Raw genomic sequence first — 141,950 nt, forward strand, 5'->3', positions numbered from 1 at the left:
ATGGTGTCTGATCTGAATGGGCTTCTGTCTCTGCTATTTTCTAGCTTCAGGCAAGTTCTTTCATGTCTGTGTACCTCTGTTCCTTTTTCTATAAGTTGGGGTTAGTAAAAATACTCCACAGGCTTTGGGTGTGGAATGAAAGAGGCGGTGTGTTGGTGAAGGTACTTTGTATGCTGTATGACATCACCTTTCCATAGTAAAGTCCACTGTCCCCAGCCACATGCATACATGTCATACATGACCAGGACTTGCCCAGGTGAAGCCCTGGGTCAGACATTACTCTAAGAATTTCAGGATTTCATGTGATCACACACACGATTTTAGGGCCACTGCCACCCATCTCCATGTTCTCTGTGTCAATAGTTTTCAAGCACTGTAATGAACACTGGAGACAATCAGATTACAAAGAAGAAAGGTTCATTTGGGTCCAGAGTTTCAGAGGTTCCAGTCCATGACTGGTTGGTTGTTTTGGGGCTACGGTGAGGCAGCTCATGACAGCAGGAGCATGAACTGGAGGGGCCTGCTCATCTCATGGGTGCCAGGAAATAAAGAGAGAGGGGATCAGGGTCCCAACACCCATTTAGGGGTTCACCTCTTGTGACTTAACTTCTTTCCACTGGGCTTCACTGCCTAAAGGTTTCGCCCTTCCCAATAAAGCCACAGGTTAACTGCAGAGACTTCAATACATGGGCTTTGGGGGACATTCAAGGTTCAAACAATCTCCATATCACATGTCCTAATGTACTGTGCAGATAAATGGGGTAGGGGCTTAGAATAGAAGACTTGGCTTCCTGTCCTAGATCCACCTTTACTGGCTGTGTAACTTCAAAAAAGTCACTCACACTGGCAAACTGAATGCAATGAGTCATCAAAAGATCATATATCTTTCCAGTGATGAAAAGATGATTCAAGCAATACAATCAATTAAGGTAATGCAGCACATAAACAGAAACAAGGACAATCACAGGCTCATTTCAGTAGAGGTAGAAAAAGTCTTTGACAAAAGTCCAGCATCGTTCTATGATAAAAACATTGAAGCAAATAGATACTGAAAGGCCTTATCTCAATCTGATAAAAGCCATTTATGACCAACCTACTGCCAACATTATATTAAATAGGAACAAACTTAAAGCTTTCCCTTCAAAGTTAGGAACAAGATAAGCATGCCCACCATTACTATTTCTGTTCAACATACCAATAACAGTACATGCGTTGCTTACCCCTTAGAATCAAATAAACCGAGTGCTGTGTGCACCTATAATACCAGATACTCGGAGGATCACAAGTTTTTGAGGCCAGTCGGGACAACTCTATGACACTTTGTCTCAAAATGAAATTTTAAAAAAGCATTAGGTATATAGCTTACTGTTCTTTGGGTTCAATCCCTGCCCCACCAAAGAAAGAATAAAATGAATATATAAAAGTACAATTCACATTCATTGCTTATCCTCAAAACAACCTATGATGTAGATTCAGTTATTATCCCTGACATCCAAGAAGATGACAAAAAACCAGAGACATTTAAACCCGAAAGTGGCATATAACTGCTGGTTAGGATCATTGTCACCGTTATTACACGTCAGTAAGACAAACACCCATGCAAGCAGATCCAAAGGTCATAAAGAGGTGCTGTATTTGCTTTATTTCCTGAAGGCTGACAGTCTGCTCTATTTTCAGCCTGAAGAATACACAAGAAACACGTGTGATCCCGAGGGTCTCATCATGGGCTCGATGGGGTGCCGTGGGGATGAGAAGCAGTGCGTCCTTCCCAGGAGCAAAGCGCTGGGAGAAAGGGTCCCTGAACACCTCTGCAGTCATCCAGGATCCTCAGAATCTTTTAGGCAGGAGCAGATCCAGCCGCTGTCGCTTCTCCAGCCCCGCCTCAGTGCCTTGACAGCTGTCTGAGCAGAGCCAGGTGGGAAACAGTGGCCTTCTGTGCCGAGTGGGAGCGTCTCTCCTGGGGCGATGCAGCCTCTGAGCAGCACAGGCCACAGATAAGAAGGGGCAGGAGAGGTGCTGATTAGGACTGTAGACCAGAAAAGCCAGATGTCTTGCTGCAAGTGGCTTCTGGGCATCAAAGTCTTCACCAATATCCCTTCTGCTCCAATAAATTACCCTAGAACTATGATTTTTAAAATTTACACAACATGGCCAAGAGCAAGCTTACCGATGTCCTTGTTAGACAATCTTAGTTTTGAAGTGCTTTATTGTCAATCATATATATAGAAAATTATGTTACGTAATATATAGTACAGATATATATGATAGACTTGTATATAAAACATATATACATATACATGCATGTTTGTGCACATAGTTTACCAAATATTTTACTACATCATTTTATTTTATCATATTTATTTATTTATTATAGTGCTAGAGATGAAACTTAGGGCATCATGCATGTAAGGCAGGAACTCTACCTCTGAGCTTTCCCTCACCTCTCATTTTAAGAGACACATTCCAGTAGGGATAAAGTACCATTGTCTGTGACTGCATCTTCTCCTACAACTAAGCATGATTGCCCAACGTGCTCTCTCTTCTTCCTCCCACCCATCACCTTGTTCTTTCTCTGAGCACATTATTTGAACACCTGGTGTGCTCAAGACCATATTATGCAGAGTGGAGTATTGAGTGGGTGCCCACGTTTGTAAGGCACTAGTTCTTTACCTCAGGGAATTTATAGTAAAAGAAGGCAACTACGCATTATACTACAAAGAGAGTGGTAAATGCCAGAAAGGGCTACAGATAAGAAACTAGAAGAGTCAAATGAAAAAATGAAAAAAAATGAGAGCTATTCAGTAGGCAGTGCTGATATTGAGCCTTGATGGCACAGGTTTGGACATGCAGGGATTCAAAATGAAGAACACTTTCTTTTTTATACTGGGAATCAAACTCAGGACCTTGCACTTGTGGGGCAGGTGCTGTGCCACTGAGCTATATCACTGGCCCAAGAAGAATATTTTAAACAGAGTGGAAAATACTAGCATAACAGTGTCACTGAATGTGCAAAGACGTAAGTAGTCCAATTTGCTTAGAACTATGATTCAGTAGGGAAATGGGGGACATACTGTTGGAAGAGAGCTAAAACACAGTGGCGGAGACAGGCAGAAGCAGCCATTGTCCTGGTGAGTCAGCCTTCCCCACCTGGCTCTCTCTAGGGGCCATTCTTCCATTTCTCATGGTAGACAGGATCCCCATTAGGATCTGAAGCCTGTAGATCCAGGGTCAGCAGCCCTGCCCATCAGCACTCCTGCCCTGGGGAAGCCACAACTTCCCTAGGCCTCAATTATTTTGTATCCTGGGCTCAGTGGTAGATCACTTGTCTAGCATGCATGAATGTGTACACAACATGAATGTTGGGGTTACTCTTATTTCTCCCTAGAGAGGAATGCTCCAAATCTAGGGTAGATCAGAATCACCCGGAAGCTTGAAAAGCATGCAGATTTGGGCTTCTGGTCATGAAAAACTAGCTAGACTCCAAAGCTTTGGACTAGTTAGAAAATTATTATATTCTAGTATACTCATATATTTAAAGACCAATGTTCAGATTAGTAGTGCAGACCTATGATTCCAGAAAAGGAGGAAACCCACCATGTGATTCTTCTAAGCACCTTGGCTTTCTGTCTGCAGAAGCCTTCAAAACTGCAGAGCAAGCTGGGCACCGTGGGAGACCCTGACAGTCTCTTTGAGTTGAGAACACAGGGGCAGGGTGGCGGAGGCTGAAGTGGCTGTCACTTGGTGGCAGAGTGCTAGAGAAGAGGGCGTTATGTGAAGACCAACTCCAGAAATCTCCAAAGACGCCCTCTTCACTGTGTCCCTGAACAGATGAGGGCAGAGTGGTCCCAGAGCAGTACTAACCACAGATTTCCCTACAGAAACTAAAGACAACTCTCAGAAAGTTCTAGATGGCCCACAGGGAGGTGACCACCTTTGTGAACTAAGTCAAAGGAAAGGAATAGAATTGGCATTCAACAAAGTCACGTTCAAACTGTCCAATGTAGAGTAAAATGTGACTAAACCTGTGAAGACACAAGGAGAAAAATGACGCCACAAGGTAGGTGAAAACAAAAGCACGGCAAGGAAAAAACCGAGAGAAAAAAAAAAAAACACAACTAAATGAGACTTGTAGGAGCCACCCGCTGGAAGCACAGAGGGAAAAGGAACACTGAAAACAATCAAGGCTCAGCGACATGTAGAATAACATCAATCAATCTAGAAAGTTTGTTTCATTAATTTTACTGATTTAAAAATTCTGCAATAGGGCTGGGAGTTTAGCTCAATGGCAAAATCCCTGGCCCAATCGCCTGCTTGGCAAGCACAGGGTCTTTAGTTCAATCGCTGGTACGGGAAAAAAAAAGATAAAACTTCTGCAATATTTATCTGCTGTTAATACTATTCAGTAAAAATTTCATTTCAGATATTGTATTTCTAAAGGCGAAATTCTCTTAGAAATAGTTCTTTTTGTATCATCCATTTCTCTCCTCGCTGTGTTCTTTAAACCCTTGAACCTAATTATAATAGCTGTTTTAAAAACTGGTCTGCTAGTTTCAACTTCTTGTCATTTCATATTCTGTACATATTATTTTTCTTATTACTTTGTAGCACAATAAAAATAGGAAAGGACAAAGACTTCTTGCCAGAAAATGCTAGTGAGATATTGAAACAATATTTATAGATGCTGGAAGAAAATAAAAGTCAATCTAAAATTAAATATCCAGAGAGAAGGGGACATCAAAATGAAGTGGAAATATTTGTTTTCAAACAGGGAAGCTGACAGAATTTGTCAGCAATAAACCTGGCCATAAGAAATGTTGAAGGAAGTTCTTCAGCTGGGAGGAAAAGGATACTACGTCGAATCTACAATCTGCAAGGAAATGAAAATGAGAGAAATGGGATATAATCGGAAACTATGAAAATTTGTTTTCACTTTCTAAATTTCTTAAAAGGTTTTTAGGATAAGAAAGATGACTGTATTCTGAGACTTCTGCACAACAGCAAATCTGTGACAATAGAAGAGGAAAGGGAAATAGACTGCTGTAGGGTTTATATCTTAAGTATTAGCATATTATCTGAAAATAGTTAAAAACTAAAAACAAATATTATAAAGCTGGGTTTAAAAATGGTAGAATGAAGGCTGGCAGCAGATATATCCTCTCCAGGACCTGCACTTGACACACCTGAAAACAACAACTTGGTGAAGAAAAAATGTAGCTCTTTGGGAATCAGGAGGGAAGGGACAGGAAAACGGCAAACCTCAGAGAAGCTGGAGAAACAGCACGAAGCAGAGTAAAGGGTGAAGCAGTCTGGAAAGCGAACCTCAGCTCCCCGTGGGGGGAAACTGTCCCCACTAATACAGGGTAAGCCCCGAGAGAGTCAGCAGCCAGGGGAGAAACGATGGACCACTATCCCAAGATAGGGCCATGATTATCATAAATTGCAAAAGCAGCATGGGCTTTTACTCTGGAGCGAGTTTTTCTACAAGGCAAGCTAGAGTTAAAGAAGAAAGTCAGTGCAGTGCACACCGTGTTTAAGTGCTGAATCGGGAGCCTTTTGTAAAAAGGTTAATTGTTTAAGACTGAAGTGTTTCCGGGTCACCCTACCACAGTGAGTGGGTGGGAGACTGCCACGAGAGTCCATCGAAGAGAGGGTGAATGTGAGACATAAACTCCCTGAGAAGTTTAGACTCAGACCAGGAGATACATGGGGGTCCTGGCCAACGTGGTGAGAAGGCAGCCGGCCCTGTTTGGCTTTCATCAAAAAGAACAGTTTGCGCTCTCACTGTTCGGTGGTTTGATCACTTTTTTCATGCCTCAATCTTGTACGTGAACAACTATTTCTAAGATAACATGCAGTATATTAACTAGTGTTAATTTTTTAAAAATTCTATATCATTTCTATCTTTTGTTATATTTGTTTTTAAAATTAAAAAAAGTGTTTACTCTTTTATCTCCCAGGAGGTTAAGTGTTTCTGTTTTAACATTTAGTCCTTTAATGCATTTTGATTTTATATTAGCACATAATGAGAGATATGGGTCTAGATTCAATCCCAGCATGTGTATAATCCAGTTCCTCTAGCACCATTTGGTAAAGAGACCATCTTTTCTCTTGCATTTATTTTTGGCCCTTTTGTCATAGATCAGATGGTCAAATGTGCCTGGATTGGTTCAGGATTCTCTGTTGTGTTCCACTGATCCACATGTCTGCTTTTGATGAACTTACAGAGATTAGTAGTATAATTATCTATCTTGTATATATACACACATACACACATATATATATGTATACCTACATACATATAATCTTTTCCCTTTTTCCTTTTCTCCTTTCCCCTATCCCATTTGTTCTTTCCTTTAGGGCACTTTTTTCCCTTTCATTTTCATAATTTCTATTGTATTTTTTTTGTCTTTTTGAGGCAGGGTCTTACTATGCAGCTCAGGCTGTAGCCCACTTGTGCTCACTTTGTAGCCCAGGCTTGTCTCTAACTTGCAATGATCCACCTGCCTCAGCCTCCCAAGTGCTGGGATTACAGGTGTGAGCCACCATGCCTGGTCTATTGCACATTTTGGATCTTATTACTCTTTCAGGTTTTTTTTTACACTAGGGAGACAATATGATATTAACACATGTGAGTTTGATTTATTTCACTTATGAGTATGGCCTCGAGTTGCATCTTTTTACCTATAAAAACCTGTTGTAGTCAGGGTTGCAGGGAGAACAATTGCATACAGGACACAGAATTTATAATATTTTTTATGATGCTCACCCAGAGTTAAATACAAGTGCAAGAAATCTGTCCACAACACCAAAGACCTAGAAAATCCGCTGAGGGCCTGGATCTGACAGCAATGTCCTGCATGAGTCCAGTTGAAGACCTAGAGCCCATGACAGTGTCTTCCATGCGTCCACCTGGAGACCTAGAGCCCACAACAATGACTCACGCAAGTCTGTTTTATGTATCTGTGCTAGGAAGGCCCAAAGGTCAACAGTGGAAGCCAGAAAGTCTATGCCAGCAGGGTGAAGGATCTGTGCCAGCAAGTTGAGGGTTCTCTAGTGGAGCCAAGAAGTGATGTTCAAAATAAGAACTAGGGCTTCCCCCAAAAGTACCACAGCCATTCTCAGTGACAATGATGTTCCAGACTCTTCCAACAATAACAGTTGAGTACATATCAGGAAGCCAGCATGACAGACTTCTCCTGGAGATTAAACAGCATACATTGTCCCCTCTGGAGCCAGGATGTGATGCTCAACTTAAGGACCACAGCTCCCCCAAAGTGAACCACAGCCACTCTCAGAGACAAGGTCCTGAGCTCCTGTGATGACAATGGCTGAGTTCATATCAGGGAAACTATCCATGACAAGCTCCTCCAGGAGAACCAACAGCTCCAAACAACAACACAAGAGAACCCACAATGCCACACTCTTCCTCTCCACGTCTCCTTTTACACTGCAACTTTCCTCAGGTGGGCCATCTACGCTCAGAGCCATGGTGATTTAATTCAGCTGGTATTAAGTTGATCACCAGTTTTTAATCCATAACAAAGCCTCAAGTCTGTCCTTTTTTATAGCTTAGTAATACTCCATTGTACAAAACTACCATATCATTTTTATCCATTCCATGATTGATGGGCATTTAGGTTGTTTCCAAGATTTAGCTATTATAAATTGTGCTACTATAAATATGTATTACTGTGCATGATGTCTTCATTTCATTGACTCCTGAATTTTTATTGACACCTATCAGTCATACACACACACACACACACACACATACACACATATCTATCTATCTATCTATCTATCTATTGCATTGTCTTGGAGCTGTTGAATTATTATTTCATGATCCTTTGTTATTTTTAAGAGTTCTTTCTTTTTATGATCGCTAGCTGTGATCCTGTCTTCAAGGTCTGACAGTGTATCTTCAGTTTCATTTAAGAGGTTTTGCCAGCTTTCAATGGAATTTTTGATTTCCTGGATAATACTTTGAATTTGTTTTATGCATTCTATTTCTTTCCTACATCATTCATTTGTTTCCATCATTTTTTCTTGCTCCTGTACTTTTTTTTTTTTTTTGTCTTTTTCCTTTTTATCGGTACCGGGGATCGAACTACGACTGCCTGCTTGCAAAGCAGGCGCTTATGCCGCTGAGCTAAACCCCCAGCCCCTCCTGTACTTTTTTAATCTATGTCTTCTCTAGCTATGCTCAGCAATTCTTCTATTAAGGTTGTCATTTCTTTCTTTACCTGAGAGATTATTTCTGATGTGATTTCCTCCACAGCCTCATGGGTTTTTTCTTGATTTCACTTGCCATCTTTTCAGAAATTTCAGGTGTGTGTTTTCTTGTACTTGGTCTGAATGGGCTGGGCGTTTGAAATTGCATTTTGTTCTTTTCATCTCTTGGGTTTAATATTTTGGTCTTTTCAATCCTGCTAGTCTTGACTGTCTGTCATGTTTGTCTTAGCATCCTACTGTGTGGCTGATTCTTGAAGACATAGGCATAGGCAAGGGCTTTTGAACAGAACTCAATTGCACAAGAAATAATTTCAAGAATCAAAACTGGGATTATGTCAAATTTCCTTTCCTGTACAGCAAAGGAAATAACCAACATAGTAAAAAGACAGCCTACGGAGTGGGAAAAATTTTTGCCAGCAAATCCTCAGATAGATGATGAATAGCTAGAATAACTTAAAAATGCAAAAAAATCCCTCAAAATAAGAGCCTCAATCAAAAATGGGCAACTGAGATGAATAGATAGTTCTCAGAAAAAGTACAAATAGTCAATAAATACATAAAAACTGTTCAACATATCTGGCTACTATAGAAACACAAGTTTAAATAACACTAAAATTCCAACTTATTCCAGAAAGAATGGCTATCATCAAGAAATAAAATTAACAAATGCTGACAAGGCTATTGGTGGGAACATAAACTAGTACAACAATTGTGAAAACCAATATTGAGATCCCTTATAGAAGTGAAAATTAGAAATTCTTTTTGACCCAGCCATTTCCCCCTCTAGCTATCCTCCCAGAAGAGTTAATGACATCATTACACAGTGATATATGCATGCTCAGGTTTATAACACAATTCATAATAGTTAAATAATGGAACAAGCTTATGTATCCATTAAAAAATAAAGAGAGCACATTATTTATACATAACGGAGTGCTGATATATTATAAAGATAAATTTGAGTCATTAGTAGGAAAATAGATGACCTTGATACCATAACTTTAAGTGAGATAAATCAGTCACACAAGCTTAAATATCGTGTGGTTTCTCTTATAGAAGAAACCCAAAGTATAAAGAAATTAAACAGATGGAAAACAGAGATAAATTTTTGCAAATGGAAAGGGGACCAAGAAATGGAGGGGAGAGAGAAGAGTGAGAGGGAGAGGGTGTGAAAAGAATTAACATGTACAATGTACCTGTGCCAGCTCCCCACGATGAGTGTAACCATTACGTACTGAAAACGTATTAATAAAAATAAAAAATTTGAAAATTAAAAAAATCACAAGCAACAGTAAATGAGAAAGAATGTCCATAAGTCAATAGTGGAAATGAAATGGTGAAAGAACTCAGGAAAAGAGGCTGAGGTATAGCTCAGAGCATTTGCTAGTATGTGAAAAGCCTTGGATTTGATCTCCAGGTCTGTAAACAAAAGAAGGGAGGGAAAGAGAGGAATAGAAAGCAAGAGAGAAAGAAAGAAAGAAAGAAAGAAAGAAAGAAAGAAAGAAAGAAAGAAAGAAAGAAAGAAAGAAAGGAGAGAGAGGGAAGAAAGAACAAAGGAGCAGAAAAGGAAGGAAGAAGTAGAAAAGAACAAAAGATAAATGAAATAAATAATCAAATAGCAGGAAGATAGATGTAAATCCAGTATTAATAATTAAATCAAGTGTATGAAGTGTGATAAAAAATATGGTTAAACTGGGTTTGGTGGCACACACCTGCAATCCCAGCACTCAGGAGGCAGATGCAGGAGAATCATCGTGAGTTCCAGGTCAGCCTGGGCTACATGGCAAGAAATCCTATCTCAACAACAGTAACAACTGCAACATGATTAATGTTTAAACTGCGCTATTTCTTCACAATACTCCTTGTTTCAAATACACTTGTCCCATGGTTCTTGAACTTTCTAAAGCATCCCAGGAGTTTCTTCTCAGCCATATCATCGTATCTGTTTCAATATCCTCAACTGATTCAAAATATTTACCTTTCATTTTGACTTCAGGGAAAAGCCAGGAATTGCACAGTGCTAAATCTGGTGAACGAGGTGGATGAGGACTTCCCGTGGTGCCTCTGCATTGCGTTAGATTCAGCAAAGCATTCGCTGTAGCGTTGGTCACACCTCACAAAGAAGGACTTCCAGCCATGCTTCAGAAGGGGCAAAAATGGTAGGATAAAGGTCTTCAAAGCAAGGGGAGCATTCTGAGAGCATGGCAATGTGTTTTTTAATATAATATATTTTCTTATCTAAACATTAACTGTACATATTTATTACTCCTTACAAATCACCTAAACAATTTGATTAAAACACAGATTGTCAGGTTGGATTAAGGAGATGCCAGATCCAACTAAATATTAGCTACAAGCAAAACATTTTAAATGTGAAGACACAGCTTAAAAGTAAAAGGGAAGGAAAAGGTGTGACATATTAGACTGGTTTTCTACGGTTGCCATAACAAATTATCATACAGTTGCATAGTGATTTATGCAATACAAATGTATTCTCTTACCGTTCTGAATCTTAGATACAGAACTCTCAGTAGACTAACATTCAGGCATCAGAAAGTCTACATGCTTTCCTGGAAAGTTTATGGGGAAATCAGTTTCTTTTCCTTTTCCACCTTCCAGAGATCATGCATATCCTTCAACATGTGACCCCTTCCTCCATCCTCACAGTAAGTACTTCTCACTTGTGCTCTTCAGTCCATTCTGTTGTTGTATCCTCCTGTGATCATAGTTAAAAGTGATTCTGTGGCTTTAAAGAAGCACGTGATTGGATTGGCTGCTCAGACAACCCAGCCTCAGGGCTTTGTTTAAGGGTATCTCCAAAGCCCCTTATGCCCTACCGGGTTCCTGGGGTTAGGATAGAACATTTAGCCATTATGTTACCTACTACACATGCAAGCATGAATGACAAGAAAACTAAAGTGACTGTCAGATAATAGTATATGAGGCATTCATCAAAATAGCTCATTCATTGGGCCATCTCAAAGCGCCAGTAATTTAAAAGATTAAAATCAATGGACTATGTTCTCTGTCCACAAAGGAATTAAATTGGAAATGAATAAGAGGAAGACTTGGAAGTAAACAGCACACTCCAAATAACAAAGGCAATTACAAGACATTTTACACCGACTGAAATTTTAAAGCAAATGTGTGGGCTGCAGCTAAAGCAGAAGCTGGTGAAACTTTACAGATTTAAGTACTTATATTAAAGAAGAAAGATTTAAAATCAGTATTCTAAGCTTCCACTATAAGAAGTTAGTGAGAAAGAAATACATGCAAACAAAAGAAGGAAGAAGACAGGCAACAATAAAGATAAGAATAGAAATCAACAAAACAGAAAGTAGATAACAGGAAAAAAAGCACTAATAGCGAAACTAATTCTTTGAAAATATCATAAAATGGATAAATCTGTACCCAAACTAATTTTTAAAACAAGGACATAAAAATTACCAACATCATGAAAGAAAAAGGAACATGATTTTCTCCTTACAGAGTAAAATTGCTCAGTTGAGGAGATATTTACTGTATATAACTTTCTGGTTTGTTTTGTATTTTGTTATATAACTGTAAATTTTGTTCTTATGCTTAAAGGTAAGAAATAGTTACAATAGTTTGACATTTTCTAGGCTGTGCTTGATACTTGTTAGTACTGATTGGACCTCTTTAGCCAAGGTGAAATAGTTGTTCTAATCAGTTGTTCTTTCTAATTTGCCAACAGCAAGATTTCCTGAGGGTCACAAACAATAATATAGCCCAGTGTCAAAGGACAAAAGCTAGGCAGCAAATTCTCATCCCTAATAAACTGAAGAGGTAGGATCTCATGACACACTGAAAAACAGAAAGGAGTGACGTGAAATAATTTCTCAAGTAATAAAGGACGTGGTTAGTGAATCTAGAGTAAATACAAATAAAAAAAGGTTAGGAAAATGATGACAATTATAAATGCCCAACATAGGAGAGAAATGGGCTCTAAAAAACAGATTCAAACAGAAATCTAGATTAAAAATTCTACTGAAATTATGTGCAGCAGAAGCCACCAATGTGAGGATGGGACCTCAGATACAGAACACAGGTTTGTGGTTAGCTCCCATAAAAACAAAGGTTTCTTAACAGTATCAAAGGATCACAATAAGCAAAGAAGAATAAGGCTGACTGGAATTAATGAAAAAATCAGGAGATACAGCAAAGGACATAAAAAATCTTTTCACAGAAGTAATGGCAAAAATCTTCCTAAGTGAGACAGCGTCTCCCAAGATCCTCGCCATGGTGGAACTTAGGGTACTGGGCAACAAAGGAACCTGCTGGCCTCCCTGGTAAGCAGCCACGGCTCAAGTGAGTGGTGGGTGACCCAGGGAGAGAACCAGCCAGCCAACATCTGCCGAGATCCATGCCATGTTGGAACTTAGGGTGCTGGGCAACAAAGGAACCCACTTGCCTCCCTGGTAGGCAGCTGTGAGCCTACTGGCGTGTGGGCTGAGAATCAAACATCCCATCCTCATCCCCCTCCCCCATCAGCAAATGGGAGCCAGAGGTCTGAGCATCTCTTGGGAGGACGACCCTATGCAATATAGCAAATAGGGGGGATTTCCTTCTACCATCTCTTTGAAGGAAAATATTGTTTTCACTGTTTTGCTTTCTCCTGATTAACTGTTTTTGATCTATTCAATATTCTGTTTTGATAGGTTCTATGATGTTCTGTATTTGGTTTGATCTTGCTATACCTGATAAAATGGACAACTATTGTGAAGATAACAAGATATACTATGGTACCTGTCACCTATTCAGGAAAGCCCATCAGAATCACAATAGACCTCTCAATATAAATCCCTTAGGTCACGGAGACCTTAGAGTAAAGTATTTCCTGCCCTAAAAGAAAACAACCTTCAACTCTGATGAATCCCACTTTCATAACTGTTGGAGAAATAAGATACTTTCATGATCATGAACACTTGAAGAAATTCACGACCACCAAACCTGCACTACAAAATGTTTTGCAGAATATTTTAGAAAGAGATAATGAAGATTACAATTCCATGAACCCAAATAGAAGGAATCCACCAAATAAGACAATCAATTAAACAGAGAGGAAAGAAAGGAACTAACAATAGGAAAACAATACGACAAGGATGCATCAATATATATCAGTTCTAACCATCAATGTAAATGGTCTTAATTCACCAATCAAAAGAAACAGATGGGCAGAATATATCAAGATACAAGATAAAACAATATTCTGCATGCAAGAAACATATTTAATTCAAAAAGAAATTCATACACTGAAAGTCAAAGAATAGAAAACAATTTGGCATGTGACAGAAGCCCAGATAAAAAGCAGGGATACCTATTCTATTTGCAGACAAAGTGGATTTCAAGCCAAGACTGATTAAGATAGACAAAGGTCACTATATTCTTGTAAAGGAAACAAACCAAGAAGAAGGAATAACAATCATAATAAAGATGTGTGCACCAACACACCCAACTACATTAAACAATATTAACAGACATGAAAAATCAAGTAAACACTGATACAGCAATAATAGAGGACGGAGGTATAGCTCAGTGGCACAAGTGCCTGCCTGGCAAGCACAAGTCCTGAGTTCAACTCAATAGCATTCCTGTACACAAATAATAGACTCACCAAGACAGACTTTAGGAAACCCACACCTTTTGGAATAGCATCAAAAGAAGGGAAATAGGAATCAACCTTAATAATTAAGTAAAGAACTTTGCTTGAAAACTACAATACTCTGAAAAAGAAGATTGAAGAGGATATATGAAAATGGAAAGGTATCACTTGTTCTTACACAGGAAGTGTCAATATAGTGAACATGGCTATACTTTCAAAATTGTTATATAGATTTAATGCATTTCCAATCAAAATACCAATAGCATATCTTACATAATTAGAAAAAATAACCCTAAAATTATTTGGAACCAGAAGTTACCTAGAATAGCAAACTCAATTCTGGGCAACAAAAGCAAGTCAAAGAGTATCACAATTCTTATCTTGAAATTATACTACAAAGCTACCATGACAAAAACAACATGATACTGGGGGAAAAAACACCAAAAACAAAGAGAAAGGCTGAGGATCGATTGAACAGGTTAGATTAGAAGATGCAGAAACAACTCCAGGCAGACTCAGCCACTTTGTCTTTGAGAATGGGGCCAACACCTTCACTGGAAGAAAGATACTCTCTCTAATACATGGTGCTAGGAAAAATTGCTTCCTACATACCAAAGATTAAAACTGGACCCATATATTTCAACATGCACTAAGCTAATATTGAAATGGATCAAAGATCTAAATATTAAAATAGGAACACTAAATGTACTGGAAGATAACACCAACAAATTGAACATATAACCCACAGAGTGGAAAAAATTTTGGCAGCTGTTCCTCAGACAAAAGACTAGTACTAGAATATACAAAGAACTCAAAAAATTAAACACCCCAAATTTAAAAACCAATCTAAAAATAGGCATCTGAATAGATGGTTCTCAGATGAAGTACAAATAGCAAATAAATATAATAATATAATATATAATATATAAAAATGTTCAGCATCACTGATCATTCAATAGATGCAAATTAAAATAACTATGATTCCATTTCAGAAAGAGTAGCTGGTATGAAGAAATCAACCAATAACAAATCCTGGCAAGTCTGTGAGGAAACAGAAATCCTTCTCCATTCTTGGTGGAAGTGTAGACTGGTGCAACCACTGTGGAAATTAATATGGAGATTTCTCAAAAAAGTAAAATATGAGGTTTCATTTGACCTAGCTATTCTCCTTGTTATCTTCCCAAAAGAATTAAAAGCATCACACTACAGTGATACTTGCGTACTCATGTATACAGCACCACAATCAGTAATAGATAATCTTGGAAACAGCCCAAATGCACAACGATGGGTAAATGATTACAGAAGATATGGTTTTTTATACAAGGGAGTGCTGTTCAGTCCTAAAGAAGGATAAACTTGAGATACGTCTAGGTAAATGGATGTACTCGGAGACCATACTCTTACGTGAGATAAATTGATTGCACTTCCTTAAACATCACTTTGTCTCTCTGGTGTTAGAAACTGAAAGTGGAAATGAGGACCAAAATCTAGAATAAATATTGTGAAATAGGAAGAAAATGTTCAAATGATAAAAGGAACAAGAAGGGAGGGGAGAGAGTTGACAAGAAGATAAAGAAAAGATGGAAGCAAAGCGTTAGTAAATAGAGAAGGGAAGAAGGATTGAGGGGAAGGGAGAGGACTGGGGAAAAAGAAGAATCAAGACATATTATGTACAGATACAAGTTCCCTATGATGAGTGTGATCATTATGTACATCTAAAGTGTACCAGTAAAGTTAATTTAAAAATAAATACCACATGGTATCCCTGAAAAAGAAAAAGGAAGGAAGGAAAGAAAGAAAGGAAAAAAGAAAGAGACAGAGAAAGAAAAAGGAACTTTATTTTATAGCATACAGATATTACTAGGCTAACACGCTAATATTACGACAATTTCGTACAAACAAATTTGACAACTCAGACAAAATGGACATATTTCTTGAAAGCCACTATACAAGTTTTGTTTTGTTTGTTGCATTGTGGATTGAAACCAGGAGCTTCATCCACAGTGAACTACATCCCAGTCCTTTGTTCTCTTTTAAGATGGTTCTCACTAAGTCACTAACCTGCCCAGGCTGGATTTTAATTTACTCTTCTCTGGCATCAGCTTCCCAAAATACTGAGATTCTAGGTATGCACCACTTTCTTATTGCTGTTTGAATAAACTACCATAAATATTGTGACTTAAATATGGTGAACTTATTATCTTGTAGCTCCAGAATACACAAGCTGAAAACTAATTTTATCTGGTAAAATTAAGGAATTGTCTGGATTGTGTTTCTCCTGGACGTTCCAGGGGAGAATCCATTTCCCTGCTTCTCCAGGGTAGCTACATGCGCTCTTTAGCTGCAGGCCCTGGATAGCATCACGTCTTCCCTTTCTCCTTCCCCTCCTCCTCATTCTTCTCTTCCTCTTCTTTTTCTTCTCTCTCTCTCTCTCTCTCTCTCTCTCTATTTCTTTTCTTTTCTTTTTTTTTTTTTTTTGTAGTGAGAATTTAATCCAGGGCCTTTGCAACAAGCTATATCCGTAGCCTTTTCCACCTTTTTATTTTGAGATAGAGTCTTACTAGATTCCTAAATTGCCGAGGTTGGGATCAAACATGCTATCCTACTGTGTCCATCTCTCAAAGCACTGGGATTACAGGTGTGCACCATCATGCTTGGCTGGATCTCTACCTCTGTCGTCACATCTCCTTTCTGAATCTGACTCCCCTATATCCCTCCTGTAAAGACTCGATTATATTGGGTTCACCCCAGGTAATAAGATAACCTTAACCATTTCAGGATCCTTAGCTTCCTCACATCTTTAAAGTTCCTTTGCCATGTAAAAGAATACACTTATAGATTTGGGGGACTAAGACATGAGCACCTCAGGGGGATCATTCTATCTATCAGACATGCAAATTACCAAAACAGACACATAAAAAAATACACCATCCAAATATGGTTAACTATCCAAGTAGGGTTATACCTCTCAAAGAACCTAAATTTGTGGTTAAAATTCTTCCCACTGAGAAACACTTTCAGGTTAGTCATTTTAGAATGATTTCAGTGGCATTTTATGTCAAACATCTAAGGAAAAAATGAAGCCCGACTCCGTGCCAAACACAAAAATTAACCGAACATGGATCACAGGCCTAAACATAAAGAAAAATCTATAAATTTACAAAGAAAACATAGGAGAACATGTTTGTGACTTTGAAGTGGTATTTGTTTATTTATTTATTTGCAGTACTGAGGCTTGCACCAAGGCCCTTGCATGTGCTAGGCATGCGCTCTACCTCAGCCACTTGGTGTGTTTTATTTTGGGACAGGCTCTCACTAAGTTGCCCAGGTTGGCCCCAGCTGCAACCCATCTGCCTCAGCTCCCCAACAACTGGAATTACAAATGTATGCCACCATTCCCTGCTGGTCAAGAGTTTTTGATAAGACACAAAAAACACATACCACAACAGAAAATTTGTAAATTTTTCATTATAATTAAATCATTTGCTCTTCACAGACAATACAAAGACAATACTGATAAAATGAAAAAGCAACCCACCGAGAGAAAATAGTTGCAATTGATAGATCTGACAAAAATTGCTTTCCAGAATACATAAAGAACTCTTAAAACCCAATAAAAGAACAAAAATTTCAAAAAAAACAGTAGGCAAAGAAGACATGAAAATGGCCAATTAGCACATGACCATCAGTCATCGGGAAAATAATACTAAAACCATATTGGGCTGGGCATGGTGATGCACACCTGTATTCCCAGCAGTCTAGGAGGCTGAGACAAGAGGATTGAAAGTTTGAGTCCAGCCCAGACAACCTACTGAGACTCCATCTCAAAATAAAAAAGGGTTGTATTTGTACCTGGGTGCAAAGCCCTGTTTAAATCCCCATATGAGGGGAAGAAACATACACTGTACTTACCTAATCAGCTTGATAAAATATAAAGGGGATGGCAATACCAAATATTAGTACGAATGAGAAACATCTTTTTGTTTCAGTGGAAATAAAAAATAATATAACTGCTGTGAAAAATAATTTGGTAAGTAAAATACATATTATCATACAATCTAGTAATTCCAATTCTAGATTTTTACTCTTGATAAAACATATGAAAACATGTATCCACACAAAGACTTTTTAGTCATCATAGCATTTATTCAAAATAACCAGAAAACAACCATAATGACCATTACCAGGTAACCAGAAAAAGAGATTGTGGTGTATCTATTGTGAATACTCTCAGAAATAAGAAGGAACAAACTAATGATACTTGTAACAGGATGGATAAGCCTCAAAAACATTATGCTGTGCAAAAAAACCTGTAAAAAGCATGAACTATATGATTTCCATTAATTTTAAATTCTGTAACAGGCAAAACTAACATCTACTGACAGGAAGCAGTTCGGTGGTTAGCTTGAGTTGTAGAAAGAGGAACTGACTGCGAAAGATCATGAACTTGCTTTTTGCAATGATGGCAGTTTTTATTATAGTGGTGATTACATGGATTTATTGGTCAAAGCTCATTGAACAGCATACTCAAAGTGAGTGCACATTGTGTGTATAAATCATAATTCAATAATTTAGATTGCTTCAAATAAAAGAAAAAAGTTAAAAACGAAAAAGCCTGGGCCCCATTTCTAGGGATGCCAGTATAGCAGGACTGATATGGGGCCCAGATTGTTGCATTTTTAATCAAGCCCATGGGTAATTATGCTCCAGGCTGTTCCATTTGTAGAAATAGTATTGGTCTAGGGGCTGGGGATTTAGCTCAGTGGCTTAAGCACCTGCCTGGCAAGCACGAGGTCATGAGTTTGATCCCTGGCACCACAAAAAAAAAAAAAAAAAAAAAAAAAAAGTATCGACAGGGAGCTCGAAGTGCAACTCATTGTGAAGGTCCTGGGTTCAGTCCCCAGTCCCCTAGGAATGGAGAAGAAAGGAGGGAGTAAAGGGGAAAAAAGGAAGGATAAAGGATATTGGTGTCTACAAGTCCAACGCTTGGACAACAAATCAGCTGTTGCCTCGCTATGGACAGGCTTCTTTAATTCATTCTTTATTAAGGAAACCTTGCTAGAAAATAAACAAGAGAAAACTAAAATAAAAATACATTATCAATGCAGAGAAATCTCTTTATTTGCAAAGGGCAAATTCTTTCCCACAAGGTCATTCAAGTCTGGCACCAAACAGGCTTGACTTTCCCTGGATCCAGCATCCACCAATCCGCTTACCCCGGAGAACAGCAAGGAGGCAGGGAGCCTGATGAACCTGCTCCTCAGACAATGGAATAGCATGTGTGAAGTGCATTCATAGTCTTGCCTTCTTCCTGTCCCACCTGTAGAAAAGAAAATTCCGTTCCCTGGCAAATTAGCTGCAGCCAATGGGCTCCATCTTGTTCCTTTAGTATTTTCCACACTGCTTGGCATATCTTTGCCATTTTCTGTTTGTTCTGCCTGTTAAAATTCTTCCCATCCTTCATGACTCAGCTTGAGTGAGATGCTCATCAGATGCCACAGTCAGGGGCAACTTCTCTCCCCTGCACTCCTATAGCAGATGGCTTAAAGAACTCAAAAAAGCTTGACTTACCTTTTTTTAAAACGCATATGCATGCCACACTTACATGGTGCTCCATTGTGAGCTACTTGATTATAGAAGGTATAACTTATGGTCTCAGCTAATCGTAGCCTGCAAGAATCCCAGTATATTACAGGGCATCTGGTGGATGTTTTACATACAATCATGGTAGAAAGGAATGAATGGTTTGGTCACTGCTGAATAACATCTCTGAGCTTTGTTTGTGCCTCACCTCCTTCCAAGAAAACCTTTCTCACAGTGTAAACTTTTTCCAAAAAGACTTCCCAGGTCCCCTGGTGGTGGTTTCTACAGCACTCTGGGGATAAATCTATCTTACCGCTTATGGTCTCCAGATGATAAGGTAATTATTTATTATCTGTTTCATTCACTTATTCAGAAGCAAGCCGAAGATTCCATCTTAGTCACTTTTATTTTACAATTTGCCTAGCCCAGGGTTTTGTAATAGCCTGTGCTTCCTAAATAGTTATCAAACAGAACAGTCTCTTCAGAATTCAGACCAGGCCAAAGCTGCCCTGAAATCTCATTCCCAAAAAAGTGCAGCACGAACAGTTTTTGCACCTTGCTCCCACATAGCTGGATGAAGCGGCAGGTTCAGACGTTTTCTAGGGGCCCTTAAATCCCAAAAGCCTGGGGATCCCCAGCAGAACAAACTGCTGAACACGAAAGAGGACAGGCAGAAAGTCTTCAACAGAGGCCGCCAGCTTCTGGAATGGTGGGACATAGTGTGTTCTTGATTTTCCAGCGTCCAGGCTTTTCTCTCCCTTGGCACGTTTCTCTCTCCCTCTGTCCACACTGCCCCTTTCGGGCTTCCTCGGTCTCCCGGTCTCGCCTTCTCCTCTTTCCTTGTCTGCTTCCCTCCTACCAGTGCCACCACACTTTCCCAGGACCGCTGCACATTTATCTCATCAGTCTCGGGAGCCTCTTCCCATATTTTGGCCCTCACCCTAGACCCCCATTCACATTTCCTCCCCTCCCCTCCCCTCCCCTCCCCTCTCCTCCCTCCTTCCCTCCTTCCTTCCCTCCCCTCCCCCTCCGCCCAGCGGGAGCCGAGCCTCCTCCCGAGGCCCAGAGGCGGGAGGTGGGTGGGCCCGGCGCCGCGGTCCCGCCCCTCGTGCGTGTGTGAAGGTCCGTGTGGCAGTGACGCGGCGTCGGCGGCGGGCAGGGGAGGGAGGCCGGGCCGCCGGAGAGGACCGCCACCGGCCGCCAGGGCTGCGGGGCTCCCGCCGGCCGCCGGGGCGCAGGCGGGGCGCAGCGGCGGCGGGCGGCATGGAGAGCCTGCTGGAGAACCCGGTGCGCGCCGTGCTCTACCTGAAGGAGCTCACGGCCATCGTGCAGAACCAGCAGAGCCTCATCCACACCCAGCGCCAGCGCATCGACGAGCTGGAGCGGCGGCTGGACGAGCTGAGCGCCGAGAACCGCAGCCTGTGGGAGCACCAGCAGCTGCTGCAAGCCCAGCCTCCGCCCGGGCTCGTGGCCCCGTCGCCGGCCCCGCAGCGGGCTCCCGCGTCCGCGTCTCCCGCCGCCCCCGCCGCCGGCGCCGCGATCGAGGCCCAGGAGCCGCTCCAGGACCACGGACAGCTCCCGCCCGCCGCCCCGCAGCCCGCGCCCGAGCAGCCGCCGCTTCAGCACCACGGACAGCTCTCCGCGCAGCCCCAATCCGGGCCCGGCGGCCGGGCTCACCCACCCCAGTCGCCCCACCAGCACCGGGTGACACTTGGGGCCGCGGCCGACAAGGAGAAGGAGCGTCCCCCGAGTTGTTGCGCTGCCGCCGGAGCCCTCCTTCAGCACAAATCCTCGGCTGCCCTGGGCAAGGGCGTCCTGAGCAGGAGACCCGAGTGAGTGGGGAAGAGGAGAGGAGGACCGTTGTGGTGGGAGGAGGAGATGCAAGTGGGTGTGAGGAGGGGAAATCGGGTGCGGGTAAGAGTCTGAGGACTAGGGTACTGTGAAGTGAAGGGGTGCAAAGATGCCTTGGGGTAGAAGTGTGTCAAGGAGATGTGGAGGAAAGGAGAGGATGCTATCGGTGTTCAAGAAGGTTTTGTGGATTGTTGGAGCAAAAGATCTTTCACCCAGATCATCTTTGGTGGCAAAGGAGAAAAATGGGTGTTAAGTAGCTGAGGGTAGTGGGAATTGGCAGTGTTTAGAGGGCACAAATTGAGAAGACGATATGAAGACTAAACGGAAGGAAAGAGGAACATGGAAAGATTTAAGTGAGGGAAATTTTGAGAGGGGAATTTAGGTAGTAAAATGGTCTAAATTGAGGAGATCTGAAAAAAAGATAGAGGACTGACCAAGAGACTTGTTACAAGCTTTAAAGGGCCTTGGTAGGAGGGTAGTTCCAAAGTGAGTAAGACTGGGACAGAAGGAGATTCAGGAGGCAGAGGATAAAGCAGAAAGACAGGAGTGATGTGAAAAGGAAAAGGAGCTGGAGACAGAGGGAGATAAAAGGTGGGAGAAAGCATTTCCAGAGGAACAAGCTGGCTCTTTAACTGGTGCAGTGGGAGTCAAAGCCAGAAGTGGCTCACGGAGGAAGACTACTCTGCTTTGGCCTGAGTGGGCACCTTTCTTCCGAATCCCTGCAGTGAGGGGTGCCAGGACACAACCCACCAAATCCACGGAGGACTCAGTCAGAGTGCAAGAACTCAGTCTGATTGTAGCTTTTCCTTCTGACTCACGGAGGCTGTCTGAGCAGGGACGTTGGCAATTGTGGAAAGGAAAAAATGACGAGGGAATAGCTGGTAAACAGTAGTTATTTGGAAGTAATGCCTCCTTAAATCTCTGTTATGGCTAATGACTGCCGGCCTTATTTCTCTTTGGCTATTTGGCAATAACTGAAATCTTGTATTGGGTCTCAGGAGAAATGCTGACTGCCTCCATCCAGCAATTCTCAGACCTCAAGTTTTTCCTCCACTCATGAGGCCCATGGACTAGGAATGTAGAGAGAATAACTGACAAGAGGCTGGGATTCTCAGTGCTGTGTGTTGGGAAGGCTGTGATCACGTCAGCTTTCCTTCTCTGATTAGACAGGTGATGGAAAAACTGCAGAAGAGGCCTGGAGAAATCAGCACTTGGCTAGCACCTGGCCCTGGCAGTGGCAATACTAAAGGAATGGATAAGTTGAAAGTGCTAAGAACCTCATCTTTATTCAATCTGAAATGTGCTTTATGTCTGGGAGACACACGTATTTTCTCCCTAGCATCACCCTGCTAAACCCTGCATTTCCTTCTGCTATATGTTGTGGAATTAGAAAAGGTGGGTCAGGGCATGTTAGGTCATAGAGTTTTTAACAGAACCATGGGGGCCATGGGGTGAAGATCTAGGATGATCTGGCTTGACAGGTCTAAAGCATTTGATTCAACCCCCAAGGAGACACAGTTTTATTCCTCAGCTCCCTCAGTGGCTCATTTGGCCTCTCAGCATCATGGCTTTCTTTCCTTATCTGGCATAGAGAGCAGAAAGTTGGGGTTTGCACAGTGCCCACAGATCAGCAAAAGGCAGCATTCTTCCAAATATTTATGGCCTTTTCCTCAAACAGGGTAAATGAACTATTCCATTCTATTTGCATTCTGGAGGCAGCCTTGTCTTCCTGCTAATTATTACGTCTGACCCTGTCATGACATTTGGTTGCTCCCATCTCCCTCACTATGTTCCCACTTTCCCTGCAGCTCTTCAAGGGTCTGTGTGGGCAAGGCATGAAGTTTCCCCAAAGAACCTTGAATAACTCTTCTTGATAAAAACTTTGCTATGGACCTCAAAGCGGGTGGAGGCTCCTTCTGGCCAGATGCTCCTGTTGGGAATTTAGAAACATAGGAAACACTTGGATTCTTATCCAGCTTCACGAGTCAATAGTGTGTGATCTCCTTATCTTTTCTTCTCCTCTGCTCTGCTTTTGTGTCCCAAGGGAGAACAAAAATAAGAAACAAACAGCATGGTGGAAGAGAGTGGGACTTGTTGAAAAACTTTCACCCACAAAGCTCTGCTATGCACTTGGAGGCTGATAACCCCAGTAGCTCCTTACATCCTCTAGAACCTTGAGCTTTTCCCTTTATTCCCCAAGGTTTGCTACTCAGAGACCTAGAGAGCAGGAACATACCTGCCCCACCATGTCCTTCTTCCCTTGAATGTGAAGTCTCCTGCATCCTGCCTGATTGACGGCCCCACTGTTTTGCCCAACTTCAGCCCACATTTCCCCCCGTAAAACCTCAAGGAGGAACCACCACTGCCGGCTACATGTTTGGTCCCACCCTACTGTCTACCCATGGCACCCATTCAGGATATCTGTCCTTCCGTGCATAACTCTCGACAGAGCACACAGGAAGAGATGGCCGTGGATAGGGTGAGGTGAGGAGAAGAGCAGAACTGGCAGCCCTCGCCCTGGATTCTCCAGGGAGCTCCCTGCTGAATCAGTTTTCCATGGAGCGTGCTGAAGCAGGAGGACAAGATAGCAGCAAAGCTTCCTATCATTTGACTGCCTCTCTCTTCTCATTCTGCTCTGGCCTCATTAACAGTGTGAATGTGCTCAGTGGGGTGACTGCAGGGTGGGAAAGCATTCCAAAGGCCAGACACTATATTAGACAGTTTTTGCCACACATTTCGGTCTCCTCTCCCCAATCCCCAAACTTCTTCTTGAGCAATTCCAGAAGAAGCAGGAGCCCTGGGGAACCTAGGATTATCAGGAAATAATCAGTTACCAGCTGATCTGCAATAATCTGCAGCCTGTTGTCCCTCCTCCAGGTGAGAGATACACAGAGGGGGTGGCCTTGGAAGTAGGCTAATCAAACAATGCAGAGGTGGGTGAGCACAGAGATATGTGGAATAAAAACCCTCAGGGGTTAAAATTCTTTCTCTGCATGCTTCCTGAATCTTGTTAGCTCTGGCTTATGCTGCTTAGTGAAAGTAGCAAACATAGTCCCTTCCTCTTTGTTTTTAAAATCAAGGCTCACAGCATTTATAGAATAGATTATTGTCACTTTTCTGGCTGGTGCCAAGCCTCCGTCTGACGTGGCAAAGGCCACTTTCACTTTTCTGGCTGGTGTCAAGCCTCCATCTGACTTGGCAAAGGCCACTTGCCATGGAAACCTACGAACTTGTTTAAAGCTACTGGCTCTAATATGACCCTGCTTCTCTAAGCACATCTGCCCACCTCCTCAGTCATTCATTTCAAGTCTGTGGATGCCAGGGTTTGGCCAGACTCTTAGGCAGATGACTGTGGGAAGGTCGGTGGGGTCTTTGCACTATACTTCAAATTTAGCTTTCACTCCAAGCCCCATGATTCGACATGGTTACAGAGACTTAGTGGTTCTCCCTTCTAGTCTTTCCTTCACAGCATTTTTCTCAATATTTTCCTCCTTTCCTTTCCCCTTTATCTCTGTCCTTCCCTCTCTTGAGTACTTCTTTTTCCCGTCTTTTCTTTCTGCTATCCTCCACTTCTATTTAAGCTATACCTTAGGTCATCTCTTTCCTTTTTGCCTTCACCTTATAAGCAAGAAAGAAATTATGAGTTTGGCTTTTTGGGGGGTGGGGGTGCTGGGAACTGAACTCAAGTCCTTGTGCACATTAGACAAGCTCTCTACCCCTAAGCTACACCTCCATCTCTGCATGAAATAAATCTTGAGTCACCTTCAGAGCTCCTTAGTCTCATTCTGAATGAAGGCTGGGTGGGAATAGCTAAAAAACCGTGGAATATGTCTTTTGGCCTGAGTTGTCTAAGATGCAGATTGGAGCAGGTATCTCTGCTGTTACTGAGTTAGGGTTGTCTGTTTGAAGGTGACAGTTCAGGAATGGCTCATGCTGAAAGCTAGTCAGTGAGTGTTAAATTCCATCCATCAGTCATCGAAATGTATCAAGTGCCCAGTTTCTTAAAAATCCTGTACTCTGTACTATGAAAAGCTAGGAAAAAAAGTCTTTGCTCAACACCTATGAGACACATTATCTAGAAACATCAAAACAGGTATAAGCATATTTTGGCTTCTCAGAGCTACCCAGAACAGTATGGGCTAAAATAGGTGAGCACACAAATCAGATTCAGAGGCAGAAAGAAGGCTTTCTTGGCTGAAGTCAAGGTTCATGTCAGGGAACAGCAAGAGCCGAGGATAGCTGGAAAGGAGGCAGTGCCCTAGATGTCTGTTTTGCATGTGTTTATCACCGTTCTTCCCAGCTGAACTTGTTAGTGAATAAGGGAGGCCTTGGCACATGGGGACCTTGTCAGTCTCATGCTTTGAAGGCCTGACTGCTGAGTCCGATGTTCCCCAAACTGCCTCTTACCCTTCTCCTATCCCAACCACAGAGAGGACTCCTAGCCAGTAAATTGGCAAATGAGCCTGATACGAAGGTTCATTAGCAGGAAGGAGAGTGAGTATCTTTCTGCTCATACCTGGAAGCTGATGCACAATGCATGTTTGTAAAGATTACCGTCTTATACATCTCCGAGCACCTAGACTGCTGCTCTTCCCTCCTTTTCATTCAAAAAGAACACAATTTTTCCAGAAGTCATTCCCCAGCCTCTGGGAAACCCTGTGCCTTGCTCCAGCCCACTTTCCTTCCATACTTTCCAGCCCTTCCTAGACCTGCAGAGCCAACTCCACAAGACCTCACAAAGCTGTCCTGGCACATTTTCCCCTTGGCACTGGACCAAGCAAGACGAGCAGTAGCTGGTCCTACTGATTCAGCAAAATATCTGTGCAGCCTGAGTTTCAAAGGTCAACTACAAAAAAAAGGCACCCTGGCTCAGGGAAGGGTGAAGAGGGTAGGGAAAGTGGGAAAAAAGAGGAGGGGCAATCTGGGATGAACATCTGAAAAGAGACTCAGTTCTTGAGTTTAAATTCCATGTAAAGATTTTGACTAATTACCCTTGTTGAGGAAGCTGATTATGTTTCCCCTTTGGGATCCAAATATATTTGGGTAGCTCTGGTCACAGAGCAGTGGCAGCTTAGTAAGGGGTTTCTTAGTGAGAGTCCCCAGGAACACTGGCACTGCACTTGGCATATTCCCAAGCATCCAGTCATCTGGCAAGGTTTTCACAGCTCAGGCCACTGCAGTGACTTCCTCCTCTGCTCTGGAAAAGCAGGTTCCCACATGAGCTGTGAAAGGTTTCTTGTTTCCATAGACTTAAGACACGGTTGTCCTCCCTTCAGGCAATGAGGGCATTAACCAAAGGAAGGGAACCAAGCGTTAAAGTGAGAGTGAAGTTTGATTTTCTAGCTGCAAGGAGCTTCAGGAAGCCACGGATTCACGGAATGTTCTGATCTAGGGTGTTGAGGATGGGAACGCTGGGTATGCAGGAATTCTGTGTCACCCTCTCCCAGTCGGAGGACCTTCCATTCATTATTTCCTTTCTTTCAGCCAATATTTTTTAAACACATGAAATGAAGAATTACAATACCTTAAAAATTCAAACCTTAGATAATATCACTTGTTTAGCACTGTTTCAAGCACAGAGTAAGTGCCCAAAACATTATAGTATCTTTGCATATAAAGGAATTGTGACACAGAAAATACAGGAGCTGCATCTGATGTCAGACAAGCGACAGCAGGAATCCTGGTTCAGATCTCTTTCTGTTCCACTGGGCCACCTTTCCACATGTGCCTTTCCTCATCTACTTCTCCATCTCTGGACAGTGGGCATCCGAGCTATTCCAGGTACATGAAGGTTGAGCTTACTCTGACAAAAAGCAAGTAAGCAGGACAAATCCACTCACTGCCTGCTAGTGGTCTATAACTTACAGTCAGAAAGCTATGAAACTGCTTCTCAAAGCCCAGCTGATATCACTTCTGTTGCATTTTAAGATTTTTGCACTTCTCTTGAGACCTTAAAAGGACCCGAGTTATCACCTAAGGCCCCTTGGTGATAAGGACCTCTGCCATTTCCTAAATTGGGACACTATAGTCTCTTCTAGGAAAAGGTATACTGACCTGCCAAAGACAAAATGGGCAGAAGAGAGAGGAGTTTGAACCTGAGAAGTACTCCCAACTTCCGAGGCAAAAAAGCTGACTCCATTTCTCTTCGTGGGGACGGAAAGTAGATCTGTTTTTTGTAGCACCCTGAGGGCAAAAGGCTGGAGGGTACAGCAGGAGGGACAGAGAAAAGAAGAGGCCTGATTTGCTGGGGGGTTTCCGAGTGCACAGAAGGGTAGGGGAGAGGAGACTGCTTTGATCCAGCCTAGAGAGCGAAAGAATTTTTTCTTAAAGACTTTTCTTGAAAGAGATATGTTCTAGGAAAAAGAAAACAAAAGAAAATGGGTTTCTAAAATTCTTTCCCTGGTGGTTGCACTGTGAGAGCACCATAAATAAAGATGGGGGTGTGTGTGTGCATGAGTGTGCGTGCGTGCACGTGTGTACATGCACACTGGGATGCTGACTTGGGTGGGGTGGGGGATGGGCTGTTTGCTGTTGCTTTTCTGCTTGAACAATGAATGTAGGAGGCTTATGTAACTGTGAGGCCGGCGGTGTGCTGAGTGGTGCCTCTCCTCCCCTCGCAGGCTGCTGTGAACAGGGCCTGCAGGCAACCTGCCCAAGGCTCTGGGGGACTCTTTAACCCACCTGACCCAAACTTCTCATTCGCCACCTGAGAAAACAAGGTCCAAGGGGGAAGCAACTAGTGCTTCCAGACTAGAGACTGGTAGGTTTAGAGCTTGGATTCTATTAACTCTTCATACCATGTTCCTGATGTTTCATGATGATGAAAACCCTATGACGTGCAAGGCAACGCCTACAGCTAGTTACTGAAGTTCGAGGACCCAGGGAGGTACCTCTGCCTTCCAGAATGTCTTCTCTGTAGAATCTGTACTTGATCAGTCTTTCACACTGAAGCATAAAAGAATTTATTTGAGCAGCTTCCCAGGGCAGGTGTGGTGCGTAGCCACACTGGCTGACTAAAGGCCAAGCCGGGAGGCTCAGTGGGAGCTGGAGGCTCAGAAGAGAGACTTCTGGGAGTCTAAATGCATCTTTTCCACTAAATTTGCGAAGAGTTGGAATGGCCTTGTTTGGCTTTGGTGAGAAAGGGAAGGGCACAGGGTACTCCACGTTGACTTGGAAAAGTTATTATTTAGACCATATAGGAGAAACACGTCCCCATTGAGCTTCGTCATGTGAGAAAGTCACCAGAAAAGAAGTGAAGGAGCATCTTGGTGTTTAGTGCTTGTAGAGGATCCTGAAATGTTCTGGCTGCCCCATGACTCAGTTGGGGCTTGCCATGGAGTGGTGAATGTAGGCAGGAAGGATCAGCAAGCATTAGAGGTTGGCGTCCTATGAGCATGAAGAGGATGGGAGAGGAGAGCAAAATCTAGCACCTCACTAGGTGGCTCATAAATCTTGATTAAGCAAACTCTTGGGCAGTGGGGCCCAGGCAGGCTCATGGATTGTTGAATGCAGGGAGGAGGGGTTGGAGGAAGAGCTGGGTAGAAGGAGAACTCCACAGGAGTGGGATTGCTTGGGCCCAAGTGTTGGGGCATACTTCCCTGCAGCTATGTGTGGGCGTAAAGAAGATTTGAAGGCTCAGGTCTCCAGGCCACTAAGGCACTGATGGGGAATGCGACTGTTCATTCCAGCTAATGCAACCCACCTCACTCCCATTCATGAGCGAGGAGAGTCCTCCTCTCTCTCTGCCCCCCATCTTCAACCAACCCCCCTGCCTAGGAGGTACATTAAGTATGGGAAAACCTTCCAGAGCCTTTCATCTCAGTCACATGCACATAACTTTACATGAGGCTGAATAAGCAATGGGCAATGAGTCCATAGGGGCGAAGAGAAAAGAGGCCTTTTTCCTGGTGGGACAGAGAAGGGCCATGGGGTGGCTCCATAACAGAGCACTTGCCTAGCATTCTCGAGGCCCTAGGCTGGATCCCCAGAATGAGGGAAGAAGACTGGGTTTTGAGCACATGATTAGGCCTGAGAGACACAGAAAGAGCCAACACCAACACCTGCTCCAGGCCTTAATCCCATTTTTTTTTAGTAAGCCGGATCTATTCTGTTCATGGAAATGTCAGGATCCTAATGGGAAGGTGGTGGGCGCCACTGCTGTGGGTGTGTCTATGAGGCTGAGTGTTGCTGGCCTAGCCTAGAGAGATAACAGCCACCCCACACCACAGCCCGCACAAGTCTCGGCACAGCTTAGCATGGCTTTCCTTACCTCTGCCAGCAACAGCGGGTGTGAGCTCCCTGGGCTCTGAACGACTTCTCCCTGTTCTGCCAAGAACACTTCATCTCCCTTGGCTCACCTGTTCCTCCTGGATCTCCCCTCTAGTCTCCAGTGCCTCCACTATAGCCCACTATGCCTGCAGCACGCAGGAGACCAGAGTAAGCCCCTGAACGAAGGCTGCTCAGACAGTGGACAGGTGCAGCAGCTGTACGGCTGTGTATCTGGAACTCTCTGTTGAGGTACAATCTTTGCAAGCTCAGGTACAGAGCAGCTTGATGCACAGCAATCAGGAAAGTGATTTCCCCGCAGCCTCCCTTGGCTAGCTGTGGCCAGGGCCCAGTGCCAATCGCCTCTCTCGGCTTCGGACATGCCAGGTCACCAGCCTTCTGACTGCCTCCAATCAGGATTGCCCTCCTTTCCCAGTCACAGAGGCAGGGGAATTCCACAATTTCTTCCTTGATGAATGATTCCAATCTACAACAATTTTCATTCAATATGTCAGTTTAACATAATGATTATTTTAAAACAACAGAAACAAAAACCCTGCAAGCAGTTGGGAATTTCTCGCTTGGGTCTAGCTTCAGTCTTCCCTGTACAGAGCCTGGTTTCACAAATATACTCTGGATGCTTCCAAAGGGGAGTTCACTGGACTGCTTTGATGCTCTTGGGCTCAACTCCGTCACAGCCTAGTAGGGAAAGCCAAGGGGGCTTCTGAGCAGGCAGAGGTACCGGGCTGGCAGCATGCTCTTTGCAAGCTGGGAGACTCAGATCCAGCAGCCAGTATTTCTGTGCTCTCCTCCCTCACAGAACTCCAAGTACAGCTTAGTCCAGATTCTCCCTCATTTCCTTTCCTTTATTTCCCCTGCTGCCCAGTAAGGACGATCATTTTTCTCCTTGCCCCTTCTACCCGCAGCTCACCAAGTCTGGGGAAGCAAAGCTCCCAGGGGTCGCTGTCGGAGGAAGGGTGCAGCTTACACGTGAAAATGGCTTCTCCACGCCACAGCCACCAAAAGGAAGCGGGGGTGGGGTGGCGGCTGGGGGAAGATTCTGAATTCATCCTGCCTTTCAGAAAAAAACAAAAGAAAAACGAAAAACAGTGGCAGACCCCTTGGGCCCTGGGGCGAGCTGCAGCGAATCTCTCTGAGGCTTCAAGGGCTAACTACCCCGGAAATTTCCACTGGGCCCGCTCAGGCCAAGACAGTGTAAAATCCGGGGCAGCGGGCTCCACGCGCTGCCCCCTCCTGGCCGCTGCGCCCCGGCCACCCCGCTGCTCCGCAGCCCGGGGAAGCCCTTCCTCCGCCGGCCGCGCTCCGGGCCTGGCGGCTGGGGAGGGCGCGGAGTCGCATCTCGGGGCGCGGGCGGGCTGGCGAGCCGCCGGCGGGCGGGCTGGGATCTCCCGGCCCACGCACCGCTCCCAGCCCCGCGCACCGCGGGGGCGGGCCCCCCGCGCGGGGAAACTGCGCGCCCACGCCGTGCTGAGTCACTCCCAGGAAACGCCAGCCCGCACCTGTGCGCTCCGGCTCTCGGAGGCCCGCAGCCCCCCACTCCGGCGCCCGGACCTGGCTCCCGAGGGCCCAGGCTCCCGCCCTCGCAGTACCCAGCTCAAGCGACTGGCCGGTACCCGCGGCTTGCTAACCGCCGCGGCCTGTCCCGACTCTGCCAGGCGCGCCCCCAGCCGCCCACCCACCGTGTCCAGGCGCGTCCTCCCCAGGCCGCCCCCCGCGCCACCCGGGTCCTCCCCCCCCCCCACCCCGGGCGTAGCCGGCTGCATACTGGGTCGCGCTCAGCAGTGGTTGCTCCAGCTCCCTGACCCTGGGAGACCCCCCTGCTGGCTGGACCCAGCGTCAGCTCATGCTCCTTGCCTTGCAAGGCTCTGGCCCAGGCTGGATGGAGTGGATCCTTGTGCATTCAGATTCCACCTGTCCTGGTCTTCTTAGATCCAAAAGAATCCTAGCCTCTTCTTGGCTTCCCCTTATTTATATTTGTATTTTGCGGAGTTACAGTCCTAGAATTTCAAGCGATCTTCTGGCTCAACCTACAATTGAGCATGGTACAGTATCTGTGAATGTGGCTCGGGTTTGACCCTTTCTTTTGTCATTTAACAGCTTGATCCTGAGCAGGGGCAGCCTTTAGTGTCTCATGTATAAACTGAGAGATGGTGCCAATCTCGTGGGATCGCTGTCACAGTTAGAGGGAATGCCAAATCAAGTCACGAGCATAATGAGTGCTGTTGTCTGAGGACCCTGCCAGTGGTAACAACTGGCCAGGAAGTGCTTTTGAAAGATAGGACTTCACCCTCTTTTGATTTGACAATGTCTCAAATATTTGAAGACAGCGGTCCTTCCCTCCTGTGCCTTTCTGCCCCCACTGCACACCACCCTGCCATCATTTCTCAAACTAAAACATCCAATTCTGGTGCTTCCTACTTCACGTGGATTAAGCATACAGCCCAGGAGGTGTAGCTGGGCCAACCCTGGCACAAGGAAGCCTTTCTGGTGGTTCTGGGCCCCGCCCAGGTGGTGGGGGAACCCGCTGGCATTCTCAGGTTCGGGATGGGGTCCTTCCAACCTGAGGGCAGCTGAAGCTCTGGGGCTCTCTCACCGGAAAGATTCTGGCTTCGGCCACTGCTACTTGTACCCTTGTGCCTATGGCTTTTGTTTTTCTACCAAAAATGCTTGGACTTTTCATATAATCTTCTTGTCTTGCAGTTTGTCAATCTGGTTATAGTCTTTTTATTTACTTTGTTCTTTTCAAATAGATAACACATTGATTTAGTAAAAGGTGCAAGCGTTTACAATGAAAAGTGTCTCTACCTCTGTTTTCTAACCACTTGTCCACTGCCTCCCCCAACGTTGGTTAGCAAGCTCTATGTATCTTCCCAGGATGTTTGATTTTTTTGCCCTAATAATGAATGGGAGTGATCTTCCCATATTCAGTCTGAAGAGAGTTGTCTTGTTCTTTTTAATAGCTACAAGGTATCCCATTGTGGCTGATTCTATATGACCTTCTTTCCTTCCTGCTGGGAATATGGGAATGCAAGCCCTAGGTAGTCTGTTTCTGCATCAATATTCGGGTTTTTCTGAAAAACTGATGTAGGAAATAGGCAAACTTTACTGAGGAGCTCCATTTGAAATAGCCTCTCCAGTAGTAGACATGCTTCAGACATTGACAGACCACAGAAGAAATAAGATTCAGCCCCAATGCCTCTAGCTCAGCTTGCTCTTCCATGTGCGCCCCTGTGTGTTCAAGCTTATGTGTGCACACAGTCCTGGGGGCAGAACCCAGTGTGCCTCACACAGGCTGACCAACCGCTTTATCACTGAACTAGGCCTCTAGCCCCACCTCCTGCCACCTTTTTATTATTTTTGAGGCAGAGTCTGGTTAAATTGACAAGGCTGGCTTCAAAATTGTAATTCTGCCTGTGATTACAGAGTAGCTTGGATTACAGACAAATCTGATTCACTTTTGTGCCCTGGGGCTCCCTTTGTTGGGAGCAGTTGTGGAGATTGAGGAAGCTGTCAGGTATTACAGAACAAGCTGAAGACAAGACAAAAGGCCCCTCTTTCAGGAAGTCCCCCTGAACTGATCCAAGGAATGAACTGGCAATTGTGCAGGATTGCTTCATTCTCTACATAAGTACATAGTTTCATGGCATCTGTATTCCTTTGTTCTCTTAATATTTATTATGTTTACTGTGGGCCAGATCCTTTTCCCTGCATTAGGGTATAGCAGTGAACAAAAAAATCCCCAATTTCCTCATGAAATTCTTTTTATTTTCCTTTCTTTTTTTCCTCCCTACCTGGGAATGGATCCCAGGGTTTTATACATACTAAAAAAATGTTCTATCACTGAGCTACACCCCAAACTCTCCAATATTTTTTGTTACGGGGGACTGGGGATTTAGCTCAGAGGCATAAGCACCTGCCTTGCAAGCAGGTGGTTGTGAGTTCAATCCTTGGTACCGATGAAAAATATATATATATTTTTTGTTGTGGGTACTGAGGTCTATTGTGAAGTGTTAGGCATTAACTTTAAGAAAAACTGGGCACCGCTGGTTAATCTTGAGCAGACAGTGCTTAAAAGGAACTTTGGACACTGAGTTGAGTTTGAGTTGAGAGCAGACGGACGAAGAAAGGAAGAGGGTAGTGGGGATAGAAGCTGGTGCAAAATCCAGGCAGACAGAAGTAGCTGGGATGAGACAGCACCGTCGTGGTGAAGTGGTGGTAAACTTTGGGAAGCTGTACTTCAAGAAGGATTAATGTGTAATGGAAAGATGGACTGGGGTAGAGTCCAGGGTGTGGGCCAAGATCATCAGAAGGATGAGATGGGGAATCTGGGTGGCTGAGATTTTGACAGTTAAGTTTGAGATGCCCAGTACTCATTGGAGTGGAGACACAGACAGGGCGTTTGGGATAACTGGAGATAGAAATTCAGATGGTTTTTAAGTCCTGAGATGTGACATCACCCAGGAGTGACAAGACAAAGGAGATCAGGCACAGAGGCTACTACCGAGAGGGTTAATGCCAGGAGGAGGGTAGGAGCAGCCACAAGGGGAGGAGAAAAGCTCTGAGAAGCCCCAGGTGTACTAGCAACCATGGCTTCCAGGAGGAGGGTTTGAGCCACAAGAATCAAACGCTGCTAACACGCTCCTTTGGATGAAAAAGCATTGCCCATTGGCTTCAGCAACATCCAGGTAATTGCTGACCTTGAAAAGCAGAGTCTGGGTGAAGCAATGTGAGTAGAAGCTTGATTAGTGTGGGTTTAAGACAAGGGGAAAGAAGGGGCGTAAGAGACAAACCAATGAAACGTAATGTGTGGACCTTGATTAGGTCCTGATTCAACTGAAGCAACTGGAAAGACAGTTTTAAGGCAATCAGGGAAGTTTGAACACAGCTGAGGCATTAGCTGAGATTAGAAAATTACTGTTAATTTAGGTAGGTGCAATAATGATACTGCTATTATGTTTCTTAAAGGTTCTTACCTGTTAGGGATACATTCTGGGTGAAATGAAATTTCTAGAGTTTGCATTAAAACACTCCAGCAAACTGTGCATAAAGAAGCAAAATTTGAGTCATTTGTAGGAAATAGTTAGATCTGAAGAATATAATATTAAGTATAATAAATCAGACACCATAGTTTTAATATCACTTGGTTACTCAAAATACAAATAACAAAAAGCAAAATAAAGGGGAGATGGTAGGAAACGGAGGCAGAGTCTGTGAGATAAAAAAAAGGGGTCAGCGGAAGGCGGGGATGGGGAGTAAAAATGATCAAGATGCAGTTTGCCAAGATAAATGTAATAATTATGTCTCACAGGCATGCACTAATGTTTAAAAAAATTTAAATATTCCAACAACAGCGTTGGTAGATTAGTAAAAGGTATGTTTGCGGTTTTTCTAATTTAAAAAAATGTAAAAGATAATGGAATTGAGAGTAACTGCAGAAAACGAGGGTAGAAAACTTATAAGTTTTATAATGAAAAGGGATAAAAAATGAAGCAACAGGTTAGGGAGGAAGGAGATTAAGACAGAGGATTATTCTTTAAAAGAGGAAAATTATAGCATGTTAGCTGACTCCACGTACCGACCATCCACCACAGAAAGGGTCATATCCTGAGCACTGCAGGGAAATGAACAATTCCTACAGGAAACTAATCATTTAATTACTTTAAACGTGTGGGAAATGTGCCCCATGAATTTACTGTAGACTACGCACTGTGTTGTGTTTGACAAATCTTCTTTCAATATGTCCTAGTAAAACTTTATGAGCTAAACTCCACCTTACATTCAAGGCCACATAAGACTATTCGTCCAGTTCAAACCTGGGCATTCAGTCCTCTTAGCAGAATACTCCCCGGTCTTCAGGCGCTGGTCTGAGGTCATCTGCATGTGAGTTTCCCCAGGGGTGTCTTTTGCAGCTGTACTGTCCCAGCCTGAATAGGTAGAGGGAAGGAGCGTAGCCAAGTGTGCTTTAAATGACACTCACAGGGGATTTTGATGCAGTTTCCTGCTTAAAAAACCATTAGAAAAGATCAGAACAAACACACTCATTTATCAACACATGTGCAAACACTTGTGCCAACACTCTCCGCAATTAGGCTAGTTGAGGCTGGGGAAAACTCAGATGTGATGTACTGCTTCACAAGAGAAAGGAAAGCAGAAAGAGGAAGCTGGGTGTTTTTGTTAGCGATGGAAAATTTTGTTTAGCTTCCTTAAGGGCAAAAGTTACACATGTACATTCATTTAGCAAGTATTTGTTGAGTGCCTCTTACATGCCAGCCTCTGCTGTAGGCACTGGAAATTCACTGTGAGCTGATCAGACAGAACTGCCTCCCTGGAGCTCACAGTCAGGAGGAAAAGATGAATACTAGGCAGTAAAACCGCACACATGTAATCTAAATTCATGAGAATTAGGAGAAAGGTAAGGACAGGACAGGGTTGTTTTGATAGACCTTTCCTCCCTCAGGAGGTATCATTTTAGCAGAGAGATTAAATAAAACAGTTAGGGAGGCTCAGCACCCACTGCCAGGCCCAGTTCCTGTGTGTGAAGTGGAACAAATGACCTTCTCTGAGGTAGCATAGCATTCCATGAAAAGGCCCTGGGGCTGGAAGAAAAGCAGTTAAAACAATACAAGAAGGAAAGGGTGGCCAGAGGGGAGCAAGAAAAAGATACCAAGAGATGGGAGAGGAAGCAGGGTTGGACAGGGCTGTCTGGAAGAGTTTGTGGATGGAGGATTCCAGAAAGTCAATGTCTGGAAACCTTGAGCAGGAGAACAATGCCCCCCACCATGGGAAACAGCTACGGAGTCCAAAGGGGCAGACACAGGAGAGTACATGCAGCTCACAGTTCTTCCATGCGTACTCATTCATTTACCTTTCTCATAACATCTACATACTTAATTTCTGCTATGTCCTAGGCATGTATGCACATTTATGATCTTAAGCATCCATACACACCTGCTAGGAAGGCATCATTACCCCTGCTTCACAGAAGTAGTCACTGAGTTCAGGTGACCAACCAGAGTCACAGAACTGAGCTGCTGTTTTCAAGAGTGACATCAAGTGGCACCCTGTTTTACCCTCACAAAACTATTTCTCCTAAAGGGCAGTCCCTTGCCAGGTGGGAAATGCTTCCCTCAGGCTAAGCCTAACCTGGGACACAAACCAATGTTCAGAGACAAAAAGGCTGGTGGCACCCTTCCCAACTGGGGTTGTTCTGTTGTTGCAATTCTGAACTTGGCCCTTGGCCACTCATCCCTATTACACCAGGCGAGACTGGGCTAGAGGCCTGCTGCAGTGTCCCACGTGTAGCCACAGGCTGGATGGTTTGCAGGTTGCAATAGGACATTGAATCCTTCCATGGCTCACAGGTCAGGAGGGCTCATAAGGGACAAACCATCCTTAGCCCCAGCTCCATGTACACACATCCACTTGCATGCATATGCAGTAGTGTATGTGAGAATAGGAATATGCATAGATATGTATCTAAATATGTAAGTGTGTATGCATGTGCATGTTCCTAAATCTGTGTACAGTGTTGTGTGTGCATAGATTCAGGAAACGATATAGAATGCAAGATTGAGAGTGTATTTAGGATCTGTGTATCCCTCTGTGAGAGCTCTGAACATGTAGATGAAATGAGGCAGATGTACAGGGAATGCGTGCATAGATATGTTGGGCACCATGGGCCATGTGTGTGTATGCTTATGTGTACATATCTTTGCATACCCATGCAGGTGTATATAAGTATGCTGAGTGTCAGAACTTAGCCGAGTCCCTAGAAGAAAACAGATACTTCTGTGGTGAGCAGAGTCGGGGCTGGGAGGTCTTGCATTCACAATCCAGAGCCATCTTCCTGCAGATTTTTGAGGTGGAAAGGTGTAGTGAGAGTGAGTACCAGAGGTAAAGGGATGTGGGGCTCAGATCTTAGCTGTGACTTCTCAGGAAGTCATCCAACCTCTCAGCCTTAGTTTCCCATTGCTTCAAGTGCCATTAATAGAATAATTGTTATTCTATTATTAATATTGTCTAGAATTAATACTGTCTCACATTACTAATTATTATAATATTATGGCTATATTATTATCCACAAGACTCTTCTTTGGGCATTCAAATTGCCTTGTAAGTCAGAAATTTGGCACAAACGCAGTCATGATAACTGGCAAGGACTCGCCTTCACTGTTCCTGAAAAAGCAGCGCATACCACGATGGACTGAGGGTGGTTTCACGGCCTGATGGAGGTGTGGTTCTCTGGCGCTGAGCAGTAGGACTTGGTGCAAAGTAACTTCTGGGGCTGGCCTGAACCTGAAAGCCTCGATCTGTCGTCTCAAGTCAGCCAGGTAATAGAGAAGTCTTTTGTGTAGGATGTTGGCAAGATGGAGCAGCAGAACGAGTCTGTGGTGATGCTGTGTGCCTGGCTTGGCACTGAGAATCCTCCTGGCCCCCTACAAAGTCTGATGGGGTTTCGACAACCAGGCTTTGAGTTGGGCAACTGACTGGCCCTGGACTTGCTGGGCAGTTGGAGAGAGGGCAGTCCAAAGCTAGAGGACAAAAGGAGACCTTCTTAGTAATGGGTCTGGACTGAGTTGGGAAGCCTGGGAGGAAGATCAGACTGGGGGCTCCCGGTACACTCGAGTTTCAGACTGGGTTTCCTGTTCTGAGCTTAGCTCTCCAGATTGCCAGGTTGAGGCTAAGGCTGTGTGACACCCAGCAAGTGTCTTGTTCTCGCTGAGAGTTCTCATCTACAAATGAAGATTACAGTGGGTGATGGGTGAAGATTACTTACATATTACCTTGAGCGTGTGATGGTCACAGTGAGCAGGACTGCACTTCTGAGACATGGCCTTGTGTATTTGTTTGGATTTATATGCACATTTCATGTACGTTGATGACTAAATCCCCATCTTTCTCCACACTCAACCAAGCCATAAAACAGTGTCTGCTAAATGTTATGTGCCAGGTGGGGTCCTACACTGGGCACAAACAGGAATCGGTCTCATGAGTGGCTCTAGAAAGTTCATTCTAATCTAGGGAGATAGGACATGCATGTCTCTATCAGTGACCCAGCATGGAATACTTGATATCCTTCCTGTTGGTGAGTCAGGGATGCCGCTAAAGAAGTTTAGAGGTGAGTGCTTCTAGCCCAGGCAGAACTGAAGGCCAGCAGTGCAGAGATGGACACAAAACAAACCAGGGAAGACTCTGCAGGAGACATGTCTGGCACTGGGCCCTGCAGGCGGGGCAGAGTCTGAGTATCTGGAGTTTGGAGGAGCCTGGAATATCTGGCTGAGGCTTTCATTACCCTTAGTGTAAAGCAGGGCTATGGATCCAGGCTCTGCCAACCCCACAGCATTGTGGTGAAACTTTGAAGTGCGTAGCCTCATGGATGGGGGACATAATTGAGTCTGGAGTCGGTAAGGGCTGATTGGGCCGGGGATGTGCTAAGCACATTAAATGCATCAGCTCACTCAGCCATCATGATCACCCTTTGCAGTAATGTTATTATCACATAATATCCTAGTAACAGGGCAGATAACTGAGATCCAGGCAGGTCAAACTTGAATTGCAAGTGACAAAGACAAATTCTGAATTCTAGACTGCCCAGGCTCTCAGGTAAGGCGTTTTCTTTCATACCTGCCGTGTGCTAGGTATTATGCTAGCATGACCTGGGTTATTCTGCTTGATATTCATGACAGCTTAATGAGGTCATTTCTTTGACAATCTCCTCTGGACAGTTGATGCTGAAGCTGGCAAAGATCAGATAATCTGCCTGTGGCTCTGTAGCCCTTAGAGTGGGCAGACAAGGCCTATTGAAGGTCTTCTCCAATCCTGTCCTCCTGGCTTTCCTGGAAACCGTGCTGCCTCCTATGGTTTGGAAAGAGGCTTCCATAAAATTTTTTCATCAGCCTATTCATGGTTCCATGTGCAACTTTTCTAGACCAAGACGCAAACAACCACAATATGCATGCCAGCTAACTATTCTCAAACTTGGTGTTATAAAAGGAACCTAAACTCAAAAGACAATTAAGTATCTGTTTGACTAAGAAATATGCAGTTTGGACAGGGCATTTTAGAGAGGCTTGACTAAGGCTGGCACACTCAGTTTTGGGATGGTCATCAAAGGGTTGGCAGGTTGACATTGATTGTTGGCTCCCTTCCACACAAGACTCTCCATGGGGCTGCTGGCTCTTCCTCCCACATAGTGGTTGGTTTCCTCTTATTTCCACCAGGCCAACCAGGGCAAGCCACTTCTTTACAAGTCAAGTAAGCAGACATTTCAACAAGCAAGTTTTGGCAGTGACTAGGTAGGAACGTTTAGTCACTTTGGAACAGAGAAGTCCCCTTAGATTTGGCAGACATGTGGCCACTGGGGCCTCTTTCCCCTGGAGAAAGTTCTGCTAGGCTCTGTGGAAAAATATATAGGACATTGGAAGAAGAGAGGATGGAATGGGCCAAGGAGGTGAAGACCTCTTCATCAAAATAAAAGGGAAGAGGGGCTGGGGATTTAGCTCAGCGGCATAAGCGCCTGCCTTGCAAGCAGGCAGTCGTGAGTTCAATCCCTGGTACCAATAAAAAAGAAAAAGAAAAAGACAAAAATAAATAAATAAATAAATAAAAAGGAAGGAGGCAAAGGTGGCCTGAAATCTTGAGACATATTGATAACAGCCCATGATTAACCTAAATTGTAACTCCTTTGCAAGTTTTAACTCATTTCGTCCTTAGATAGCCCTCAAAGAAGTTCTGTTATTGCTATGGTTTGGATGTTGTTTGTCTCTGTCAAAACTCACGTTGAAGCTTGGCTCCCGATATAACAGTACTAAAAACTAGTGGGACCTTTAAGGGGTGGAAACTGGTGGGAGGCAATAGAGACATGAAGGGATTAGTGCTCGTCTCAGAGGAATGGATTAGTTCCCAGCCGAGATTAGTTTCTGTGAGAGCAGTTTGGCTTAGTTTGGCCTTCCGAGCTCTGTTGTTCCCTCCCTCATCATGTGTGATCTTTCCAATACACTCCTGCCACGTGAGGTCACTCACCATGTTTGGATATAGCCAGGGATCCTAGCCACTGGAATCGGGATCCAAATAAACCTGTTTTCTTTCAGTACCATCCAGCATAAGGAATTTTGTTATCCTGACGCAAAATGTGTTAAGATGATTATTAACACTGTGTTATGATTGAGTCAAGGTTGGTACAGGGTCAGTAGAAAACATTACTCAAGGAGGCTTCCTATAGACAAGAAGAAAGAGGCCTAGGTCACTGCATAGCGGATGATAGATAGCTCCTCTCTTAATATGGGAGCACTGGATAAGGTAGGCTACATTTAGTAGTTACCAGTAGAGGCCTTTGGGTTAGAATGCTTTATCATACTTTTGTAGAAGGAGGTTTTTCAAAGTTATACCTAATGGGCATCCCAAACACATAAAACAGACCGAATCAGACCTTCATTACTTGACCAAACTCTACTTTCCTCTTGACCAAAATGTCATCCATAGAGAAATTGCTGGGGTTCTGGAGGTCTTTGGAACATACTAGAAAATGCAAACACTCCCTCCTCTTCTTCGTATGAACATCCTCCTTTTCTTTGGTGGTGGGGCAGGGCTAGAAGAACTGCCCAGCTGCCCAAAGGAGAGTGAGCAGAGTGTGGAAGCACAACAAGTGCTGGCCAGTGGGACCATCGTGTGGAGATAACAGCCTCTGGCATGCTGGGGTGGAACACTGAGCCTGGCTGGATGAAATCTGTCATGGAGGCCAGTAGGCCAATGTCGCTGTGCACCCCAGGCTGCTGGGACAGCTATAATCACTTGCCTTCTTGAGCTCTGTCTATCTTTCTGTGGAAGGCTGGGCAGTGTCACACAGCATAAGGAATCCAACCTGGAAGTGGGAAGGGGCCGGCAGGTGGCCCAGAGGAGATGGTCAAGAGGGTAACCCGGCAGGAGTGTGTTTGCAAAGTAAACTGTGCTAGTTGAGTTCCTCAGTGGCACTGACTAATAACATCAGTACTAGTCATTGTAAGATTTTACATCTGCACAGAGTTTATTATGCTTCTCCCCATGTGGTTTCACATTCACAGCCACTGAACCCCCAACAACTCAGAAGCTGAACAAGGCAAGGGTCAGAGCCTCAGTCTCCAGACCTGAGGTTCCCGAGGGTGAGCCGCAGAGTGGGACTGGCTCTTTACCTTCGGCTCAGAGCTGTCTCCATCAGGGCCTCTCAGTCCCCTGTTAGGCCCATGTCTCCCCCATTTAACCAGCCCCCAACCCCCACCCCGCTTTTCTCATTGCCCCCGTTTCCGGCCCCCTGCGTTCCTTTGGCTCAGTGATGAGCCATCTGCTCTCTGAAATGCAATCTAGCAGCGGAGAGAAGGAAAACACATTGTCATTTTCTGCAGCTTGGAAAAGGGTTAATGAGATGATCAGGCCCAATGGGTGGTAGGAAGTTAAAAATGATTCTAAAGCCTCTTAAAGTAATAGGAAGTGAGAAGGAAAAGAAAAAGATTTTGGTCTTATTCGTTTTAAAATAGGTAATGTTAAGATAAAATCGCATACAATAAATTCACCCATTTTAAGTGTCTAGTTTAATGAGCTCTGACAAATGTGCACAGTTGCATAACTTCTGTCTCAATCAAGATATGAAACATTTCCATTACCACAAGTGACTGCTGGTTCCCTTTTGCTTTTAATCCTTTCTCTCCCACCTTGCTGCGACTTACTGTGTCAGCATAGTTTTAGTTTTTTTCTAGAATATCATTTAAACAGAATCACACGGTGTGTGTAGACTTCTTCATCTAGATTCCTTCCTTTAGTATCATGCTTTTAAGGTTTATCCACTGGGGACATGGAAGCTAGTTCCTTTTTTATTGCTGAATAGAATACAGTTCATTGTATACTACAATTTGTTCATGTATGAACAGACAATCAACATTTCAATGGTGGAAGACTACTTTCTACTGTGATCATTGACTGTTGTAAATAGTCTTATATTATTACGTGTTTTTATGTATCTGGGGTAAATACCTAGGTACATAATTGCAGAGACATATGGTAAGAATGCGTTTAACTTTCTAAGAAACCACCAGACTTGCTTTCTAAAGTGTTACAGCAATGTTGCGTTCCAATCACAACTGTGTGAGTGTTCTAGGGGCTGTGAACCCATATCAGCACTTGGTACTGTCAGACTGAAACTTTAGTCATTCTGTTAGGTTGTGATTTTACTTCACTATGACTTTAATTTGTGTTTCCCTGATGATTAATGATGTTGAGTGTCATCTCATGTGCTCATTTTTTGTTACTAATTTTTCTTTGGTGAATGTCAGTTCAGTTTTTTTCATTGCTGAGGATTAAACTCAGGGCCTCGTGCATGCTACGTACGTGCTCTATACTGAGCTACACACTCGCCTCTCCCAGTGTTACACTTCCTTAATTAAGGCAGCCTAGTTCATGTCTTGAAGGCACATAATGTAAATCCTACAAGTTGTGTTGTTTTTCAAAGTGGTTTTGGCTATGTCACCTCCCACATCCCTCAAAATGGTAGCTGCTTCTGAGAAAATAAAGGTAGCTTTTCAGCCTATTCATCATGTTTAGATGGAGACTGCATCTTGGAGAAGTTGAGAAAATTAAGAGAAAGTGGGAAAAAAGAAACCGAGACTTTAGGCTTTACCAGAACTAGTAAGGGTGGTGGTAGTGGGGGTGGGATGAGGAGAGATGACTGGAAATGGCTTTATAATTTCTCCCTTTCTTTGGTTTTATGATTTCTTCCTTTCTCTAGAGCTCAGGACAGCTCCTTCTCAGAGATCCCCTGGGTCTTTCCTTCCAAAAGAGGGAGCCAGGAATTAAGTCCCCTGTCTTCATCTTGCAAAGAGGCGAGTGAACAGTCCTCCTTCAGAGCTGCCCCTGGAATTCTTGGCTTTTCCTCCTTTATTCTCCTGCTGGGAGTCCCCTTTCCTAACGGCTGCCCAATGCCCACCACAGTTCTGTACACATCATCAGTTTTTCTAAACCACTCAGCTATTTTAATGGCCATGCAGTAGAAATTAGAATTTCAAATTGAATATAGATGCATAGTCACCCTAAGTTTTGGGGCTGGTGCTGGTAAAAGACTTTATGAGCTCCTGACTGCACCGCCTGTCCCTTCTTCCAGCTGACTTTGGCTCCCTGGTTTCTCCTGGTCACGTTCTTTTCACTCACTAGTTCTTTAAGACATGGAGTCCTTTCCTGAGTCAGCCTCAGCCGCCTCTTCCTTTAGGTCTGCACTGATTCTCTGCAGGCCTATGCTCCCGTCTTGATTGGGTGATCCCTAAAAGCTCCTCTAGCCAGCTGTTCATCACTGGCCCAGGAACATAGTCTCTCACTCAGCTCCTCCGTCTCCCTGAGTTTTCCAAGCTCTTTCCCGCCAAGCCTCACAGCAAACTAGGGATGTGCAACCAGCGAAAACCCTCATTTTAGAGGCTGCTTCATACTTAAGTTTTTCCATATTTGTCCACAATCTGGCTGCCCGTAGATATCCATCAAGTTGGGAGACGCAGGATTGCTACAGCCATGGAGAACTAAATTCTGCCTCAAGTCATGGACCCTACAATTAAGAGTCCAAGTGAAAAGCTTTTGACCTGGACACCACTGACTTCCATCACTTGGAATTTCAAGAGCTGAAGCCTGAGAGTGACCATGGTCCTTTCTCTAGAGGAGACCATTCTGCTGCCAATCTCTGTCCCTTTCAGTTCCTGCATTCCTGGAGCCACAGCCCACATTCTACACTGAATGGCACCATGGAAATCATGTGACACAATGACTCTGAGAAGCCACTGCCAGGCTCCTGCTGTGGAGCGGACTGGAAGCTGCATGATTCCAAGGCCTGCCTTAACATTCCTGTGTACCCCTTAACAGTCCTGTGTTCCCCACCTCAAAGTGTGGCAGTTGAACTCTAGGGCCTCCAAGCACCATTCCCCCTTACCCAGTGGCCACAAGAGCAGTAAATCTTGGGTCTCTACTTAAGCACCCAGCATCTTAGGGACCTTCAGCCTGTGCTAGGCCTCCGTTTCCATCACAGTCAAAGGCGAATGCCCTGTGGGGAGGAATCAGGTACAGACACACGTGTGGGCAGCAGGTTCTGAGAATGGCTGGCTCTTGCTGTGTCCAGGGGACGTTTTCTGCCTCTGGGTGCTTGCGAAAGGCAGCACTGGTTGACTTTAAAAATACAGGAAGCATCACTGGTAGAAGACAGTATTCTTCTTTTCTTTCTATCATTTGAATTGATGAAAGGAAATAGCTGGGTCAGGAAAGTGAATGAATAAAGGTTCATTTGTCTGGCCTTTGCCTCTCTCATGCACCTTTACAGTCACTGTGGTGTCTGCTCCCCTTAAAAGCCCTGCGGGGTACAGATGTTGCCATTATCGTAGTCTGACTGAGGAGAAAACTGAAGCTTTGAAAGACCAGAGACTTGAATGAACACAGACAAGGGTTGTGATCCATTGGAGCTCCTGGCATCAATCCCCAAGTTTAGCTGGTGTAGGTGGCGGCTGAGACTGAGGAAGGCTTCCTCTTGTTCTGTGGATGGAGGTAGGCTGCCCTCAGAGCACTGACCTCACACACAGATGGGCCCATTCAGCATTCCAGAGACCCCGTCTCTGGCCTACTGTCCCTCCACATCTTCCTAGCCTCTGGAGTCCATGTGCTATGGTGTGGCTCCCGGGGGAGGATGGAGGAGAGGAAGGCAGAGAGAGGAAGGGCCATGTTGTACAGACAAGGGGTTCACAGAAGCTGGAGCACAGCACCAGGATAAGCTGCTGGCAGAGAGAGCAAATGAAGCCATGAGCCATCTGCCCACTTCCAGCATGACCCCTCTCCGGCTTCACACAGGGGCTTGGCAATGCACTGAGCCAAGCCTGGTGAGGAAGTGAAGCCCACTGGCTGGAAACCTCATGCAGAAGAGCCATGGGCATGATCCTTACAACCAACCTGCCTGAGATTCAGCTTTGCTATAGCATGGCTGTGTGACCTGGGCTGGCACTTACCTCCTCTGAGCCTTGGCTTCCTCACTGATACAAACAGGGGCTGATAGCACCTGCCAGAAGGAGTTGTCATGAGAAGCAAGGTAATTACATGAGTGCTGGAGTTTTTCATCAGTGGTTAGAGACTCACTATACCTTGGCTTTCTCACCTGCAAAGTGATGTTTCTGGGTGCTGAGGCTTTGAGAGAATTAATAAGTTACTCTGTGAAAAGTGGTCAGGACTGGACATGTCACATGGTAAACACTAGGAAGTACTAAGACACAGTCATTAGTATCTCCCGTCCCATTTTATCATCTATCTATCTATCTATCTATCTATCTATCTATCTATCTATCTATCTATTTATCTATCTATCTATCATGCCTATCTACCTACCTGTCTGTCTTGGTTACTTTTTACTCATCACTAAGACAAAATACCTGATGACCAAAGTGGGGAAAGGAAAGGTTTATTTCTTACAGATTTTGGAGGTTTCAGTCCATACTTAGTTGGCTCCAAGGCAAGGTGTTATGGCGGGGGCCACAGTCCATGGCGGCTACAAACAGCAAGGCAGAAACAGTAAGAGAGAGAGTGAGACACACCTTCTTCTTGCCATTCCATTACATCCTGGCTCCACCCCTAGGCCAGTATAGTACTCACACCCCCAATCCAACCGCTAGACAATGAACCAATCACAAATGCACAATGCAAACACCAACATAAACCATGACACTATCCATCTATCTTGTCTCTATCAACCGAAGCTCAGACCTTGTTTGTATGTCGCTGGTTTCCCACTATTGTCCTCTTTCCTGCCCCAGTCCCATCTGTTCAGGATATCATGTGATAGTCACTGTATTGCTTCAGTCTCCTCTGGTCCGTGAAAACCTCTGTCTCTTTGCAGTTTTCGTGACCTTAATAGTTTTTCGGAGTGACAGCCAGGTATTTTGCAGAGTGCTTTTGGAACCTGCATTGTCTGCTGGTTTTCTCACTATGAGGCCATTGTTATGCATTTTGGAGAAGAACACCCAGAGAGAGGGTAACTTTTTCATCATGGCTCCAGTTTTATTATTAATGGGAAGGAATTCTTTGGCTCCTTCTCTTTGAGATCTCCTTTGGGCAGAGGGAAGGGACACCCATGAAGTTGAAGATAATGTTCCGACAATGGATTTGGACCACGGCCTTGGACAGGGGGTCAGTCAGAGGCAGGTAGAGCAGTATCTGCAATTCAGCCTGGGCTGAACTGTAGGGAAAGGCGAGGAGGGCCACCTGGGAGTCCCCTGCTGAGATGGGGCTCTGGGAAGTGGGTACAGGAGGAGCTATAGGGGAAGACTTGGCAAATGAGCCTCCTCCTCAGCTAGACTTTGCAAAGGAGCTTACTTGCAGAAACCCCAACAAATACTGCACCCCGAGAGCACTGCCAGTCTTAGTTTGGGGTGCACAAGTTCAGGTACACTCAGGCTGTGCCATTCATTGCTTATTCTGATGCAACCAAACAGTGAGGACCCTGGCATTCCTTGGGGGCAGCACTCTAGGCCTGGGTGGCTTGAGAGGAAGCCTCTGAGAAAGGATCTCAAGGCCAGAACGGCATCCTCCAGGCACTGCTGTGCCAGCAAGTGATGGTATCTGGTGGTTGTACATCCTGAGCTGTCAACGCTGTGACTGCGGGACAAGCTCTGTGTCTTTGCTGTCCTCTTGGTAGCTTTTGTCAGGAACCCCAAACCTGCTCTGGCACAGGCACAGCTGGTGACTTGGAACTGGAGATGCAGATAACCATACCAAAGGCTCTATCTACACCCTGGCTCCCCCGTCCTCTCCCTCGAGCCATCCAGGTCCTGCCCTGTCTCTTCTTTTTCCTTCTCTTCAGACCAGAAAGCTCTGGATGCCTCCACAAGACCTTCTCGTTCCGGGAAGTTCTCCAAGGCTCTGATTTGCCCCAGGAACTCTGGAGCAATGGGAAGGGAGTGAGAAGGCTGGAAAACTGATCAGGGACTAACCAGGGGACAACTTTAAGCAGTGTGTTTCACTCTGGGCCTGTTTTTTCATTTGTAAAATAATGGATCATTGTTATTTCCGGAGTTTTACTTTCTGTAGTATTTATTTATTTATATTTTCTGCAGTGCCGGGAATAGAACACAGGCCTGGCACGTGCTGTACCCCTGAGCTGCATCCCTAGACCTTGCCTCTTTAAAATTTTATATTAGTTGTGTTAACTTTTAACTCATGTTCTATAGATTACATACAATTTATATTCAATAATCTACCCCTTAACAACAATTTGTCACAAAAATTGCTTATTAGCTGAACACAGTGGTACATACCTGTAATTCCAGCTATTCAGGAGGCTGAAGCGAACTGATCGCAGTTCATAGCCAACCTGGGAAACCCCGTGAGACGTTGTCTCAAAATAAAAGATTAAAAGGGCTGGATGCAGCTCATTGCAAGACCTCAATGAAAACCATTTTTTTCATGATAACATCCTGAAGCCACATCAGTATTTGTAATGATTTCTGACACTTTTGAGTCCTCTAGGTACATTCAGGTTTATTTACAATAAGAGGATATATGTACAATATATATCATTCAGGTTCTTGTCACTGTGACCAAAATATTTAACACACACAGTTTAAAGGAGGAAAGGCTTATTTTGCTCCCAGTGTCAGAGGTTTCATTCTATGGTTGGCTGGCTCCACAGTACAGGCATCATGGCAGAAGCACAGGGCAGAAGAAAGCTGCTGAAGTCATGGTTTCTACAAAGCAAGGGTCAGGGCAAGAGCCCAAGAGAAAAGGGCCGGAAATCAGACACCGTACTCAAGGTCGCCCCCCATGACTTGCTTCCTCCGCGTAGACGCCACCTCCTAGCCACCCATGCAACTTTGGATTCACCCACACATGAGATTACCCACCACTTCACAATCTAGTCATCTCTCTAAGAGTTTTAATCTAGTCAGTCTGGCCATCAAGATTAAAAGTGATATGATAAATAAGAAACATTTTCAGTTACCATTACATCAACCACTATTTTCCTTTCCCTACCTCCACTCTCTTTTGTTCCTATTCTCAACCAGCTAGGGTAGTCAGAGTTCAGACTTAGTTTGCACTCATGAAATACAGTGCATTCATATAGATACATGTATAAAATACGCATTTGGAGAGAGGTGTCACGTTTGTTTTACAAAACTAGGATGATGATATATATAGTTCTCTGCAAATTGCTTTTTTCATTTAGCCATATATTGTGGAAATCCATCCAGGCTAAGAGATGCAATGCTAACTGGTTCTTGTTGAAAGGTACATGATTCCAAGGTGTGGAGATCAAACATTTATTCAATCATTCTGTGGTAGATGGTGACCCAGATTGCTCTGGCTGTCCCCTTCCACCACTAAAACAACGCTGCCCTAAATAATTGAATAAATAATTTATGAACCAGTAAAATCCCAGAAATAGAACTTTTGGTTCAGGAATCATATTTCCTTTTTAATTCCCAAACAAAATGGTAAAAATTCACATCTATACAGGTAGTGCCTCGGAGTAATTCTCTCCCCAGAGCCTCACCAACACTTGTATTTAGCAGTCTTTTTAATGTTTGCCAGTCTGATGAGTGAATAATAGCATCTCAGTGCTACTTTAATTTGCATAAACTGGTAATGTGGGACACCTTTCTGCATGTTTATTAGCTCTTTGACTTTCCTTCTCTGTCAACAGCTATTCACAATCTGCTTATTTTTCTCCTGCGGGTTTGTCATTGTCTAAGCAGCATATTAGGGCTCAAAGTGGAAAAAAGTATTAACTAACCTGCCTTCCATCATATTTGGTGCAAATATAGTTTCCTAGTCTATCATTTTTTTAATATAGGGTCTTACTATGTAGTGTAGGCTGGCTTTGAACTCACAGTAATCCTCCTGCCTCCTGAGTACTGAGATTACAGGCATGCACTGTTTTTCAATACAAAATGTTTTCTATATAGATATAGATACATAGATACATATCCATATATAGATATAGATATAGATAAATGTATATATAAATATATAGATATATCTATATATATCAATGACTTTGCACTTTTCTGGTTATTTTTTTTTTAATCTTCCAAACTCAAAAGTTATATCCCTGTCTTCTTCTGAATTTTTTTCTCATTTAGACATATACTCTCTTGGCATCTATTTTTGTCAAATTAATGTAGGTGCCAATATTACTTACTACGAGGATAGCTAAACTCAGAATTTTCAGTCTATTAATCTCAGAATCTAGTAGCTCCCAAAATGGGCCAAGGAAGTAGCTAGCAAAATCAAGGCTGTGATACCTGGGAAGAGACTGTAGACTTCCAATTTCCCAACCATGAAGCTATTCTGGATATGTTATTTCACTAAATGGGCTTCTAGTAAAGTTTGGTTTGGACAAATTTAGAAGATTCCTTTCCTATAGTCTCTGGAGACTTCCCAGTTCTGAACTTCTCTGGCTCCATAAAGCCCAGGATGGGGACCCATTAGAAAGACAGAGCAGGTGATAGATCAGTACAGCTTCATCCAGTGATGGCTGCAGTATTCACCACCAGGTTGGCTCAGTATGGGTCTCAGAATTACGGCATTTAAGAGCGAGGAGCAACCTTGGAAATCTAGTCTAGTGCCTCTGGATCCTGGCTATCTGTGTTGGTTATTTTTCTCCTGTTGCTGAGATAAAATATCTGATACCCAAAATTAAGGAAGGAAAGGTTTATTTAGCTCGAAGCCTATGGAGGTGTCAGTTCATAATCAGCTGGCTCCAGGGAGTGGGGCATAGAAGAGGAGTATCAGTTTATGACAGCGGAAGACAGCAAAAGCAACACGAGCAAACAGGAAGGAACAAGAGAAAAGACCTTCTGTCCCTTATATTGTTTGCAGGTTACCTAACCTAGGGTGGATGTGGCACTCCTACCCATAATCCCAGCTCTAGACAATGAATCAATCACAAACTTTAGATTCAGCTGCCTTTAAAAGGCATTCCTCTCATGACTGCATGAAGCTTTGGGGGGACATCTGGACAGAAACCATACTGTTTCCTTTTAAATCACCTAGAAATTTATAAAAAGTCTTGGTACCCTGGATCCTACCAGATCATATGATTTAGAGTCCCTGGGGGTAGAACCCAGAGAGTGATATTTTTAAAAATCTAGTGATTCAAATATGCAGTCAGTGTCAATAATCACTTCTCTAGTTCAACTCTGTGACTTCAACAGTAAATAAATTGAGACTCAAAAAAATTGAACTATGTATCATAACACTGGCCAGCTGCAGGACTGGCTTCCTCTTTTATATCAAACCAAGCCTTCATCAAATACCATGCCTTGGAGTCTCGACTGGCAGGATGAAAGTCTCCATCTGAATGCTTTGTGTCTTTGCAATAAATTTGAAGATGTTTGGTGCATGCAGATCTTGCAGGACCTTAGCAGGGAACAGCATCATAAGGAGCTAAGAGAAGAGATAGAGCAGGACAGATGGTAAACCCTCCCTACAGCGATGGGGGTCTAGAAGCAGGGAGCCTGGGCTGGCCATGGAAGCTCCCTACAGGAGGTGGCATTTAAACTTGGCCTAAAGATGATTGGAAAAGACTCGTCCAATGTCGTGCACTTCACTGCAGCAGTATTGGTCACCCATGTCCACAGGGACTCAGGTGGCAGAGAACAGATAGCAGGGGTGAGAAAAAGTGTCTCAGCACAGGGTAGAGCTGCCCAGTCTGGTTCACCGCTTCTGACCTTCTCTGTTCTGCCTACAGGAATGAGACCGTGCTGCACCAGTTCTGCTGTCCAGCTGCTGACGCCGAGCAGAAGCCTGCCTGCTCTGACCTGGCTTCTCAGAGGTGGGACCCGGGGCCCTTCCTCCCCACTTTCTCCCACGACCTTCCCTCCTCTCCTAACACAACTCCTGGGGCTCCCCTGGAGTCCGGTGTGAGTTCGTTTGTTTTTCTCCTTCCCCTCATCTGCGGCCATACCACTGCACGTGCCCAACCTCATCATCCCCCTCCCTCCTTCCTCAGGGCCCAGATGACCCTTTCCTAACATTTAAGGTCATCGTGCCCTGTCACTCAAATCCCAAACCCATACTTCTTCCTTCTAAGGGACTGGTATAAAATATAATTTTGATAAACACCAAGGGACACGAATCTGATAACACGCATGTCACATGGCAGAGTGTTTGAGCTCAGTGGACACTCGATCTTCTGACCCTCCCCTTACAGCAAAGTTTTAGATTTTTCTTCCTAACTTTCTCCTTCTATGGAGAAGCCAGAGTGACTGGCTTAATTCTGAGGGTTTCCCAGCTCTGGCTGGCAGGGGTTGTTGACAGGCAGGGCTTGGTGTCCTTGTCCTTCCGGGTCATTCCTCCTCCCGTCTCTTTCCTTGCAGCCTCTTTCTTCCATGCCACAGCCTACTCTTGGTGCCCCCTCTGTGTCTTGCCCTGTGTGTCCCCACTTTTCCTCTTCCTCTTCCACGTGAAGTCCTTGTCCTGCCATTCTCATCTATTCTCTGTCGTTTGTTCTCTTTTTTCCTACATTTTTTGCCTCACATTTCTTTTTTCTTAACTTGTTCTTTCCCTCATTTGGATTCTGGCCGAAAATGGGCTCTCTCCTCAGCCCCTTGATGTGAGAAAGAATTGAGGCAATTTGTGTAACTCTGCAGCCTTAGATTTCCTCATCTGTAGAGCAGGGGTTGGTCTGTCTAGAAAGCAGCGGTTACTCGTAGTCACATGACCTTCGGCTGCTCCGTGAACTCGGACCAGGCAGGTCATCATCCTCATCTTATATGAGAGAAAGTCGCAGGTCCAGAAACTCAGGACCTGTCTGTGTCACACAGGAAATAGCAATGCCTACACTTAAAACTTGAGGCACAGCTCCCAGTGTGCCCTATTTTCATGTTTAAGATTTGGCTGTGCTATGATATTTTCCCCTTTAGTTCTTAGAAAATACCTAGACAGTTATCAGAGGTGGTGGTCATTAACTAGGGGCACAGAAACGCAGTCCTGGAGGGCATTGGTACTTGACTTCCCTTGAGGGGAAATCAGCAGAGGCCAGAGAAGGAGGCGGGGCTCTGAGGCAGAGACCATGGGGACACACCTTGGGGGTCCTGAAGTCCCTGGCCAAGGAGGGGTGGGACCTCCCTGTGGCTGGTCCGGTGCTGTGTTGATCCTTGGAGTGATCTTTGTGCCAAGTTGTGGGCCAGGCCCAGGGACCAGAGACAAGTAAGGCCCCTTTGCAGCCTTGGGAATCCCCTATCTAGGGTCACATTAAGTTACCCCCAGATTGAAAACGACTCACCTAGAAATTAGAAGAATGGAGGAAATGGAATAGTGAAATAGTACAAGAGGAAAAGGAAGAGTAGATCTCCTGGAAACATCAAAGGTGACAAGCGAGGAGGAGGCGGAAGGGCCCGGCTCCTTCCTGTGACACAGAGCCTGAGTCTCCTTCCTAAACATGGCCTTCCTTGACAGGAAAGAAGTTTGCCTCCCACCCTATCACTTCAGCTCACGTCAGTGAGCGTCTGATGTACGCTAACCAAGATGGCTGTGGTGATGTTGGGTAACTCACGCTCGGGAAGCCCCGGCCTGCCAGGGACAGGTGACAAGTGTCTTCCTTGGGTCTAACCTGCTCCTGCCTCTGTCTCCTTCCCGCCCCTCACGCTCCTCCACACATCAGCTCTCCTCCGTCTGCATGCAGCCCTGGTCCGGGTGGGAAGGGGTGGGAGGAGTCGCTGCACCCCTGCAGCATCTGAGAAGGTAAGTTATGAAGGGGCAAGGGAGGGCTGAGGGGAGAGGCCCTCATGGGGTCAAGGCTCCCAAGGACCAGCGGTGTTCCAAGGTGTGGGGTGGATGCCAAGAAATCCATTACCTTAGTTCCCTGACTGTCGGCCATCTGTCTAGATACCTTGCACTGAGGAGGGGGCGGGAGATTGGAGGGAGGAAGGTGGGAAGTGCGATCTATAATGTTCATGGAGGGGCTTGTAAACGCTGCCCGTTATGACCATCTGTGGGGCAGAGAAACTGGCCTCCAAGACGCCCAGAGCTTCAGCTGTAGCTTGTCTCTAGTTCCTGTTGTTCCAAGTCACCCTGTCTGTCCGTGTGGTTTGTAGTTTTCTAGAGCCTGCTTGTCTGTCTGTCTTTGTCTGATGTCTGTGTCCTGGCTTCTTTGGGAGGAGGTCTTTGCATAGCCCAGCAGGGCATGTGTCAATCGGTCTGTCTGTTCTGGGCCTCCCGGGGAACTCCATCCTAAATTCTCCCCCCAGACCCTCAATATCCCTGCTCCCAGTCTTTCCACGACCCCTTCCCACCCGACGTCCACCTCTAGAGAGGATGGCCATACTTCCCAGGGAGTCATCTGGGAGCAAGTCCTCAGGTCAAAGCCTAGGTTGGGGCCCCGGCACAGGAGAGTGGGCACAGAGCCCTCTGGGTCCCTCTGGCGCGGTGAGGCCAGCCCTACCCCTCCCTACTGGCCCACCTCTGGCTCAGTTATGGCCTCCTTTGAGGACTTTCAGGAATAAGTCAATCAGCCATCTCCATAGGCAACCCCAGTAGGGAACCCAAATTCAATCAGTCTGAACTCTGGGTCTTTGGTGTGTGGCTGCAGCCAGCCGTGGGAGTTCCCTGCCTGCCTCTGTACTGGCTGAGGCCAGGTTAGCATGAGTGAGCGTGCACTGTGTCTGCCCCGTCCTGGCCCCCCAGGCTGCCCGCCTGAGCAGGTGTTTCTTTCCTGAGTCTCTGAGGGCTGTGGCAGCAGCTTACCTACCTGATCAGCTGTTTTATCCCAGCCAACCCTCATCCAGAGGAAACTCAGCTGTCTCTCAGAGACCCTGGGGCCTGAAACACTGATCAGCTCCTAAAGAGACATAGATACCTCAGCCCTGGAGGTTAGGATGGCCTTGCTGGGGGCTGGGACCTTCCCCAGCCACCTGCAGAGGAACCTGCCAGTCAGCAGTGTGGCCAGAGTGTGAAGACCTGGGAGGTGGGGATCTGGAAGCTTCTGCTGTCTGTGGAGGTGGTGGCTCAGGGAGTCGCATACAATGGATCAGCTGTGAGTCGATGAAGGGCTAAGACTGGATGACCAGGCAGGATTATCCTGCCCCTGGATCCCCCCACAGACCTGGGCAATCACACCCATGCCTGCCAGGGTAACTGGCCCTCAGGTGGGGAGGTGAGGTCAGGATCTTTCTTCCTGGAAGCTGGAGATCTCATGTTGACCCTCCCTGCTGTTAGCTAATGGCAGGCTTTATTCTAGGGAGCTGAATAGGCTTATAATTACAGTCCTCCTTGGATCCCACTGGCGCCCTCGCTTTTAGGTTCTCAGTGACATTGGGAACAATGACCCTGGAGCTGGCCAGCTGCCTCCCAGGTGGAGCAGAATTGCAGAATGGCAGTGCATTTGTCTCTGTGGGTAGTAATGGGGCTGAGAGGAGGAGGAAGATTGGCTTCTACTAGAGTAATGGGAGGCAGTGGCAGGACATGGGCGGGGCAGGGGAGGGAGCAGCGCAGCTCCCAGTCTGGGGCCGCGCGGGAAGAGAGCACGGAATGCTGGGGCTGCTGTGAGCCCCAGCGGCCCAGAGCGACCCCCTTCCTTCTGATACTTGCTCTTCTTTCTCACTCACTCCACGCTTACTCCAGGACAGAAGAGAAATTGATAGGTACTGCACATGCCAGGGACGCTGCCACACAGGCTGTGAGAGAGAGGTGATGCCCATGTACAGATGAGGAATCTGGGATAGAGGGGCGCTGAGGACCCTGGCAAAGGAACCACTGCTGTCCCGATCTGGAGCTGGAATCAAGACTGGCTCCAAAACTTAACCCCTTCCCCCGGCGCTGCTGCTGGGAGGTTTTAATAAGGGTTTTTGCAGAAATTCTTCTAGCCATTTCATTTGATTTAAATAGCATCTGTTTCTTCTGATTGTGAGTTATGCGTGCTAGTTGTTGAAAATACGTAAACCACAGATATGAAGAGGAAAATAATGGAATCAAATCATATAGAATTAATTACTGTTCATATCTGAGTGTGCAAGCTTCCGGTGCTTTACTTTTCTGTGCATTGAGTTTTACATGTTCCCACCATAAAAATTTGTTGTAGCCTACATTTCCTACCTCATATGCTCTGTCAGTTTAGAGAGCCACAGCCCTGTCCCTCCTGGGCCCCACATTGCCCGGGCACACCCGGGCTTCTCATCTGCCCCCAGGAGAAAAGCGGGGTCTGCAGGGAGGCTGGGGCTTGGCTGGGACGAGTTTCCAAGAGCAGCAGTGAGGGAGAGCCCTGCATTTTTCTTCCTTAGTGTGGGCAGAACATCCATCTGCTGGCCAGGATGGACCTGGAGCTTGATCATCGGACCAGCCAGTGTGTACTGAGTGATTATGGGGCAATTAAATTCTCAATCGATACCGTTTAGCTCTCAGCAGCTGGGCTGCACTTTTCTGCAAGGGGTACCTGCTCCAGGAGTCGCTCTGCGCCTCAGCAGCAGGAAAACCTGCCCTGCTCCCTGACGGGGGAGAGCACCACGCTCCCGCCACCACCGCCTCCCTGGGGGTTTGTCCAGCACCCAACCTTTCCAGAGGCCATCTCACCTAACCACTGACCCCTGCAGCCTCCGCTTCCACCTACAGACGTCTCCATTCAGTTGTGCAGAGAACTCAGAGGTGGGGCCAGCCCTTGTTGGGAAGCCCAGGACATTTCCTACTTCTCTAGGGAAGACAGGCAGCAGCGCCCAGAGCCATCCACGAGGGATTAGGTAAATGTATCGGACCGGACAAGTTGAGGGGAGCAATGATCAAGAGTACTTTTAGGAGCAGGTAAAAAAGATTCTAGGCTTCATTAGTTAAAGAAAATAAACGTAAGTGAACAGAACAACAAAATGAAAGGTCCCACAAGGAATGTCTAGTGCTTTCTGCCCAACTGGCACTCGCTAAACCTATTTGTGTTTTATTTACTAAAAACTTCTTGTTTGGATCGGTTGTATATTCTTTTTTTTCATTCCTAGGAACAGTGTCCCCTCTTTGCAGCCCTACAGATTTTTCTAACCCCAGGATTTCCTGTGCTTTTGTCTTCTGTTCAGAAAGCCTGTTTATACATTCACTTATCCTTTAGGCAAAAACCTGATTAGGAAAATAATTTATAATTTCCATAAGTCTATCTATGACAAAATGCAAAATTATTTACATTTTAAATGTTTCATTGAATGAAGAAGAGGAAAAAAAGGAAAATATCTATAATGAGTGATTTAATCCACGCAGGCATTCTTAGAGAATTTATTACCTTTGAGAGCCTTGGAATGGCTTCAGAAAGAAGAGATCTAAGATTTCTTTTGTGACAATTATTTAAAAACAACAAGAAAGACAGTTGTCTGTGGCAAAACCTGGAGTATGTTGCTGTCTCCTGTGGAGAAAAGAGTGGACAGGAAGAAAAAAGTTCCGTTAACTTAGAAGCTGGATATGTAGGAGCCACGGCCAGGCAGGGAATGCCTTGTCCACCTTCCCCCACTGGGCAGTGCACCAGGAAGAAGGTACTTTCGTCACTGCACTTAGGGAAGGTACCACCCATCTCTAGCCCTTGGTTTCCTCAAAATGCCCTGAGAGGTGCACAGCCCCCCTGCCTTTGCCAGGGCTGGGCATGCCCTGCAGGGACCAGAGTGGGGCAGACAAAGGTGCAGGTTAATGGGGTTCTGCAGTGCAGGCAGAGGACAGCCTAGGGCACAGGGCGGGTGGTTTTTTTGTTCTGCCTACTGTTAAAACTCTGCTTGTATGGCACAAGGGAAATTTTACAAAGACACCTTTGACCTCCTTTGTCAAAGGGCACAGAGGCAGAAGCTAACAGAGGTTCTATCTGACTATGCCACCTTGATCACCTCCCCTCTAGATGCCACCACTCACACAGATTGGTGATGTCTTGATGTGTCCCCATGAACTTTGGAGGCTTGGAAAGTCAATTAGGTTACCCTGGGGAACTAACTTACCAAAAACATAAGAGACTGATGTATTTTATTAACCTAGATCTATAATTCATAATGAGAAATAATCCTAGCAAATGGAACATTCATGTTCACTGATCACTAAAAAAGTCTTCTTTTCTTGCAGAGGGCAAAAGAATAGCCTAGGTAGGTTTTGTGGATTTCCTTTTAGGCAGGAAAGGGACAGAAAGAGAGGAGAGGGTAGAGAAGAGGCTTGGAGTAGAAGATGAATTCAAGCAGACTTCAAGAAAGCACTGTAAGGTGGAGTAGGTGAGAGCACAGCCTCTCATGATTCAATTCCTGGTTAGAGTCCTGGCTGGGTCACTTAGGAACTCTGTCACCTCGGTTAAATTACTTAAGCTTTCTAATGCTCAGTTTATGAATCCATAAAGGAAAGATAACAATAGCACTTACCTCTTAGAGTCTTTAGGAGGATTAACACATTCACCATGGGGCTGTAGTTTGTGTGTCTTGCTGCTGGGCAGCTCTGATTTGAATGTGTTATGTGGTGGGATGGGACAAGCTGTCCAACGGGACAATTACACATGTTCCATCTATGGGGCAAGCCTGCCAGGATGTTTTAAATAAGGTGATGGTGAGAAAGGGGTCTGGCTTGTCACAAAGACTCAGTAAGTATTATCTGTCTTCCAGTTAGACTTTCTGGGGTTGGGGGTATAGCTGAGTGGTAGAGTCCTTGGATGGCATCTGCAAAGCTCTGAGGTCAACCCCATGCTGGGAAAATAGAAGTTAGCTTTTCAAGAGCAGAGAGGGAGAAATCAGAAATCAGATGAGATCCAGAGTCTACAAACTTGGAGGTGACTGGGTAACCCTCAGAAGCAGCATCTGTGGCCAGCCGCCTCATACACACCGCATTTCATTAGAGTCAGTGGGTCAACCGTTATGAAGATGGACCTGGTGGGAGCAGGAAAGGATGCACTGTCTCATGTGCTGTGCATGGTGACTGCGTCAGTCAGTTTTCTGTCCTATGACAAAATACCTGAGATGGTCGATTTAAAAGGAGGAAAGGTTTGTTTTGATTTGCTGTTTCAGAGATTTCAGTCTGCTGGCTTGGCTGCTTTGTTTCAGGGCATAAGATGAGGCAGGATGTGGTGAAGCAGAGCTGCTCACCTCATGGTGGCAGGGAAGCAAAGAGCAAGGAAGAGGCCAGGTCCTATGGTCCCTTTCCAGGGCACGCCCCAGTGACCAGTTTCCTCCCAGTAGGCCACCCCCTCCTGAAGGCCCCATCACCTCCTGATAGCACCACAGGCTGGTGACTAAGCCTGGCACACAGGGGCAATGGCAGGGCTGGGGAAGGGTATTTGAGATCCAAACCATGGCGTTGCACAGCTGTGCCCCTTGGAGAGAGGGCCAGGGCTCTCCCTCAGGATGGCAGGTGACATGTCTTTCAGAGGGATCTGCTCAGCCTTGACCCATGATGTGTGCAGTGTTGCCTGGAAAGAGCCCAATATTCAAAACAGGGAGATGCAGAATCGAGGGACTAATTCAGGGCAAGGATCAAAGAGGCTAAAGGCTCAGAAGAATGCCAATCAAGCTGGGCCAGTAGGCTCAGGGAGATTTTCTAGACATCAGGGCAGGAGAGAAAATGATTTAACCCAGCACCAGGCTGTCACTGGGAGGCTGGGAGATTAAGAACACAGGCATTTTATCAGGGAAATCATCTTGCCAGCTGACAGTTTGCCTGTCTGCTCACCTGAGAAGAGATGTTTTACTGGCAGGGAAAGGTTTACAGCCCCTCACTGCCCCTGGCTGCCCTCCCCCATGGCTGCTCCCCAAGCTTGGACCTCTGAGGCTTCTGCTCAAAGCCTGTGGTCTGCAGAAACAGTGGGCAGTGTTACATTGTCCCATGTGGTACAGCAGCCTCGCATTGTCCTTTCCTCCTCAACATGGTCAGTGATGACCCATGATACCCTCAAGGTATGTGACAAACATTGTGGCCAATCACATGCTGTCAGCTGAAAGACTGAAAGACAGCAAGACAGACTGAAAGCAGCCTAGCTCAGCGGCACAGCGTGAATCCCTGAGTTCGATTCCTGCTACCAAAACAAAACAACTGATAAAGACAGTTTTTCCTTCCGAAATTACCACCATCCTACAGGTTATACCCTTTTACAATAGTATCAGGAAAGCAAGTGGTGCTTTTGGTTTTTAAATTATTTGACAAACTAAAAGTTTGGGAACCCTAAAAAAGAAAAAGATAGTTGTTACCATGTAGAGCTGACTAAGCATTTTCACACTCATGTCGGGGGGACAGCGAGGTACACAGTTGTAGGCCACACAGCAGGCACATGGAGGAGCACCCCCACCCAGAAAGAGGGCCCCCGATGAGGAGCTGATTGACTTTGCTGCTCCAGCAGCACTCACACCGCCCCGGACCTGGTGGGTACCCCTCTCCCCTCGTCACCTGGCACCTCCATGGACCAGGCAGTCACTTGGCCACTCTGCAGAGGCTGGGCAGCCAGCCACCTAGGAGGCACTTCCTTGACCCTCCGGAGCCTGCAGGGCCCCATGTTCCTGAGTGTCACCCTCAAAGCCTGAAGTGCTCATGAGAGGCAGCCACCACTACTGATGTAAATGCAAAGACACTGGCTTGGAAGGAAAAGCTAGGGAATGAGCAGCACACAGTAGGCCTGGAGCCGCCTTAGGAGGGAGGTGGAACGGGGTGGGCAAGTCTTCCGATGTGATGTTTCTTGTATGGCTGCACAGAGATGTTTTAACTTTGCTTTTGTGGCCCTTGTGATGAAATTCGGGAGCACTGTACCACGGAGCTACATTGCCAACTCTGTATTACTATTTTTATTTTGAGAAGCGTCTCCCTCTGTTGCCCAGGCTGCCCCTCCTGCTTCCTGAAGAGCTGGGATTACAGGCATGCACAATTTTGCTGGGTTAATATCTTTCCTTACATTCCACATTAACATTGCATGTAAAAATTTCACTAAGTTGTAAATCTGTATTTTTTTTTTCTTTTTGGTACTGGGGATGGAACCCAGGACCTCAAACACTTTAGATAAGTGTGCTACCGTGGAGCTCCCCACCTTCATAAGGCGTCTTTAGGTTATGTGTTCGGGGAAGGTCCCAAGCCTCCTCCTAAGGCTGGGGGAGGTGACAATGGCAGGGTGGAGGTTGCCTTCTCCTGGGGCCAATAATGCAAGCAGGCCTGCCTGAAAGGCAAGAGGGTTCGAGGAGTGTCAGGTGCCCTGTAAGCTCTCAGGCCAGTGTTTCATGGAGACTGGGAAGGTATTTTTAGGGCTTGATTTTTCTACCAGATCCATGCCTATTTATGAGAACACAAAGTGCTCAGAAACATTAGGATTTTTGTGGCAATGAGAGGAAGATAGTGGGGCCCAGACTTATAACGTGAGGGAGGTGGGGTCCTGAGGGGTCTCCTGAGGATACCAGGCGCCAATTGTCATCCTGAGACAGGCAGAGCCGTGTGGCCAGAAGCCACGCTGTGGCCCACCTAGAGTTGACAGTCTGGGTGTTACAGGGCTGGCTGGGGAGGGAAGCAGCCATGAGCCCTTTGACAGGAAGCCCCCAGAGACAAACCGACCTGCCAGCACCTTTTGGAGCAGCTGTAAGACCAAAGCTTAGAGTCTCTAAGACACCAACACAGGGAGAAAATAATTTACGCCTCAGGGCCTGGGGAGCTGGCTGGGAGAAGCCTGCCACAGCCAGTGAGGTCAGGATGGTCTCTGGATGCTGGGGAGCCCAGAAAGACATATCCGTTTCCCCCAGGGCTTTCTATTCTGGGCCCTGACTTCCTGCCAGGACAATGGTAATCTGGGAGCCCTGGGCCCAAAGGAGGGCAGAGGTGGGTTACAGTGCAGGGGGTGTTTCTGTGGTGCTATTGGCTGCAAAGGGAGCAGTAGCAGCTGTGATCTGAGTGGCACAGTGAAGCCCTGTCAGGCAGCGGGAGGGGAGCTGCAGGAAGCCCAGCCTCGCCTTCCTGCCAGCCGGCCAAGCATCTTGTCCAAACCATCCACCATATGACCAGAAAGCAGCAACCTCGAAAGCGGAAGTGATGAGCCCAAAGTTAGGCAGAACTCAACTCGCAGAGGCGGGATTCTGTCCTAATCACTACCCACGGCTCTTTTCACCTGAAACAACCTGTTCTTTGAAATAGTACAGAATGAATTTTCTTGCTCTCCTTTCTTTCTTCAGCAACTTGTGCATGCTAGCAAGCGAGCCATATCCTCAGCCCTTTTTAAATTTTATTTGGAGACAGGGTCTCACTGAACTGTCCAGGCTGGACTCGAACGTGCAACTTTCCCATCTTAGCCTGAGTAACTAGGATTACATGTGTGTATTGCGGTGCCTGGTATGATTTTGCTTTTTGTCCTGTCACTAACTCTGGCATCTAATTCTGACATCTAATATCACCTCACTGACTCAGAGAAAGGAGAAAGTGAAGTGTTTTAGTAAAGGTTGAAAAATCTTAAGGGAATGTGAAGCATGTGGTTAGTATTTGTCTCGAAAATGCATCATTTCTTTGTCCAGAAAAACTTTGAGAAGGTAGATGGAGTCTGGGATAATCGAGGGCCATCGCCCCACTCTCCGCAGGGTCCTTCCACCTGATAACACCTTCAGCCCTCAAAGCCCCTTGCAAGATCTTCCGTACTTTCTGCACCAGTCATGGTGTGGGGAGCAGCCCACACCCTTGGCCTCCACAAGCCACCCCTGCCAGTAGCAGAGGCCGAGCCTCCCAATACCTCTTCATCCCCCTCTCCCAACTCTGTGCCAGTGGCTGCCACCAGAGCCAGCCACTGGGGGAAGAGCAGTGGGCTTAGACCCCAGCCTTCTTCTTCCCCAATCTCTCTTTGGGCTCTCATGAAGCTCTTCAGTGGCCCCTGTTCCCTCCAGCTCCTGGCACTGGGAAACACACAGCCTAACAGGGCCTGCTGGGAGCCAAGAGGAGGCACACTGCCCTGAGTCAGCTCCCTGATGAGGGCTAGATCAGCACAGATGCTGGTGGACACTGCTAGGTCCATGCCCTGTGGGCCACTCCTCTGCAGAAAGACTGACTATTCCTTCTCCACCATGGTCCTGGAAAAGGAGATATTTGCATGTTCATTTTACAGATGAGGAAACTGAGTGCATAAAAGTTGAGTATCTTACTCAAGATTACCAAACTAGTAAGCTACCAACTGGTGAGTTCACTTCACTCTAGCTCTCTTTCCTTTTGAATAAGGTTTCTAGCAGCTCTCAGGATAATGCTGACCTGTCTCTGAAAGGCTCAGTGGTGTTTAGTACAAACTTTGTTCTCTGTGTGGCCAAAGCAACCTATACTTGTGGCACAGTTCTCAGCAAATGCAAGGTCCTCTGTGATTACCGCTCCGTAACAGTGTTGGTAACCTAGGCTGGATGGTGTCTGTGCAGCCCCTGATGTAAAAGTTGTTAGAGTATTCTGTGCAATTCTCTGTTCTCTGCAATAGAGAAGCAAAAGGTACAAAATGAACAGGTTTATTGGGTTGAGGACGTGGAAAGGAGCACACAACCCATGGCGGCTGGGCTATCTCTTTTGGCCTGATACAGAGAAGCCAAGGGTTATATGATCGGAAGTGGTGCATGGGGCGGGCATTGATGACGTGAGAGGACCTGATTGGACTTCTCTGTGCGGCAAACGGGAAGGGGAGGTGCAATTAGGACTGAGGAAGAAGAAGCGGGAAGTGGTAGGCCTCCCGCCGTGGTAGACCACCGCCAGAACTGTATAGTAATTTATTTAGGGTAAGAACCTTTCTGAAGTAAAAATCTGGCTCGTGCACTTTGCTAAGAAGAGAGCCCAAAGCTTTCAGCAAATGTATCTGGAACCCAGATGAGTTCTATCTATCTGGGAGCAGGGACACCAGTGTGATCCCACCCATCCAGATAAAGGAAGGGAGGCTGGGTGTGGAGCTCAGTGTCATAGCGTTTGCTTAGATTTGCACAAGGGCCTGAGTTCCATCCTCCATACTGTATTAAAAAGGCCAGGAGAAGAGGGAAGAGCAGCGGAGAGGAAAGGAGAGGAGAAGGAGAGTGCTGTACATCTGCTAGAGATTTGGTTCTCCACAAAGCAGTCTCTGAGCTCAATGTGTCAGCTTTTTGCCAGGGATGCATTTGGGATCAATTCCCTCGGAAGAGATGGAGAGACACAGCATAAGGAAAGTCCAAGTGCAAAAACCCAAGGGCAGAGTTGGCTAGTGCACTGTGAGGTCTGGATGGAGAATACAAGACTCAAATGGCTGAGCCCTCATAGTCTTCCTCTGTCAGCCATTAGAGGCAGATGGGGCTGGGGAGGGCGTGACTTGGGCCGGAAAACTGTCTGTAGCAGAGACAGAGATCTCTGCTGGAGCTGATTGATCGCTGAAGAACAGTCTGGTCTCCCGGCATCCTTCCTTGGAGGACAGTCTGGGTGGTACTTAACTAAATCTGCCCTTGAGAAAGTAGTAGAGATTAACTCTTGATACCTATTATCTATTCATCTATCCATCCACCTACCCACCTATATATTCATCATCTTCCTATCCACTTCTCCACCCTTCCATCCAGTCAGCCACTCAGTCAGCAAGCCATTCATCCAGACAGCCATTTGTTCAACATTTGTCAAACATGTCATATAGATCAACCCACTGTGCTGGCACCTGTGATAAAAAGGTTTGCATGACACAGGTTGGGGGAGGACACATTCATTAGTGAGTAATTAAGAGTAGCAGGTGGTTATTACCAAAGAGAAGCAAGTGCCAAGAACCATTAGAGTACATAAGAGGGTGGGACTGGCTATTCCTGCAGCCAGCAAGTGTCTGTGTGTGTGTGTGTGTGTGTGTGTGTGTGTGTGTGTGTGTGTGTACTGAGGATTGAATCCAGGGCCTTCACACTGAGCTCCATCTTCAGCACTTTTTTTGAGACAGGATCTCACTAAGTCACTGAATTACTCAGATTGGATGCAAACTTGTGATCCTCCTGCCTCAGCCTCCCTGAGTGCTGGGATTACAAGCTTGCACCACTACACCTAGCAACAAGTGAGCCTTGAAAGAACTGAGCAGATAGAGAAAGGGGTAAGTGGAAGAGGGCATGGAAAGGGGGAGCATTTCAGATGGAAGACATCATGTGCTAGGTGTTGTGGTCTGAGAGAGGTTGGCAGTCTTGGGGACAGCGTGGACAGCGTGCATGCATTGCTCGGAGGAGACGAGGCTGGAAAGGGAAATGGAAAAAGATTCTTACATGGGGTCGTGAAGGTGTGAGCCGGGATTGCCTCTGATAGGGGAGATGACAGAAGAATGCAGCCTAGACCAGGCACACCCTGCAGGCTCCTAGCATCCCTCTAAGCACCAGAGTCCCCCCTAGGACCCCTCCTCTCAGGTTCAGTTCCATCGCACAGGCCACTCAGCTCTAAGCACATGTGACGCTCCTGTGAGCAACTGCTTATTCCCAATTTCTCAAAGATTTTTCTCTTCCCGTGCTTGAATCCTGTGTTCTTGTACAGGTGCCCCAGGCCCCCGTGTATGTGTCAGTCTAATGGCACGTAGGCACACAACTGTCTCAGAACCACCTCGTTTTGATGCCACCCACATTTTACTTTTTGCCGTCTCAGATGGGTGTCCCAGCCTGGATGACCTCGTGATAGCTCATTGCTCACATGTCATCGATAACCCTACTTCTCCAGGCTGTGAATTGTCACCCTAAGAATTTGTTACAGCAGGTGGATGTGTAGCCCCAGAAAGCAAAGATTACCAGGGTCCCTTCCAGAGACTTCAAGTAGGGCCGTAAGGCACAAAGTGAGTGAATGAATGAGTCCCACCATGGAGTGTTTGTCCACATCCAGGCTGCCTGCAGTAACACCCACTAGGGACAACAGCTGCATGAGCGTTCAGCACAGCGACTTCCAGAAGCTGAAAAGACACAGCCCCGGCTTTGGGAGGATGATGCTCCGAGTGCAAGCAATAGGCTGTGGGAGTGGCAGTAGTCGGTCCTCCCTAGGAGAGCCCAGCCTTTTCCTCAGGCCATTTGTACTGAGGAAACAGAGAGGGGAAAAAACCAGGTGGAGAACATTCTATGGATGCTCAGCACTGAAGAGAGGCTCCACACACCCAGCCCACCCCGCTCCCTGACTGAGTGCCCACAGCACAGTTCCACACAGCAAGCCCTGAGGCAGTGCCCACCCAGGAAATGCCCACACTGGAGGGTATAGCCAATGTGGGCATTGGCTATAAGCAGTGAGCATGCACTTTCTCCTCAGGCAACAGGATCCTTGAGTCTGCGCCACTCAAGACCGTGACCTTGTCAGAGGATGAAACTAGGCGCGAGGAAGTCTCTGGAAGCCAATCCAGCTGCGGTCTGGGAAAGGCTGCGAGCTGCAAGCTCCAAGGCAAAAACTGGTTGTTTCAGTTTTGTGAAGGTTGACAGGAAGGCCACATCCCAGAGCCCCCCACTTCAGAATTCTCCACATTCTTCTGGGAATTCCTTTGGGAATACCTGCTGTAGGGTTTTAGCTCAGCAAACGTTAAACCACCACTACACTGTCCCCATTCACCATGGCCTGCTGTGTGCTGGGCGCTGAACCAGGTGCTATAAATGCTTTATTATTCTTTATCTGTTTACGGCAAGTTTGCAAAGTACTTACTAAAATATCTGTTTTGCAGGCAAGGAAATAGAACTGCAAAAAGGATAAATAATTTGCCCGCATAGAAAGTAGCAGGCCAGGTTTCTAACCTGGGCTTCTGATGCCAGAATGCATGGTCTTTGCCTTCCACTATATAATCTTAAACTTGAGCCTTATTGGACAGAGCCCTGTGGGGCTTCCGTGGCCACTTCCTACCACACAGCCAAGGGAAACAAGGACAAGACCTTCTCCCAACACCTTTTCGTCTTACACCTGGAGGATTCAGTCTCTCAGGTGCCTGTGCACGTAGACAGACAGGAGGGGAATGAGGTTCCCGAGCTGTGGGCTGTGGGCCTTGGGTGCTGGCCTCAGCGGTGGAATCCAAGCTCCCCTCGAGTAACAGGTGAGGAAACTGACGTGGGGAGGGCACAAATTACCCAAAGCCACAGAGCCGGCGGGAAGTGTGGCATGTGTGTGAACGTGTGTGCACCAGGTGCATGTGTGCATGCTGGAGTTGGCAGTGTGGAGGCCACCAAGATCAAAGAGGCCCACAAATGCAGGCCCATGCCAAAGGCCTTTACAACAGTCTGGTTTATTTTAGTGCAAGTAGTTTCTCCAGGACAAGAAGACAGCTAGAAGTACCCCCAGGGAGTGGGGAAATGAGGTGCAAGTTTCGAGGAAGCCGACAGCGTCCATTAATTATCAGGTTGCCGCTTTGACTAGCTGGGGCTTGATGCCACTGGAGCTCTGGGAAGATGGTACAGAATGTGCCTCGTGATGGTCCTATCCAAGGAACAATGATGCTAAGCGTTCATGCAACAACCTCCATCGTCGTGGCAGAGCTCTGGAGCATCAACTCCTGGGAACCGTGTGCCAGACAGGGTCCAGCAATCAAAGAAAGCAGAAGGCTGTTACTAAAGGTGTTTGTAGCTCTGAGTAGTAATCAGTTCCCTAAAGAGCTTCAGAAACCGCACATCAGTACCTCAGGCAGGCTGGGGAAGAGACGGAGTGAAGAGAGGAGACTGGATGTTCCCTCCAGACGCTGGATGCAAGTTATGCCAGTAATGGAGAAGGATTTTTTCCATGTGGTCAGGGGAAGAAAAGGCACACCGTAGAGCAAGGGGAGTTGAAGCTAGATCTTAAAACAAATAACAAAAAAATGTTCTAATGATGCTAGTGAAAAAAATCAAAGATATCTAGAGCTATATGCAATCAGACACCATGATTGGTGGCCACACAAAAAAATGGTGGAGGAAATAACCGCAGAGTGGCAGTGAAGGTCCCTGAGGTTCAGGCCAGCCCAGGGGCTCTCTGTCCTTTGTGGGAGCACAGAGGCGAGCACAGATGGAGGCTGAGAAAAGAGAGTTCTTCACCTCACCCTTGGTTATCCTAGCTCCAGGCAGATCACCTCTGTGTACCCCAAGGTTGAGGGCAGCAGGGAAGAGGTCCTTCTCCGGCATGACCTGGGGCATCTTTCTGGAGGTGGGCTGTTCCTTCCAGGCCTGACCTTCTCTATCTGTCTGCCGTAGAGGCACTCCCAAGGCCTGGGGTTTTCTTCAGTTCACTCACAAAGTATTGTTAGAGCACCTGTCATTTGCCTAGCACTAACTGGAGAGGTGGGGATAAAAGCAAATCTGGGCTCTAGGAAGGCATAGAAAGAGGAATGAGTTCATTTGTTATTCTGTGCTGAACACCTTTACATGTGGACTCTGTACTGTAACTGCATCAAGTAGTCACGAATACACCTATTACATAGATGAGGAAACTGAAACTCAGAAACCAAGCAGTTAGTCCAGTGCCACAGAGTATAGGACTGGGACTTGGATTTGAGCCATGCTGTTCACCATGATGCTGCTCCTTCTTTGTGAAACAGAGGGTGACCCTCTAGGGGCAGGCGCTAATGCTGCCACAGTCCTCTGGGAAGGCTTCCTGGAGGAGGTGGCTCAGCACTGGGTCCTGGGGAAAGGGCAACATTCAGGGACTGGTGGGGACACAGGCACCCTGAGTGTAGCAGGGCTGGACTGTGGCTGCTCCTGGCTACGAGCTGGCTCCCTAGGGTAGGCACAAGGGCAGCAGCCATTGCTCAGCCTGCTGGTGACTCCACGGGAGTCCAGAAGGGATCAGGGGAGGGTAGAGGCCTCCCTAACTCAAGGGAGAAAGAGTCCTCCCACAGACACAGCCCAACGCTGCGGCTCCCTGGCCTCAAGCGGCTTATGCCTAGTCTTTAAGTATCGCTCACTGGGATGGAGCCAGTTCCCTGAGAGATGGGCACCTCTTAGACTCCTTAGCCAATGGCCAGACCACAGAGCATTGCAGTACTTAACACCAGTGCATGGTAGTGATCGGAAACCCAGAGATTTCAAGAACTTTAACTCTTCCAAAGTCCTTATGCAGTAGGTCTTATTCTTATGCCCATTTCATAGATAGGGAAACTAAGGTACAGTGAAGTGACCTGCCAAGCATCATGCACCTGAGAAGAGGCACAACTGGATTCACCATCACTCTTAACTACTCTCCTTCTGTTTCTGAGTAGAGGAGCTGAGCACAGCTTCCAGCCAGGACCACTTCTTCCCTCTATTTTTGATGTCCTCCCCAAGTTCAGCTTCACCCTTGGCCTGGGGCTCCCCCCTGCCATCACAACCCATCCCTAAGAGGAAATTCAAGGGACATCTCCACCACTTACCATCTTTGGAAAAGCCCAGAAAGTTCAGGGAGCATGCTGCCCATGCCCCCTCCCCCAACCGAGCCCCGTTGCCTTCTGTTCACAGTGACGGCTCCTGTGCCCAGGCCAGTGGGGGCATGGAGGACTCCGCAGTGGCAGCCGGCAGACCCAGTGCCCATGCCCCGAAGGCTCAAGCCCAGGAGCTCCAGGAGGAGGAGGAGCGGCCGGGGGCGGGGGGTGCCTCCCCCAGGGCTGGCCCCCATCGTGCGGCCTCCCCCGGCCAGCAGCAGCCTGCCCTGGCAACGGCACCCTGCTCCCACACCCCTGGCGCCTCTGATTACGAACTCTCCCTTGACCTAAAGAATAAACAGGTACCCAGGGCCTCCTAGGGGGGCGGGGAGGGTGGTGAGGGGCCCTGCTGTTGGGGGCTGTCCAGGGTACCAGGGACCACCTCTTCTGGCCCGCGGAAAGGCTCAGCTTTCTTGCCATAACTCTGAGTCAAGCTACCTTGACTCCCTTTCCAATCCTTCCTTACCTAATCTCCCTTTCCAGAAGGTCCATTCCTCAAGGACTGGGCTGCAGACCACTGCCACCCTCCCATTCAGGTCCTTCATCTTGCAGGGGCCAAATTGCTGTACTGCCAGGCCCTTGGGCAGTGTGTCTGAGGACTCTGACCCCTCACAATGAGTAGAAAGACTTTAATGCCCCACAGACACCCAGGCAGTCAGCCGCTGCTCACTAAGGAAGATCCCATTTCCACTTGGCCTAGAAGAGACAGCATAGCTACCGTACACACCGGAAGGGGAGTCCCATGCCTAGACACACACATGGGCGCAAGTGGTGCAAAGTGGATGGTCACTTCCAGGTAGATGAGCGTTCCACAGACCAATCCAGCTGGGGAAGTCCCAGGGTCCCTTTTGGAGCACAGATACTGTAGAGGGATTAGAAGAAAGGGCTCAGTCTTGGAACCCACATGAAACTGATACAGACACAATGCCATGCCAAGTCTTAGTGGACAGTTAAAAGGACCCAAAGGAAAGCAAGTGTGTGGGGGGCGTGTGTGTGCCCATGTTTAGAAAGAGACACGATTATGTGAAGGTATTAAGAAATAGGTTTGAACTTGGAGATGTGGATGTCCAGTCCTTGTCTGTGGCTTTGGGAATAGTAGCGAAGCACTCTGGGCGTCAGCAAAACTGGAAGTTACATCTTATGTTCCCTCCATGATCTTCTGGCTCTAGACTGTGTAAGTCCTAAAGAAACTGCGCTGTGGCCCAGTGGGCAAGGTGGCCTGTAGGGAAAGGCAACTGGTGAGAAGGCTACCAGTACAGAGAACCAAACTAACCTCGCTGCTTTCTTCGGGCATTATTGCCAAGCTATTATCCTGAATCAGGGCAGGCACTGCGTTTCTGGCTTTCAGTAAAGCATTTTGACAAAGTCTCCCATTGTGTCTAGGTGGACAATAGCTATTAAATGCCAATACATCAGAGTCAGGGGGATTGTTCGCAAGCAGAATTTACAAACAAAAACCAAAAACCCCATCGATTTTCCTATCAGTGCCAATTCTTGGTGAGGCAAGTGGAACACTGTGCTTGGTCCTGTCCAGGGCAGCAGCTTTGCTAAGGCACAGGACAGATAAAGGCATGAAAATTCCATTTTCCAAACATTTTGAGGACGTATAGCTGGAGAACAGCTGGTACCTATCAAGGCAGAGTCCAAGGTTAAACAAAAACAGAAACTTCTCAGGGCAAAGCAATAGTTTCAGTAGAAAAAGTCACATGAAATAGAAAGAAATTTAAAGCTCCACTCTGAGCTTTGAAAAGTCTGCAGCACTGGTATGAGCAGCTTTGTCCGGGGGGAAAGGCCGTGGTGTCCACTGAGTGTGAGCAGTGTCTGCAGCAGACCTTGCAGGACAAGGGAGCCAGCGGCCTGGGCGTCCATCCTGACTCCTGGGGGCAGTGCCCAGGCTTGGTTCTGGGCACTGCTCTGTGGGGGAAAAATGAGTGCTCTGAGGTCTCTGAAAAACGGAGAGCAGGATGAGCTGGGGTCCGATGAAGAAAATGTAGACAGGAAAACACATTTTAAACATGAGAGGGCTGGCATGTGAAAAATAATTAGATGCATGACCTCCATCATTCTAGGCAAAACAGTAGGAAATCTGTCAGGGGGAGATCTTAGCTTACTTAACAATTGAAAATGTAGAATGCTCTCTCTGTGCGGTGGGAGTTCTTTATTACTGGGTGATGGCCCACTAAACACAGCCATGATCTGGGGCACACTTGGCCCAGATGTCTCCGCTCCTTGAGGACCCATCTCATATTCATTTTTGTAGCCTTTCTCCAGCATCGAGTAGAGCATCTTGGACATCTTAAGAGCTCATTGAGTAACTTTTGTTTTGTTTTGTTTCGTTTCATTGTGTTCTGGTTTGTGTGCTCTGTACTGGTGATTGAACTCAGGGAGAAGTAAATGAATGCCTAGCCCTTTTATTTTCTAATCTTTAGATATGGTCTTACTGAGCTGGTCTCTAACTTTCAGTTCTCCTTCCTCAGCTTCCCAAGTAGCTGAGATTACAGGTGTGCACCACCACACCCAACTTGAGTATCTTTTTTTTTCTTTAGTAACTATTATACTCAAAAGCAACCAAGCAGAAGAGAACCAAAAAGAAAAAAGATGCTTTCTCCCTCCTACTCAAAGGGACTGTAGTTCCATTTCAGGACAATAAATCCATAACACCCAGTGTGCTTTGGTGTGGGGGAAAAAATTGGTTTAATTCTGACAGGCTGAATGGGATATTGAGAGTTATAGAGGATTTTGACTGATTCTATAGACTTTTATTTAAAAGTAGATATGGGGGCTGGGAATTTAGCTCAGTGGCGTAAGCACCTGCCTTGCAAGCAGGCAGTCGTGAGTTCGATCCCCGGTACCGATAAAAAGATTTTAAAAAAAAATAGATATGATGCAGACCATAGTGGCACATGCCTATAATCCCAGCGGTCCGGAGACAGGATCGTTGCAAGTTTGAGATCAGCTTTGGCTACAAAGTGAGCTCAAGGCCAGCCTGAACTTCATAGCAAGACCCTGTCTTATACACACACACACACACACACACACACACACACACACACACACGCACGCACATAGATATGATCCTAGTAGATTTGCATGCTAGGCTAGTTGGATTGGGCCAAGGAAAGTGAGAATCTGTCAAGGGTCAGTTAGATCCTCTTACCAAGTAAGTCCAGCCCTAGGAAATACCTTACTGCCCCTGACTTGTGTATTTTTCTAGGCCAGGCACAAGCTGGGGGTAGGAGAAAGAGCAAAAAGGGATCAGGAAGGCTAGAGCAAAAAAGTTACTGAAAACATAACACACACTGATGAGGGCTGAGCTCATTCTTTCTGCCAGTGAGCTGTGTGACCTTGGCCAAGCTGCTTAACTTCTCTGGGCTTTAGACACCTGGTTAGTGTCTTTGGAGCTTTGTACTCTCTTGTCTTTGTCTGTGTCTCTCAGGTTTCTTTAGCACTCCTGCCTTTGTGCTTCACACTGTAAGGTCTTTCTCTGTCAGTTTCCTCCTCTCTGGCAGTGCCCTCTGCGGATGCTGCCAATGTTGCGACGGGTACCCCTTCTCTAAGATGTCATTCCCTGTCATAGCGCCTTGGCCTTGCATTAGCATTCCCTGTTGACATGGCTCCTTCTTGAAGGCAGAGCATATGACTGATTAATCTCTGTCTCCCCAGTGCAAAGGCACAGATCCAAAAATGCCCAGAGGATCCAAGAGGGAGAAATAACTTAGTGACACTGGCGGGGGGGGGGGGGATAAGTGTAAAGCCGGGGGTCTTAGTTACTTTTCTCTCATTGCTGAGACAAAATACTGGTCATCCAACGTTAAATGGGGAAAGGTTTATTATCGCTTACAGTTTGTACAGATTTCAATCCACCATCAGCTGGCTCCAAGGCAGGAAGGCACACAGCAAGGGGCAACCATTCATGGCAGCAAAAGACAGCAAAAGCAGTAAGAGAGGGGGAGTGGAAAAGCCTCTTTCCATTTCCTATCTTGTATGCAGGTCACCCCCTAGGGTGGGTGTGCACCCCCCTAGGGTGGGTGCAGCACTCACAACCCTTATCCCAGCATTAGACCATAAATCAGTCACAAGCTCTAGCTTCAGCCACCTCTGAAAAGCATCCTCCTCATGACTGCATTAGACTTTGCGGGACATCTAGACACAAACCATAACACTGGGCCAGACCTGACAGTCATCAGGTCTCCTGGAGACCTGAGGGTTAGTGTTCTGATGCAGCGATCCTTCAGTACCTGGGTCCTGCAGTCCTCAGCCTGGACAGTCATTGTCTCCCAGTCTCCCCACCTGCCAAGCCTCCTCTCTCAGCCAGGCCAGAGTGTTTCCCATGATTCTTCTCTCTCCTCCACACTGTTTCCATCCCAAACCCCCACGGAGGCTACATCTCAACTAATTTCCCAATCCCACCCTCTCTTGCCCAAGGCCAGGCCATTCTCGCCTCTTGCTTATGCCACCTGGGGAACCTCCCACTGGCTTCAGCTAGGCTTCTTCCAACCCCATCCTGCAATGAAGCTATAGCTGAGTCACTGCTGCAAAATACAGACCAATCACACTATCCTATGTGTGGGCAACTTGGATGGCTTCTGCTGTGTACTACACCAGCTTGCCTGGGTTCCCCTGCCAGAGACCAGCCCCAGACAGGGGGTCCAGCCATGGCTGTCACCACCCCCTCAGATCCTCACTCACCCTTTGCCTCTGGACCCTTGTGTTCTTTCTCTCCTCTGTGGGAAGCACTCCCCACCCACCCTTCATCTTGCTTTACCTGGTGGCTGCTACCTACGCTTAGGTTTCAGCTCAAGCATCTCCTAGGCTGAGCATGTGCTTAGTAGCTTACACTGTGCTCTCTGGTAGTTGCCCTTCTCATTAAGACAGGGTTGTACCAGGGCTGTGGTGGGACTGAGTGGACGGCTGTGGACACCTCCAGGGCACTTCAGCGGGAGCAGTTGCAGCACTGTGCCCGGATGCCACCCTGCACGGCCTTTGGGCTGCCACTGTCCTCCTGTATTAGCACAGCCCTTGGAATTCAGGAAATGCTCTCATGAGCACTCATGGAGGAGCAAGTTTCCTTGCTCTCAGGGTCCCTCCCCACAGGATGAGGTCCTCCAGCATCACTGCAATCCTCCACTTCCTGTCACAGGAATCCTTGGGAGGACAAAGAAAGCACACAAGGCCCTTTAGGGGGCTTTTGAGGAAAGTGGCTATAGCAAGGGTATAAAGAGAGTGATCTACAAACTTGCTCAGATCCTCTGCTAGTCTTGCTCAGCAAGCCATCCTGGCTGTCCCATTGCAGAGCTCTCTGCTGGCCAAGCCCAGGGACATATGCCGTGCTCAGTGAATCTAGTGCCTGCTCCCCAAATCAGAGTCCTGGGCAGAAGGCACAGTGTCCTGGAGAACAGCCAACTTCCCAATAGGTCTCTCAAGCCCAAGCCTCAGGTCCAGACTCTCCTTCCCAAGGAGCAGGGTTGGCTACATTTCCAAGTCACTTTTCCTCTCTGAACCTCAATTTCAAAGGGTTGTATTAGAATGTCTCTAGGCTCCTTCCCACTCCAAGGTAAAATTTCCACCTGAGCAGAAGGGTGCCAGCATGCAGAGAAAGTGCTGAAGACATGGCATTCAGCATCAGAGAACTGCGTTGCGCAGTTGTTCTGCCCTGGGCTCGTGCTAGGCTGTCTGTGACTTTGGTACCAGCTGAGCCATAGTATGGCCCCATCTCTACCTTTTGGGAGAGATTCCCAAGAGCAGCCATCAACACCCTGCCATGCTGAGTGCTTACTATGCCTCTGACAGTGGGCTTCGAGATGGGCACAGAGGAGACACAGTCCCCTAGCTCTAGGGGGTCCAGAGCCCTGCCCTGCACAGCCTCCACTTGCTATAGGTTCCCTGAGGAACCCCACAGACCTCCCCACTCCCCAAGCCCCCTTAAGTCAGGATTTGCCTTGCTAACAATTAGACACAGTGCTCTCTGGAAAAATTGTGGCTCAGGGGAAATCCTAGCTAACGTTTAAAAGCCCTGCGCACACCTGGCCACACTCCTGGGCACCCTGCCTCCCCACCTCACCGCCCCCATCCTGGTTCCCTGACTCGGGAGCCAGCTTAGCGGCCCTTGGCAGGCTCAGCTGCTGCAGCACCCTGAAAAGAGGGAACACATTCTCATTAATACTGAGAGGCTCATTAGAGACAGATGCCACCCCAGCCACCCACCCCCATCCCACCCTAGCCCCCTCCAGTGATTCTGGCAGAATCTGAGAGATTACTCTCTTGGGAAGAGGTGAGTCCACAATTATCCATGATTCATGGGTGAGGGAGAAATGAGGAGGGCTGTTCCTTGGCTGGGGAGCCCCAGAGCCCCCTCCTCCCACATCCAACTCTCGGCTCTCTGGCCTGGCCTTGGTTAGGAACAGGATTGCGGGACTGGTGGGCCTGGCTGGATTGGGGGTGGGGAAGTGGAGCTGACCTGCCCTGCGATGCTGCTGAGTCCTCAGTCCTGTGAGAAGGTGGTTGGAGGAAACAGCGGGGAGGAAGGATGCAGCATTTGGCTCCGAGCCTGGCTCTGGAAGAGAGACTGGATTTTTATTTCCCCTGGGGCATAGGAGAGAGTCAGTTTATTTCATGTGTGCAAACATTTACTAAGTACCAACTGTGGATCGGCAGAGAACTGGGCACAAGGGATGCAGAGGCAGGCAGATCTACCTCGCCTCTGCAGATCCCTTTATGAGCGCAGGGGGTTCTGAGCAGCGCGGTATCCGTGAGCACCGAAGGTGGGCTGCGCAGGACAGAGGGAACAGTGGAACTGTGTGGTCCGGACTCTTGGGCAGAGGCTGCATCAGCGAAACAGTTGTGCTAAGAGGACAGGAACAAGAGGCAATGAGCCCCTAACTAAGGTCCAAACCCCTCAGTGAGCGGTTGCTCCAAGCTAGCACCGCTCAAGGTCTATCCATGCATCTGAGGATGACCAAAGCCTTTTATGTTGCAAATAACCTATGCTCTGTTGGGGTTGAGGGGCCAGGGGAAAGATGGACAGGGACAGCTGGGTGAGAGAAATAGAATCATGGAGAAAACCCAGTGTCAAAGAGATGCTTGAATGGAGACGGCTTTGTGGGAGTGGTACATATTGGTACAGGTCCTGAAGGAAAGGGACCACAGTGCACGAAGGAAGTGGGGGGGACACTGAGGCTGGGGAGGCCAAGCAGGCGCCCCAGCGGGAGGTCTAGTATGGATGGGCGGAGCAGGCCGAGGACCTGGGTGCGAAGTAGACTGCAGGGAAGGATGGCAGGCAGGCCACCAGGCCGTTGGTGTGAAAGGCCAGGAGAAGGCATTCGTGCCAACTCTGAGGTTCTCTGAGAGAAGGCAGTTGAGAGATGAGGAGATACCAGCCTGTGGAGTGTGGTCTGAGTGGTCACAAAGAGAAATTTCTCTGCTTATTTAGTTATCAATTATCAGCTAGCAGCTGTGCTCGAATGACTTCCAACATGGGAGTCAAGGAGGATGTCCAGGAAAGTAGGTGAAAAAATTAAAAGGCAAGTAGAGAATGGAAGACAGCACATATATGACTTGCAAGTAATGTATGTGGGGATCTTCTGGCCACAGTCTAGGGTTAAGGAGCTGAATGGGAACAAGAAAACCAAGACAGATGGGGTCATAGGAGCCGCAGAAAGCTGCAGCGAGGAGAGAGGTTAAGACAGGCTATGAGACTCAGTGGCCAGGCCATTACTGACCCTGCTGAGGCCCAGTTCAGAGGGCCAGAGGATGCAGGAGCCAGAGGGCAAAGAGGTCACTGTACGGGGAGGAGTAGTAGTTGGGCATTGTTCACAGGACGAGGAAGGGGAGACTCGCTTTGGAAGGATTTCAGTGGTAGTAGGAACATGGACTGGCCTAGCGCCCACAGGCAGAGGAGTCAGGTGGAGCCGAGTCTTAGCCTGGGGGGACCTGTGAGGTGTCTGCAGGTCCTGGCACAGCCCCAAACAGAAGGATGGAGGCTGGTGTAGAGGATTGGCTCAGGGGCAAAGCACTTGCCTGGCATGAGTGAAGCCCTGGGGTAAACTCCCAGGCTAGGACGGAGTGGGCAGAGGCAGGAAATGCCAGGGAGAGAGGAGAGGAGGAGGTGAGAAAGGTGGGACCTCCGCTCAAGCCAGATGACAAAGGTTTTTTGTTCGAAATTCACAAAGATAACCCTGAAATTAACTCTTTAGTTTCAATATATACTCATTAAATGCCTACCCTGTGCCAAGCACTGCCCAGCTAGTGGGGATAAAGCAATGAAGAGGGCGGCAAAGTGTCCCCTTGAGGCTTAACGTCTAGGGAGGACTTGGTGGGACAGATTTTTAGCTGCTACAATTTAGGCATGCACAATGACCACACTCAGTATAGGGCATCTGAGATATGAGAATTTTAAATCTGATTTTCTTCTCTGCTCCAGTGAAACTTGATGTTAACCAGTAGAAGAAGCCTCCTAGGGGGCATTTCAGCCAATCTGCGGCCTCCACGCAGACTGGTGCCATGCCGAGGGAACAGACCCTTTCACTGTGTCGCATGCGTCTCAGGCAGTGGGCTTCCTCCCTTTGCTCCATTGCCACTAGCATCTCATAACTTGAAATGAATGCTCTTGGCTGTTTGCAGCCGCCATGAACTGTGGCCCAGCCACGCCAACCTGCCTTGGAGCCAACTGAGTGTGGACTGAAACCTCCAAAAACTGAAAGAATACATATGACCTTTGTGGCTAGAGCAGGTGACATTTGAAAGAATGGATGAAGGATAAGAAGAGAGGGAAGAAGAAGCAAAAGAACCGACTGATTCACAGAGTCCCTCTCCTGTGGTGTAAGGAGTGATCATATAACATGTTTTGGCCAAAGAAACGAGCAGAGGTGACAAAAGTCATTTCTTGGGAGAAACTTTTTTTAATTTTATTTTTAAAGAGGGGAAAACTAAACAGCAAAACAGAACAAAACAGATCATAAGAAAACAATGTAAGAGACACAAATTTCAAAGCAAGACCACCGGAGATCTTCAGTCTATCATAATGTCTCTTATTTTCTTCCAAATAGTTGTCCATATCGTCAGATACAATGAATTCACACAAAACAACATAGTATAAAACTAATCTGAACAGGATTATCAAGGCATTTTAGGTCTTCAAGACCAGACTATAGGGAAGTCAATAATGGCTGCCATAATGTCTCTCATTCTCTTCAAAATAGCTGTCCACACCTTCTTGTATGTTGAAATTAAACAAAACAAAACAGACTAAAATCACTGTGAACAAAGAATAATAGTAAGGTGGATTTCACAGCATGACGCTATTTCACAGCACTGGGTACCTTAGTGTCTCTTTTTCTTCAAAGTAGCTGTTCATTTCATCGTGCATTATATTATCGATTCTAATAAACTTTTAAAAAGTTCTACGCATGCATGAGACAGTACATGTATACCTATCTTTTCTGTATTAGAGGGAAAAACAAAACAAAACAAAACAAAACAACAAAACAAATTCCTAGAAAAACCAAAACGAAAAAGACATAAACAACAATTGCAAAGAGCCTAGAACACTGACAATATAGGCCTTCAAACAAGGTGTTAGGAGCATAACTAGGGTTGTTATTTTACATAATGATCTTCAAGAGTTCCTCAGATCACCATACAATAATATGCACTGTTGTTTCAATCCTATGAATGTTAACTATTTTGTTCAAAGAACTTAAAGAGTTTGTAGCACAAACTAGATCTTAGCTATCCTGTGTATTTATATAATTTTAGACATTTTTCTTTTTCTTTCTTTTTCCTCATTTTCCCTGAGATATTATTTTCTTAGAAGAAACTTTAAGAACTAAAAAAAAAAAAAAAAAAAAAAAAAGAATGCTCTTGGGCCTGAATTTCCCTAGAAGGACAAAGAAAGATAGAGTGAATTCTGGGCCTCCTGTCAGTTCTCATGGTGCTTGAGGAGGGGGAAAGAGGTGACACATATTGGAAGGGAAAGAGGCAGTTTAGTGATGAGTCCCTGTCACCTTCTACCCATTCCTTCAGAGGACACGACTGTCCAGGCCAAGGCCAAATCTCCATTTCAGGCCTCAAGGTATATGCCAGAGTTTGGCAGAGAGAAAGATCCCAGCTAAAACATTCTCTTTCTCCTAGCATGATTTCTACAAGAATAGAAAAGGACAACCTCTGAGGCAAATATCCGCATTTTTTTAGGGTGTATGAGATTGTATTTCAGACAAAGACCAAGTAGGCAACTGTCCCACTGTATGGTAGACAGGGTTCTAGGAGAGCCTCAAGGTCCTCCCTTGGTACACACAAACCGTACAACACCCTCCCTCCAATCTGAGCAGGACCAATGAATGTGATGGGTGTCACACCCATGGTCAGTGATGGGACATGTCCACTGTGCTTCCAATGGATTTGGAACAGTATCTCCAACAGCTGACTGAGTTAATAGGAAGGGAGTTCATCCCGGTGGGCCAGACTGTAAAAGAAGGTGAAGCCTCAGACAGATGATCTCCTGCAGGCCTTGAAGGAACAGACTGTCACACTGTGGAAAGGGCTACGTGACATGGGCAGCTTTCTGTAACTGAAGACCTCAGTCCTACAATTCCAGGAACTGAATTCTGCCAGTGATAGTGAGCTTAGGAGAAGTATCCAAGCCTTAGATGAATTTCAGCCGCAGCTGACACTTTGGTGTCAGCCTGGTAATGCTCTGGCTAGAGAACCCAGATGAGCTGTGTTCAGGCTACTGATCTACAAAACTATGGGAAAATATATGGGTCTATTTCAAAACTGTTAAATTATGGTAATTTGTTCCACAGCAGTACATAACCAATACACCTGTTTCTGTTGTTGTTTGATTGATTGGCTGGTTTTCTTGGAACCCAGGGCTTCACACATGCTGTGCAAGCATTCTACCATAGACCTATACCCACAGTCCCGTTCTGCTATGATTTTTAAGAGCACTCTGAAGACCCTTCAATCATAACCCTCTGGCAGGGTTTCCTCCTGATACAGCTTTGGATCTTGTAAAATGCAGCTACTGCTGGCAGAGTCACATAGGAAGTCTTATGGGCCATCTCTCCTTCATCTGCCTACCAACTGCCCTTAGAGAGTAGGACCAGATGTTGGGGGAGAGAGAACATGATGCCCGTAGGTTTGGGGATGGAGGTGCCATTGGATGGCAACGCTGAAAAGGTTGGAAGAAAGCACTGGAGATGTCCCATGTTACCTGGGGTTGTCCTTGAGGAATAGGCCTCTGTTGGACCAGGGTGGGGCACCATCCTTCCCACGGGGAAAAGGGAACAGAGGGCATCACAGAGATTATGGAGAGGCAGTCACTCTGGCTGTGCCCCTTGAAGAGTTGAGTAGATGAGGAAGCAGGTTGCAGGATAGATTTATCTTGGCTCTCCTATCTGCACTCCTCCCCGCAGGATCCTGAGCTATGGGAATGGTCATGTTCTTGTCTTGAGCAGTGAATCTTACCCTCCTCTCCCAATTCTTAGTTCAGGAATGAAACAATGTGTAAGCATTGAGGACAGCCACAATAGGGCATCATCTCAGTGCCCAAGGACACTTTCTCACTTCCCAGACTTCTCTAAGGACCAACCAGAGTCCATATTACCACTGATCAACTCCATCCTCTTAGTGTAAGCCCTGTCTGTCTTTTATTTAAATGAAAAGAGCCCTGTGGAGGCTTGGGTAGACAGGTTAGTCACTCAGTTCTCAGGGGAATGTCTTTCTGGTCCATTCCTGAGAAGTTTAACAAAGAGAAGAAGCAAGAACAAAGCAACCTAAGCAGAGAAACAATCACAGATGTGGTTAAGAGTTGAAAGGAAGCAAGCAAGGACCCTGGAACCAGGGGCCAAGCTTTCCCGGGTTCAGATGTGCAATATAGGGCTGGGGATTTAGCTCAACAGCATTAGCGTCTGCCTTGCAAGTATGCAGTTGTGAGTTCAATTCCTGGTACCTGATTTTAAAAAAAAAAAAAAAGTTTGTAGTACAGGTGTGGCCATGTGAGAATTCCAAGCCACCCCCACCACGCTCTGCCCCAGCTGGAGAATGCTCACTGCAGATAACAGAGGCTATCGGTCACAGTGCTCTGGAGGAACTCCACTCTTAAGACTGCATCCAACTTTTAATGAAGTTCACAGGTATAGAGCACCTGCTAGGATTATTTCCAAAAGATATGAAGTATAAAACAAAAGGGGCCTTTATTCTGAGAACACGGAGAGAGATAACCGACACATCATACACACACACACACACACACACACACACACACACACACACCCCGACTGCTGGAGTCCAGTGATCTCTCCAGCAGACACGTGGCGTGGGGGGGTATATAAGTAACCTAAGCTTAGGGTAGTGCCCTAGGGCCATTAGAGATGCACAGGTATTTCATTGGCACACATTTGGCGCAAGGGGTAGATTCCTAAGGGTGGGGGGGAGATAGAGTTACAGGTAAATCTCTAGGGGCAGGGGAGATAGGAGCTCCCTGGTTCCGGCTGAGGCTTTTTCTGGCTGCAGTGTCCAGTCTGGGCCAAAACCCTTTCAGCACCTACCGTGTGCCACACCATGGGAGCTGGGTGCTGTGAGAGCAGAGATGATCAAACCTGGTTCCCAATCTTCACGATGCTCCCAAGAAAAGGAAAGCACCCAGACAGAGACAGAGACAGCAGGTGTTTTGTTTGGGGATTTTTTTTTTTTTTTTGGTCTTTTTCCCTTTTTATTGGTACCGGGGATCGAACTCACGATTGCCTACTTGCAAGACAGGTGCTTATACCACTGAGCTAAATCCCCAGCCTCATGTTTGGGGATTTTTAAAAGCATTTTTGTTTAATATTTCACTGTTCATTACTTTTAAGTGCATACCAAAGTAGAAATAATAGTGTAATAAACCCATATAGCCACCGCTGAGATCCCATCATTTGTTAATATTTTTATTAATATTAATATGTTCTCTGGCCCTTCCAATGCAAATTTACAGTATTTTAATGCAAATCAAACACACGCATCTCACCTATAAATACTTCTGTTTGCATTTCTGATGTGAACGCGTTTTAATTACCACCCCAGCAGCTGTAAGGGAGCACCATCAACAACCTCCCTCTGCACTCCCCCTTGGGAAATCATTACGCACGGGACTGTCCACCTGTAGAGCCTTGCCAAGGACCTGGGATCCCAGGCCGCGACATGCTAGGGATTATCAGACGTGAGCCCCAGGGGTCCTCGCCAAAGGTGGGCCAGGTGGCTCCCGACATTGACACCCAACCCACTCTGGGGTCATGTGACATCCTTCCCTAACAGAGATCTTCCTCCTCTGTCCCTGCTGCAGATTGAAATGCTAGAACACAAATACGGGGGCCACGTCGTGTCCCGCCGCGCTGCCTGCACCATCCAAACCGCTTTCCGCCAATACCAGCTCAGCAAGAACTTCGAAAAGATCCGCAACTCGCTGCTAGAGAGCCGCCTGCCTCGGCGGATCTCCCTGCGCAAGGTGCGGGCGCCCACTGCCGAGAGCTTGGCAGCCGAAAAGGCACTCATGGAAGGCTACGGGCTCGTGGGGCTGCCACTGGTACGCTCGCCCTCCCTGCCACCCACCTTTGCGGGCACACTCACCGAGCTGGAGGACTCCTTCACCGAGCAGGTGCAGTCCCTGGCCAAGTCCATTGACGATGCCCTCAGCACCTGGAGCCTCAAGACCATGTGCTCCCTGCAGGAGGGCAGCGCTTACCAGATCCACCAGGCCCTGCATGCAGGCTCAGGACAGCCTGGTCTGGAGGTCGAGATGCAGGAGCCTGAGGGCGCAGGCCCAGGACCTGGGGATGAGACCACTGAGTCTGCTGGCCTGCCCCAGGGCCATAGCAGCACCCTCATGATGGCTTTCCGGGACGTCACGGTGCAGATTGCCAACCAGAACATCTCTGTCTCCTCCTCCACAGCTCTGTCTGTGGCCAACTGCCTGGGTGTACAGACAGCTCAAGCTGCAGCTGAGCCCACACCCAGCAAAGGTGAGCAGGGCGAGGCCAAGGAGGTCCCTGCCAAGGGCCAGGAGGACACGCCTGCAGAGGTCACAGATGCAGAGGTGGCGACCGGCCAGGCCCCTGACACCCACCAGCCAGTGGCCGCAGAGGCACTGGTAGAGCAGGCTGTGGCTGCTGAGGCAGAGGAAGAGGAGGAGGCTGGGGAGGCAGGGAAAAGGGCAGAGGCTGAGGCAGGTGAGAACTCTGAGCAGCTGAGCAGCAGCAGCACATCCACCAAATCGGCCAAGTCCGGCTCTGAAGTGTCGGCCGCAGCATCCAAGGAGGCCCTGCAGGCCATGATCCTGAGTCTGCCCCGCTACCACTGCGAAAACCCGGCCAGCTGCAAGTCGCCCACGCTCTCTACCGACACCCTGCGCAAGCGGCTCTACCGCATCGGCCTCAACCTCTTCAACATGTGAGTGCGCTCTGGCCTGGGGCTGGGGGTGCTGGGAAGGGCTTGAGGGAGGGGGGCAAGGAGGGGCTTGGATTCGCAGAGCACCTCTTCCCTGCAGCACAAGGTATCAGGCAATTTACCGCCCCATTCCAGAGCGGTCCCGCCACCCCTGATCCCACAGATAATGTTTACAAGTACAACTTATGGGTTGTAGTACCCATTATGGGCTTAAGAAGCATTAGGGGAAAATAATATCAAACATAGGTTTTCACAACCATTACTGTTGAAGATGAAATGAATGTTTGGATGGTGGGAAATCTGAAAAAAATATACAGGGGTGAGTGAATAACAGCACAAGCCACATGAAGACAGAACCAGAATTGTTCAAGTACAAGATGAAGTTAGGGAAACATCATGTGTCCTGGGACTGCAAAAACAAGAGGTGAGGTGAAGAGAGTGGAGAGACGGTATAAAGTACATAGGGAGGAGCAGAGAGGAAGCTGGGTTAAAGGAGGCAAGGAAGGGAATGCGAACAAAGCAGAGGCAGAAGAGAAACAGACTGGGGCGGTGGAAGGAGAAAAATCTATTTCACAGACTTCAATCAGACCTCTTCTTGCAAACCAAATGTGTACAGCCAGCCTAAAGCAGAAAAAACAGGCATGCTCCTGTCACCAAAATGTGGAGTCCCTAAGACCTCATCACCCTACATCCACCTTTTCCTTCATAGTTCCAGACCCAGAGTGCCACATGTCTCCTGCCTACATGTGGGTTCATTTACTCATTCAACTGCTGTTTGCTGTCAGACTCAGTGACCCCAAACACGAGTAAGACACAGCCCCTGACCTCCAGACCCTCACTACCATGCACAGCTCCCTGATAAAGCACCTGCTGTCGTTTTACAGAATCAGAAACAGCTCACACGAGTGAGGCACACTGCACCCTGTTACACCGTTAGGACAAGACAGACCTAGGTGAAACCAGAGCTGCCTGCCTCCTCTTCCCACAAGGGCTGCTGTCTGGGCGAGCACAGCCTCAGACCTGCCCACCCCCAGTCTATCCACAGGACCACTCCTGCATGCACAGGAAAACTCAAACCAACATTCATATCCTTCCAAGACAGAGATTCTCACACCGGGGAAAGGCCACTTTGCCCCGCCCCCTATATGTTGTAAACAGATGCTTTTGTATTGCAATAAAAATGATTTGCAAGAAAAAGTCACAGGCTTGGTTGTCCCAAGAGATTAAAGTGCTCTCAAAGATTCTGAATGCAATGCTCACTCTGAATGTCTTTCCCTACCTTCTCTGGACCCAGTAAGATACAACTCAGGGAGCTGCATGGGTTTGCAAACACGGGTACAAGGGTGTAGGACTCAGTCCCCACATCCACACCAACTCATGCCTGAGAAGGGGACCCTGGGCGGCAGGATCCCTGTGTCCTCCAGAGAAGAGGGTGTATGGCAGGGAAGTTCATGTCCATTTTCCTCACCGTCTCTCCAAATTCCAGGAGAGGGGCACCTGATAATGACCTCAGGACACAGGCAGAGCGCAGGGCCCAGTAGAGCTGGGGACCTCAGGCAAGACTTAGGGGGAGCAAGGCAGGGGCAGAGAAAGGCACTCCTCCTCCCCTGCTCTGGAATCCTCTTTGTTACACCAGCCTCTTCCTTTCCCACCCCAGCCCCATGCCCATTCTCTGTGGACGGAGGTTCCAGGGAGCGTCAGCGTGGTAGGAGTCCTGGGAACTCGGTTTCCAAGGACCTCTAGGCTCTTTTATGGGTTTCAAGGCTGGAAGACAGGGTGGACAGAAGTCCCACACGGTCTCAGCTCATCACTACTTCTCCCCGCGCACACTCCTCCCCAGAAACCCGGACAAGGGCATCCAGTTCCTGATCTCGCGCGGCTTCATCCCTGACACGCCCATTGGCGTGGCGCACTTCCTCCTCCAGCGCAAGGGCCTCAGCCGCCAGATGGTCGGAGAGTTCCTGGGCAACAGCAAGAAGCAGTTCAACCGCGACGTGCTGGAGTGAGTGCCCCGCGCCCCGGGCGCCCCGAGCTCCCTCCTTCCTACCCCACCTGCCCGGGATCCCGAGATCTCAGCCAGGACCTCCAAAGTCTCAACGAGGTCCCCGCGCCAGTTCGTCGCTGCCTCCCTGACAGCCTCCTGATTGGCTGCAGGAATGGGCGGGTCAGAGTGATGTAGTCTTTAGCCAATCCCCGCCAACAGACTGAGCCGTGGCTTCCCCTTGAGCGTCATTCATTAAAGGTACTGGGGCAGGCGGCTTTCCGGGCAGCAGGAATGCTTTCTATCAAAGGAAGCAAAAAGTTCACCCTGCCGCAAGCCAGGACAAAGATGTCGAAGGATGTGTCAGTGCAAGGTCCCAATCAACTGTCTCCGGCCGGCCTCTCCACTCCCTAGAACCCTGCTCTCCCACCTCCCCACCCCCATTTTCTCATTGGTGGAGGCAAAACATGAAGAAAAAAGAAAGGGTTATACTGAAGGTATAAATTCATAAATTGACCAACAAAATTGCAGCAAATGAAACTGCTTTCATGCTGGCTCCTTCCACAAGAGTGGCAGGACCCGCCCCCCTCCCCTCGGGGCGGCCCCAGACATTCAGGCTGGCCACTGCCCAGCGGCCCAGTGGCCTTTCTTCCCCTTGGCCAGCTGGGCTCACTTCCGTGTACCTAAAGGTCCCTACCATCTAGGAATGACCCTTCCCCATTTCTCAACCCCGTTTCTCTCTGAGACAGTCAGTAGAAGTGTTTCCTTTTCTATCCACCCCTGCTGAGGGAGGGGCAGGGCTCCTTCTGCCCGGGCGTGGTCCCTGGGTGGGAGCCCATAGCTCTCTTCTTCACAGAGCAGTTTTAGCTCTGTGTGACCGAGAGGACAAGTCCCTGCGCTCTGTGCTCCACACCTGTGAAGTGGGGAAGGAGAATTAGTATGAAGAGTGGTCCAGTTGTCCTCTCAGAAAGGGGCTGGGCTTCCCGCGGGTATTGGGGAACAGACTGCCTGGCGGTCAGCAGAAACTGAGCTCTACAGAGGACAGACCCTGTCACATTTCTGAGTTCGAGGATTAGTGGCTGTCTGGGGCAGGTAGGAAGCCTGGTCCTAGCGGAGGGCCTCCAAATCCCTGGAGGCGTTAGCTATGCCGAGTGCCTACTTGTGACACTGTGGGGACTGGAAGCTGCTCAGATGCGCAGTGTGGAGTACCTGGAGATGGGGATCAAACTGATAAATCCTCAGCATTTCCCATCCACGTTCCTCCCTTCCCATCTCCTCTGTCCTCCCTGTCTTCACCTCCACCCTGCTGTGGGGTGCCCTGAGGGGGTGATACAGGAGTCTGGCACAGGTACAAGAACACAGGAAGAAAGGGAGTGCATTTTTCCTCTTTGTACACTCGCCCTCCCTTTGACACATCTCAGCCCACATTTAATGCCTTTGTCCCTTTCCATTCCACTCACTGTTCTTTCCAGCTGCCCACACCCCAGGTGACCCTGCATCTCTCCGCTCTGGGGACAAGAGTGGCCCTGCTCTCCCCAAAGCTCATAGTATTTTCTTCTGTTGTCCCAGCCCGCTGTGGCCGGTTTCTGCCAGAGCCACACTGATCTAGTGTGTGGGAAACACAGCATTTTGAGGTTTTTTTGTTGTTTTGTTTTGGGGGATTTCCTTACCAGCAGAGTTCATGCTGAGCAGCACAAGGAATACTAATTGCCATCTTCCCTGGGAGACCCGAGTATGGGGGAGACCAAGACAGCCAAGGAGCAAGCTCACCAGGGAGTGGGTGTTAGGGTACAGACTCGAACCAGGGACCTGTGCTGAGAGGGGTGGAACTCAACCTGAGGTTGAGGCTCTAGACTCCTGAGTAAAGCTGGATCTGCCATGACCTCTTCCAGTGAAAGGGCAGGACACAGGAGCAATGGCTGGATACGGGCTAGACCCCTGGCCCTCCTTCTAGGGTCTGCATATTGAATGACTTCTGTCTAGGCCTCAGTTCCTTGTCTGTAAAATGAGAGGGTTGGGCGGTATGACCTGAGAGTCCCTCCCAGTCCTGTGAATCTCTGTCCTTTCTTGGTACATTTGTCACTCACTGGTTGTGGTCATGGAGAATCATCTGGCCTAAACACTGAGGCCAGGCTTTGTCATTCTCCTGGAGCATCTCAGAGAAACCCTACGACCAGATCTGTGCTGAGGAAAATGAGATACCTATTTATTATTCACTAGACAAACACAGAGTGCCTACTGCAATGCTGAGAATAGGCTGGGCTGGGTATCCTACAGGTGTACGAGAGCAGGAGTGGCTCGTGGTGTGAGGGAACACACACCCAGACATCCATGAAAGGGAGGAGAAAGAAGCATAGGAAGAAAGCAAAGAGACTGAGGCCTCCTCTGACATCCTGGCATTGGGACCGGTTGAGTGCAGAGCTGAGCCCATGATTCTGCACACTGATGCAGCCCCGCAGAAAGGAGCCTGCGCCCCCACATTCATGGCTGCCTAGTTTGTGTTAGAGTGGAAGGGCCTACTGTGGGGAAGTGCAGGAAGATAAGCAGAAGCGGGAGGAAGCATAGCTAGAAGGGGGCTTTAGCCACCTCTCTGAACCCTTTCAGGATCTGCTGTCTCTTCCCTATTCCCCCTAGAGAAACCTACACAGTGACCTTCCCAGAGCCATTTTACCCAGGTTCGGAAGAAGGGCTCTTTGAGATTTTTCAAGGCTCCCCAGCCCCAGCCCCGCCTGGTGACATACAGTGAGTCATACCCATGCTATACAAAGCTGCCTGCCAAATAAAAGGACATAAATCATCCATCCCCTGGGAGATAGAGACAGCCCAAGCCATAGCATTCCCAAGAAGCAGGCAAATAAGGAAGGATGGAGTTATAGCCCCTCCTGAAGGGGAGAAAGCCTGTGAGGCACCATGGGGCACTGCAGGTGCAAGAGGTGGGGAGGGGCTGGGGATTTAGCTCAGCGGCATAAGCGCCTGCCTTGCAAGCAGGCAGTCGTGAGTTCGATCCCTGATACCGATAAAAACGAAAAATGAAAAACACCAAAAAAAAAAAAAAAAAAAGAAGAGGAGGGGCCAGGACAGACCTGCCTCTGCTGCAGACCGAGTGTGCCTGACACTTGCTCTGGGAGTCGGGGCCTCCCCATGCTTGAAAGCTGACATCTCTACTCTTTTGGGGCTTGTTTCCATAGAAGACACATTCCAAGAAGGAATGTTTTCACCTGGTTTTTTCAAAATAAAATACAAGACATCCAGGTCTCAGAGGGCTGCACCCAGTACAGGGTTTACCTGCCTAGGGTTTTTGTTTGCCTTTAAAAGCAAAATCAGCCTCAATGTCCACATTTGTGAATGGCCAATCATAGCTGCTTCCTGTGAATTTAATGTTTAAAATGTGTCAAAAGATCAACTTTATGCCTGGCCTTCTCTTAGGAAGTTCTCTATAAACGATAGCTGTTTCTGTTTCCCTCTGGAAATCTTGAGACATTAGAAGCCTCAACACAGGAAGACCTTGAATGTTCCAGGTCTGGTTTGAAGTCAGATCTACTCACCAAAAGACAGTTTGCTGGATTTACTGGAGTTTTTGGAGGGCAGCGGCAGCTCATTCTGGGGGCCACCCTGACTCTGAGGGTACCCTGTCTCTATGCTGAGGAGAGATCCCCCCACCCCAACCCAGACTCAGTTGTGGGAACCAGAGAGCAGCCAGCTCCGGATGCCCTGGGGCCGGAAGAACCCCCTTCACCTCTTCCACTCGGCTGGCAAATTTGGCTTTGCTCTATTTCCTTCCCTAAACATATGCTTCAGCAGACTTGAAGCCCGGCGGATGGGGAACGTTCCATGCCGGCTGTGAGCAATCTTTTTTCCAGCCTGGGTGATTCTTTCCGATGTGAATCACATACATGGGGAGGGCATCCGTATCTATCATTTCCACACAATGCACTAACGGCGGCTTTGGGGCTAATCTGCCAGCAGCAAGCTCCTGGGTGTCCCTGCCCCACTGCATCTACTCTGTCCTTCGTGAAATCCCGAGACGCAGAGTGTGACGTTTGGTTCAGATTTCATCATTTCATTTCCATCAAAGTGTGTTGGCCAGAGTGTAACAGATTGTTCTTCTTAGGGGACATTTTGAAATGAAAACAGATTGTCTGTCAAACGCAGCAGTCTGGAGGGCTCTAGCCTTTCCTCACTAGGAAGAAATTATTCAAGAACATCCTGCCCGCTGCGCTATGTATGCTCTCAGGATGGTTCCTGTTTCCCAAGGAATTCTCATGAGAAACGGGAGAGGAGGCTGGACCCCAGGTGGCCCTGGTGGGTCTGGAGGGAAGTTAGAAAAGGCCTGGGGTAAAATTGATATTATTTTCATTGCCTTGGAAATTTTACCCTGCTACTACCCAGTGGGATAAAAGGAGAGTCTCTTTTTAAAAAGTGGTACCCTTGTGGGCTGGACGTATAGCTCCATGATATAACTCTTGCCTAACATGTGCAAACCACAAGTTCCCTCCTTGTGGGAAACTTGCAAAAACACAGTATCTTTGGAATTATGGCCTTCACCTTTCAACTTTCCAGGCTGTTGTGTTCATATGTCCCCCTGTACCACAGATGGACAAGGACTCTTCTGAACAGTCACGAGAGTTGAGAATTCCCTTGCCCCTGCATGTGGAAATCTTGGGGTCCCCAAGTGTGGGATGAACAAGTTCTGGGTTGGCAGTCCTTTTGACATGGTCACTTTAACATGTGAACTGGGATTTTACACGAGATGACATACCTGCTGCCCACCTCTTCCTGATTATTTGGGCCTCAGCCCTGGAAAAGTCTAGCGGTCCCTGTGGGACATCACTTAAGGCTCCAACTGACCAGTCTTTGAAGTGGGGCTTCTAGGATTGGCTTTCCCGGAGTCAACCTGCTCTGATACATTTCTGAAGAGCCAGTGATGAGAAGGCTGGCTGTGATGTCTACTAAAGACAAATCACATCAACTGTGTGCCACTGGGCACTGCTCCAGGAGCTATATACAAAACCTCACTTATTCTGTGTCGGCAGCATCTCTATGAATACTGTTCATTTCTGAAGATAAAGGAACTGAGGAATGGACAGGTTAAGTGGCTCACCCATGGTCTCAGAGCTCACTGATGGCTTAGATCTGCTCAGGCAGCATGAACTCTTAAGCACCCAACATCTGTACTTCAGTATAAGAGAAATGCGATCTGTGCACACTGACAGTCCTTGTCAGTGCACTTGGCTGTCACAGCACCAAGAGAGAGTCCCTGGGCGGTCCAGGCCTCTCATTTACCAGGCAGAAATGGAGGTCAGAGAGAAGAAATGACCAGTGTCCACCTGGAGGCAGAGAAAGTGAAGAAGTTGAGCAGAGTCAGTACTGTCTCATCCTTTACCTCTGCTTTATTGCTACACTCAAATAATCTCATTTGGGCAAAACGAAACTGATTCATGAATCTCAGAAGGTCTGAGCTAGATCAATTTCCACTCTGCTGCATGTATATATTAAGGAGCCAATGGATAACTATCTAATGCCATAACTTTAGCCACAATTAATTGTGGTAAAGGAAAACTATCCCTAATACCTGAATCTAATACCTAATACCTAAACATTCACCTGTGCACTTGGCACATATCAGTCCAGGTGCATGATAAAAATGTCATTTATTGAGCTTTGTTGTGTACTGCAACTGTATATATGCTATCTTCTTAAAACTCAAGCCCGCCGGACCCATTATGTGTGATAGAAATCGTCTCCTTGGGGCTGGGGATTTAGCTCAGCGGCATAAGCGCCTGCCTTGCAAGCAGGCAGTTGTGAATTCGATCCCTGGTACCGATAAAAACGAAAAAGACAAAAAAAAAAAAAAAGAAAGAAAAGAAAAGAAAAGAAAAGAAAGAAAGAAATCGTCTCCTTTCTGTAAGGTGAAGGAGGCAGAGAAAGACTCGCTAACCTGAACTGAAGAACTATATGGTGGAAACAAGACTCAAACCCAGGGTGTCTGGCTCAAAAGGGTGACCTCTTCCTGCCATAGGGCCTTGCTTTTCCAAGGGTAGCCCCAGCTGGCAGCAGTATCATCACAGGGACCCTTACTAGGATGCAAATTCTCCATCTCTGCTTCAGGCCCATTGAGTCCCAGCAGTGTGATAAGGAGCTGATAAGCCCTTAGGATAATTCCCAGGCATCCTGAGTCTGAAAACCCACTGGCCACAGGGTGCTGGTGGGTTCTGCAAAGGAAACTCATCTGTGGGGGAATTGAAACCGTGTTCCTTTGATTCCTGTGTCCTCAGGATGTGATTGGCAGCCATCCTTCCAAGGTCCCCTCAGAGGAGACTTTCTCTGTCTGTCGTCATCAGGACAGCAGCAGGCGCCTGAGTCTGCTTCCTCCTGCTTTATTTCCTTAGTATCATTGCACTTTTCCAAGAAAGCCTTGACCTTGTAGAACGTGCTATGAATTCCAAGAAGCAAAAATAACACTCTAGTGGATGGTGAGATTTTTAATTAAATCCTTTAACAAGAATGCAAAATAAAAGGGTTCCTACATCAGAGGGCAGCCTCCTTGTACAGCACTTCCCAGAACTCACCTGGGGCCTCACCTCCTAGGTTTTTGCCATCTCTTCTGGCCAATTAAAACTCTCAGCTATTGCCATCACCTATTTTCAGCTCACAACAGGCTCCTTTGTCTGCCAGACAATGTCTTGTACATATATACAAAGAGAGAGAGAGAGAGAGAGATGACAAAATTCATTTTGATCCGTTGCAGAGGGTGCTTCATTTCCCTGCAACACAAACTAATTCCATGCACAGATCAGTGTTAACAAGTGATGTGATGCAAGATTGTATCTGTTTGTACAGATTCAGGAGCATATGTGATTTTGTTTCACTGGTTCTTGTGAGATATTTGTCATAGCAGCTGCAGAAATTCACAGGAAAGACGGAGGCTGTCTGCACAACCTGCACCAACTTGTGACCCACAAACACATCTGCAGCACCTCTTGAGACAGGTCCAGTCAGGTCATTTGGACACAGGTCGTACCTAAGTTCCATCATTCACTGGCATACGTAGCTGAGGAAAGCAGAAGTGACGTTCCCCAGGCCGGCTCACAGTCACCATCTGGAATCTTCAGGGCCATTTCCCTGACAACTACGTCCAGGTCCAAGATTAGTTTCAGATGATCTTGCCAAGGCAGGCTACCAATCCTAGGCCACTGGGAAAGATTCTGAAAGTACAGATCCCTTGGGGGCCTTGTGCAGCTAACCACATACACAGGTTTTGTTCATTTGTTCAATCACTTTTCCGCTCACTTACTCACCCGTGGAACATTTATGTTCATATTTGCACAAGGGATGCAGAGGTGAGAAGAGCTGCCCTACCCCAGAGTCACATGGGGAAGACAGACAAGGGCACATTCTGACCTGGGAAGAGAAGTACAAGGGTACACACAAGGCAGGTCCAGGGTACAGTGAGGGTGGAGAAGACTAGACCAAGACCTGTGAGGGTGGGATTGGGTGATAAGAATAAGGAGAAGCAGGTACGAAGTGCAGCACGGCCAGGAGGGAGCCACCATGGCGGCGGGTGGGAGAAGCTGAGCGCTAGCAGGGCCTGGATGGCTTTGCAGAGGAGCGTGGCTTCCATGATAGGGATGTGGAAGGCCTCGGAGAAACATAAGCCAAGAGCAAGGGACTGACAGGCGAGTGGATAGATTATTCTGGAAGATGGTTGGAGGCAGGGAGGCATTGCATTAACAGTGGTGGTGACAGAAGGTGAGAGTCTAAACCAGAACATTGGCCACCAGAAGGGGAGTAACTGGCAGAGCACAAAGCCTTGGAGAGCGGCCCTGCCACAGAGAGGGGCCGCTCGAACCAGTGAGAACTGGGGACACTCAAAGTCTTTGCATAGGTGTATGTCTGTGCTTCAGGCTCACCACACTGGTACAATTATACCAAATACATGTGCATATGTTTTCATTTTGGGAAGGGAGAGATGATGGCTTTGGGAACATTTCATCTGCAGAATTTATCAAACAACACTGTCAACTATGTGCTCAAGCAAGTCAAGCTGTTAAATATCAGGTAAAACAAAGGATGTGTGACCTGACTTGCCCATAAGAGATGCCAGCATGTTGCACCTTCTTGTGACTATCACCCAGCAATGACACTCAGATCAAAGGATCCCAGATGCATGCAGCCCCTCAGAACTCAGAAGCGTACTGGTCGAATTTAATCACTTGCATGGAGCTGATGTTAAACAAGTCCTTAACGCTTGGTCGCACCATTATTGGTAGGGTCTTTAAAATTGTTTTTCAGTACTGGGGATGGAATTGAGGGCTTCATGCATGCTAGGCAAATGCTCTACCATTGAATACATCCTCAGACCTGAAATGGCCTTTCCTGAACAACATAGATCAACTGAGAAGAAAAACAAGGAGTTCGTGTCTCAGGAGAGCTGCAGTCTTGTTACTTACAGCAGGTCCCTGCCCTACCTTGCACTCAGGAGCCTCATGAGGCAAGCCAAGCAGCTAGCCACTGCCAGTGGTCAGAGAAAGCTCCAGAAGGGAAAGGCAGGAGGTCAGGTCTGGGGTCCTGCTGTGAGCTGGTTTTGCCCAGCACAGCTCTGAACTGCAAGGTGACCACAGCTCTCTGCTGATTGGCAACAGGCAGGTGGCTCATGACACACCCAGGTGACACATGGTGCCTCTGTGACTATACCAGCTGTCCCTAAAGACCTTCCCAGTCTACTACCAAGTGTCTAGGGAATGCAGAAGCCTCCAGTGAGCCACAGAGAGCTGTGGCAAGTGGGAGATGGGGACCAGCCTGGCCCTCAGCTCTGAATTTCTGCCTGTCTAAGATGATGGGTAATGGTCAGGCAGGGGACAGTTATGTCACTGCATGCTGAGTGAAGCACTAAGAACAGCACTCAGTCAACCAGAGCCAGTGTTCAGATCTCCGCCACCCTATGTCCCCAGCCAGTCTGCAGCAGGGAGAGCTCAGCAGGGGAGGAGGCTTCCCTCAACCTGGACCCCAGAAGTCTGCTCTTCCCGTGTGGGAGTGCTGGCCAAGCCCCTACGCGGTTTCAGTTTTGCTTCCTGTGAGGGGAGGCAATTCTAGAACTTACTGGTTGTACAACGTACTGATTATGGAACTTATAGGAAACAGGTGATGATCAGCAAGGAGACAGGACACTGGTGGCCCTGGATCAGGAAGCAGCAAGATATATTGCTGCACCCAGGGACTGAGAGACATGGGTGGTGGGTGATTCTAGGCTGACAACCACCATGGAAGACAGGCCACCTGAGCAGCCTGGCCAAGAAAGAGCTTAATCCCCATGCCTGGCCCTTCCCCAGGAGGACACAGGCTGTGCCAGGAGACACATGGTGGCTCCCTGGAAGGTATGTGGAGGAGACACCACTACTGTGGTGGCGAGATGTCTGAGCAGGAAAGGTGCTGGGCACTCAGCCTGAAGCACCCTTAGAATTTGGCTGCTGTCTCTCCTAGCTCTCAGGCCCAAGTCAGAGAACTTCACAGTCAGGGTGGGGATCGGAGAAGTTCAGGGAGGTCACCTAGTATGACCCTCAGCTCCATGAGAGTTGTGCGTGGTCTCATGGAGAAGCACACTGCTCAGCATAGCCTCTTTCCTCCCCCGGGGAAGGAGGAACCAGGAAACGTTTCTCTGCCACCAACCACCAACATTCCCGGGGTCATCTCAGGGAAGGGAGGGCCTGCGGGGGTGGCACCTCTTTATCCCTCTCAGTGCCCTGCCACAAAACGGCTCCAATAGCCAGATGAGGACACGTGTACCCCAGAGGCTGCTGTCAGGGCTTATGGGCCTTCATTTTAAAAGCATTCCATGGCCAAACTCCCTCCTGGCCTTAGCTCGGCCTCAGCTCGGCCACTGGTTTTTGCATTCTAAGCATCTCCTAGAAAGCTGGTAAAGAATGGTGATCTCAAGGCCTTGCCTTCAAATGTCCTAATTCCCTGGATCTGGGATGGGGTCCAGGGACCTGAATTTTAACGAACTACGACTCTGTCATGCAAGGTCTTAGAACACTGACTGGAAGATGCTGAATTAGGGCCAGCACCAGCGCCACAGCCCAGATGCCCTCTCTGAGTCCCCACCCGTGGCCAGTATGAGTTCACCCTGATGCTTCCTGTGCTGCAAGCTTGTGTTTCCACCTGGAAGCTCTTCCTGGCCAGCCCTTGGTCTCGGGCTTTTGCTCATTACTGAGCTCTTTGCTGCAGCCCTCAACACACGAGTGTGCAAGCCTGCTGCACGTCACCTGAGTGGCTGGAAAGTAGGCCATTGCTCTTGACTGAGCAGATCCCACCCTCCCTGGCTACTGCCTCCTCCTGCCACTTTCCCCCACCATGCCCAGGCCTCAGCACCCACCCCATCTCTGGCCAGAGGGTGTTTTGAGCTCTGGGGCAGAGTGAACATGAGAGGCTCTGGGAGGGAAGGGGGTACCAGGACCTCAGTTCAGGAAGAGGACAGGCTCTGGGTGGGTGGGTCAGACACATCAATGGGGGCCCGTCCTGAGGAACAGCTGGGTGCCAGGCAGAGAGCCAGGGGCCATCCTGAGTCCTCTGAGAGGTCAGGCCCCTCACTCAGCATTGGTCCTCTGGACCCACTACCGCCTCCTTGACCTCACAGGAAAGCGGCCCTGATGGGGAGGTGGCAAGCCGCCACGCCATGCCAAGCCACCCCATGTTCGGCCCTCCCCATCTGGCATACCTAGCTGTCTCTCTGTCTCCCTCTGTCTTCCTTCTCCCTCCCGCTGTCCTTGTCTCACTTGCCCCTCTGTCCCTCGTTTTGATTCACCTCCTCTTTCACTGTTTCCCTTCTCTCTTTCCTTCTCTGGTTCTGTCCCCCTTTGTCTCTTCATCTTCTTGTTCTCTACCTGGCCCCCAACACCACTGGCCCTGGCTCTGAGCCCTGTGCCACGTGGCCCACTGGATCCCTCCCCCAGGCAGCTTCTGTGTGATTGCCTGGACTCTGGGCCCTGCAGATGTGGGCCTTGTAACAACCCTGAATCTCATGTTCCAGCTAAGGTACATGTGCTGTGGACATAACAAGGGCCCCTGGGAAATCAGTGTGGCCTTTCACCTGGCTGGACCTGGGGCTGTGCCAGCAGTGTCCATGTCGATGCACAGGTGCGGGTGTTGTCCGTTCTCACACTTTGGCAAAGCTCCTGGCCCCCTCTTAGCCCATCGCCTCACCCACTCCCACCCAGGCAGGTCAGCCTGACAGGAGCAAGGCTCACTGGATCCCAGAGGGAGGGTGAGCTTGTGACGCAAGGGGCTGTGGTCTTGCCCTAGAGCAGGGAGGAGGAAAGAGGAAGGGCGGCAGCTCCCTCTCAGCCTCCCCTCTCTCTCTGGAATCCCTTGGTGATGCTCTCTTCTACTTCCCCCAGCAGAAGGTGGGGAGGGCAGAGTTCACAGACCCCTGCACTGACCACCCCTGCTGTCTCCTGACTGCTGATGAGTCAGATCTCTGAGACCACGGAGCGCGCTTCACCCCACACACAGCCACTCTGCAGATGACTTCCGAGCCAGCAGGGGCAGTGCTGGGCTCTGGGCTGCTGTGGAGGGCAAGGTGGATGTGAGCAGGTGACTAGTGCCCAGGGCTGTGAGCCTGCATCAGAGTCTGCCAGGGGCAGGAGGCAGCACAGCACAGTGGGCAGCCAGGGGCAGCTGCACAGGACCCGCAGGTAGGAGACCGAGATGAGGTGGGGCACAAAGCAGAGAAGGCGGCTCTGAGGGCCGCTGGCTTGCAGTCACACTGCTCTGTTCTCTGCCTTCACCAAGGGGAAGGATGATGCTCAGCGAGGAGGTCCGAGGCTTGCCCTGGAGCACTGGCGGGGCGTCCGTGCACTTCTTCCTCCTCTCACGCTCTACAAAGAAACTCCGAGCAAACCTGCTGAGGGTAGAGGTGACATTCAGGGGCAGAAAGCCCTTCAGGAGCAGGGACTCCAACATCCTCCCTGTTCAGAGCAAACTGAGGCTCTAAAAGGTGCTCCAGGAGCCAAAGTCCAAGGCTAGCAGTAGGGCCAGAACAGGAATATGGCCACACTGTCCTCGCCTGTATTAAAGCAGAGCTGCTGTTACTCTTCGGAGGCCCAGCCTCCAAGCAGGGGCTGGTGGGGGAAGGGCTGGGCCATGTCTGAAGGCTGAGCTTAAGACGGCCTTTGACTCTTTCCCAGGTCACTAAGGTAAAGGGATAACTGGGCAGACATCAGTTACCTGGAGACCTTACAGGAAAATGACAAACCAAGGAGAAAAACAGGCTCCCCGACCCCTAGGTTCCACTGATCCTCCTGCCTCAGCCTCCTGAGTAGTGCAACTGCAGGAAAGCATGACCACACTCTGCACTCATTCCATTTTAAAGCTTTCTTTGATCCTGAAATAATCCGAGGCTGAATAGAAAGAAATTGGGATGTGGAGTAGGAAGCTCTGAGCTCGGCCTCCCTGGATCTTTGGCCTCAGTTACCAGTTCTGGGCCTTAGGTCTTCGGCTGTGAAATGAAGAAAACAGGCCCTGTCACATTGGAGCAGAAAAAATAGGAGAAAGCTAAAAAAGGTGTCCTCTTGGGTCAGTCGGGGGGACCCTGAGGTGGGAACAGGCCCGGGAGACCCTGCCTGCCCTGCCTTGGCTATTGGCGGGGTCCAAGTCTCCACCCCGCCACCTCACCCTTCAACCCAGGCAGAGCTGAGGGCCTGGCCCCTTCTCACGACCCTTCCCTGGCCTACCCTCAGCTGTGTGGTGGACGAGATGGACTTCTCCAGCATGGAGCTGGACGAGGCCCTGCGGAAGTTCCAGGCGCACATCCGCGTGCAGGGGGAGGCCCAGAAGGTGGAGCGGCTCATAGAGGCCTTCAGGTGAGCTGCTTTCCCAGCCCCACTCCCCTCCCCACCCCTGCAGACACCCTGAGCTTGGACAGATGATGGGGAAGCAGAGGGGATGTCAGTTAGGAGAGAAATGCTCAGGTCAGTTGAGAGCGCTGAGGAGGTTAATACCAGTGGGCTGGAGAGAAGGAGGCCAGGAAAGAGGAGCAGCATCCCCCAAGCTCTAAGAGCTGGAGGGCACACGGAGCCCTCCAGGAGATGCTCCTCACTCATGTGCTCCAGCCAGTACATCCCTATGGAGCATCCGTGTGAGGCTGGTAGGGGGCGCCACTACGGGAACTGAGAGAGGTGACGCCAAGGTACAAGGCAGACATTATTGGGGTCTGAGAAGCTCATGGTCCCCTCTGTGTCCCCCACAGCCAGCGCTACTGCATGTGCAACCCCGAGGTGGTGCAGCAGTTCCACAATCCTGACACCATCTTCATCCTGGCTTTTGCTATCATCCTCCTCAACACGGACATGTACAGCCCCAACATTAAGCCTGACAGGAAGATGATGCTCGAGGACTTTATCCGAAACCTGCGAGGTGAGCAGGCGGGGCTCGGCCGCTTCTCAGGGCCTGTCCCGCTTCATGTGAAGTCTGTGGGTCTGAGCCCCAGGCCTAGCCTTCCACCGTAGGCTGGGAAATTGGCTTGTTCCCCAGGCATCATGGGGGTCTCTGGTACCCACGCTCCGCTCTGCAGGGGCCCTGGGGCAGTACAGGTAGGCCCCTGTGTGGTCTCAGCCCTCAGCACCGGAGCTGGTGCTGGGCAGGACCAGCCCTTTCCCCTCCACTAGTCACAAAGGCCTTCACACCTGACTCAGCCTGTTTAACGCAGCCTCGCAGGGAACCGAACGGCATTTGCCTGCCAAGTCCTTTCCTGATGGAAATGGCACCACCTGCGAGGGGCCAAAGATTTTTTAAAAAACAAGTGTTATTTATGCTGGTGATACATTTTTGGCATTTTTTTAAAAATCAAAGTTTTATATATACACGTAACTTAATAAAATAGTTCTACCACGCTTACCACAGAAAATCAGTCCCTGCCTCTCTCAAACTCTCCCAGAGGTGAACGTTTTCTACTTGTAGAGTGGTTTATTTTTGTATTTATATATTTTTGCAGTGCTGGAAGGTGCTTACTCTGAGCTTTATACATGCTAGATAAATATTTGAAACATATTACTAAGTTTTTCATTCCTGCTTTTTTTTTTAAACTTTATGTTTCACTTCTAATAGCTCTGGTTTTTTGTTCTCTAAATGTCCTTTTATAGCACTTTATTCTTGTTTGTAGACATGACATCTTCTCATATCTCGTTGAAGATATAATATGGTCTTATTTGTCTTAGCTCCTCCCTGCCTGCCTCCATTTCCTCTGGGGTTCTTTCTTCTGTTTTCCCCTATTTCTTTCTCTTTGGTGTTACAGGCTTTCCATATTCAAGAGCCCCTGAAAAGGTGATCAGAACCTCAGTGGACATTGTGAGGGCTGCTGCCTGTGACCTTTCTCCCAGGGAGATTTAACTGAGCTGTGTCATGGGGTGATCCCTACTCAGAATCTTTAGATATTTCTCTCAAGGTGATTGATTACCCACAAACACGAAGGTCTGTTCTGTTGCCCAGAGGGTACAATTCCAGCTACTATTGTGCCGAGGTCTTTTACAGATATCAACCTCATCCCCCCATTTTCAGGGCAGATTCCCACCACTGGCTGGGACTGGGGTTCCCCAGTTCCAAGCTCATGGCTCATCCTTTCCAGAAAATGAACCACCAGACTCCTGCTGGAGAGAGGAGGGAACAGGGAAGCCTAAAGGGTGTTCACTGATTTCCAGCCTGCTTTCTACCTCTAGCCCACTCTCCTTCCCCCGCAGGGGCTCCTGTTACTCCCAGTTCTGAGCCCTTGGTGGGTGTCAGTGGCTTCTAAGCTCCCGTTGGCTCTCATGTCAGCTTTGCTAACCTGTCCAATCAGGTATCCGCCTTCCAGGCCCCGGGGTTGAGTAGGGAGGACCGTCCCTTCCTCTGTTCTCTGTCTTTGTGGGTTTATTCCTTTTGGAAAAGTTCCTTTTCACCAGGTATTCTAAAAGACCAGAGGAAAGCTAGCGGACTGGAAACCTGTGTGTGGTCCATCTTTCTTCCTGCTCTTTCTTGCCTACAGCCTGATTTCTTTCAGGCCCTCGGGGTACTGCAGGGCTCATTTGCCTGACCAAAATCCAAGATAACAAATGGAAGAAAGAGGGACCAGAGAAATTGCTATGGAAGACATGATGTGCTCTCAGTGGTTGAGACAACCAAGGGGAGCTCAAAGTGGTTATGTTTTACATTTTTCCCTCTTATAAAAGAAGTGTGCACATATTAAAGATTTGGAAAAAGTAGAGAAAAGAATTGTTTTAGCTGCCTCTGTTTCTACACCAAAGGAAATTTGCTTTCATGTTGGCATACTTCCCACTAGTACAGTTTGGTTGCTGGAACATTGGATTGTAGGGGAGTAGGCGCGGGGTGGGGGGCGATTACCTGCATCACCGCAGGCCCCAAGCCGCTCCCTCTGCCTCCGGTGCAGCCCTAGCCCAACACTCTCATTGCGGGGACAATCTTGTCACCCATCCCACAAGGACTCCCTCAAGACAGAACTCCTTACTGGAGGAGAGTTGAGGGCCAAGAAAGGAGATCTCAAAGGGAACAAGTCAGGTCTCTGGAGAGCTGCTCACACAGTGGGGCCAGCACAAGTCAGGACAAACACGGAGGGCAGCAGAGCCTGGGAAACAGGTACTCACAGGAGCGCAGAGCCCACGTGTGGCCATCAGGAAAGAGCACTGCAGTCAGGAGGTTCTGGTTGAGACACATCAGCTGATGAGGCTGGAGAAGGGTGGTACTTGTGGTGCCTGGTGAAGACGTGTGTCCTTACTCTAATGGGTGTGGGAAACCAGCCACTGAGAGCTTTGGTCAGAAACACGGTAGAATTGCAGCCTCCTCCCAGAGCATCTGCCCGGCAGTCTTGTTGCTCTGACCCTCCACACACACCTCTGCTTCTGCGTTTGTAGGTGTGGATGACGGTGCTGACATCCCCAGGGAGCTGGTAGTAGGCATCTATGAAAGGATACAACAGAAGGAGCTCAAGTCCAATGAGGACCACGTCACATATGTCACCAAGGTGGAAAAGTCCATTGTGGGCATGAAGACAGTAAGTGTCTGCCACCGAGCAGCGCTTGCCGTGTGAGCTTACCGAGCCACCCCCATCTCCTATTCTTTTTTTCCGCCATCTCCTTCTTTTCCAAACCTCCGATACTGTGCCCCAGACCCTCTGCTCCTGCCTTTTCCCTTGCCTAGAACCCTCACCGCCTCTGCACCAGCTGTGCAGTGAAGGGCATGGGGAGCTGTCAAGAAGTACTGGTCAGTGGGCTAGGGTCGAAGCCACTGGATGGCCAGCTGGAAGTTCAGGGTCTGCTCCCTAGCTGGGGTACTGCTAGATACTTCCTGTGAACAGAGAGCAGGAAATGGGCTCAAGTAGGCTGTGGTATCGCAAACCAAGAAGGTGTACTAGCGTTGTGACCTGTGTCACACACAGCGTGTGCTAAGTATGTAATAACTTTTAAAGCCAGCGTCCTCCGTAGCTTACTGCACTGCTCGTGTCCCCAGAAATGATTTATACCACCAATGCGAAGGATGTGGAGCAGCTTCTGGTCCCCTGGCTGCGTGGCTGGCCCAGGGAGTACGTGGGTGCAGAGCTGGGGGCCTGGTCTGAGGCTGTGCCTGGCCTTCCTCTCCCCGTCAGTGCCAGGCAGACATTTCCTGTGGTACAACCTTTCCGGCCAGCCCCATCTGCCCAGTTTGCTTTTCTTACGCGCTGAAGTCGATTTTCAGTGCCCGTGGGCTCCCCTTGCTCTTGCATACTTGCATTTGGTGTGCAGTAAAGAAAGTGACTGTCGCCCGTGACCTGGGGTGCCTCAGGGTCACAGAGGAGAAAGCTTACAGTATCTGGATTTGGACCATCTGAAAGCCTTTGTGCAATTTCCTTTTCTTGCCCCCCAATCACCTGCTTTGTTTATAACATAATAACTGCTTCTCTTCTGGCTCTGCTCCCCAAAAAGCATGATGAAAGGGAAAGAGCCCTAGACAAGGAGAAGGGAAGTTTGTGGCAGGGCAGGCCTGTACAGAAGCAGGCCCCACTCTTCTCCTGGGCCTCTGCGTCCTCCCCTGGGCAGGACATGGCCTGGAGGTCTCTAAGCACCTCGCCTGGGTTCTAGGTGCTGTCGGTGCCGCACCGCCGCTTGGTCTGCTGCAGCCGGCTCTTCGAGGTGACAGACGTGAACAAGCTGCAGAAGCAGGCTGCACATCAGAGGGAGGTGTTCCTCTTCAACGACCTGCTGGTGGTGAGCAGTGACACCGAGGCCTGGGGTGGGCTGGGCGGGGCCAGGTCCTCCGCTGCCCAGAACCCCCACCTATTCGGCCCGGGCAGCAGGGCAGGGAAGCCTGCTGCGCAAATCTCTGGAGGCTCCCCACAGTGGGCCTCAGGCTTCCAGACTCGGCACTGTCTGCAGAGAGACTAGGCCACTTGTCCATGGTGGGTGTGAGGTAGCTCAGCAGATTCCTGCCATCTCTTGGGCCTTTTTCTGGCAACTGCTTCACCTAAAAAGCTCCCCTGGGCCTTAGCATGGCCACCTCCCTGCTTCATGCAAGCCTCAATCCCATTGGCGCCTCTCAGGAAAGCCCTCCTGCCCACAAGGCAAGGCGTCCTGCCGTCAGCTGCTGCTCCTCACCCTATTTCTTTTCCTTCAATACACTCGCAAGTGTCTGGAATTCCCTTACTCACCCTTCCTTTCTCTCTTACTGTTGGGCTCCACTGATTGAGCATTCACTATCTGCCCCGCGTCGCATGAGCACCTTGAGAGCAGGGGCCCAGCGCCCAGGCTCTCCTCTATCCTTAGAGCGCAGCCCATGGGTGGGGCTGAAGGAAGTATTTCCAGATTGAGCAACTGGCTGACCAAGCGTTTATTTTCACAGGGGTGGGAGCTAATAAATACTTAAGAAAACAAGTCAACAAGATAATACCAGATGGTGGAAACTGCCATAAGGACAGTAAAATAGGGTGATAGGAGAGAGTGACTTGGTTTGCTTTTGATTTGTGCTTTTTTAGATGAGGTGGTATAGGAAGGCATCTCTAACTAAGGAAGTAGGTTTGATTTAAGATCAAAGTAATGAGAATAATCCAGCCATACAAAAACTGCAGAGAGTGCTGGAGAAAGGGGCGGTGTGTGCAAAGGGCCTGTGGTGGAACTGATCTGGCCCTTTTCAAGCTACAGAAAGGAGGACAGTATGACTGACTACTATAAGGCCAGATCTGGTATGTGGCTGGCAAGCCAGGGCAGGAAGTGAGTACTGGCTCCTCAGTGCAAGGTGTTTGTCACAGGTGGGCTTTAAACCTCCAAAAACACATGTGTATGTGTATACGTGCATATGCGTGCATCTGTAAATGTACGTGTATAAGTATATCTGAAATGCCTGTGTGTACATGTGTGTGTTACCCTTGTGCACTGACCTGTGTGTTCACACATGTCCTTGGGTGTTCGTGCAAGTGGGCGCGTGCACATTCACTAGAGTCTCCCCAGTCAGTGCATGTTTTTGTCCCTCTTGAGTAGATCCTCAAACTGTGCCCAAAGAAGAAGAGCGCTTCCACGTATACATTCTGCAAGTCGGTCGGCCTGCTGGGCATGCAGTTCCACCTCTTTGAGAATGAGTGTAAGTCCCGAGCAGTGAATGACCAGAGGGGCCGTGAGGAAGTTGAGGGGGAGCTGGGCGTGGGGGTAGGCGCCCCTGAGACGCTGCCCCTCCCCCACTGCTGCTCACAGTCTGTCTGGGGCTGGGGCTGATTCCAGACTACTCTCACGGCATCACACTGGTGACCCCACTGTCGGGTTTGGAGAAGAAGCAGGTGTTGCACTTCTGTGCCCTGGGCTCGGACGAGATGCAGAAGTTCGTGGAAGACTTGAAGGAGTCCATCGCTGAGGTGACGGAGCTGGAACAGATCCGGATAGAGTGTAAGGATGCCGGGGCCGGGCTCTCTGAGACAGTGGGCAGGGGCAGTTTGCAAACAGGCAATTTGGATTCTAGGACCATCACCCATTCCTCCCCTGCCCTGCTTGGATCTGCCTCCCCTGCCCACCTGCTCCTCCCAGCACCACAGCACTATCATGAGTGACGTGGGCATTTTCACCATCGGAGTAGGAGTCCTAGAGTGGGCACACGCGTGTACACATCCCTTCAGGCACAGGCATGCACGTGGGCACTTGTACAAAGACCTCTGCCATGTTGAACGGCAAACAGGCTACGAACCCAACAAGTCCATGAGCTCATGGACTTTTTCCTCCTCTAAACTGTTTTATTCTATAGTTGTTACCTCCTTTGTCCAAGTCCAAGTGCACACAGGGCATCTGGTTACTCTCATTTCTCCAGTCTCTTTTAATCTAGAGTGGTCCATGATCCCTCCACTTACTTTCTTTATGTAATTTTCTGTTTGAAAAATCCAGGCTGGTTTCCCTACCATCGTTCATCTTAGAGTTGTCTTTCAGTTCCTCTCAGGAACACTTGGGTTCTGGATGGTTCCAGCTCAGGCATTTCAGAATCTAAGCGAGTCTCCTCACATGTCTAGGTGATTACCAGTTGCTTTGGGGTTAAGAACTGAGCTTATAAAACTGTGCCCTTCTGCAGGCTTTTAGTGGTTAAGCACTGCAGAGATTTCCTATGGACTTGAAGGGGAAATTACGAGGATGGATTCAGAAACTAAATCAAAATACAAATAGACTCCAGGCTTGACTTTTGCAGCCACTTAATTAAAAGATGTACATTGAGCAATAAGGAAGGTAGTGGGAGACTTTGAGCAGGGGGCAGTAGGACAGGACAGTGCTGTTTAATCATCATTTCGAAGCTCCTGCAGGGGTCGTGCAGTTTATGTCCACCCTGCTAGACCTCGCAGTGACCTTGAGGTAGTTGCATTGACTCCATCCGACAAATGAGGCTCTAGGAAGGGAAGTGGTGAGTCTCGACCACAGCCATGGCCACTCACGCCTAATTCTGGCTCCACTTAAGTGTTTTTTCTGTGTTCCTTCCACTCTGAGCCGGGCAATTTCCTAAGAGAAGTGCTAAAATCAAGACAAAACAGAAGCTTACGAGAGACAACTCAGGGGACAGCTTTGCAGTGAGAAGTTCAGGGTTGGCTCACTGGGGGCAGCGATGTCACATATAGACACTGCTCCAGGGCTGGGCGAAATATCCGGAGAGGCACCTTGGCCATTGTTCTGGAACATCTTCAAGGCTTTGCGTCTCCTGTTGTCAGAGTGTCACAGGTGGCCCCTGCCACCCTGGGAAGGCACTGCACATCTAGCCCCAGCATTGGTGCAGGAGGTACTTTTCTTCCCCCAGCCCTGGGCACACCATAAATCCCTTCCCAAAGTAACAAAGGAGCAAATATTGCCAGAATCTGCTATGTCAAGCGTGGAACCTTCGCTCCTGCTGGCCGAAGGGGAAAGAAACAGTGCACTTAGTTACTTCTTGTGGCTGAGGCGAAATACCCGACATCCACCCACAAGTTAAAGGAAGAACAGTTTATTTCGGCTCGTGGTTTGTAGAGGTTTCAGTCCATAGTTGGCTGGTGCCAAGGCAGAGCAGCAGAACAGAGGGGCATCACAAAGGCCAGAGAGCTCACAGCACGGTGGGCTGGAAGCAGGGAGGGATGTGGGGATATACAGCCTTCTGGGCCACACCCACAGTGACCCCCCCTCTTCCCATCAGGCTTCACCTGCCAACATTACACGCAGCTACAAACCCCAGTGGGCTGATCCTGTTACCTCCCTGTTTTCTTTCTCTGTTGTGATGCTGGGGATCAAACCCAGAATATTGTGCATGCAAGGCAAGAGCTCTACCACTGAGCCACATCCCCAGCCCGAGTCACCATCTCCCAAAACCCCTGCCTATGATCATAGGAGGCTGTGGGAGACACTAGTCATAGGCCATAACACAGGCAAAGGCTAAAGTTTGGATCTTAGTCCTCAAGTAGAGAGGGAAGGAACATCTGGGGGAGACGAAGGACTGGCCAAGAAGCAGGCGGGAGAGGGAGTCAGAAAGTGAGAGAAAACGAAACCACGGCAGTGACTGTATATTGAGTGCTTACTACATGCCAGGCTCTAGGCTGATGGCCAGAGCCATCATTTAATTCCTACAAACTCCCATGGGTTCATATTATTCTCTTTATCTTAAATGTAAAGGAACTGAGGTGTTGTGAGTTCTCACTGCACCATGTCCTCCTGACTCTTTATGTGCAATTAGGACGCAAATTTACCCAAAGCAAACGGGCCCATTGGGAGCAGCTGGCATTCACATTTAAATCTGACTCCATGGTTCGTGTTCTTCCCAATCCAATCCTTGGTTCAATAAAAATAGGTGTGAATAGACTGAATGGTTCTGGTGTGGCAGCTTGTGGAGTAGTGTTCCTGGGTTCCAGACAACCAGAAAGACAGCAAACGGAACCTAGGAGAGTGGCGTGGATTACATCTCCTGGAACCCTGAAGCTAGAGGATTGATTTAGTAACAACTGTCACATAGCTGGCACTGACTGTCAGGTCTCCAAGAAGGGCGGCTGACAGTTTTCTAGCACCACTGCGAGAACACAAAGGTACACAATTCTAACCTAGAGAGAGCATTAGCGTAGGGGACCAAAACATCCAGGTATCCTGACTGTGGGCCATGCATGCTGGCAGACCCAGGGCAGGTGGGACCTCTCAGCAACTATGGCCACTCAGTCCTGCAGGAGGCACATGGGGGACTAGATGTCACCAACTGCAATAAGACCTATATGCCAAGCACTCATTTTCTTTCACAGTGCTGGGGATGCACCCAGAGGCCTCATGCATGCTGGGTAAGTGCTGCACCACTGGGCCACACGCCTAGCCACCAAGTGCCCTTACGTGTCGTCATGTGAGCACTTTCTGTGACCCAGGCCTTGTTCTATGTGCTTTATGTGTATTTGTCAGCATTGTTCTTAATGACCACATTGCAGTGGGGAAGGCATCTTCTCCAGTGAAGCATAGACGGTTAGGTAGCTTGTCTAGCCACATAGCTAGGAAACAGTGCAGCCAGGATTTCCCTGGGTCGTTGGCCTCCCTTTTGCTAGCCTTTCTCACTGATCTTGGACATTCAAGTAGGTCCTGTCATCTCCATGTACAGAGGAAGATACCGCAGCTCCCAGAGCTACGAAGTGCCATTCCAGACCCTGAGGTCCTTGTCTCCCAGCATGTCGCAGGGCTTCCCCGTCCTCCGCTTCCCCATCCTGCTCTCTTCATGCCCTTGTTCACATGCATGGTGGAGGTCAAGGTTCTATGTGCTCATGGCCTCCCCCTTCCTTAGGGGAGCTGGAGAAGCAGCAGGGAACAAAGACACTCTCCTTCAAGTCCGGGGGAGCCCAGGTGGAACCGCAGTCAAAGCAAGGATCACCCACAGGTGAGTATGCGCTCTGACACGCGCCCCAGTCCACAGAAGCCCCTTGCAGATCTGACCCTGGCTCCTGGGGGACTTGGGTGGAAGATGAGCCCAGTTTTTAGTCATTTCTTTCCTCTGAGGAGCTCCTAGCTTTCTGTCTTTATTCGCTTGGGCTTTAATAATGGAAGTTGGAAGGAAAGTAGAAGAAAAAAGTACCTGTTTTGCAAATGGCACCAGAGTTCAGGAGTCCATGTCTGTGGCACCATTCGCTCCAGAGGAATCAGGCCAAGTCCTGTCATCCTTAACCAAGAGAGGGGGACCAGGGGAGGAAGGAAAGGCAGCCAGTAGGGTCTGGGAGTCTCATGCCCCATGAGAGGTCCAGTTCTTTCCCTGACAGGCCCCATGCACTGACCAATACAGGTCCAGGTCAGATACCCTGAAATCAAGACAAGCCTCCAGTCAATTTCTCAAATGGTTTATTCAAATTGAATTGTTCACTTTAGCCAAGGCAAACATCTGCAGGCTTGATGTCCCCTCGGTCACACTCTCTAGACTTGCTCCCTCAGCTTCTGATGCCCCCTCTTTCTATCTGCTGCCCCAACTTTGCCTTCCCCCATAGAGGGCACAGAGGACAATGCCACCTCCACCCTCCATCAGCCCGCAAATAAAAAATTAGAAGGAGCAGTAATTTGAGAATTAAACCCCATCCTACCTCAGTCCCAGTAAACCACCCAGAACGGTCTATCCGTTAGCTCAGTCCCTTCGAGTCACAGTCAGCGGACCGTACTGAGTGTGTGTGCCTCTGCCCTGTGCTGAGCGCTGGGATCAGGTCACAGCGAGATGCCAGTTGAAACTGAGGAACTCTGGAGGGTGCCCTTCAACCTCTGTGCACTGGCCCCGATGACAGACTTGGCACAGGCAGGAGCACAGGAACTGGTCCTGCCTGCTAGGACTGGTGACCTGCTTTCTAAGCACCCCATGGGGCTCTTTTGCTTCATGAAAATTCTCACCGTGATGTCACCCTTGCAGACAGGTTCCACCTGTGGCCAGCATCTGTGCTTCACCACCCAGCCTGACTTCAGCAGCCCTTGATTTTGTGAGGTCAGGAGTGGCAGTCACAGCTTGTTTTCACAACTATCTAAGCCCAGAGCCAACCCTCTGCTGTGATTTATTCTCTCTCATCTCATACCTACAGCTCTGCTGGCCTCTCTTTGGGAAATGCAAGCCCTGGTCACACCAGGATGGTGTCCCCAGGAATCTGTTCATGAGCTGCCTCTTTAGTGAGTTGTTTCTGATGCCCAAGAGATGCCACAGTCCTTTCTTGGGCTTTGAAAAGCAGTAGGCTGACCAAAGCAAGAGAAACTGCCCACCCCCTGCTGGAAGTGGAGAAATCAGTGGTTCCTGCAGAAGGGCAGTGGAGGCCAGGGGATGACTTAGAAAGAGCCATCAAGCTGTCCTTGGGGCCCTGCGGGGCCCTGCTGCCCTGCAGGATGGGCAGAGCACCTCGGCCGTAATCACAGGCCATATGGGCTCAGCTATGCACCAGGCACTGTGGTGAGTTCTGTCCCAGGCTTAAGTCATCAAGTCATAGGAGGAGGGACAAGGAACCCGAGGCTGATCACCGTAGTGCCCACAGACCAGCACCCACCTCATAAGCTGACTTTCCCGGTCCTCTTGGGAAAGAGCTGTGGGAATTAGACGCAAGAATGCCAACATCAGAAAGCATGTCAGGGATCCGCTATTATGGAGGCCCAAAGAGGTGCAGCATCTCACCCAAGATAACACCTCTAGGTGGCAGACCTGGGCTCCCACCTTCCGGTGCTCTGAGCTAGGCCTGTGCCACACCCACATTCTGGGTGCCCAGGCCCGCTAAACTGCAGAGGCGCCTGGGGAGGAGGAGGGCGGGTCTGGGCCCTCGTCAGGACCGGTAGAGAATGAGTGCTGTGCTGTTTACATTCAAAGCCAAGAGGGACGCTGCGCTGGGGGAGAAGCCCGCGGAGAGCCCAGGGGAGGTAAGTAGAGGCCTGGTGCATCCAGGTGAGTGTCTTCGTGCCCCCTCGTCCTTCTTCTCACCTTCTCTGTTGTTTCTCTTCTCAGGTATTAATCCATGCCTCCCCAGCCCGACTCACCATTTTCCCAATTTCAAGAGATACAATTAAAAGTTATTGCTAGCATGAGTAACACCACTCTTCCAGCGCCTAGTTAATCCGCCAGCACATTCCGCCCACTCCCAGCCCAGCCCCAGGAGAGGGAGCCCACAACACCTCACAGCCCTCCTTCCTGTGCACCCCTCCACCCCTGCCCCAGGGCGCTATCAGAGAACCCAGGGTCCCTTTCCCCGGCACCCATCCCCCTGAGAGGGAGCCTGGGCTTGCCCTGGAGAGTCACACTTAAGTCAGGTCCCCAGGCAGTCATTTCTGGGCCTGATGTGCCCTTTGGGCACCTCCCTGAGGAAGATGGAGAACTGAGAGGTGGACAAAGAAGGGGCTTCTCTCTGAAACAGCTGGTTCCCTGCAAGGCTGGCTTTAGTAGGGGGGTATACACAGCGGGAATGAGACTGAGCAGGGCTGGGAATGTCTTGGAAACAAAGGACACCCACTCTCAGGCCACACGGGAAAGAACATGGGATGTCCCTGCCAGCCCCAAGGTGTCTCCCCTGTTGGGGAACATGCAGCTGTTCCAGCAAGTCTACCTGGGCTACAGCCCCCACACTGGACCCCTTTGTACCCCATGGAGCCCCGGCCCCATATCTTTGCTACCAGGACACTAGTTGCTCATACAGACAGTCCTTTCCCAGCCCCACCAGCTGCAGGGCCCGCTAGATGTGAGGAAGGAGCCCACTTACCAGGTTGCTGAGCCCTGGCAACTGCAGGATGCCCTAGGAGCTCAGTTTCCTCCTCACTCCATGGCCCCCACTCCCCACACACGAGTGTCTGGAGCAGGCAACCCCTACTCGGAGGAGCTTCCGCCCAGCAGCTGACCAGCCCCTGGGTGGGTATTCCATCCCCACCTTCCTCTCCCATCTTCCCACAGCTGCCCATCTCAGCCTTGCAGATAAACATGCCAAGTCGCCAGCCCTGCCCTTGCCCTGGCCACAGCCGCGCAGCGGCAGTCTGACACCCACCCATGTGGCTATCTGCAAGGCTCCCTCCCCTCAGCTAGCTCCAGGGCCCTGCCAGCCCCCGCTCCCCTGCACAGTGGACAGCCTTGCCGCCCCGTGGCCTCTCCGCTGGACCCCAAGCTCTCGTCCTCTGCCCTGTCCTCCGTCATTGCCTGGCCGAGCCCTCTGGCAGGCGCTTATCCGTCTTCTCTGAGCTGTCCTGACCTGCTGCTCATGTTTCACCCTCTATCTCTTTTCTCTCTCTCCCTCTTTCCTGAGTAGGGAGTGAGAAGGGGTTTAGAATGAGAGGACATTTTGCTGTCACATCCCGCTTTTCACTTACTGACCATTAAAGATAATGGACTCGGTCATCCACGGTGGAGGCAGAGCCAGCGCACGGGAGTGGGAAAGCAAGCTTGGGCTGAGGCCGAGGGCTGAGGGCGTGTGGAAGCATCAGCCAAGGAGAAATCAGCCCACTGGTCTGGACTGGGTGACCAGGCGCTTGCCGAAGGAGGGGTGGCCATGAAGGTGGGACAGGGAAGGCAGAAGGGCTCCCAACCTGATCTGAGAGCACTTTTCTCTCTGGGAACAGTTCAGAACACAAGTAGAGGGGAAAAGAGCCCATGGCCTCCGGCAGTGGTAGTGACAGAGGCAGTCTTCCGAATGAGACTCACGGCGGGTCCCCAAGAAGAAGGGGCTTCCGGTCATACCCTCTGTCTGCTGTGTGTCTTGGCAGGACAGCAAGGGGCACAGAGGAGCCTTCATTCGTTGCAGGGATCTTGGGGCTGGAAAGGTACCACTGAGCCAGAGGATGGAGAATGAAACCTGACACATGCAGACCCGCTTGCTGGAGCTTAGAGTTCTGAGGGGCAAAGGACGAGCTGGGGGCCCTTCAAGGAGGGCAGCCCACAGGAGTGCTCAGGTCCAGGAGGGCCCTTAGGAAGGCACCCTTAGCCAACAAGCACGGCCAGGAAGTGCTGGTTGAAGGCTCCAAGATGGTACTGGGCTGCACTGGGATAAGGTCTCTTCCCCTGCAGCCTTGATACCCCCTCTGCACTCTGAGCAGCAGGCCATAGGTGGTAGAGCCCAGCTCAGACAGCACAACTGGAAGCATCCTCAGAGAGAAGGGCCTTAGCCTCCCCGCTGGACCGAGGTGTTTGGAGGGGCTTATAGAGTGTCATAACTACTGGTTTGGGTACTTGGGGGTAGAGACAGGGGAAGAAATTACATCCTTGTCTTTCTAGAGTGCACTAACCTCCCAGTGCTCAGCTCCTCCTCCTCCCAACTGCTAGCAAGAAGAGGCCACATGCGTTCACGCTGACCCCTGTGGTCCCATGGGCCTCGGGGTACTGTCTCCTCCCCCAAACCAGGGATGAAAATCAGAATCCCTCTAACTCTCCCCTCCTGCTACCAGGCAACCCTAAGCAGAACCCAGCTTGGGCTGAAAGGCAGGTGGGCACCCAACTCTGCCCTCAGATGTCCAGGCTGGTTTGAAGGCAGAGCCATGGCCACATGGTGCGTGAGAGGACAGAGCAGGTCCAGAATGCCCCTTTGGTGGTCTCTAGCATTCTGGGGTTTGGGCATCTTTTCTGATGTCAGTTACAGCCAGGTTCTCTTTCTAAAGAAGCAGGAGGAAGAAGGATGCGGGGAAGGATCCGAAATGCTTGGCTCTGTCCCTGTGTCTCAGGCTCCTGTTCTCAGCACTGTCCTGGGAGGCAGAGGGGGCCAGAGGCAATGCCAACTTCTCAAGCTCAGTGGGTAGGAAGGCAGAGGGGGAGCAGTTGGCTGGAACCCACAGCTAACAGCTGTGCCTAAAGTCAGAATGCAGAGGTGTGTGAAGCCGGTCTCCGTGAGGAGGTGACTGAGGCTGTGGAGCCGTCCTTCCCCACCGTTAGACTCTGGGCTCTGCTCTCCCTGATCAGAAAAGCTAGGGTCACAGCCAGCTTTCCTCTGGGTGGAGAGTTGGGCAGAGGCTCAGAGAAAAAAATGAGAGTACCCAATGGGCTGCAGAGATGGGCACGAGGGAGGGAGACAAAGGGAGGCTCGGGCAGCCTGTCCCAGCCCTGGGAACTAGTCTCGTAACATGTCATGCTTCTCTGGCTGTTTCTAAACTAGGTGTCAATTCACAACAGGCTTCAAACGTCCCAGCACAACTCCAGGCTGGGGGCCGAGACGGGAGCGCCAGCGCCAGCGCCAATGCCAGACCCGCAGCCTAGCCCTTTGAGAGAGCAGCCCCCGCTGCTGCCACCGCTGCCACCCACTCCCCCAGGCACCCTGGTGCAGTGCCAACAAATTGTCAAGGTCATTGTCCTGGACAAGCCCTGCTTGGCGCGCATGGAGCCCCTGCTGAGCCAGGCTCTCTCCTGCTACACCTCGTCCTCCTCTGATTCCTGCAGCTCCACACCTCTGGGGGGCCCAGGGTCCCCGGTCAAGGTCATCCACCAGCCTCCACTGCCCCCACCCCCGCCCCCTTACAATCACCCCCACCAGTTTTGCCCACCCGGCTCCCTGCTGCACCGGAGGCGCTATTCCAGCGGCTCCAGGAGCCTGGTGTAGCTTTGCCCCCAGTAGCCTGTGGCTCCAGGAAGGCTGGCCACCAGAGGGGTCCTCGGCTGCCCCTTAGCTGCTACCCATATCCTGGCGTTCCTGGTCATCAATCACTGTTTGGAAAGAGAACCCTGATCCCTGGCACGTGGATTTGCTTGGTCCAGCCATCCTGTCCTTAATCAGCTGAGCACCCCCAAAACCTGGGCACACCACTTCCCTCTCCTGGGGCCTCAGAGCCAGGTGAGGTAACATATCCGGCCACCACTCTCCCGAGTTGGACCGTGAAGTGAGGACACTCAGAGCTGAGGGCCCGACCAGCATGCAGGTCTGAGTCCGCTCATGGCCAAGCCTCAGTGCACAGGCAGGAGCGGGAGGCTGGGGTGGCTGGCAGTGGCAACAGGGCCCTGGATGGAGGGGGACTGGCCCATAGCCAGGTGTACCTGTGGCTGGGCTGAGTGGAAGAGGGTAGCTTGCTCTCTGGGGGAACAGCTGGCAGGAGGCTGGAGGAGGAGCTTATTCTGCTCCCCTATCCTCCATCCCAGCAGTCTTAGAAGGCTGCTGCTGGGTCCCCAAGGACATTGGCTATCTGGCCCCTCCTCCCAAGGCCTTCTCAAGACCTGCCTTGGCTTCAGGAAAGTTTTGAGAAAGGGAGGAGAAAAGAGGTCATGAGATTGTGAGATCGTATATCTGCAAAATGCACTTTTAAAAATCATTCACTGGTTCCCCAGCACCAGTAATACCCAGCCAAAGTCAAGTGCACATAAGCACTGGCATGTAAGCATGCAGCAGAACCAGGTTAATTTCTTCCACTGTTTGCACAGAAACAAGGGGATCTCCCCAGTGCCGGTTCTGGTAGAGGTTCCGCTGCACTCAGAGTCAGGGCTGTCTCTTGGTGTTCAGAGGCCTACAGGAGGAACCTGGATGAGAAGCAGGCAGGAGCAGTGGCCCCAAAGCCTTTAGAGGTCCCCTGTAAATCACAGAACCCCTCAGGCATGGATGGCTGAGACCCTTGATGTCACAAAGGGGAGCCAAGCAGGGCTGCACTGCTGGCCTCCCGGGGTGAACAGCATAAAGCCAACCTTAGGTGCCCACAAAGCTTCAGCCTGAGGAGAGATGGCCCATCCTCAAAGCCCTGGCCACCCCACCGTGGAGGTTTCAGGAAGTATATGCTACAAGCCTGGCCACACTGTGGTCCTGTGCCTGCACCTACAGCTGTCCTTCACCAGTCCTCCCTCTCAGACCCCAGGTATAAAGCTGCAGGGAGACATGATAGATAGTGGCTCAGTCTGAAGCAAATGGGCTTCTGCAGCCCCAGCACACGCCCTCTGCTGCAGCATTCCGGGCCAGGGAGGAGGCAAAGCTAATCCCCACCCTCAGAGGGCCCAAGTGACCTAGTTTCCCCTATGTGTAGGAATACCCAGACGTCATCATGACGTTACTCGGTGAGTTTATTTCTGGCTCTGTTTTTGTCAGCCTGGTTTCCGTAACTTGGAACCAATTTTCTGTGTCCCTTGTGACTCCTAGCCCGTTTGTTCCCCCCATGCTGGCTGCCTTGGACCCTCCAGGGGCTCTGCTGAACCAGAGCTTGGGCTAGAGCCTGGATACAGGTCAGAGGCTCACCCTAGCAGGCTGCCAGGAGGCCACGGGCCCCATAGGCAACAGGGGCATCCTGCACAGATGGGCCCACAATTCAGAAACCTTGATGCCCCGAGCCAGGGTGGGGACCTCAGGGTCTTGAGGGGTGATGGAGATGCAGGGATGGGAGTGAGTGAATCTTGAATGAGGGGCTAAAAATGAGTAGAAGGCAAACCATGAGCAGGAGGCCAAGTGTGAGGTATGAAGCAATATGAGGGATGAGTGCAGCTAAACATAAGGGACGGAGCCGTGGGTGCCAGCGCTGCTGAAGAAGGACATGGCCCTAGACTACTTTGTGCCCACCATCAGGGCCTTGTCCCTGCTCACAGTGTGAGCAGCCGGCAGGGACAGCAATGTCTGCCCCTCCCTCACGCTCAGCCAAAGCCCAACTCCCCCCAGGCAGCAACCACAGTCTCAGGGTTGACTCTGCAGTCCTGGACCCCGCCCCTTCCCCAGGTCAGAGGCTCACCCTAGCAGGCTGCCTGGTGGCCACGGGCCCCTAGGCAACAGGGGCATCCTGCACAGCAAGAGATCAGCCCTGGTGGGCAGCACTGACCCAGGAAGGGTCAGGGCAGGAGACACTGGCCCTCCTCACTGCGGAGCAAGCTGGAGTTCCCAGCTCCTGCAGCCTCCCTCCCTGCCCAGTCAGCAGGCTAAGCTGGGGCCCCTCTTTGTCTCCTGCCCAGAGACTAGGGATGTCCTCTGTCCTCCCCATGGGAGCAGCCAAGTCAGGGCCTCCCAAAGGGTCCAGCAGAGATGCTCAGGGGTCCTCCTGCTCTCTAATAAGGGCCGTGCAGCGCTGACTGAGCCCCGATCACCCTGAGACAGCCCCACTTCATCAACCCTCTAGACCTTATTCTGGGGGCTCCTCTCCTGTTTTATCCATTTGGTCCAAGTCCAGAATGAAGAGTGGGAGATGAAACTAGCTTCCTCACCCCTTCAGGGCAAGTCCCACTGCCAGACCTGAAGCCTGAAGTGGGCCCGTCCAGCACTCGTCCTGGAAGCCTGCCTCTCTGTCTGTTCTAAAGGTATCTTCCTTCCCCGAACACTTAGGTCCTGGACCTCTGGCTCCCCTCTTCCCCACCACTGTGCACCAGAGCTGCCAGGATAGCTCTTGTAGCCAATAGGCTTCCCTGGTGACCATCTGTCTGTCTGTCCCCGAGTTCTGGGACACCGCTCTTCTCACAGCACCCCTCCGTGTGCTCACCCTTCACCCTGCTGGAGAAATGCCTCTCTAGGGAAAGGCAGGGTGGCTGCATCCAGCAACTAATCCAAATGGCAAATATTTTGTAACAAAATAGCCCAGAGGTATTTTATCTGTTGAATTCATAGAGTTTTAGAGATTATATTGAAATATGTCACTTGAGGAAAACGTGTCGGTTGCTTATTTGTTCTCACACAGGGTGTCTGTCCCACAAGGGTCTGGCTAGGAGGAGCCCTGGCGAAGCCAGGCATGCTGCCGCCACGGTCTTCCTCTCACTCCAGGATAATGTTCTTACGATGTGATGTGATTAGGAACATTGGGGTAGGTGCCAGGGCAGGGCTAGGTACAGAAGGAGGAAATCACCTGGGGGTGCAGGCCAGCGCCCACCTCATCAGTACCCACATGTGCACACACACATGGAGTCGGGAGCGGGTTATAGTAGAGACTGAGGACAGCAGGGGAGGAAGGATGTGCCACAGTGGCCAACATGCACCCTGAAGGTTAGTGCAAGGCGGGAGCTAGAGCCCCCACAAGCTTGGCTTCCTGCAATGGAGAGCAAGCATCCTTTGAGGAGCTGAGGGGGCCCATATCATTGGCCAGATTTGATCCTTGGCTCTGGGTGATTCTCCCCCAACACACACACACACACACAGACACACACACACACACACACACACACACACACACACACACACACGTTCCAAATGCAGGCTCTGCTCAGACAGGAGGTTTCCCCTTCCGGATTAGATGCAGAGGTAGAGGACTGGGACGAGCCTGGGACGAGTTGGGAAAAGTGCTTGGAGTGCAGATTGCATCTTCCGAACCCTCCACTGTCACACTGGGTCTCTTGCTGGGACCTGAAGGAGAACCAGCCTTCTGGGAATGGCCCAGGGCCTAGAGACTGAAACGAGGCTGGTGGAAATGCAAGGGCTCTAGTGAGCATTCACAGCCACTAGATCTCAGCTCAGCTCTGCCGCAGGGGGCTGGGACAGGGTGCTTTCCCCAGGTGGGGACAGAGGAGACAGGCTTCCAGCCACCCAGAGACACAGGAGGACTGCACCATGCGAAGAGATCAATAGGCAAAATGGTGCTTGCAAAGCGGGTACTCTGCTCTCTTGGTGACAAGAACTGTGAACTCACAGAAACCCGGGTGTTTCCAGTGCCCTCCACAGGCTGGATTCAACCGAGCTCTGTTAAAGAGGGCACATGAGCTCACTCCCTTTCCTGGAAATGGGAAATCCCAGGAGAAGCAGAGGTCAGCTAGGACTGGTTCAACTCTTCTCTGATCCAAGAAGCGGAGGCCTGGTGCCTCAGGGAACCGGGCCAGTCTAGTGTTCAGACAAGGCCTGAGGTGGTAAGGACCTCTTGATGCTTGTGCCAGGGTGCCAGTGAGTAAAAGGGCTTTTCTCCCACTTCCTGGTCCTGAAGTCACCCAGGAGGAATGTCCACCCTCTAGTGGAAAAGGGAAACCAAACCATTGCATTCTGTTGGAGCCCCTGGTGGTCTGGGTCCTCTGGGTCCTTTGGAGTCAGGAGAGAGGCCCTGCTCAGTCCCTGGGTAACCCTTTGCAAATGGGAAACAAACACTCATGAGTCATTTACTTAGAGTGCCACCAGAAGGGGTCCTGGGATTTACCAATTTCTGGCTGAGGGCAATAGCCAAGAATAAGGAACTGGTGCCACAAATTAGGGTGAATTCAACAAGCCTCTACACATCCACTGCAGCAGGCACCTTCCAGGTACAGGGGATATACAGTGATCAGCACAAGCAAAGCTCCTGCCTGAAAGTTCACATGAGGAATCATCCAAAAGAAACAAGCAGTGAACCAACCATGTTTACACAGAGGATGGTGACATGGTCAGGGTGATGTGGAGGGTCCATGTCAGAGTACATGTCCACGAAAGTCTTCTCTGGGGAGTAATATACAGCCAGATCAAGGTCAGGTCTGAGGGCACTGAGGAGATGCAAGGATAAAATATTTTTGAGGCAGAAATCAAGACAATCTGCCAAAAGACTATTACCTGGTATATGAATTTACTTACATGAAAAAAAATCTTCCTAAAGTGTAAAAATTTTTTTCACTGAGGACATCATAAAGTTGGTTTTCTCCTAGAATATCCAGGTCAGAAGCATAGGCTAAGAAGAGAAGCAGGCTGGGGAGGGCAGTCAGGTGGCTCCAGTGGGGCAGGGCCGAGGCTGCGGCCTCCTAGGCTGCCATCTGGGGCTCCAGGAAACACAGAACAGCAGAGGTGAAGCCCAGCTGCCTGACGCTGGTCAGCTGCTGTCCAGCATGAGAAGCATAAATGGGATTCTCATACCTGACAAAGGAGGAACCCAATTTGGGGCTTGGTCAGCTGGCAGGCAATCCCCGTCTGCCTCCTCCCCAGTCATTCCAAACCATGCAGACTCAGATTATAAGGAGTAACATAATGGACCCTGTCTTGTTCACTTTTCTGTCACTGCTGGGACAAATCCCTGACACCTACAGTTAAGGAAGGAACAGTTTATTTCACTCACAGTTTGTGGAGGTTTAGTCCATAGTCACCTGGCTTCAAAGCAGAGTGGCATGGCAGAGGGACACGCTCTTCAAGACAGCAGAAGACAGCAAAAGCAGCAAAAGCCACAGAGGGGGCAAGTCCTTTTTCCTCTCTTGTATTGTAAGAGGTTTAACACTCCCCCACCCCAGGGCTGGTGTTCCCTTGCAGAATGAGGATATTTACAAAGTGAGGACCCTGGCCCCCTGCTGAATCCCTTAGTTAGACATCTAAATTTTTTAAGATGATACAATGTATCAACTATTACAGATCCCATGGTCTATTGCTCACTTGGTCTTGGGGTTGATACTTTTCATACCTGAACATATGTCTCATAAAACTACAGTAAGACTGATCTTTGTCACCAAGGCTGCACAGTGCAGCTGTGGGCCTCGGCACACCATCCCCACCATCCCTGATGGATGTGCCTAATTTACCACTGCTTTCTGGGAACCCCTATCAATCATAAGCTGTCGACACCAAGATGAAATTAACTTTCAGGTCTGTCCTGTGACACTCTCACAGAGGCCCCATGAGAAAAATCATTTCAGGAGGTGGTTTTGGAGCAGCAGGCAGCAAGCTTAGGTGTGGACCAGCAGAGCTGCTGGGCGCCTCCCTGTGCCCCTTCCCTCAGACTCTGGAAAACAGCTCTACTTCTCTTCCACCAGCGCTCACCCCTCAGAAGCTGAGGGCTGCTTTCGACATGGCTCCACCCTGTGGCCAGCTGGGCTGCCTTGGGAGCAAGACCCTTTTGGCCTTTCCGAAGGCAGACCCGTCAGAGGCAGGGGGTGTTCCATCCTGAAGAAGGTAAGGTCCATCAGAGACCAGTGACCAAGAGCCATGGCTGAGCTCTTTCCTGCTCCTCTTCCCTTCCCAGGGAGGCAGCCAGGCCAGGGACAGAGCTGGACTAAGCGAGGGGACAGGAATGGTCTGGGTCAGGTCCAAAACTGATTCCAGCAGGAAAATTCCATGCAGGATGAGTGTCATGATGCAGGAATTGGAGTTCAGGAGATGAGGGGGAGAGATGGGAATTCTCCTCCCTCTTCCTCTTCCTCCCTCCCGCTCCCCTGCAGGTCTAGGCAGTTTTGCTCCCTTGGGAACCAGGAAGCCTGTCACCATACCCAGCCCCTGGCACCTCAGTGTATCCTGCTCCCATGACCCAGAGACTGAACGATCTCATGACTGGCTCTGGGAAACTGTGGGAACCAGCTGTAGGGGAGGCAGAAGACCACCCAGGAGACCCGGTTCTTGTGGACATGTTTCTAGCTCCTCAGATCTCCCTTTTCTTCCCCTTCCCAAGAACCCCAATGCTCCATCCCCCTTTTAGGACCACCACTGTCCACCCTTAGTGTGCAGCAGACACGGGTGAGCGAGCCTTCCCCTTCACCCCAGGGAGTCACAGCATGCCCAGCCAGACCTACGAGTGGATGTACAGGTTAGATGTCCAGCTAACTGGCTTTGTTGTCCTTTTACAGATAAGAAGTTACAAACAGAACAATAGATAAGTCCAAACTAAGAAGGAAGAACAAAGCAAGCACAAAGGCAGAAATTAAAAGTTTCCATACACACGCCAAAAAATATCCCCACACCAGGCTGCATTATGTGACTGTATTCTACTCCATGTTCATTGAATAGACAATTCAAATTTCATACTAACTCTTTCAGAAAAAAAGTTATGCTCTTTTTTTAAATGAACCTAGAGTAACCTTAAAAGCAAAAGCTAATATAGACAAACACAGCATGGGAAAGGGAGGCAAGAGGCAAATGTTGCTTATGAGTCTAAACACACAATTTCTACACAAAATATTAAGAGTATGAGGGGGAGAGAATGGTATTGAATGACAAAAACGTGACACACCATGACCAAATTGGGTTTTTTCTGGGAATGAAAAGATATTTTAATACAAAAAACTTCATGAAATTCACTACATTAATATTAAAGAACAAAAACAATATGATCAACTCAATAGATGCCAAAAAGCAATCATAAAATTCAATACTTATTCTTGATTTTTTTTTAAAAAAAGCAAATATGGAACAGAAGAAAATTTCACAGCCTAATAAATAGTGTCTACCACAAGTCTACATCAGTTATCACACTCAGTAGTAAAACGTTAGACCTGCTGTTGAAGCTAGGAAAGAGGCCTGCTGCCACCACTACCAAGCCTTTAGTAAAGGAAGACAGCAAAATGAATAAGGAAAAGTGATCGCAACCGGGGTGGCGGTGCGCACCTGTACTCTCAAGCTATGTGGGGGTCTGTGGCAGCAGGATCTCAAGTTCAAAGCCAGCCTGAGCAGCTTGGCAAGATCCCGTCTCAAACTAAGATCTTAAAAAGGGCTGAAGGTGTAACTCAAAACTGAAGCACTCACTTAGCACACATGAAGCCCTGGACTCCATACCTCGCCCTACAAGAAAAAAGAGAGAGAGAGAGAGAGAGAGAGAGAGAGAGAGAGAGAGAGAGAAACGGAGTAAGTGGGAAAAGACAACCGCTAGTAATTTCAGACAGCCTGAATGTCCATGCAAATAGCCTAAAAGAATCAAGACCAAAAAAGCCCAAAACATGACCTCAGTACAGAGAAAGAGGCCATGGACAAACAGGGAGACCAGGTGCCCTGACAGTGGCTCCCTCCCCAGTCTGTGCTGGCGGTTCCTGTCCTTGCCTTGGGACCCTTCTCTCCATGGCAGATCCAAATGTCACCCGCTCTCCTGGAGGACTAACTTAGGCCAGGCATGGCACAGCCACTTTTGATTATTCCATGGGCAGCAGCTTTTGGGGCGCGGCATGGGGACCAGGACCTTCCTTCCACTGCAGCTCCCTCAACATTCTGGGAAGGTGGATGTGGGCAAAGAAAACCTTAGGATTCTTGTCAAAGGGCTGGAGTAGGGTCTGACCTGAGGGATACCCAGGCTACCCAGGGCTCAGGTTGGCAGGGGCAAGCTCCCCAATCTCTGTAACAATTCTGTACTCATCTCCCTAACTTACCACATTGCTTCTCAGGCCAGATGAGCAACCTGATCTGCCGGTCATCAGCCTGGGAGCAGAGAAAGCTGAAATGGAGCACCCAGGGTCCGGGCCACCGAAGTGCCCAGCCCCACATTGCCAGCCAGGCCTCCTCCTGTCAGGCTCTGTATCCTCCCAGCACACATGTCCTCCCCTGCCTCTGTGTATCGATGGGTGGTTAACAAGCTTTTCATCCCTGTCAGATCCAGTCAGCCCTTGTTCCTTCACTGAGCAGCCAGCCCTGCAGGGAAGCCACGTGGCTCAGTCATGGGGAGCCAGGCACGAGGAGAGAAAGGGCAGCAGGGACAGAGCCAGCCAGCCCTTGCCTGACACAGAACAGGGAGAAGAGAGCACGTGAGCATCATGGAAGACCCTGGGGGTTCACGTAAAGGGTCAATGAGGAGAACGGCAAAGGGTTAGGACAGGAAGAGACCAGGGAATCGTCCCTCTCAGCTGGGGCCCACCCTACCCTCAAAGAGACACTTCCTCCTGCACCCTCAAACCCAGGGCCAGTATTAGTTATCTACTGCTCTGACAAACTGCTCCAAAAACAAATAGCTAAAACCCACGTGCATGTTTTTTACCCTTCAGGCCCACTGCTGAGGGCATTGCTGGCCAGGGCCTCCACTGAGCTGCAGGCCAGACATTCACCCCACCCTGAGTGATCTGAAGGAGACCTGGAGGAGAGGAGTCTCCCTCCTAATGGCTCACACAAGTAGGTGATGCTTGATGCAGGAGGCCTTGGTCTCTCCAGGTGCGCCTCTCCATGGCTTCCAGGGATCCACACTGCCACATGGGAGCTCCTATAGCCTGACACTTCAGACCTAGCTTTGAAGTTACAGCCAGCCACACTCTGGCCCTTCTCTGGGACAGGAACAAGCCTGGACAAGAAGGGGACTCAATCTAGAATTCTGGAAGGCTCTAGAGAGTAAGAGGGCCACCATGAATAAAACATCCAGTGCGACCACTGCCGAGACCACTGCCCTCTGCTTTTCCCTCCTGCTTGGGGCAGGGTTCTGTACCCTTCCCCTACCTCCAGGTTATGAACTCAGATGCCCTCAGTACTGAGTGGGTGAAAAGTCTAGGCCTTCATAGGAATGGCGACAAACTGGATCCCACCACCATCTGAAGTCCCTTTCTTGTCTGTTGCCTCTGTTCCTGGGGAGGCGCAGAGTGGCAGACACATGCCTCCCACAGCCCCTGTGCCTGACAGGCAGCCAGGGATTCTGCAGCTCCACTGCTGATGACATCCGTGGGATGAGGGGAGGCGGTGTCTGCAGATGCTGACAGTGAGGGGTGCAGGACTCATGCTGGCTGTGTGCAGAACTATCCAGAGCAGACCATGAACACACTGTGGGCTCGGGCTGGCACGGGGAGCTGCAGGTCCGGGGAGGCTGGCTGCTGGGGGACCCCCACCTTCCCATCCCACAGAGCAGGTGACGGATGGATGGACAGACAGAGGGGACTTTCAGCCCAGCTTAGCGACTCCACCCTCCACCCTCCGTGAGGCAACTGGGTGAGGGCCTGTGGGAAGGAGTGAGGCCATTGGGGAGGTCCGGGGTAAATTCTGGGTGAGGGGTAGAGGGAGGGATCCAGTACGGGCAGTGAGGCTGGGCTGTTGGGGCAACTGAGGACAGGCTCAGTGGCCTGGGCCGGCGCGCAAGCATAGCAAAGAGGTGGTGTGGCCTCCTTTGTGGGCCGGAGCGAGGCTGCAGGCCGCTGTTAAGGTCTCCAGTGAGGCCAGGTGGGTCAAGGATCGTTAAGAACAGAGTGACAGGACAGATGAGAGCACCCTTCTATTTTGGGGGGCTGCAGGCGGCAGGCTGCCACCACGCTTCCCTTTGCCACTAGGAGGCAGCAGAGAGCCCACACTGGCCCCACGGTTGGTTTGGTGGAACCTTGGGCTGGCAACAGGGAGCACTTGGCAGAAGCAATTTCCTTGTGATTCCCTCCCTAGTTAGTCCTAGCAATATGACCCAGGTACAGAGAACAGGCCAGAGGAGGCAGAAGGGGTCTCCAGGAGCCAGGGCATCTGCTGTGACCAAAGACCCACTTCTCAGGCAGAGGAATCCCCCCAACACAGCCCCGCTTTCTGTGGGAGACCCTCAGTACCCTGGGGAAGGGAAGATGGAAAGCAATAAGAACAAGAGAGAAAACGGGGTGGGACGGGCATGGAATAGCAGGGGGACCTTGAGGTGGGGCACCAGTCCAAGGACTCGCTCCCCCAAGACGGGCCGAGCACATGCGCAGTGAGACAGAGAAGAGCCCGTGGCGGCGGCAATCTGTGCGTGCTTATAATAAACTGGGGCAGGGGCAGAGAAGAAGGAACAGCAGCCCAAGCACAAGGAGAGCAGGTCTGAGGTGCGTCCAAGGCTCCTCATGCAAACTGGAAAAGTTCCTTTTTTGCCAGGTCCTCGGTTTTTTCATCCGAGAAGCCAGGCGCTTAGGATACGAGTCAATGCAAACGCAGCTGCCACTGCGGTGGGAAGGATGGGAGGTGACCTCTGGCTGGGCCCAGGGTCTCCTGGAGGTCCCAGCAGGGTAGAGGCAGAGGACTGAAGGTTACCCATGGAGAAGGGTAGTCCTGCCCAGGAGCGTGGCCACTCGCCCTTCCTACAGTTCGGTCTCCTTCTCCCCCGAGATGAGTCCTTCCTTCTGGGGGAATGGCCTGCAGTCCTGTCCAGGGCCGTTGTCCAGGTGTAGGGGTCGCCTGGGCTGTGGCAGGCTGGGGTCAGGGATGATGAGTTGGCACAGGCGCTGCAAATAAGGAGAGGCATTGAACGGCACTGCTAGTGAGGGGGACAGAAACCATCCTGCTGTGCGTCCCCAGAGTTCGGCACAGAGCCAGGCACGTGTAGACAAAGGGCTGGATGCTTCAAGAAGCAATAAGAAGCCACACATGGTGATCCAGGTGTGGACTTCCAGTTGCTGTGCTATCAACTACTTGTACAATTTTAGGAGTGGAATTTAAGATTCAGGAGGAACTATCTGTGCTTTTTTAAGCTTCCTGTGTTCAGGCTCCTTCACGCTACGGTTTGTGACTCAGTTTCCCCCTTATCCCTTTAGTGGTTTGAAGTTGGTTACCTTGCCCACATGATCTGCTGCGGGTCAGGTTCCGAAGATGAGGTTTCTATGACTTTTAAGGACATTTCTGAAATAAAGTCATGGACTGGTTGTCATAAGGCTCTTCCATTTAAGGTTCCACAGGTGCAAGGTTGCCCCCACTGAGAACAAGTGTGTACTCTGGGTCAACCTATTCTCCTTCCCCTGGACAACTGGCTTGAACCTAGGACTTCTGCATTTAGCTACATTCCCAGCCCTTGCAAATTTATATTGAGACAGGACCCCACTGAGTTGCTAGGCTTGGCTTGAACTTGCAACCCTTCTGCCTCAGTCTCCTAGAGTGTGGGAAATACAAGTGTGTGCCATCATTCCCAGCTGTCACATACCTTCTTCAAGGAACCCTGTGTCTTCAGGAGGGTGATAACCATAAAGAGAGGAACGCAGGCCATAGAGGAGAAGGCCAAGAACCAGCCGATGGAGTACCCCCAGGGAGGGTAGACGTAATCATTGTTGTATGTGAGTGGTGTGTGCTTGCTCAAGGAGAAGAGGAAGGTGGCCTGGAAGTAAGGAAGAGAGGCGTGGGTGAGATGAGCATGCAAGTTTCACCCTATTTATAGCGGCCAGTATGGAGAAGTCAGACCCGGTAGTGCGTCTGAGGTGAGACAGTAAAGTTCACTGCAAATCATGGTCCATGGCACCTCTCCCAAGGACCAAGGCAGGAGGAAACCCAGAGGCAGGGAGGGGGATGTGGCACTCAAAGCAGGCATCACCCTTGGCTCCTCGGGTCTTCCGGTGACAGGAGGCAATAAGGGACAGGGGTGGGCACATACCAGGCAAAGTACTGGGGTCAGGAAGAACCAGGAGATCTTCACCAGTGGCCATGGCCGGTAGCCAATCATGTCCTCAATGTTGTCATAGAAACGGTCTGCCCCTGACCAGGCACAATGTGGGGAGGGTGTGAGACCAAAGGGGAAAAACAATTTCAAGAGCCTTTGGGGAAGACTCACCTGGTTCATGCTCTTCCCCCACCCACCCTGCGGCAGGAAACAAACAGGCTGTAGGAATGCCATGCATTCCTGGCACTCTCCTTACAGGTGGAGATGTGGAGGGGCACACAGCAAGACTATCACTAGTAAAGCCTCTCCCCAGTGTCCTGACCACAGAAGAGGGGTGTGACCTAAACCAGGTTCAGTGGCCATGCAAAAGCTTGTTTATTTATGGAGCAGAGAGGAATCTGGTTCAAGTCAAAACATCCAGGGTTCCCACTGCTCAGCTGTGTCACATAAACTCAGATGAGACTAGAAAGCTGCTGGTCACAAGACACCAGACACAGAAGAATCACGTCTGAGTCCCCAGTAAAGCATGCTAGGAAGAGTGGTCTGGTCTTGGCAGAAATGCTAACTTGTCTGGGTTTATTTTGTTTAATGTCCTATTAAGGTTCCACAATTGCTCTGTTTCTAAGCACAGCGAGGCCTCTCACTGGTAAAGCATAGAACCATTCATTGGTAAAGAGGTTTGGAGAGCTCACTTACACCTCCCCAGTACCTACTACTGATCATGATGCATAAAACCCCACAATAAAGAATCACTGCCTTTACATTGCAAGGGTGGGTACTGGAGGTTGAGCGGGTTGGGGGCAGCTTTGCCACTGAGATACAAACATAACTCTTTACAGTGTTTATTCTGAGACAGAGTCTCACTAAGTTGCCCAGGCTTGCCTCAAACTTGAAACCCTCATGCCACAGCCTCCTAAGTACCTGGGATTGCTCTGACTTCTAAAAGGCAAAGTTAAAAGTTGTACATTGCCATTACTAGCCATCCACAGCTCACTATGATTGAGTCTATCAGATCCTCTCTGAAAACAAGCTGTGAAAAGAGGTGGAGGAAAACCAAGAAGCCAGCAGCCACTTGAGGAGAGAAGGTCCTCAAGAGGTATCACCAAGGAAAGAACAAAAATAAGAAGCCTTAGAACAGCAAAATCATAAAGCTCCTTGCTCAAGGCTTCTCCTGAGACCCTCATGTGTCGCTGCCACGAGCCTTTTTAACACTGGCCCTGTGTCCCCCAACCCCGTACAGTGGGAGCTGCACGCCTGGAGTAGGATAAAGGCTCCTCCACTTACTGTGTGAACTTAGGAAAAGGCCCAATCTCTCCGAGCCTCTTTCCCCTGCAAGAGCTGTTGTTCAGATAGTGTGACAGCGTGTGATGAGAGTGAGGTGCCTGACACGCAGCGGTGCTCAGAGAATGAAGTTTCTTCCCCACCGTCATCAGGTGTGCTAGTGACAAGGGCAGTGAGCACTCAGCATCCACTCAGTGGCCAAAGCCAAGGCTGTTGGTAGAAGGCAGTGGATGGCCGAACTCACCGCACTATAAGAAAGAACTGTGTACAGCCACAGTGGAAAACGCTACTGAAAACTACAAGAATGAGCTTCCTAGCCGCAGAACTATTCAAACCTTGGGTGATAGAGCATAGTTACCAGAAAGGAGTGGGAAATGAGCCTTTGCCTCCTCTTCCTCTTCCTCCTCCTCCTCTTCCTTTTCACAGTATTGGAGACTGAACCCAGGGCTACTATGCTATTTGTCCACCCGCTTTTGAGTCCAAGGCTAGCTAAACTGCCCAGGCTGGGCTTAAACTTGCCATCCTGCTGCCTCAGCCTCCTGAGCAGTCAGGACTACAAGTAGACACGTCACAACTGAAGGAATGCAGAGCTCTGAAGACCCCTTCTGACTGAGGTTCCCCTTGGCAAAGGGTCTCAAACAGCCTCCACTTCTAGACATCCTGTGGGTTATTTATCATTCCATTCTCTATTCAGAGAAACCCATTCTGTCACGGTCTCATCTCTAGCTGCCCCGATGAGAGATATCAAGCTTCCTGACCGGGACAGTAAAGCAGGAAAGTGTGGCAAAGATTGTCATGTCAGCAGATCGCCTTGCTGGCTGGGCCAGAGCTCTCCCTCCCCTGGCCCCAGCCACTCACCGTACACCCAGCTGATGCAGATGACTTCAAACACGGAGAGAAAGAGCAGGCAGATACCGCTGCAGGCATAGTAGTCAAAGAGCTGGAAGAGGTACATCCCACCCTGCGGGGAAGAAGTGCCACTGAGGCCCTGAGGCGGGGCCGGCACACCTCTCCTCTTCTCAAGGTGGCACCTGTCCATGGGGACTCTACCCCGCACAGCTCCTGGGAATTCACTTCTTGCGTCTAAGAGGAGTTTGCCCAGCCTGTTCTGCATTTAGGATGCTCGTTTACCTCAGAAGCCTCAGTTATCTATGCATCTGCAGTGGGTACACATTGTTTTGTCTGCCCAGCATCCATCCCATCTCCTGGGAACTGGTGCCACCTTACTCTGCTCCTCACTTTGCTCCAGGCCAGAACGAGTCACAGCCTGGACGCTTGCCATGCTCTGCTTTTCTGCTGAGGGGGAAAGGTGAAAGGAAAGCAGAATAGCCTTCCTTGATAGCACAGGATGGAAACTTCTGAGAATAAGGTTATCAGAAGAAAGGGAGCCACAGCATGAAAAGGAACATCCCTGACAATGTCATTAGTGCAACCTGAAACAAAAACATCCCTAGACTTTGCAGCGGCCTGACCTCATGTATTCCTCCTTTTGCTTCTGCCAGGTCTGTGGCACCTGCAACCAAAGGAGACCTAACAAATAGGGCAGATTTCACTGTTTGCATGGCTCTATAGCCTTGCTCTGAGAGAGGCTAAGCAGGTGTGCACACTCCACCTGACTGCTGAGGACAGAGTAACTCTAACAAGGGTCTGCGTGCCCTGTAGCTCTGCCCTGCCGTGGCCATACCAAACACTACTCACCACACTCACCTCAGTGACCAGCAAGAGCCCTACCAGGTAGCACACAACTGAGATGCCAAGGATCAGCAGCTCGCGCCGCCCACGCTTCCGGAGCTGCTGGGGGAACATGTCCACAAAGGCTGTCACCAGGCACTCCATGCAAACAAACTGGGGGCCAGGAGAGCAGTGGGGTGAGAGGGAGTGGGGCGGGGCACTGTTCCCTCACCCCGAGCCATCTCCAGCAAGTCCTGCCCTCGGTTCTAGGGTATGGGCAGGTGGGCACAGAAGGCAGAAGGCACAGGCAGGGTCCTTCAGCAAGGCCAACCTGCTCCTAGTCACAACAAGGAGTCCCAGCAGAGAAGGCTGGAGGGGATGGATCTGCTTGTGCAGGGGGCGGGCAGCAGGCAGAAGGCTAGAAACACACTGGGGAGTGCCCATGTATGAGGAAGCCTCCAGTCTTGAGAAGAAAGGACAGCTCCTTCACAGAGGAAGGTCTCAGGACCTGGGGCCACCCAACCAACCCCAAGCAAAAAGCCAAGACAACAGAGGGGACCTCAGAAAAGAAGCGAGGGAAAAGTAGTGCCACGATATCCACAGCTTGAAAGGTCATCATGGCAGAGCAGGGCTGGGGTGACATACCTGGCTGTCCAGGCCTAGGAATAATAGCATGATGAAGAAGAGGCAGGACCATAGCTGGGACAAGGGCATCATGGTCACAGCCTTGGGGAATGCGATGAAGGCCAGCCCAGGACCTACAGGGAACAGAGCACCCTTGGGTGAGTGCACCTTGATGCAGCCCTCTCCTTTTGTGTCTCTCTGAGCACCCATGCGTCCATGCATGTCCATGTGCATCTGTGCATCTGTGTGTGTCTGTGGGTCCGTACATATATGTATGTGTACAAGTCCGTGTGTATCTGTATGCAAGTGTGTGTGCACACGCATATAGGCATGAAAGTCGGGGTACTCCAACAGGGTGGAATGAGTCCATCCATCATTCTGCTCCTGAACAGAGCAGACCAACATCCCTCATTTGGTCTACCTGATCATCCAACCCCTCTTCCTTCTCTCTCCGGTGCTGGAAGCCCAGCTTCGTTTCATGCTCTGCCCTCAAGGCTAAAAGACTCCCGCCACCCAGCTCTTGGATCCTTGCCTCTCTGCAAGAGAGATCCTCATGTTCCGGCTCCTTTTTCATCCTTTCAGAGCCCAGGCAGCATAAGGGCACTTACCTGACTCTGCCACGTCAGCAATGGGCACACCTTGCTCTTGGGACATGAAGCCCAAGATGGAGAAGACAACAAAGCCGGCCACAAAACTGGTGACACTGTTCAAGAAGCAGAGGGCGATGGAGTCCCTGCAAAGATGAGAAGCAACTCACTGGGGGAAGAGAGAACAAAAGACAGCAAGTAAAAGAGAGAGAGAGCAGAGGCAGGGAAAAGAGGTTGGAGAAAAAAGGAGCAGGGTGTAGGGGGTGGCACTTGGGTGTCAGGAAGAGGAGAGGAAGGTGAGGTGGGGACTCAATCCGGGGAGGAGCCACAATGTCAGACTGATACCACTTGCCACTCCCTGGGCCCAGGACAAGGGTCCGGGTCCCTGAGCCCACCCCAGGGACCCCACCCTCCTCAGCACCCAGAGAGTCCAGTTTGCCGTCGCCTGCACAGTCCCACCAGCTCTCACCGGTAGCAGTTGTTGTGGTACTTGTTGTAGCTGCCCAGGGCTGTGAGGCAGCCCTGGCAGATGGCGAAGGAGAAGAAGATCTGTGTGCCCGCGTCCATCCACACCTGTGAGAGGCCCGAGAAAGTGGTAGATGGTGGTGCAGGGAGGATGGGCAGGGCCTAGGGCCGGATGGGCAGCACCAGACTTCCCCAGAGCGGAGCTGCCCTCAGCATCCCTGAGAGTCACACGTGTCCTGCCTGCCATGACTCTGTCCTCCCTCCCTCCACAGGGGCTTCTCGCAGTCAGGGCCCCTTTCCAGGCTGCTCCCATAGGCGCTTCAGAGACACTGGATGCAGGGGCGCTACTCAGACTGTGCCCAAGACAGCAAGGATTGTCTGCAGAGCTAAGAGTCACTTGCGTTTATCCAACTAGTGCACATTCAACTAGTGTGTTTGTGTAGCACCATAGGCATCTGTGACCTGATGCAGAGGGCAGTGCACAAAAACATAATGAAAAACACCAAGATTTCCATGGGAAGGGGGCAAAGAATACGCTCTAAGTTCTAGAGGAAAAACAAATGGTAGTCCAGATATAGGGAATGTCCAGCCTAGAACTAAAACTATAAAGTTATATTACTTAGACCAATCAAGTTATCACAGATTAAAATGAACTACAATCAAATCTCACAAGGGAGAAAGAAGCCTGTTCTCCAACAGTGGTGGTAAAAACCTACATTTCTCTAAATCAGTACCATTGGTCTTTTGTATCCAGTGTGTCACAGCCAAAGTTTCAACCAACCATGGATCAAAAATATTCTGGAAAGAATTGCCCCTGGACTGACAAGTACAGACGTTTTTCTTTGCTGTAAGTCCCTGAATAACACAGCGTAACAACTATGTGCACAGCATTTCCCTGGTAGTAGGTACTGTAAGTAATCCAGATATGATTTAAAGAGATGTACAAACATTATATACAAATATTGTGCTGTTCTAAATAAGTATCCTGAGGCTCAGTGGGCTTTGGTATTGTGGACAATCCCTCTCCAATACCAAGAGATGAGTATATGTTTAAAAATATGTATCTCCCAACCGTCCTGGCCAGGCTATGAGCTCAGAGGCAGGGAGGTGGCTGGTTGTGTCCCGCCCTCCCCTGCCACTAGATCATTAATTAATGTGTCCTCAGTGAACTTTTGCTGAACAAATGAAGGAAATATCACACAGATTTTTAAAATGATATTTACAGATGACAATAGCCAGAAAATGGCTCATAATGTAAGTGAAGAAAAAAGGATATATATCTTTAAATACAATGATTTCAACTACACCGAAAACATACACCACCTGAAAACAAAGATTGAAAAGATATACACTAAAATGAAAAGAGATTGTGTCTGATCATAAGAGATTTTGGTTCCTTGTTCAGTTTTCTCTTGTGTTATCTAATTTGCCTCTAGTGGGCATCTACTGTTTTTAAACCAAATTTAAGTCAGTAGGAAGCTTTCAAAGTCTCGCAGCTGAAGACCCTTGTACCGTGGTTAGCACACATGCCCACCTGGGGGTCCTTGAGGCGGAGGAGGTCTGGCTTCAGGTAGTAGATGATGCCCTCATAGGCCCCAGGGAGGGTGACACCTCGGATTAGCAGGATGATCAGCATCAGGTAGGGAAATGTGGCGGTGAAATAAACAACCTGCAGGGAAGTCAGCCAAGGGCACTGCTGGTGGGGACCTGCTGCCAGGAGGAGGAGGAGGTCTCCGGGAGTTAGCCTGCCCCCTCCCCAGGCAGCACAGTCACAGGCGCTCACCCGCTCACCGCCAGGCTCTAGGCCCACAGAGACAGCCGGAGGGGTGAGCAGTGAAACTTTCCACACCTCCCCAGCACATTCCAGTGGGTCTTACTCCCCAGCAGAGTGTGAGATACACATCAGCAGGGCAGGGTGTGGGGAGGCGCAGATCATTTCCAGCTCGTAACCCTTCAAAGACTGTTTTAAAATCCAGACTCCAGTCTGCCTTAATCCTTTATCCTGATTTTCCCCATGACCCATGGAGGGTGGGCCAGCTCCTGGCAGTGGAGTAGCCCGATTTGCACAGGCCGGCCGGCCGGCGGGCAGGCGACTGTGAGGAGGTTTAAACTGTACTTTTCCAGATTTACAGCCGGGGAGCCACGGTGGTCTGAGCACCAGGTCCCACACGCAGCACATGAAGGCTGCACCCCCCAGTCTGGCCAGGCTTGGCTGCCTACCTAGCGGTGGTCTTATCTGTGTCCTTTTTACTACTGTTATCATTCTTATCATTATCACTGCTTTTATTTTTAGAACAATCCTAGGAAAAGGAGGCTACTTTGGAAAGAGCCGAAAGTAAGGCTAATGAGAACAGTCAGCTCTCTTCCTCTTCCTGGTTAAGCAGCCTGAAGCACCGGTCTGCCTCAGCTGTCTGGGGTAGAAACAATGCTCAGACCTGCATCTCCTCTGCAGAACTAGCCATGTTGTCCACTCCTGGTCTGAACCGTCAGCAACTGGAAACTTACCACCCCAAAGACAGTTCTGTTTCCTGATTCGCACAAAAAAATTGTGTCATTTTTAAGTGCAAGCAAGCTGCAGGAGTATGTGGTCCTAACTGTGTAATACACACATGTGAAGGATCCCAACACACATGTAATGCATCCCAGCACACCTACACACATGCAGAAGAAACGAGGGGACAGAGCAGAAGTCAGCAAGGGTTAGAAGGTCGAATCTGCAAACTCATACAGTGATTTGCTCCAACAGTGAGGCTTTTATGGCTCTTGTTTTGATTTTTGCTCATATTTACCCATATTTACTTATATAAACAAGACTTTTACAGTCTATCGGGAAAGAAGATTTTGCTTATATTAATAAGCCAAACTTTGCTCCTATGAATTTCACCTATTTTTACCATATCTCTCCAGAGGGACCCTTAAAGTGTCCCCAAGGACTCTAGGGGCCACAGAGAGCCTACTAGGGGTCCCCACCTCACCTTGCCCGTGGACTTGACCCCTTTCCAGATGCAGAAGTAGCAGATGATCCAGGCAAGCAGGAGGCACAGGGCCAGCTCCCACCGCAGGGCCCCCAGGTCGTGGATGCCCGAGGTGATTCCCAGAACACGTCTCCTGGTGGATTGGGAAAAAATAAGTCATCAGATGAGAAGCCAAAAGCAACCATATGCCTCTGTCACCAAGTCTCCTGATTCAGAGAACTGACCACAGATCTCATATCCCAGGGCTCCCCCACACCCAGCCTCCCCAACCCCTCCCACAGCCCTGCCATGTTCCCACCTGTGGCCTGTATGGCCCTGGCTGTTAGGAGACCAGATCACCGTAATCCCATAGGTATCTGTGTCTTTCTAACTCATCCCGATTTCTCTGTTGTACAGAGAGATAAAGAGAGAGATTGAGGGTGGTGAGGATGTATGAACAAGTACACAGAAAGTGGATAGTTAGAAATACAGGGTCATTGGTGGGAAGTGGGCATCAAGGGAAGAGCAAGAGGTGAGCTAGGATCTAAAGATGTGTATGGGCTGAGAGAAGCGTGTATGCATAAGGAGAGTTATGCAACTGCGGGCATGCATGTGGGCGTGCATGCAAATATTGGTGAGTTTGTGTGGGTAAGGTGGATGCAAGTGGTAGTGGACAAGTGTGGTATGGTGGAGGAGGAGGTGCACACAGTTTTGTGGGTGGATGAACACATGGGAGTAACTACTTCTGTGGCATAAAAATCTACTTTGGCTGACACTGAGTGCTGGTGTGACATCGTTACACAGTTTGGAAGAGATGCACACAATCATCTCTTCCAGACTCTGTGGCTGTGCAGGCTGTTTCCAGTATATGCAGGACATGTGAAAAACGGTGTGTGAGTGTGGGGCAAGTGGGAGAGTGCGGAAGACATAGATGGAAAAACTGGAGTCTAGGTGGATGCATGTGGGTTTGGGGTAAATAAGCAGGTTCAGGTAAGAAGGCAGGGGTAGGTGTGATGTTGTCCCCTCTTCCCTCAGTGATGTGGGTCAGAGTGGGGTAGGAGGTGGGCGAGTGCTGGAAAGTACGCACAGAGAGTCTTCATCTTGCATCCCAGACATTCACACTTGCATGGTTCAGACATCCAGATTTTCTGCCTAGGACCCTCTAGCATGTGGCAACCAGGCCCAGAACCTACTCCCAGAATTCCATGACGGCCGAGGTGAAGTTCTCAGAGTGGGTCACTGTGCTGGCGCCCGAGTGGTTCAGAAAGTCCACACAATGCTCTGTCAGGACAAAGTGGAGTGCATCAGTAAGGCACACAGTGGGGACAGATGCCCTAATATCCTGGTCCTTCTGGCCATATAATCAGAGCTTCCTGCCATCCCTGACCTGCCCACTCAGTTCCCAGTGTCTTCAGTCTACAGACAAGGGCCCAAGTCCATGTGCTGCTCTTCCCTGGCCTTGAATGCTGCCCACACGTGAGCCTTTCTATCCTGTACGCTTCCCTCCCCTTGCTATATAGTTCTGTACTGTGTCTTTCTCCCATGGTGATGGGTACCCATTTTATTGATTTATGTTTCTACTATCAGACTATAAATTCCATGAGGTGAGTCTACAGTGCCCTTGCTCAGCCTTGGCACGGGATGGCACATACTGAGTGCCCAGCAAATATTTTTCAAGTGAATAAATAAGTAGGCAATGACAATGGCCTCAATTGCATAACCCAGTCCCACCAGGTTCCCATATCTACACTAATCCTTCCTGAGACGGGCCCAAGGTTCCACAGGAGGTCAGCCAGAAAGTTCTACCATGTCCTTCATCACATCTGGCCATCACCTGCCACCTGCCACCTGGTTTAGTAGGAGAGATCCCGTCCCGGGGCAGAAGGCATGGGCACCTGTGTTCCAGGTATTGGTACAAGTTGTCCAGGGAAGTTCAGAGGTGAAGGAGCTGAACAGGTAGAAGAGTGCCCAGGCCAGGATGATGATGTAGTAGATGTTCAAAAAGGACTCGATGACCACAGATGCTATACCAATGCCTTGGGGTGAGGGGAGAAAGAGAGTGACATAGCAGAAAAGTTACACAGGCACCAGCTGTGCTGTCTCAGGGGCTACACAAAGAAAGCCACCAGGGTTCATTCATCAATATGAAGCTATTCACAATGTGTTTTTCTAAGTTAAAAAAAAAATGGATTACAGAGCACTATCTTATGCATTTCCCTATTTCTGTAACGTGTTTATGAATATATTTTTTCATGAGAGAAACTCCAGAAGGACCGTCCCCTAAATTACTAAGTAGTTCTCTACGTGATAACATTCCAGTTCACTTTTTCAAGTTTTTTTTGCCTATCTGTATTTTCTGTTTCTATTACAATTATACACTGCTAGTAAAATGAAAAAGGGCAGGCAAACTAAAGCATAAAGAGGAGGAGCAAGGAATCAGGCCAGGGATAAGAAAAAGTAAAAATCCAACAGAAAGGGAGAAACGGGCCTCAGTCGGGAACTGAAGCCCTGGGCTGTGTTAGCACTTAGCACCTAGGCTCTGCTTGGTGGACACATTAGGTTCCCGCAGTGGAAACAAACACACACTGCATAACTGGACTCTTTCCACAGTCGTTTAAGAAGCAGCACGTCAGCTGTGCACAGGGGCACACCTCTGGAATCGCAGTGCTGAGGGAAGCTGAGACAGGAAGACTGCAAGTGTGAGCCCAGCCCAGCCAGGGAACTGAGTGACTGGTGAGACTCTCTCAAAGTCAAAAATAAATTAAAAGGGATGGGGATATAGCTCAGTGCAAAAGCCCTGGGTTCCATCTCCAAAAAGAAAAAAGGTGGGAAGAGGAAGAGCGGGAAGAGGAGGAGGACTGGGGGGTGGAGAGGGTGTGGATGCCAGTGCGAGGGGCTAGGGCCTGCCACCCACCCCCACAGTCCCCTCCCCACCTTGTTTGTACAGAGTGGCAGCAGATGCTGTTCGGTGAAAGACTGGCACCTGAGGGCTGGCAGACGTCAATGCTGACATCACAGCCAAACTGCTGTGCCAGGAGAGCCCACTCGGATGGTCTTTTCTGATTGGACTGGCAAAGGATTCCCTGTAGTGGCCTCGCCCACATTAGGCAGGGGGTGCTGCCGGAAGGGGGTGGCCCTGGGCTGCCATGGGATGGCTGAGGATTCTCTGGGTAGCAGGGGCAGCCTGTGGGATGCTTACAGCACCCAGTGGCACACACGAAGTGGCTGCTGTGCCCCAAGGGCTAAGCCAGACTGGACAGAGCAGTGATCAGCCTGGTAAACACTGGAGCCCAGGCCTGGAGTGAGGGGTGTGACCCCAACAATGCCGGCTGGGCAAGGGGCAGGAAGGTAGAAGTGACCGGGCCCAGAAGCTTATGCAAAGGCAGAATGAGGAGTGAACATGGGGTGGGACATGGGTTTGAGTGGGCCGTCCGGCAGCACTCGGGTGGAGGGCAGCAGGCAAGGCCCGCCAGCCCACACTCCCTGAGTGCCCCTCTCTCGGAGCACCCAGATCCCTAGGCAGCCTGGTCCACTGCCCACTCGCCCACGCCACCCCTATAAGACAATCCATGCATTCTGGAGAGGCCAGCCCGAAGAGCTTACTTGAACCTGGATGTAGCACCCAGCACTGCTGGGTCCTAGCGGAGTACCAGGACACCCTTGCAGCACCCTGAACTCATGAGCAGAGACAGAGTGGGCCAGGCTCCACCTGCCCAGCCCCTCCCCACTCTTCTGCAGGGTTCCCTGGCCTTGTCCTCCCCAGTCCATAGGGTCGCTGGCCTACTAAGGAGCCAGTGTGCCCGTGCCATGCCCCTCTGTTCAGCACAGTCTGGCCACACAGCCTGGGGAACCCCAGATAGCCTGGTTCCTGGGACTTGGCACTGAGAAGAGGGGAGAATCCTCTCTGTGTTTCAAATTTTCAAGAAAGCTCTCAGGTTCATGGGATCCTTGGGCATCTCACTGGCCCCCATGGAACTAGCCCCATCACCTAAAGAGGAATAGAGGAAGAACACCCACCAATTCTATGGGCACATTAGTGCCAATACAGCTAGAAAGGGCATAGTTTAGTCTCCAAGACAGTCTCGAGGAGAAGAGCAAGGTAGACAAAACCTCTGTGAACGACCCTATTTCCCTTACACACAAAATGGCTCAATAGAGTTCCTGAAAGATTGGATGAAAAAACCCAGGTAAGGTGCTTACCTGAGCCTGAGCCAGGCTAGGGCCCCACAGATGCTAGATAGCACCCCAGTTATTGCTCCCACAGCCACACGTTCTGGAGCCCCTGTGGAGCCACACTGTATGCTCACACAGCCCTTCCAAGCTCTGCACCTCCATTCATGTTTGTAACTTCATGTTGTGTTTCCTGGAGCATGCCCTGCTCCCCAGGATTTATGAGCCCTGGACTCCACAAACCCGGCTGTGTAATCAGCACAGGATAAGATAAACCAGCGGGTGAACGGTGAGGAAGAGAGGGACAGAGAAAGGGTCCCTGAGGAGGGTGTCCCCGCGGATGGACGGACGAATGGGGAGGAGGGTACTCACCCTGGAAGAGGGGGCAGATCTTCGTCCAGGCCGTGACGCTCCCCTGGCTGGTGTACTGGCCCAGTGCCACTTCCAAGAAGAACACTGGGATGCCACAGCTGAGGAAAAAGATGAAGTAGGGCACGAAGAAGGCTCCTGTAGACGGGAAGGAGGCCGAGGCTGAGCCACATCGCAGCCCTTTCACCCCAGGCTCTCTAAACCCTCCCACAGCATCTGAATCCTCGCTCTTCCCACAAACCTCCCTCCGCCCCAATGGGCCATGATGCTCAGACCGGACCTGTGTAAGAGGGGCGCGACCTCGGAGTGGACACGGATGAACCCTAAGTGGAAATCCTGGTACATACACTGTTTGTTTTTCAGTGTGCTTTACAAATCCAGTCAATGTACTATTTTTGGAACAAAAACATGTGGTGTGTATAATATTTTGTACTTATTAAATTATCGAGTTTGGTACATTTCAGAGAAAAACAAACAAGCAAAAATCCTTGGAAATAGTCTTTCCCTGCTAGTGATTTTGGAGGTCGTCTCTGGCCTGCAGGGGCTCAGAAATCTATCAGGTGGTCAGGTGCTGCCCTATAGGCACCAGGGGGAGCCAACCCTGGATTACACCACAGGGGTGGAGACACCCCCAGTCCCCAGGGCGCTGGGGTACAGTCACGTGGCATCCACAGAGGCTCACCCATGAGTGAGTACGTTACACACTGCCCTGCTAGAACACTTAGCCCTTACTTGGTGTCACTGTGTGTCACGCCCTCGCCTAATGCCTCACCCACACGAGATCCTCACAAATCAGCCTGGGTAGGCACTATTGTCGGCCCACCTTACACACGAAAAAACTGAGGCCTGTTTAAAGAGGTGAAACCTGAAGCCAAAATGAGGTGAAGGAAGCTCCAACCCAGCTAATCTCCTTCTGAGGCCATGCCCCTCCATGGACGTCACAGTGCCTCTGAAGTAACCCCACTTATTGTGCAGAGAAATGGGAAGTATAGATGAAAAGATAAAGCATGCATATCCTTATTGTGTCTTGAATCCTTGTACATGTTAGGCCACCAGACTCCCCAGTCCCGACTTCTTCTAAGCACGCATATACTTCTTCTTTGCAAAACTGAGGACCTACTATGTATTACCTGATAAGTGTATTTTTAAATTTTATATCATGAACCTCTTCCTATCAATAAATTTATGTCATCATGTTGGTAGCTGCATAGTATTCCATTCCGTGCAATTCTAGTGCATTTCATCAGTGCTTCATCATTAGGTGTCTCAGTTGTTTCATTAGAAATATTGCCACAGTTCCAGGGATGCCCATTGTCCATATTCATCTGCCTTGCCCACAAATTCCCACAGAAGAATTGCTAATCCAAGAAATGTGCGCTTTTTGTTTTGCTCTTCCTTGTATACAGATACATATCTGCCATTCTAAGTTTTTTTAAGTCACTCAGCACACTCACATTGTTGGTGTGGCCACCATCACCACCGCCCACCTCCCCCACCCCAACAGCCAGAGCAGGCAACCACCGCTCCCCTTTCATCTCTGTGGATTGGCCTGTCCTAGGCACCTCACCCAAGTGGTACCATGCAGTATTTAGCCTTTGGTATTTGGCTTATTCTATTTAGCATGTCTTCAAGACTCACCCAGGTCATGACGTGTATCACAATTCCCTGTTGTGGAAGGCTGAACAATGTTCCCATCATACTTTGTTTATGCATTCAGCTATTGACGTCCACCTTTGTGGCATGCACATTTTATTTACTTATTTATTTATTTGGTGTCAGAGATTGAACTCACAATCTTGAGCTTGCCAGGCAGGTGCTTAGGCCATTGAGCTAAATCCCTGGCCCTGGCATGCACATTTTTAAAAGGTCTTTGTTTAGCATTTTCCAATTACCCTCCCAAACCCTTACTCGAACCTGCACTTCCAATAGCTATGCATAAAAAGGGAGCCGTAGCAAGCTCTACCAAGCCTGAAGTCCTCCTTAAGTCCGCCTGTGCCTTTCCAGAGCACTGCTAAACATACGAGCGCTGCTTTGCGGTGCTCGAATGGCCACAGAGCTAGGCTGAGGGTCAATATTCAGGAAAAGAACATGGCTCAGTGTTCAGGAAAAGTACTCCAAAAGGAAACTTTATAGACGACTACAGGCCTCTTCCCACCAGCTGCAGGAGCTCGTGCCCTTTTAAAAAGGAGGCACGGTGCTGTCCTTGGGCTGTGGACTTTTGCCCTGACAGAAGATGGGGAGCCCTGGAGTCCAGGACTGGCCCCCTCCTCGGGGTGGTCCCTTAGGCCTGAACCTTTGTGGGGAGGGAGACTGAAGTCTCTGCACGGAGTGTGCGGTATCCTCCACTGTCAGCTTTCTTCTGTGCTTCCCACAGCAATCCTCACACTTCCTCCCTTAATTAGCTTACGAAACCCTTGCCACAGAGGTGGCCTGATCCGAGCCCTCTGGGGGTCTGCTCAGGACTTGAGTAACCTGACGATGCCCTGCAGGGATCTTTACAGGCAGGCACTTCATGCTCGCTCGTGATTAAAACCTCCCTCTTTTCTGAGCTATGCCTTATGATCCCTGCCAAGTGCCTTTTCCTGCGCCACTAACAGGGTGGATAGTCAGAATTTCATATAGTTCTAGTTTGAGGTAAACCATTTCTTCAGGGTAATCTGGTTTTAAGGCTCCTGTCTTTTTTTAATAACAGATAACTACATTAGATCAATGACCTTATTTTTTCTATGCTTTTGGAATATTTCTCTATAGAACTGTTGATTAACTATTCACACATTAGTAAAAAACATGTTTAATTGCTAATCAGGGCTTATAGTCAGCTTGAGAGCAACCTGATTTTCACTTCAGCCAACAAGCAAAAAATATTGACCTTTGGATTAAGCTATGATGTCATTTTCTTTAGTCCTATTGAAAGGATTTTGGCCCAGATGGGACACTGTAGCTGGTAAAGCCTTGGAGGCGGAACCAAGGGGCTCCACCTTCCCCGCCCCTGGGAATTTACCTGTGGTGCAAAGTGAATACCAATGGGCTACCTGCGCATCACTAATGCCCCTCAGGCACCACCCCAAACTAAGCTACAAGTATGCCCCTACTCCACGTGTCCAATGGAGAGATTGCCAGACCCCAGAGACAATGCTGGACCCTGGTGGGTCGGGGGTCTCTCCCGCATTCTTAAAATAAAGGTTATTTATATTTCATACTTATCTTTTCAGCCGCCCCAGAATTCTATCATATGGTTCCCTGACCGGGAATCCAATTCTATCACTATCACCTCACAGATGATCCAGCTCAGGCACCAGAACCCGAGGCCCCAGCTCCTACCCTCACGCTCTGTCTTCCTGGATGACAGAGTGGCAAGCATCCATAGAGGAGGGACCAGCCGCCTCACTGCAGGCAGCTAGCTCACACCTCCGTGAAAGGAGGGCTGGGACTGGCTAGTCCTTAGCGCTGATCCTAGCATTTTACATGTCCACGACTCTGTATGTGGGGACAAGGAAATAAGCTACCACTCTTTCCTGCCTCCCTAACCTCTGGCCAGTGCCAGTCTCCCCCTCCACTCAGCACCCCCCAAATTCTACAGCTGTTTCTTTGGAGCCACTGGTTCAAGAAGTTTGTAACAGCAACTCTAAGGCTTAAAACACATAGCAAAATACCTACTAGATACTCAGTAAATATTTGTTAAATTAAATATGAATAGGGTGTAAAAGGATTTTCTAAACAATGTGAGTGTTCCTTTTTTTTTAGTCTTCCTGGAATATTTCTGATATTTATAATAAACATACATCGATTCCAAAGGAAGAGTAAAGTTAATTTCAAGGGGTAAACATGAATCTGACCAGTCACAGAGGAAGACAAAGGGAAAGGTTTCTTTAACAGGAAATATCACCAGTAGACAGACCCGTACAGACAGACAGACACAAGTTAACGGCTTCCCAGAGCTGTGGCAGAAGGAAGTGGGAGGGAGAGGTGAGTGCTAGTGGGCACTGAATCTCTAGAACGCTGAAAATGTCCTACCGCGTTGGTGGTGGTTGTACCATTCTGTGAATATACTAAAATCTACTGAATTGTGAAGTTCCAAAAAGGAATGTGACCCTCCGTACCATGATGCTACTAATTTTTACTATTAGGATTACAAAACAATAAAATTATGTTTCTTTCATTTAAAAGAAAAATCATAGACAGTCTATTTCTCCAGTTAGTACTCTTCAGTGACTCAAAACAAAGCCTCGCCTCTCTGAGTTCAGCCTGTCATTTCCTCATTCCACTCCCCACGGGGGGCCTCCTAACAGTTAGTTGCTCAGGTGTGCTGTCGCCCCAGGGCATTTGCCCTTGCTGCTCCCCCATCAGCAATGTTCTTCCTTCCT

At 48.9% G+C, this 141,950-nt stretch overlaps 2 protein-coding genes and 2 long non-coding RNA genes across 30 annotated transcripts in view; 1 reads left to right on the forward strand and 3 right to left on the reverse strand.

Annotated features, from left to right (window-relative positions):
- Positions 1-20,611: 20,611 nt before the first annotated feature.
- On the forward strand, positions 20,612-116,198 carry Iqsec3 (IQ motif and Sec7 domain ArfGEF 3). 12 transcript variants are annotated; one of them, XM_063258557.1, is made up of 15 exons: positions 20,614-21,270; positions 51,303-51,386; positions 68,860-69,124; positions 82,141-83,243; positions 85,081-85,242; positions 97,956-98,078; positions 98,465-98,631; positions 101,118-101,257; positions 102,321-102,446; positions 103,713-103,812; positions 103,950-104,111; positions 106,949-106,984; positions 107,473-107,565; positions 109,507-109,556; positions 112,777-113,049. In XM_063258557.1, exons 1-15 carry the CDS (start codon positions 20,702-20,704, stop codon positions 112,858-112,860), a joined length of 3,264 nt encoding a protein of 1,087 aa, XP_063114627.1. In that variant the 5' UTR covers positions 20,614-20,701; the 3' UTR covers positions 112,861-113,049. The 12 variants fall into 12 exon arrangements, with proteins under 12 accessions (XP_063114626.1, XP_063114633.1, XP_063114635.1 ...); XM_063258558.1 differs by lacking the exon at positions 112,777-113,049 and adding an exon at positions 109,642-109,725; XM_063258555.1 differs by having other exon boundaries at positions 20,615-21,270; positions 112,760-116,198.
- Positions 28,455-31,488, reverse strand: LOC134478163 (uncharacterized). Its single transcript, XR_010050649.1, has 3 exons — positions 31,341-31,488; positions 30,486-30,629; positions 28,455-30,253 (listed from the first exon to the last, which is right to left on the reverse strand). It is a non-coding gene; the product is annotated as an uncharacterized LOC134478163 (long non-coding RNA).
- Positions 66,665-86,060, reverse strand: LOC106028502 (uncharacterized). 2 transcript variants are annotated; one of them, XR_010050648.1, is made up of 6 exons: positions 85,293-86,060; positions 75,516-75,665; positions 75,280-75,375; positions 69,550-74,954; positions 67,074-67,229; positions 66,665-66,950 (listed from the first exon to the last, which is right to left on the reverse strand). It is a non-coding gene; the product is annotated as an uncharacterized LOC106028502 (long non-coding RNA). The 2 variants fall into 2 exon arrangements; XR_001202123.3 differs by having other exon boundaries at positions 66,665-67,229.
- A 4,234-nt stretch (positions 116,199-120,432) lies between the features above and the next one.
- Positions 120,433-141,950, reverse strand: part of Slc6a12 (solute carrier family 6 member 12) — a 28,705-nt gene continuing 7,187 nt past the window's right edge. For 10 of the 15 annotated variants that reach the window (XM_013156571.3, XM_063258572.1, XM_063258570.1 and 7 more), the window contains 13 exons: positions 137,590-137,724; positions 134,943-135,083; positions 134,241-134,328; positions 133,069-133,201; positions 131,628-131,762; positions 130,098-130,201; positions 129,650-129,774; positions 129,063-129,175; positions 128,454-128,591; positions 127,605-127,707; positions 125,460-125,560; positions 125,016-125,186; positions 120,433-124,323 (listed from right to left, as the gene is read on the reverse strand). In XM_013156571.3, the coding sequence (XP_013012025.1) occupies positions 124,180-124,323; positions 125,016-125,186; positions 125,460-125,560; positions 127,605-127,707; positions 128,454-128,591; positions 129,063-129,175; positions 129,650-129,774; positions 130,098-130,201; positions 131,628-131,762; positions 133,069-133,201; positions 134,241-134,328; positions 134,943-135,083; positions 137,590-137,724 (1,631 nt within the window). In that variant the 3' untranslated portion in view covers positions 120,433-124,179. Of the gene's footprint in view, positions 124,324-124,650; positions 124,718-125,015; positions 125,187-125,459; positions 125,561-127,604; positions 127,708-128,453; positions 128,592-129,062; positions 129,176-129,649; positions 129,775-130,097; positions 130,202-131,627; positions 131,763-133,068; positions 133,202-134,240; positions 134,329-134,942; positions 135,084-137,589; positions 137,725-141,950 lie in introns of those variants that run through there. The other 5 variants (XR_001202107.3, XM_013156602.3, XM_013156607.3 and 2 more) reach the window with 5 other exon arrangements.

Source organism: Cavia porcellus, unplaced genomic scaffold (genome assembly GCF_034190915.1).
Source record: "Cavia porcellus strain 051 isolate PalLab524CR breed Dunkin Hartley unplaced genomic scaffold, mCavPor4.1 scaffold_11, whole genome shotgun sequence".
NCBI classification, from domain to species: Eukaryota; Metazoa; Chordata; class Mammalia; order Rodentia; family Caviidae; genus Cavia; species Cavia porcellus.

Excerpts from the sequence above, each read along its gene's own strand:
- Iqsec3 (XM_063258555.1), top strand. The coding sequence starts at position 20,702 with ATGGAGAGCCTGCTGGAGAACCCGGTGCGCGCCGTGCTCTACCTGAAG. Across the intron at positions 102,447-103,712 it reads TCTTCAACGACCTGCTGGTG|ATCCTCAAACTGTGCCCAAA; the intron begins GTGAGCAGTGAC and ends CCTCTTGAGTAG. Across the intron at positions 103,813-103,949 it reads CCACCTCTTTGAGAATGAGT|ACTACTCTCACGGCATCACA; the intron begins GTAAGTCCCGAG and ends GGCTGATTCCAG.